The sequence below is a fragment of the Notechis scutatus genome, chromosome 4 (assembly GCF_049901735.1).
Source record: "Notechis scutatus isolate UNSWTSFEM ecotype Mainland chromosome 4, rNotScu1.2, whole genome shotgun sequence".
In the NCBI taxonomy this organism is placed as follows: Eukaryota; Metazoa; Chordata; class Lepidosauria; order Squamata; family Elapidae; genus Notechis; species Notechis scutatus.
This window is the reverse complement of record NC_142012.1, coordinates 160,734,992-160,879,170: the sequence shown is the minus strand read 5'-3', so window position 1 is coordinate 160,879,170 and position 144,179 is coordinate 160,734,992. Positions and strand designations below refer to the sequence as shown.

General features: G+C 42.5%; 2 long non-coding RNA genes across 3 annotated transcripts; one reads left to right on the top strand and one right to left on the bottom strand.

The window, feature by feature from the left end:
* Window positions 1-46,392: 46,392 nt before the first annotated feature.
* LOC148130982 (uncharacterized) lies at window positions 46,393-97,270 on the bottom strand. Its single transcript, XR_015749134.1, has 3 exons — window positions 97,199-97,270; window positions 56,699-56,857; window positions 46,393-46,458 (listed from the first exon to the last, which is right to left on the bottom strand). It is a non-coding gene; the product is annotated as an uncharacterized LOC148130982 (long non-coding RNA).
* On the top strand, window positions 71,093-122,668 carry LOC148130981 (uncharacterized). 2 transcript variants are annotated; one of them, XR_015749132.1, is made up of 4 exons: window positions 71,093-71,259; window positions 105,372-105,534; window positions 120,212-120,244; window positions 122,442-122,668. It is a non-coding gene; the product is annotated as an uncharacterized LOC148130981 (long non-coding RNA). The 2 variants fall into 2 exon arrangements; XR_015749133.1 differs by lacking the exon at window positions 122,442-122,668 and adding an exon at window positions 120,785-120,885.
* Window positions 122,669-144,179: the final 21,511 nt, after the last annotated feature.

Below are 144,179 nucleotides of genomic sequence, written 5' to 3'. Positions count from 1 at the left end.
GAGTGTTTCTCCTTTCTCCTGCCAACTGTGTTCCTCTCTAATTAGCCTTCCATATGCTGGGTATTGGAGAAGAGGGGAAGAAGAAAAAAAGGGAGGAGGAAGAGGAGGAGGAGGAGAGGGGAGGAAGAAGAGGAAGAGGATGGTTGTTGGAGGAGGAAGAAGAGGAAGAGGAGGAGGGGGTGGAGGAGGAGGATGGGAGGAGGAGGAAGAAGAAGAAGAGGAGGAGGAGGAGGAGGGTGGGAGGAGGAGAAAGAAGAAGAGGAGGAGGAGGAGGAGGAGCAGAAAGAAGAAGAGGAGGAGGGGGAAGGGGAGGAGGAGACAGTTGTGTTTATTCTCTCACTACTCAACGGAATTCAGCCACAAAGAGAAGCCAAGAAATCATTTTAAACAGGAAAGTATATCAATCTTCATTAACTAGAATGCCAATTTCCAAGGGATGATAACAAGGGAGGGATACATTTGCAAATGTGGTGCTTAATCTAGCCAGGTTTTCTGCAGCCTGGTACTCTCTGGTTGGATTAAATTTCCCTAATTGGTGGAGATTATAGGAATAGGATTGTCCCCTGCATGGCACTTATGCCTGCTTTCGGTGGGAAAAAAATCCAAATTCATATGTCAGTGGAGATTCTCAGTCATCCAGGTTATGGTTGTCTTGAAAGGTACCTTTTCTTTCTTCCAAAAAGCAACTGAGATATGTTTTTTCTTTGAGAAAGAAGAAGACGTTTCACTTCTCATCCAAGAAGCTTCATCAGTTCTGGCTGGATGATGGGCGGGGATGGAAATAATCTAATCTTTCCATTTCCTCTCTGTCCATTATCCAGCCAGAACTGAGGAAACTTCTTGGATGAGAGGTGAAACATCTTCTTCTTCCTCAAGGAAAAAACATAATGCAAATTGCCTTTTGAGAAAAAAAAAATGCACCATCCAAATCCAGATGTGGTTTGGAGAAGAAAGTGCCACTGTGTTTGGGATTTTGTGATCTTTTCCTCAAACACAAAGGGGAACGAAAGCTGAATCAGGCATTCTTGTTCCTTCTTTCTTTCTTTCTTTCTTTCTTTCTTTCTTTCTTTCTTTCTTTCTTTCTTTCTTTCTTTCTTTCTTTCTTTCTTTCTTTCTTTCTTTCTCTCTCTCTCTTTCATTCTTTCATTCTTTCATGATTTATATACTTCTTTCCATACTGATGATACATGCATAAAAAAGATAATAACAGTAGATAAAACATCTTGAAATGTTTCTAAGAAGAAGTTGGATAGCCATGTGTCCTGAATGGTATAGGATCTTTGCTTAGGCGGTGGGGTTGGACGAGTTGACCTTCCAACTCTGTTATTCTGTATTTTATCATTAACATCATCATAAACTCAACCTCAGATTTACAAGGAGTTCCTGTTTTATCTTGCTGATGCATGTAAGCAAAACTTCATTGTAAACCTAAATGCAGTTGCCACAAACCAGATCAAACCTGCTAGATAACATCGCTGCTTAGATGCTCTCAGGCATCTAAGAGGCTCTTGTGAGAAACAACATATTGGGTAACAGCCACTTGGAACGAATTGCGAAAGATGTAGGTATAGAATAAAGCTTCTGTAACTCAGTGATCTGTTTTGAACAGTAGGATTGCATGGAGTTTATGAAAGCAGTTCCTGTTACTTCTTAGCTGTTTGAATAAAGTAATTTAGACTGGAAGAAGGTGGGCTCATCCTCAAACAATGAATGCACACACACACACACACATTGCCTACCTAAATTAATTCACCCAATCTATCTAGTCTCCAGCCTCCTGGAATAAATTATCGATCCCCAATCACAATGTCTCAAATTTGAGAAATGAAAGTGTCAAAATGATGTGCCACACAGAAGCAGAAGCCAAGCCTGAGAAACAAATATTGCTTCTTTGATGAGAAATCTCTTCTTAATCATAATTTATAATCTGTGCCATCCTGCTTCTGTTCTCATATCATTTTCCTATAGAGTTGTTTGTAAATTAAGTTTGAAGGTGTTTAAAATTTAGCTTTCAAGTGCAATCCTGTACGTGCTTACTTAGAAGCATGTCCTGTTGTATCTAAAAGGCATGTGTGCGTATCGTGACATACCTGAAATAAGCTTTTACAGGAGGAATACCGTAAAGTAAGACCACACATGGAATAATGCATCCAGTTCTGGTCAACACAATGTATAAAAGGTGTTTGGGACTATGGAAAGAATGCAAAGAAGAGTAACAAAGATGATTAGGAGACTGGAGGCTAAAACCAGGGGTAGGAGTCTACCGGTTCAGCCCAGTTTGGGCAAACCGGTTGCTCCGAGGAACAGCTGTGAGCGAACTGATGATCATCTCTTGGGCCCACCCACCTGCCCCAGCTTTAGTCTGTGCTTTATATCCTGGTTTGTGCATCAAGATTGCTGTGCATCAGCTGTTTCACACACAGAGATTGCTGGAGAAGGTCAGTAGCAAACACTCTGTGTGCACGCTCACCAAACCAGTTGTTACACTGGTTGAATCGCACCCCTGGCTAAAACATACAAAGAACGGTTGTAGGAATTGGGTGCGTCTAGTCCAGGGGTCTCCAACCTTGGCAACTTTAAGACTTGTGGACTTCAACTCCCAGAATTCCTCAGCCAGCTTTGCTGGCTGAGGAATTCTGGGAGTTGAAGTCCACAAGTCTTAAAGTTGCCAAGGTTGGAGACCCCTGGTCTAGTCCAATGAAAAGAAGGACTGGCAGTGGGGGGGGGACATGATAGCAGTGTTCCAATATTTGACAGTCTGCCACAAAGATGAGAGGGCCAAAACAATTTTCCAAAACACCCAAAGACAAGACAAGAAATGGATGGAAATTAACCCAGGAGAGAAGCAAGGGAGAAATATTCTGTTAGAGAATAGACTAGAATTCTTTACTGGCCAAGTGTGATTGGACCCACAAGGAATTTGTCTCCAGTGCATAAGCATCAAGTTGTCCCATCCCGACTTGCATCTTGACATATCTTGTGAATCTTCCATCATAAACAGTTGCTTTAAAGAAGTAGCAAACCAGGCTTGCTTTGCAATGCTGCCCCTACAATGAAGGCCTTGCTCTTCCGATATCTGCCACAGACCTCTGCTGACATCACCAGGCCTCCAAGAAAAACAACGCCACTGCACCAAAGAGGAAAGCCTTACAAGAGAAGGTGAAGCGAACCCCAGACAGGCATGGGATGGCCAGCTGGTTTCTTCATTCCCTTGTCCATCCCCGGTACAGCAAGTGGTGTGCCGGATCTGGATTAACTCTGGCAACTGGTCTAGAAGTAGAGAAAAGAGAAGCTGGGCATGAGGCCTTGATGGCGATAAATCATTGGCTGTATGTGGGTCCCACAGCTCTGGGCTGGCAGAGAGCGAAGATTAATGGGAAGTTCCTTTAACCCAGCTAGCCCTTAAGTAGCCACGAAGCAGAGGCAGTGGTACGGGCAGGAACACACCAAACTTTGTGGGTGGCGCTTGTGAAATTAGCCTGGCTGCTGATCATTCACATTTGTGGATCATGAGAACCGCCTGCCTGGGGAGCTGATTGTTCCTGAACCAGTAAAAGAGCGATGAACTAAGCTGCTCCTTTTCTTGTGCCAAGGGCATTTGTCATCATGAAAAGCGACGGTGTGTGGTCGTGCTTCACGGTGAATCCCACGCCAGGAGCTTGCTGGGGTGGCACCAGACTGCTGGCTCAGACACATCGTCAGCCTGTTACGGAGACAAATGGAGGCATACAACCGTTTGGCAGACAGGTTCCAAAGGATCCTCTGGTGTCCTGGTGTCGATCCCTTTTCCATCCATTTGCAAAGTGATAAGAGAAACTGGCTCCTCTGGGACACCGTAACCCCCATCCAAACCCAATCCGGCTCAGGGGGGTGAGGTGTCCCAGGACCTGTGCCTATACCAGTGTTTCTTAGTCATGCCAACTTGACGTTGTATGGACTTCAACTCCCAGGCAGCCTTCCTGCCTCACGAATTCTGGGAGTTGCAGTTCACATTTTACAACATTTCCTGCCATTGTTGTTAAGTGAATCACTGTAGTTATTAAGTTAGTACCTTTGTTGTTAAGTGAATCTGGCTTCCCCATTGACTTTGCTCTGTCAGAAGGCCTCAAAAGGCCTCGGGACACTGCCATCATCATAAATATGAGCCAATTGCCAAGCATTCAAATTCTGATTATGTGAACATGAAGATACTGCAAAGATCGTAAATGTAAAAAACTATCATAAATTGCTTATGGTGATCACATGACCCCAGGATACTGTAACCGTCATAAATATGAGGCAGTTGCCAAGTGTCCAAATTTTGATCACCTGACTATAGGGATGTTGCAATGATCGTCAGTGTGAGAAATGGTCATAAGTTTTTCAGTGCCATTGTAACTTTGAGCAGTCACTAAATGAATGATTGTAAGTCAACCATTAAAGTATTAAAGCACAAAGCTGAAGACACAGAGTAAGAGAGTTCTCAGAGTAAGAGAGTTCTCTTTACTTTGAGAAGCACAAGGCTGAAGACATGGGCCTGAAGATGATGATTGAGACCGTCGAAACGTCGCCTAGATACTTCCAATCTTACGTGGGAGAAAACCTGAATAACTAAAGATCCACATACAAATACCCGCGAGAACCTCAGAATATATATATATATATATGGTGCTCAGCTTTGTTCGGGTATTTTCCCACATCATTATAGTTGTGCTTTTAAAGTTGTAGCAACGTTTCGGCAGAATCTCATCTGCCATCATCAGGCTTCTGTATTGTGTTCGTCTGTGTCAGACTTTTACAGTTGTTTCAGTTTTAAATTTGGGGCTAGCCTACTGCTGTGCTAGAATGGTTTTTTCTTCATCCTGATTGGTTGGGAGTCTTGGTCTGTGTTTATTGGTTTTTTGGTCTTGGAGTTTGCTGTATTCTGCTTGATTGGTGTTTCTAATATCTTCTGTCTGTTTTGTGGCTTTTTTTGTGTCTTGATTGGCTGACAACATTGTGTTCCTGTATTGGAGGCATATATATATATATATATATATATATATATATATATATATATATATATATATATATATATATATATATATATATATATATGTGTGTGTGTGTGTGTGTGTGTGTGTGTGTGTGTGTGTGTGTGTGTGTGTGTGTATTATGTATATGTATATTAAAAGCACCACTACTATGTATATGGGAAAATAATGATATGCATATACATACATACATACATATATATGTATATGTGTGTATGTGTATATGTGTGTGTGTGTGTGTGTGTTTGTGTGTGTGTATATGTGTGTGTGTGTGTGTGTGTGTGTGTGTGTTTTCTTAAGTTTTCGCGGGTACTTACATGTATGGCATTCAGCTTTGTTCGGGTATTTCCCCACGTCATTGTAGTTGTGCTTTTAAAAGTTGCCATCATCAGTTTTGATAGTGATCTGTGAGTCAGACTGTCAACCACTGTAAAAGTCTGCTCATCATCAGAAGCCTGATGATGGCAGATGAGATTCTGCCAAACATTGGTACAACTTTAAAAGCACAACTGTCAACCACATGGAAATACCCGAACAAAGCAGAATGATATATATATATATTCTTTGCTACAACTTTAAAAGAACAACTACAATGACGTGGGAAAATACTGCCGAATACCATACATGTAAGTACCCAAAACTTAAGAAAACATATATATAATATATTGTTTTCTTATATATATATAAAAGTGAAATACCACTCCACGCATCATCAGGAAATCTATATGTTCCTCTTGGCTTCTAGGTGCTCACTAAGAAAGGATTTTTCAAAATGACCATTAGCACATTAGTATTTCATTTATTATTATTAACACACTCTGATGCTAATGAGTTCTACTCCTCCTTTCCCCACCTGGAAAGAAATCTCTTCCAAGTGCAAAACACAAGCAGAGGAGAGGAGTTTCAGTTTCAGTTTCACACATCAAGCAGCTTTAGTACAGAACAGTTGAGCTAAGCCACACCCAGGCTCCTTGCTGTCTCCTTGCTCACACAGCAAATACTGTTTCAGTTTCCAAATAGCCCTCAACTCTCTCACACACTGACAGGATGCTAGCCACATGAATACCAATGGATGCTGGTAGGCAGAGGTAGATTTTTTTCCCCTTATTTTCCTCCCCCAAAAGTTGCCTGATCACTTAGTTTTGTAGTGAAGCAAGAGTGCCCTGCTAGTAACTTAAATATATTTACTCTTCTTGCTAGTGACCTCTTCATTTTTCATTTTTCTTATTTTTATTTTTCTCTACAATATATATTTATTATGTGGATTCTTCATCTAAATATTTCAAGGATTCATGGTGTGTTGCAATCATAAAATCTCTTCTTGTATTGCCAGAAGACAATACAAAAACAAGAAGTGTTGAATCTAAGGGAAAATACAGCCAAAAATTACCTCATGACATTTGTGTTACACTAGCTCAAAGATCCCCAAAATATGTATACTTTCTGGATTTTCCGATCAATTTACCAGATAACACTTTACAAAGAACGTAATCAAAGGCTGCAATTATAGAAAACATGGGAGTTTGCCTCAGAGAGAATTTTCTCAGAGAGAATTTTCTCTCATTCAAAGAGAGAGAGAGAGACAGAAATCAATGCTTTGACTGCATCTTTTAATCTCTTCCTTTCCCCCCGTCATTCATATGTGTCTGTGTATTCATTTTTTAAAATGGAGTAATTACATGATGTCATTAACAAATTGTATAATCCTAGGTTGCTTTTCATGCTGCATAAAAACCAGTTCTTTTTGAAAAGAACTCTGGTGCAATTTCCAGAGGAGAAAAAATTGCTTTCAGATCTCTTTTTCTCACTATTTACATCAGAAAGATTTCAGTACTGTACATGTTTTGACATATTGGAGGATGAATCTTCTGCTACATAACTACTGTAGCCTAACTCTATATTTTCCTCTGGATTTTACCAGCCTAGGACCAGTAAGAGGGTGAAAAACAATTATATTTTTCCTAGAGGTGCTTTCTTCAAAAGGCAACTGGACTTTGTGTGCAAGAAATTACAGAAAACAAGGTCCAGTTGCGTTTTCTAAAAGCACCTTTGGGATAACCATGACTTGGGTGACTGGGAATCTCCCTGGATATATATATATATATTTCCTAGAAATTCTTTCAATTTAAAATGAAGGAGAAATTGCTTTAGAAACTGCAGGTAGTTCTCGGCTTACAACCACAATTGAGCCAAACATTTTTGTGGCCAAGTGAGACAGTTTTTAAGTAAGTTTTGCCCCATTTTATGACCTTTCTTGTCATGGTTGTAAAGTGAATTGCTCAAAGGTGGTATTCAGCAGGTTCTGACCAGTTCTGTAGAACCAATAGCGGAAATTTTGCGTAGTTCGCAGAACCAGCAAATCCCACCTCTGACTGGCCCCGCCCCCATCTATTCTCCGCCTCCCGAGTCCCAGCTGATCGGCTGGGTCTTCTTTGGTTGCCCTGCACAGGAGAACGGAGCTGGAAAGCAGGTTAGTGGGGTGGGGAGGGAATGGGGATTTTGCAGTATTCTTTCCCTGCCATGCCCACCAAGCCATGCCCAGAGGACCGGTACTTTAAAAAAATTGAATCTCCCCACTGGAAACGCTGCACTTGTGAAATTAGTAACACGATTGTTAAGTAAATCTGGCTTCCCAACTGACTTTGCTTATCAGAAGTTTACAAAAGATGAGGTCGGGACACTGCAACCGTCATAAATATGAGCCACTTGGCAAGCAGCCAAGATACTGATCACATGACCATGGGGATGCTGCAGCAATCCTAAGTATGAAAAACGGTCATAAGTCACTTTTTTTTTTACTGCTATTGTAACTTTGAACAGTCACTAAACAAATAGTGTAAGTCAAGGACTACCTGTACTATAGGTTTCACTAGACTGTGTTGTAACTAGACTGTGTTGTTTCTCCGTGTCATATAATATATGTGGGTATATGAATAATTTTGTATTTATTTATCTGTTTGTTTGTTTATTTTGTTGTGTTTGTGTAGTGTGTATTGGAGGTGGAGACCCTTTGAGAGCTGTATGCAACGAAATTTCATTTTAATATATGCCAATTAGTGTACATTCAAAGTGACAATAAAGTTACTCTAAATCTAAGTTCTCGAAGTCTACTTCAAGGAGAATTTAGCAGATCGTTTTGTGGAACGTGATGTTCTTGCAGTTACGTATAGTGCTGAGGCAGTGAAGAAATATATGAGAATGCCCTAACTAGTATTGTACCATCCTTTCTCAAATAATATGCAGTTTTCCTGTTTTTCAACGATTCATCTAATTCCCCCAAAAGACCTCAAGTAGCTTGTCCTGTTAGCCTTTCTGAGTAATCCGAAGGAATTGTCACCAATATTTCCCATTCCTTTGGCTAAAGCATCCCATCACTGGTTTTGCCAGCAGCTTTGGTGGACAATGTTAAAAGGCCATCTGTGCAAAACTTTAGAAATTGTCTCACCTGCTAACGGGGCCATTTCGATCCAGGGTGGATTTCAACCAGGGAAATTATGCGGAGAGGAAAAGATAAAACGTCACTTTTTATCTCCACTTGCCATTCTTCGGGGGGGGGGGCGGGGGGGGGGGGGGGGGGGGGGGGGGGGGGGGGGGGCGCGGGGGGGGGGGGGGGGGGGGGGCGGGGGGGCCCGGGGGGCCGGGGGGGCGGGGCGCCGGGGGGCCGGCGCGGGGCGGGCCCCCGGCGGGGGGGGGGGGGGCCCCCCCCCGGGGGGTTGGGGGGGGGCGGGGGGGGGGGGGGGGCGTTCGGGGGGCGGGGGGGGGGGGGGGGGGGGGGGGGGGGGGGGGGGGGGGGCCCCGCCGGGGGGGGGGGTGGGGGGGGGGGGGGGGGGGGGGGGGGGGGGGGGGTGGCTTTTTTTTTTTTTCTTTTTTTTTTCTCCCAACAATAAGAACTGCAACCCCGTTCCTTCTCTTTTTTTTTTCCCGCAGGCTGTCGAATATAGCAATTGAGGGCAGAAGCGGACTGAATCTCATGATGTGGATGAGACAACAAAAGGGTTGTCACAGAGAAGAAGCGATTGTCTTATTCTCCAAAGCACCAGAGGGCAGAACAAGAAGTAATGGATGGATGCTTGTTAAAAAGGGATCCAGTCTAGGAGAAGAAATTTTCTGACAGTGAGAATAATTAATTAACCAAAGAGTTTGTCTCCCGAAATTGTGAGTGCTCCATCACTGGAAGATTTAAACAATAGACTGGACAATCATTTGACCTGCATGCTATAAGATCTCTTGCTTTGAGCAGAGGGTTGGACTAGAAGACCTCCAAGGTCCCTTCCAACCCCATAATTCTATGTTCTATGGAAAGATGTGGATTCGGGTACTGTTGTTGTTAGTTGCGAAGTCGTGTCCAACCCATCGTGACCCCAAGTCTTCTACCATCCCTCGGAGTCCATTTAAGCTCACGCCGATTGCTTCAGTGACTCCATCCAGCCACCTCCTTCTCTGTCGTCCCCTTCTTCTTCTATTGCCCTCAATCGTTCCCAGCATTAGGCTCTTCTCCAGGGAGTCCTTCCTTCTCATTAGGTGGCCAAAGTCTTTGCGTTTCATCTTCAGGATCTGGCTTTCTAAAGAGCGGTCAGGGTGGATCTCCTCTAGGACTGATCGGTTGGATCGCCTTGCAGTCCAAGGGACTCGCAGGAGTCTTCTCCAGCACCAGAGGTCAAAGGCCTCCATTCTTTGGCGCTCAGCCTTCCTTATGGTCCAACTTTCGCAGCCATACATTGCAGCTGGGAACTTTCAGATGCTGCATGTAAGGTCAATATAAGACAGTTGACCATAACAAAGAGCTTAGAGAACCCCTTACGATTAGGTCAAATCATGGACCACCAATGCTGGATAAAAGGCATGTATTATGTGTTCCTCTACCAGTAAGTGTACTAGCTTACACTGATAATATTGGATCAGCTATATCAATAACTTGACTCACTGTATAGAAGCTTTCTTAAGACCCAGAAGTCCAAAGACAAGAGTCCCTTTGTTAAAGAGATATCAGGACAAATCCGCAGATACAGGCCACATGATACTTCCTTCAGATCCTGGCTAATCTTGACAATGCCCAGCTGGATTGTAGGATCCATGAGAAGAAAATTGTCCAGCTGTCTCAGGCACAGTCAGACAGACTCTTCTGGGACACAGAATCAGCTGTTGCAACCATTTTAAAAATCTGTTGACTTGTTTCAGGGAAAAGGCAAAACTCTCAGAGCAGGGAGAGGGTAGTTTGGGAAATTGAAAATGGTTGCCTCCATTCTTTCTTCGCCACTGACTTGGAGGGGGAACACCCTTATAGTGTGTGGATGGATATTGTCTGGCAGAAACATATCCAAAGTAAACATCACCTTCCTCCCATAGTTCATTATACAGAAGAGGTATTGTGATAAATATTGTCTCAAGCATGGTGGTTGCGTAGTTATTCCAGCCAGTGCTATTAAATGTAAGAAGCTTCTGAAGTAAGCACACACACACACACACACACACACACACACACACACACACACAAGATATAAATATGTATATGTATATGATGAATTAGAAATGTATGAAAATGTATGAATATAGGTAAGATTTTTAGTACTGTCAAAGAAAGATGGAGAATTGTACAAACATATTTTTTAGATTTATTTGTATTTTAATGTTTCAAATTTCAATAAAGGTTTAAATTTAAAAAATAAAATAAAATTTAAGAAGCTTCTGAAGTGAGTGCACGCGCGCACACACACACACACACACACACACACACTGTTGCAGATATGGGCTCCTCTTTATTTTACCCCAAAAAATGTTTTCTTTCTCCTAACATACATGGTGCTATCAACCTGTGAAAAACTGTACACGATCCTCAAAAGATCCATGGTGATTTCTTTTAAGGTCCTGCAGATGACTTTTTGATGGTCTCTTTTTTAGTCAGTTTGAGTAAGTATATGCTATTGGAGGGAGGGAAGGAGGGAGGGAGGAAAGAAGAAGGAAGGGAGGGAGTAACTACTTTCTTGTATTGTGAATTGTGTCTTTATTAAGTCAAATTTGGTAGAAGCCTCCATTCTCCTCTTTTTGAGAAAGTTAAGTAAATATGTCTGTATTATTGTATAACATGCACAGAAATTCATCAAAAGGTTTCAGAAAGCTAAGTAAGTCAGAATACCAATCAATGAGATGCTTTTAAGATTCTCTAGATGCTAAAGAGTCTTTTAAGAAATACAAATTTGCAAATCACTAAGAATTACCCTTGAACATTTCACTGGCTGTCTCTCACACACAGAGATAACTGCATCACCCAGGATTATCATTTGAATCAGAAGGATGTGCATGGAAAAAAAAATAGGTGCTTAGTCTTCTAAGATTACTATGTGGAAAAAAGGAGAACAAATATGAATAATTTTTATATTAGGGCTCTGAAGATAACATGCTGTAGATACACATAAGCACACTGGAAGCTTTTTTCCTGTTGTGGTTTTTAAAAAAAAAAGAATAAAGAGAAATCTTTATTGTTATAGACTGCTGAATATTGTTATTGTTTGAACCTTTGTGGCATGAAAAAAGTCAATTATAGCCGAAGTGTAAAAATTCTTGATAAAGTAGAAATGTTAAAAAAAGAGAGAAACCTTCTGGTACAATGCAAAAAAAAAAGAAAGAAAGAAAGAAAGAAAGGGGGTTAAAAAAAATCCTTTGATAACTAGAAATAAAATGATAATAATGTTTAAAGAATGAACAGCTGTCTAAAAAATGCTGAAGAAGTTTTCAGTGTTTCTCAGACCTGGAGCTATACAAAGTGTTAAATGGATGTTTAATAAAAACTTCCATCCATTTCTGATTTGCACCAAGTTGTGAACGAAAGGAGGAATTCAGATTTTCTCCTACTGCCTACTTGCTTGTTAAAGGGGACAGCAGCAGAGATTATCACTTGCACCCTTGATTTTTCACACTGTAGTATAAATAGCTGTGAATTGTGTATGTGTGTGGGGGGAGGGGTGTTCATACATAATTGTTCCAACTTTTTGCTTTTTTTTTTTTTAATCAAGAAGAAAAACAACCTAGAACTCAGGGGAAATTTCCTGACACAACTATTAATCAGTGGAACAGGTTGCCTCCAGAATTGTGGGTGCTCCAACTCTGGAAATTTTAAAGAAGAGGTTGGATAACCATTTGCCTGAAATGGCATATAGGGTTTCCTGCTTGAGAACAGGGTTGGACTAGAAGACCTCCAAGGTCCCTTCCAACTCTGTTATTCTGTTTAAAAAGAGCTGCATTTAAGCACTGAACGTAGCCAAATTCATCAGGACAATTCCAGCCCCTTACCTCCCTTTAACAATATCTATATTTCTGGAGTCCCTAATGTGGCACTGCTGTGTTATAAATTATGTCTCTTGACATCCAGAACACTTTTCTTTTCTTTCTAATTAAGAAAAAAAAGATGATGACTTATTTTTCTTACTTATTTGTATCCCATGACCATTTCTTTCTTTTTTTTTTTAAAGTACAGAGAGGTAGCATAAATTAAAACACATAGAATCAAAGAAGGGTGTTGTTTATTAGTTATGGGTAAATAATAAGATAATGATAAGGAATAAAGGAAGGACATTAGAAAGCTACCATTTTAATCCTCTAAATGTTGTCTTGAGGATCCAGACTGGAGTGAATTTAAAGCTTCAGGTGGCAACTGATTCTACTAGTAGAAATTACAATCTTACAATATCAGACAACACAGTATCAACAATAGAGACCTTCAAATTTCTAGGTTCTATCATATCACAAGACCTAAAATGGACTCCTAACATCAAAAACATCATCAAAAAAGCACCACAAAGAATGTTTTTTCTGTGCAAACTCAGAAAGCTCAAACTGCCCAAGGAGCTGCTGATCCAGTTCTACAGAGGAATTATTAAGTCTATCATCTGCACCTATACAACTGTCTGGTTTGGTTCTGCAACCCAGCAATATAGACATAGACTCCAGAGAGTAATTAGGACTGCAGAAAAAACAATTACTACCCACCTGCCTTCCATTGAGGACCTGTATGCTGCACGAGTCAAAAAGAGGGCTGTGAAAATATCTACAGACCCCTCACATCCTGAACACAAACTGTTTCAACTCCTACTCTCAAAACGACGCTATAAGGCACTGCACATCAGAACAACTAGACACAAGGACAGTTTTTCCCCGAACGCCATCACTCAGCTAAACAAATAATTCCCTCAACACTGTCCAACTATTTACAAGTCTGCATTACTATTACTATTAATCTTCTCATCACTCCTTATCACCCATCCCCTCCCACTTGTGACTGTATGATGGTAACTTTGTCGCTTGTATCCTTACGATTTATATTGACTATTTCCCAGTAGGATTTGATCGTTTATTGTACACTTATTATTAAGTGTTGAACCTTATGATTCTTGACTCTTGACAAATGTATCTTTTCTTTTATGTACACTGAGTGCATTTGCACCAAGACAAATTCCTTGTGTGTCCAATCACACTTGGCCAATGAAGAATTCTATTCTAAATGTTTGTGATCCTCAGCAACTCTAAGATGTGTGGACTTCAACTCTCAGAATTCCCCAGCCAGCCTGGGAGTTGAAGTCCACACATCTTAAAGTTGTTGAACTTGAGAAACACTGAGCTAGAAAGAACCGAATAGATTTAGTGGAGCCGTTGAGTATAGTGAGGACTCAGTGCAAAAACGTAAATCACAATCCTCACACAATGGGGACTGATTAATAAAAAAGATAAGAAACCCAACATTGCAAATGAAAGGATGGCCTTCATCCTAGGCAAATAAAAACATTTAGCAACTGAGGCTGAGTGCTTCTGCAACCGTTTTTGCCACGTTTATTAAGCCTATCCCAGCAATAGGAGAGTAAATCATATGGTTCTTAAGCCAATCCATCTTTCCCCATTGACTTTGTTTGTTCAAAAACCCACCTGGGAAGGTCGCAAATGGCGATCATGTGACCCTGGGATGTTGCCACTGTCATAAATACACGCCAGTTGCCAAGCACCCCGATTTTGATGACACGACTGAAAGGACACTGCAACAGTCATAAGGTCTAAGACCAGTTAGTTGTGTGACATTGTTTTCACACCGTCGTAACTTTGAATGGTCCCCAGATGAAATGGTTGTAAATCGAGGAATACCTGTAAGTGGGACAGAAAGAGATGTCTTTATTGTTAAGAATTGGTTCAAGACGATTGTATCTCTCCCTTGTTATCATCCCTTGGAAATTAATGGAGAATGATATACCTTCAGTTGAGTAGTGAGAGAGTAGACACAACAGTCATATCCTCTTCTTCTTCTTCTTCTTCTTCTTCTTCTTCTTCTTCTTCTTCTTCTTCTTCTTCTTCTTCTTCTTCTTCTTCTTCTTCTTCTTCCTCTTCCTCTTCCTCTTCCTCTTCCTCTTCCTCTTCCTCTTCCTCTTCCTCCCCTAGAAAAGCACCCACCCCTCTCCTAGAAAAATGAAATATCCTAGGAAATATTAAAAAGGCAGAATATTCCCCTTACAAAGAGTAGAAACTCAGAAGCAGGAACTCACCTCAGAAGCAGAAACTCAGCCCCCCACCTTTGCTAATGGACCATTACTCTGACCTGGGCCAGCCTATTTTACATAACAAAGATCTACTCCATGTAGAGCTAAATAGGAATTGCCCAAAGCCCTTTCATTACATCATCATCCAGCAAGGCTCAACCAAGCCTGGGACTCAGGACAGCCTACAGAGTTGCCCCTGCATGGCCTCGTGGGAGTCTGACAACCAATCAGAACACAAGCTCAAAGTCAAATCCCAACAGAGGGTATAAAACCCAGGCGCTTTCAGCATCTCAGCCTTTTCCTTCTTTTGGAGCTCCAAGCCACGTGGTCCTGTCCACCATTAAACCATCCTTCCAAGCAGTCACCAGGTTTCCAGTGTCTTTCTTCCCAACTTGGAACTGAACCCAAAAGGTTATTTCTTTCCAACACAAGAAATATTCTTTCTTTTCTGGGTGAGAAATATTTGCCGTTACCTAGGATTGCATTCTCGACCTTCCGAGTGGGAGGTGAACATCTTCACCACTAGGCCACTAGGCCACTCTTCAAGATTACATTATACATATTCCATCTCTCTTTCATCACACATACACCCAGAGACACGCATCCTACAAGACGCGCATTAGACAGGCGTGAACCCTGACATTTAATAAAGTATCCATGGGCGAACAAAAATATTAATGGAGCACAGTAATTGAAAAAAAAATAAATCATATGATTCCTCAAATTGGCTCTGCTTCTTTAATGTTATTACAGTAATTAGACATGCACATAATACAATCGGTAGTTAACAGGAGTATAAATAGCTTTAAATTAATTGAAGGCTCCACCTCTTGTGAGTGGGTGCTCTCAAATGCTCAGCGATTACAAGCGTGTCATTTTCTACCATCAGCTGGCCTTGGAAGGGCACAGATGCTGTCCCCATTGGGAGCGCCCTAATATCAGAATGAGTGACAGCAACACCCATAGAAGAGTTAGGAAAGATGAGAATATAGTCACAATTGTGTGCAAAGGTTTATAAACCTGTCTGACACTCTTGTATGTTCAAAAGGGGTGGGGCTCTGGCTGCACAATCATGAATACCCTCTTTCTTATTTGACACACTCACACACACCCATGGACTCTTATGGATTGGCAGGGCCTCCATTTAATTAGATTTGGAGGCATTTTTTTAAAAATGCACACCTTAAACCAGCATTTGGTTCTTTCTCTTCTCACGACGCTTGGAAATATTAGCCTTTTTTTCTAAGCCTGTTAGCATTGTTGTTCTCTTTTTATGATTACCGTTGTGCTACGAACCTGCTGGGATTATTGTATGTAAGATGGGAGACCATATAAGACTTTAAAAATATATATATAAACAGACCTGATTTTTGATCCTGTTTGGATGTTTTTTAAGAGAAGCACAGGCTTAAGGTACCCATCTTACATCTAAAAGAGCCAGTTTGGTCTAATGCAAGGGTCTTCAAACTTGACAAGTTTAAAACTTGTGGACTTCGACTCCCAGAATTCCTGAGCTAACATGACTGGAAAAGGAATTCTGGGAGTTGAAGTCTATAAGTCTTAAAGCTGTCAAGTTTGAAGACCCCTGTCTAGTGGTTAAGGCAGCAGGCTGGAAACCAAGAGACTATGAATTCTAGTCCCGCCTTAGGCACGAAAGCCAGTTGGATGACTCTGAGCCAATCACCCAGGAGACCATGAGTTCTAGTCCCGCCTTAGGCGTGAAAGCCTGCTGGGCAGTGGTGGGATTCAAATAATTTAACATCCGGTTCTCTGTCCTAATGATTTCTTCCAACAACCAGTTCACCAAACTGCTCCGAAAGTTAACAATCGGTTTTCCCGAAGTGGTTGAGAACTGGCTGAATCCCACCACTGCTGCTGGGTGATTTTGGGCCAATCACCAGGAAACCATGTGCTCTAGTCCTGCCTTAGGCATGAAAGCTGACTGGGTGACTTTGGGCCAATCATCAGGACACTGTGAGTTCTAGTCCCGCCTTAGGCATGAAAGCTAGCTGGGTCACTTTGGGCCAACCTACTCATAGGGTTGTTAGAAGGGAGGAAGAAGATTTTGGGTCAGTCTCTCTTTCTCTCTCAACCTAACCCACCTCTCAAAGTTGTTGTTATGAGGGGAAAGGAGGAAACCCCCCCCCCAATCCCTTTTTAAGTGTAACACAAATGTGATGGCTATAATCAAGGATCAGAGTTACGGTTTTGCAATCACAACTTCTAATAATTACTTTTTCAGCCCCTGCCCAGACACTCCCTATGCCAGACAAGAATACGCCCAAACATATTTAATGAACGAAAGTTCAACTTTGGTGTTTTTGAACCCAGATAACTCTTCCTAAAACAAACTGCAAGTGCTGCCACTTTGTTGAGATTCTGTCAACTCTTTACGTTCAGCAGCTTGCCAGTTTCAGACATTTACCCTGAAAATTCTCTTTCCGTGAAACATGCAGTGTCAGATCTTAGTAATGTTATTAACAACATTGCTTGTAGCTAGGTCAGGGGATTTTTAAATTATTAATTGTATATCGGGCAATCTTCTGTTAGAACTGCAGTACAGGGAGTGAAGAAGTTCTTTTATTTTCCAGCCAGAATCTCACTCTTGACTTTTTCTTCTATCATCATTAACAACAACAACAACAACAACAAAAACAATTAATCAGTGGAACAGCCACTTGCCAGAAATAGTATAGTGTCTCCTGCTTGAGGAAGAGGTTGGACTAGAAAACCTCCAAGGTTCCTTCTGTTATTCTGTTAATCTGTTGGATTAAATTGTGGTCTCTCTGCCTTTTCAGACTAATGGAAGTCTGACTAATAGCAATCCATCCATCCATCCAGCTATCTGGTTATCCAGCTATCCAACTGTCTGTCTGTCTGTCTTCCTGTCTGTCTGTCTGCCTGCCTGCCTGTCATCGATCCATCCATCCAGCTATCCAGGTTATCTTATCTCTCAATCTCTCAATCAATCTATCTCTCTATCTTCTATCTATTTATCATCTATCCATCCATCCATCCATCCATCCATCCGTCCATCCAAGTTATCCAGCTATCTATCTATCTATCTATCTATCTATCTATCTATCTATCTATCTATCTATCTATCTATCTATCTTCCAACCATCCATCTGGTTATCCAGCTATCCAGTTATCCATCCATCCATCCTTCTAGCTATCTAGTTATCTAGCTATCTAGCTATCTATCTAGCTATCATCTATCCATCCATCCATGTTCCATCCATCCATCCAGCTATCAAAGTTATCGAGCTACCCAATTATTTATTTATTTTATTTATTTTGATTTGTCAATCGCTTACAAGATAATAGGTATAAGTATATACACAGTTATGAATACATGAAATGGGTACATATAAGAAAAATAAAAGAAACAATAGGACAGGGATGGTAGGCATGTTGGTGCGCTTATGCATGCCCCCTACAGACCTCTTAGGAAAAGGGTGAGGTCAATAGTAGACAGTCTAAGGTTAAAGTTTTTGGGGTTTGGGGAAGAAACCACAGAGTCAGGTAGAGTATTCCAGACATTGACCACTCTGTTGCTGAAGTCATATTTCATGCAGTCAAGTTTGGTGCGGTTAACCTTGAGTTTGTATCTATTGTGTGCTCTTATGTTGTTATGGTTGAAGCTGAAGTATTCATTGACAAGTAAGTCATTGCAATGTATGATTTTATATACCATACTTAGATCAGACCGAAGACAGCATAATTCAAGGTTTTCTAGGTCTAGAATTTCAAGTCTGGTGGCATAAGGTATTCTACAATGAGTAGAGGAGTGGAGAACTCTTCTTGTGAAATATTTCTGGACTTTCTCAACTGTGCTAATATCAGATATGTAATGTGGGTTCCAGACTGATGAGTTGTATTCGAGTATTGGTCTAGCAAACGTTTTGTATGCTCTAGTTAGTAGTGTGACATTACCAGAGAAAAAGCTATGTAGGATTAGTTTAACAACTCTTAATGCCTTTTTGGCTATGTAGTTACAGTGGGCTCTAGCACTTAGATCATTAGAGATGAATATTCCAAGGTCCCTTACAGAGCTTAGATCATAAACAAGGTCTTGACTATTCAGCTTGTATTTTATTTTCTGATTTTTTTTGCTAATATGTAAGACAGAGCATTTATTTGTTGAGATTTGAAGTTGCCATTTGTTTGACCATTCTGATACATAGTCGAGGTCTTTTTGAAGGGTAGCAGTATTGTCTGTGGTATTGAACAGCTTTACATCATCAGTGAAGAGGATGCAGTTGCTCTTGATATGATCACAGAGGTCATTTATGTAGAGTATGAAGAGAGTTGGTCCTAGAACGCTGCCTTGGGGGACACCACTATTGACAAGTACAGTTATCCAGCTATCTAGCTAATAGCTACCTTTTATGTGTCATCTGTCTATTATTTCCCCTTTCATTCATTTGTCATTCTGGTCTCCAATCCACTAATACAAAATGAAAGGTGACAATGAAAAAAAAAAATAGGCAAAGCATGCCAAAACCATGGCTTCTTGAAGTCTTTTAATCAGGAGTGGCTATAGGAAAAAAAACACATCTATTTTCTTTTGTGTAACAAAGTAACATGGGCCAATGTACATATGGGAAGGACAGAGTGAGAGATCAACAACATTCTGATGAGTTTCCTATGGGGATGCACTAGAGGAATGTTTTTTCTGGATTTATTTTTTTCTCAACAGCCTCTAGCCTGAACTGACCCATTTTCATTCCTGATCTATCTTTTCTCAGCGGAACAGAGCAAAACAGAACAGAATAAGAGAGTGGGAAGGGACCTTGGCAGTCTTCTAGTCCAATCCCTGGCTCAAGCAGGAAACCCTACACCATTTCAGCCAATTCTCTTCTTAAAAACCTCCAATGATGGAATACTCACACCTTCGGGAGGCAAACCAGTCCACGGATTAATTGCTGAAACCATCAATAGACTTCTTTATTGGCCAAGTGTGATTGGACACACAAGGAATTTGTCTTGGTGCAAATGCTCTCAGTATACATAAAAGAAAAGATAAATTTGTCAAGAGTCAAGAATCATCAGGTACAACGCTTAATAATAGTCATAGGGTACAATAAGCAATCAAATCATACTAGGAGTCCATATAAATTGTAAGGATATAAGCGACAAAGTTACAGTCAGACAGTCACAAGTGGGAGGGGATGCGTGATAAGGAGTGATGAGAAGGTTAATGGTAATAGTAGTGCAGACTTTGTAAAAAGTTGGACAGTGTTGAGGGAATTATTTATTTAGCAGAGTGAAGACGTTTGGGGGGGGGGAAATGTCCTTGTATATAGTTGTTCTGGTGTGCAGTGCCCTATAGCATCGTTTTGAAGGTAAAAGTTGAAACAATTTATTTCCAGAATGTGAGGGGTCTGTACATATTTTCACAGCCCTCTTTTTGACTCGTGCAGTATACAAGTCCTCAATGGAAGACAGGTTGATAGTAATAGGTTTTTTTTTTGTCCTAATTACTCTCTGGAGTTTGTTGGTTCTCTCTATTAGTTTCCATTGACTGCTTTTTGTTCTGCCTTCAGGAGCTTTGGAGAATAGCTTGACCTTCTCTTCTTTGTGGAAGCCCCTCAAATATTGGAACACTGCTATCATGTCACCCCTAGTCCTTCTTTCCATTAAACTAGACGTATCCAATTCCTGCAAACGTTCTTCATATCTTTTAGTCTCCAGTCACCTAATCATCTTTGAGTCTCAACATTTCTTTTTTTTATATCATGGCAACCAAAAGTGGATGCAATATTTCAAGTGTAGTCTTACCAGTGCAGTATTAAGTGATATTAACACTTCACATGATCTTGATTCTATCCCTCTGTTGAGACAGTCTAGGATTGCATTGCATTGCTTTTTTGGCAGTAGTAGCTTTTCCCTTCATACTGAATTTGTTTCCATTCCATTCAGTCTTCAGAAAGGTTTTCCAAGAGCCCACTGCCAGGAGTTTGATCCCAATCAGTTCAAGGTTGACTCAGCCTTCCATCCTTCTGAGGTTGATAAGATGAGGACCCAGATTGTTGGGGGCAATAGGCTGGCTCTGTAAACACCACTTAGAGAGGGCTGTAAAGCACTATGAAGCAGTGTATAAGTCTAAGTACTATTGCTTTTCCACTGCTGGAGAGACAGACTGAGTCTCCATCCTCTTTGAAGACAGTTCTTCACTTGTCCCTGGTTTCCATCAAAAAAAGGGATCCAGGGCCTTTCCTCTCTCCTGGTCTCCAGGAACGGCTGGATGGCCAAACGTCCAGCAGATGGTGGATCACCGATTCCATGAGGTCCCTCTTTGAGGGGTCCCTTGAGACAGGGCAGCACACAATGGCACTGGGGATGGCGGGGGGGAGGAAATAAACTCCAGAGAGAGATCTGACCATAAAGTTGTCAGGATCCAAGTGTCCGTCGTGATCTGTTCCCACCTCTGCCAGAACATAAGGATCCTATGCTATTTGGACGACATCCTGATAGCATCCTCTTCCACTCATCACCCTTATGTATTTTCTTTCAAACCTTCTGTTGGGTTGGGGAGAATGAAGAAGGTGGCCGCCATTTTGAACCTTTTAGCCTCTAGTATTAAGTTGGGCCTTTTTTTCCCCCCTTTGAGTCATGGACTAAGAAAACAACTGAATGAAAAACTGCTGGTGACCTTCCACCGCTGCACCATAGAGAGTATCTTAACTTACTGCACCTCTGTATGGTTTGCCAATTGCACCGTGGCAGATAGGAAAGCACTTCAGAGGGTTAATGTCATTGCCCAGAAGATCATGGGTTGCCCTCTCCCCTCTTCGGAAGAGCTTTATAACTCCCGCTGCCTTAAGAAAGTTCAAAACATTCTCAAAGATCCATCTCACTCTGGGAACCCCTTTTTTGAACTATTACCATCTGGCAGATGGTACAAAATAATAAAAACAAGGACAAATAGGCTGAAAAACAGCTGCTATCTCAGGGCAGTAACTCTATTGAATTCTACTGTATAGTGCAATATTAATGCAATATCAGGGGTTTTCAATGTGAAGGATGTGTGTTTCAATGTGAAGGATATTGCAATATTAATGCAATATCAGGGGTATAGAATGTGAAGGATGTGTGTTTGTGCTTATTTTCATAGTCATGATGTGCAGTGAAGGTGGTATTTAATTTCATTGTATGAGGTGCAATGACAATAAACTACACTAAACTAAACTAAACTAAATTAACATTGTGAATTCTGTGTCATTGTTTCAGTGCAAACTTTCCAACGTCAGCAAAAAGAAAGAGAAAGCAGGAAGGGAGAAGTATCTAATTTGAGCTGACTCTATACCAGTTGCAATGCAACCAATTTTTTTTAATGAACTCCCTTCACTAATTCTTTGTGTCTGCTGGCAACCCCCTGCCAGCTAAGGCCTTCCCTGCGTCTCTCTTTCCTTTCTTAAGCCCGTAGCTCAACTCTGCTTTCAAATAATAAAAGGTATAATTAAGACAGCAAAACCCTGTTGCTCACCCAGTCACAACATTTCAAACTGTTTTCTGTTTCCCCGGCACTTCCTTTGGAGGTGCCCAAGCCAAAAAGTGATTGAGGGAAACATTATGAGATCAAATTCTGCAACCATTATAAAAATGTGCCTCTAGTTGCTTAGATCCACCATCCAAGCCCGCAAACACAAAATAATTTGGAATGTTGCATTCGGAAAGTTGGAATGTTGTTTGGTTTGGGGGGGCGGGGGGGAAAGGCCACAAATGCATTTTGAATAGACTGTTATATTTAAAACAACACACAAAAATAAAATAATTAGGCTGTTTGCAACTCTGCCAGCCTGAAGAAATTGATTCCAAAAAAGGAGAGATTGCATTGCACTTCATCTGGCAAAGATTTTGGCGATGGGCGGCTCAGAATGAGTGAGTGTAGGGAATTTAAACCCGGCATTCTTTTCACTTATGCCAACTTTAAATTTGAAGGAAGGTAAGTTATGCACGAAATAATAAACTACCTTTTGGTATATCTTCTTTTGTAAGTCATTTGGGGCAAAGAAGTGATGTCAACTTGGCCACGCCCATCCAGTCACATGACCACCCAGCCACATGACCACCCAGCTATGCCCACCCAGTCACATGACCACCCAGTTAAACCCACCAAGCCATGCCCACGAACCGGTAGTAAAAATTTTTGAATCCCACCACCAAAGGTAACATTCCATTGCTGTGACTTCAACATCCCAATCTCCTTTCATTGACCAGTGGCTGCATCGGGGCCTCCTGCAATCTTGGCTCTAATCAGTACAAACTCAATGGTTGAAAAGGGAATTACAGGCCGTTCTTTGACTTATGCCCACCATCGAGAACAGAATTCCCATTGTGAAACAAGACAGCTGTTAAGGAGGCACTTGATTTTGCAATCATTTTTGCACGGTTGTTAAGCGAATGACTGCAGTTGTTAAGGGAGCCATGTGGTCATTAAGCAAATCTGGATTTTCCCCACTGACTTTGCTTCCTCAAGGGTCACAAAGGACAATCACAGGACCCCAGATGCTGCAGCTGTCACAAACATATGAATTTGCCAACTTGCCAAGGCCTTGAATTTTGATCACATGACTGGGAGGATGTTGTGATGGCTGTAAGCATATTTATTTATTTATTTATTTATTTATTTATTTATTTATTTATTTATTTATTTATTTATTTATTTATTTATTTATTTATTTATTTATTTATTTATTTATTTATTTGTTTGTTTGTTTGTTTATTTGTTTATTTGTTTATTTGTTTATTTCTTTAGCCAAGATTTTGCTTTCTGCATGGAGATCACTCATCCTATGAAGAAATTTCATAGGCGCTGCCATCTACAGGGCATAGAGGGCAATGTTTTTTCAAACTTGGCAACTGGCTAGGGAATTCTGGGAGTTGAAGTCCACAAGTTGCCAAACTTGGACACCCCTGCTTTGATTATTTATTGCCTTTTTGTATTCTGGAACATGAGTAAAAAGTCACAATGGTGTTTTTTTTTTTAAATCTCTCTCTCCACATTTTTTCACTTTTTAAATTTTGTTTTGTATTTGTATTTTTTTAAAAAAATCTTTTTTTTTTTAGAAAGAACCACATTTGGCCTCCTATGATTCTGCCAGCATCCTCTCTAGAGGCTGTTCTCTTCCCTGTGTCCAGAAATGCCATTTCATCTCTGACTAATCAGCCCCCAAACATACAACCACCATCTCCTCTTTGTCTCGGGCACCAAAATGTTTTGGACCAGCTCTGATACTGTCCTGAAGAAAGAAGAGAGAGAGAGAGAGAGAGAGAGACACGGAGAGGGAGGGAGGGAGAGAGAGAGAGAGAGAGAGAGAGAGACGGAGAGGGAGGGAGGGAGGGAGAGAGAGGGAGGGAGGGAGAGAGAGAAGGGAAGGCATCTGTTTCCTGTTGCCTACATTGTTATCTCAGGCAGACATTGTGTCTGTGATTGCACCCCTGTTGCACAATCCTTCTTTTTCGGCAGCCTTCCTTTATCTACTCTGTTCATCACAATCAATATGGCCATTCTGCTTGTGCAACAAAACCAGGAAGAACAACAACAACAACAACAACAAATCTTGTATAAAGACCCCCACAAATTGTGCAAAAGATGGTTATGGCTGAAACGGCTCCTCTATTCTTTAATCTCCTTTGTCCAGTTGCCATTAAGCTTTTTCTAAAGCCTTCACAAAAGGATGAGTCAATCCTGCTAGACAATCAAGGAGCGGGAGAAAAAAAAAATAAGTAGGCAGAGTATAAACTTGGCTGAGGACAAAAGGGCTGATTTAGATAAACCATTAAATTCAAGTTAACTGAACACAATTGCTAGGTTTGCATCCATGCAAAAGCCCAACCAACCAATGTCGTAAGATGTAAGACCACACCTAGCGTACTGCATCCAGTTTTGGTCACCACACTAGAAAAAGATGTTGAGACTCTAGTAAAAGTGCAGAGAAGAGCAACCAGGATGATTAGGGGACTGGCGGCAAAACATACAATGAACAGTTGCAGGAACTGGGCATGGCTAGTCTAGTGAAGAGAAGGACCAGGGGAGACATGATAGCAGTCTTCCAATATTTGAGAGGCTGCCACAGTGAGGAGAAAGGGGTCAAGCTATTTTCTAAGGTACTCGAAGGCCAGACAAAGAATAATGGATGGAAACTGATGAAGAAGAGATTCAACCTATTGAAATTTTCTGGCAGAGAAATTTTCTGGCAGTGAGAGCAATCAACCCATGGAACAGAAGTTGCTTTCGGAAGTTGTGGGAGTTTCATCACTGGCAGCTTTCAAGAAGAGACTGGACAGCCATCTGTCAGAAATGGTGTAGGGTCTCTTGCTTGGGTGGGGGTTGGACTAGATGACCTACAAGATCCTTTCCAACTCTGCTAATCTGTAATTTGTAAAATGGAGGCCTGCAGGATGTCCAGGCTTGGCCAAGAAAATCAAGTTGATGCCTGCAATGGTGTATTCAAAGCTCCTCCTGTTTTTTTTGTGCGTGCTGTGTAATACCCTGAATCACAAACTGCCTCACCTCATTTTAGCATAGTTAGGTTTGGTTCTTGGGAAGGAAGGTGAGTTTTGGCCTGGCCCTACAAAATATTGGCATCAAAAGATGCAGGCTCATTCCGTTGCATGTTACCACAATGTCTCTTTTTAAAAAGTGGGTGAAATCATAAATAAATGCTGGATGCTGTTTCTATTTATTTCTTGGGTTGAAGCTGTGTGAGCTTGCTTAAATTTCCAAGTGTGTAAATTGGCCAAGTGTGATTAGATACACAAGGAATTTGCCTTGGTGCATATGCTTTCAGTGTACGTAAAAGAAAAGATACATTCATCAAGAATCATAAGTAATCAAATCATACTAGCAAACAGTCAATATAAATCATAAGGATACAAGCAACAAAGTTACAGTCAGACAGTCACAAGTGGGAGGGGATGGGTGATAGGAGTGATGAGAATATTAATAGTGATAGTAATGCAGACTTAGTAAATAGTTGGACAGTGTTGTAGGAATTATTTGTTTAGCTGAGTGATGGCTTTCGGGGAAAACTCTGTCCTTGTGTCTAGTTGTTCTGATGTGCAGCTCTATAGTGCCGTTTTGAGGGAAGGAATTGAAACAGTTTATGTCCTGGATGTGAGGGGTCTGTAGATATTTTCACATCTCTCTTTTTGACTCGTGCAGGATACAGGTCCTCGATGGAAGGCAGGTGGGTAGCCATTGTTTTTTCTGCAGTCCTAATTACTCTCCGAAGCCTGTGTCTGTCTTGTTGGGTTGCAGAACCAAACCAAATCTCCTTCTCCATCCTGAATCATTGCCTGTGTCCACACGACATGTTTAACCAGGGCAGTTTGAAAAGCTAGTGGCTTTTATCATGTTGCGGTGCCTGCCCACAACGTGATAAACCTGGGTTTCTATTTTTGTGCCTTCACGTGTTCTAAAAACCCAGCCCACAAATATTGGATTCATTCATAGTCCGATGATGATAGGGCAAAACCAAAAGATGGTTTTGTCCAGAAAATCAGGACAGCATCTTTCAGTTGCATAGAAGAACTGAAAAGGCTACTAACAAGGTGGCTGTACTTGCAAAAGCACATTTGGGGGATGAGATATTTATTGTGCTTGCTTTTCATGGGAAAGTCTTCCAATATCTAAGGGGCTGCCCCAAAGAAGAAAGAGTCAATTTATTTTCCAAAGCACTTGAAGCAGTGGTGGGATTCAAAATAGTTTACTACCGGTTCTGTGGGCATGGCTTGGTGGGCGTGATGTGGCGGCGGGTGTGTGCGTGTGTGTGGCAGGGGAAGAATACTGCAAAATCTCCATTCCCTCCCCACCCCACTAACCTGCTTTCCAGCTCTGTTCTCTTGTGCAGGGCAACAAAAGAAGACCCAGCCGATCAGCTGGGACTCAATGGGAGGCAGAGAATAGTTGGGGGCAGGGCCAGTCAGAGGTGGGATTTGCCAGTTCTCCAAACTGCTCAAAATTTCCTCTACCGGTTCTCCGGAACCTGTCAGAACTGGATGAATACCACCTCTGACTTGAAAGTAGAACAAGAAGCAATGGATGGAAACTAATCAAGGAGAGATCCAACCTAGAATTAAAGAGAAATTTCCTTGACAGTGAGAAGTGGCATCTTGTCTGAAATGGTATAAGGTCTCTTGCTTGAGCGGCGGGGTTGGATTAGAAGACCTCAAAGGTCCCTTCCGTTATTCTGTTAATCTGTAAGATTGAATTGTGGTCTCTCTGCCATCTCAATGCTCTGTATTTTGCTACACACAGTTGCTAGGTCTAAATGTTATCTGCAAAGCGGCACCTACTGTATTATCTTTTTTTCAAGGGGAGGCACAATGCAGTGTGAACACCCACACACATGCACAGTTGTTCAAGCAGGATTTTCCATATTGTGGCTTTACAACTTTATCTTGGCTTCCCTGTGAATGAAAAGGCAAACCCAAATTAAAAACCTGCCGGCTATGTGTCTCGGCAGGCTGTCTGGGGCCAAGCAAATGATGGCAGGGTCTCACCAGACTCTGTTTCTCAATCAAAGTCTTTTAGAAACACGCTATGGTTTGTTTTTGTTTTTTTTCCCCTACTCCCAAATGGCAAATAAAGCCATTCAGTATAAGACCACCTGTTCCAATGTCTGGATAAGACTCCATGCTTTCAGGCCCATGCAAGGCTTGGAACCAACAGAGAAAAACTCCCATTGTCCAAGATCAGTAGCTGACAATCCATTTCTTCCTTCTGTGAAAAACCTGAATGTTGGGTCACCTTCAGTCAGAAAGAGAGAGAGAGAGAGAGAGAGAGAGAGAGAGAGAGAGAGAGAGAGAGCTTGCTGGAAACTGAGGCTCCTGAAACAGTAGAGAAAAAAGCCCTGTGCTTTTATGCTAACTAAACCTTATCAAGCTGCTGTAGATTGTGGGAAAATGAAAAGAAAGAATTCAAGTTGAACTTGAATTAAGTTAGTCAAAGGACCATTTCTGTGCCAGGCTTGGTCGGGTTTTCAGATCGCAGCCCAGCTTGGAGACATTTCTGAAAGTTATATATATATATTTTCCCCTGCAAAAGCTGAGTCAAAGGTTGCCCTTCTTTCGGTCTTAAAATGGAGACATTTTATGGAATTTTGTTTTTATACCTGATAACGGCTGCGAGACTTTTGTACGCTCAAAGATGGTAGGACTAAAAATACCCAGAAGAATGGAAGAATAGATGGTAGAGCTGGTGGAATTGGCAGAAAAACTGACAGACTTGATGGGGGGGGAAAAAGGACTTTGATAAATTTTATTTCTATGTGGAAAGCATTTTTGGATTTTGGGGAGAGAAAGGGAAAGAATTGAAAAGTTGATTTGGGGATTTTATGATTAGAATTATACACAATTATGGAAATAATGTAGTCAAATATTAATCTTAGAGAAAGAGTTCGATGTAAGTTTTTTTTTACTTGTATCTGTACTCAAAGTAAGTCGGGAGATATTCTTTTTCTATTTTTCTTTCTGTTTTTCCTTTTTTTAAAAAAAATATATATCTTGCATTTCACTTTTTCTCCTTCCATTTCATTTCAGTCTTTCTCCTACCATAGCAAATTGCAAGTGCTCTAACAAGCTATTATGAGGAAGGAAGGGAGGGAGGGAGAAGGGGGAGGGGAGGGAGGGAGGAGGGAGGGAGGAAGGAAAGAGGGAAGGAGGGAGGGAGGGAGGAAAGGAGGAAAGGAGGAAAGGGAAGGGAGGGAGGTAAGGGAGGAAGGAAAGAAGGAAGGAAGGAAGGAAGGAAGGAAGGAAGGAAGGAAGGAAGGAAGGAAGGAAGGAAATCACCTTTGGATGGGATTGCCAACATTGTCCTGCCTGCTCTCCGCTGCCTGGAATATCTCCTTCTTTCTCAAATGGTGTGGATGCTAAAACAACTTCGATTCCAAGCTGTGAAGCTTTTCAAGGATGCAAGCAGCATCCTGGTTTATATCCCAGTGATTCAGTTTAGGTAGGTGGGCCTCAAAAAAGGTGAAGTTGAAAGTGGGGGATCTTTTGTGCCCCAAAGGCAAAAATGCTTCTGTTGAGCTGCTGAAGAACAGGATTCTGTGCCTCAACTTCCACAACAATTCCAAGACGTTCACAGATTGGACACCTGTCTGGTTCACACTATTGACTTCACTAAGGAAATTCCCGGGATTGTGAGCCGGGGAAGAGAAGTTCAAATATTTGGGGGGGAAAAAGAAAACACAAGTTCATCCCAGCAGGGAGACATATAGAGAATCCTTGCACCATCATTCCCATCCTTTTCTATTCTGCTTGCAGAAAATGCAAAGATATCCAGCATATCCCAAGGGCCTGTCGCAAAGCATGAGATTAACCGGAATTGTTATTTGTTGTTCAGTTTCTGATTCTTCATGACCTAGCAGATATCATTTTGTCAGGATTATTTGTCAACAAAAGTTTCTCTGAGTTTATTTTATTTTATTGTAAACTTTTTTGCCCCATCGGTGCTAGTAGCTAGATCCATGTCTTATTTTTAAACGTTCTTCAGAACAGGGCCACCATGATTTTGGGCTGCAAAAAAATCCAGATAACCCCAAGATGGCCCAGAAAATTAGTTTCTGGTATCGCTTTGAAATCTATCTAGCAATTGTCTAAGTTGGTGTTTCTCAAACTTGACAAATGATTGGCCCAAAAGAGGCTAACCAAAATGTGGACCAGCCGCTAGAAGAGCTGGAGAAGTCGCCTTTATCCCCATTTTAAAATAAACTAGATTACTATTATCATCCGTTACCATTCAAACTTCACACTGTTCAGCATTTTGTGCTGCAGTTTTTCCTCTCCCAAATACACCTAGAATACTTTCATTTAGTGGCCATTTGAAGTTACAGCGGCACTGAAAAAAAGAGACTGATGACCATTTTTCACACTTATGACCACTGCATGATCTCCATGGCCACGTGATCAGAATTTGAACGCTTGGCAACTACCTCATATTTATGACAGTTGCAATAGTCACGTGATCACCTTTTGCGACCTTCTGACAAGCAAAGTCAATGGGGAAGTCAAATTTATTTAACAACCGTGTTACTAACTGAGCAACCACGGTGATTCACTTAACAACTATGGCAAGAAAGGTCGTAAAATGGGGGCGGGGAGACACATAACACCTGTCTCACTTAGCAGCCTCAATAGTGGTTGTAAGTCAAGGATGACCTGTATATTTGAGGAAGGGAAAATTTAAGTGCAGATTTGAGGCAAATTTGTTTAAAAAGAAAATGTTGTGACGCAGCAACTCCAACACATACAAATCAGTGAGAATTGTGTTGGCCACTGGAGGCCTTTTCTAAAAGTAGTGATGAATCAAATGTTGGAGTCCATTCGTTAGAAAACAGAACATTAGTATTCACAAGCAATTAAACTATAAATCAGCTGACACAAATAATATGTGGCAAAAGAACCTAATTACTTGGCTGATCCTGAGGGGAAATTGATTTCCCACATTTAAAAAGGGAATATCAAGCTAACTAATCGAAGAGAATATTTGTAGCTCAGGTTGAACTGTGGGATCCTTGGTGCTCTCTGAGCTTGGTTGCTTTCTTGCACATGTTTCATTACCCAACTAGGTAACATCATCAGTGCTGGTAGGAGTGGGGTTTGCTCTCTGTTTATATACCAGTGACTTCCCCTGTCAATATCAGTGTTGGCAGGAGTGTTCTTGGCATTTCCTTGATGAGAGTGTTGTTTGCCATTTGATTGTTTGTCTGAGTTGATAGTTCCTTGATTGGGATATTGTTTACTTGCTTGAACGGATCCCTGAAGTTTTGCAATTGGACACATAATGTGTAAACTCACCTCATTTTCTGCACTGTTGACACCAAACACATACCCTGTCAAAACCAAAAGAGCAAAGGACGATTATTCACATATGAGACGAGGTAACTCAGCAGGCTTAAATTAAACAAGAATGCCCAGGAAACCATAATTGCAATGGTGAACTGGCAATGGTGACTGAATGCTCCAACACTGGAAGTTTTTAAGAAGAGATTGAACAACTATTTGTCTGAAATGATATAGAGTTTCCTGCATGAGCAGGAGGTTGGACTAGAAGACCTCGAAGGTCCCTTCCAACTCCAGACTCCATCGCATCTGTTGTGAATCAATAAAAGTTAATAACTTAAATGCAAATCAGGGTTTGAAAACCTGCACACTTGATTGGTCCTTATACAACAACTTTGGATTGGGCCAGAACTAGTCCCTGATTGGCCACTATTTGGACTATTCTTATTGGTTATTAGTTTGAACTTGTTGCTCATCTCATTGGGTAATAAGGTAGCAGCTAACCCTATAAAAGGGTTACTGCTGCCCATAGCCTTGCTCTGTTCTGTTCTATTTACTGTTATTAAAGAGTTGAAGTCACTGGTCAGATGTCTGGTCTCCATTATTCTCCATACTTAACAGCATTGATAACTCGCCTGCTGCTACCATACTGCCGTCTCTCTTCCTTCCTTCTCCTGTCAGCTCGTCCTGCCTCCAAGTCTGCCCTAGGGCCGGCTTCTTTCACTTCGAACTTCGGGCTCTCTTCCTTGTCCAGCTGGGAACTGCCACCTTCCAAGCTGTCTCTGAGAGTTTCCCCTCACTCTGCTGGTCCCTCTGGGACCAAGCACTGCCTCGATCGACTGCCCAAAGTGAAAATCTCGGTACAGGGAACAGAACAAAGTTCCCCTGCACCACCATGACATGACGTCACCAGAAGGTCTATTCTATTCTATTCTATTCTATTCTATTCTATTCTATTCTATTCTATTCCTATTCCTATTCCTATTCCTATTCTATTCTATTCTATTCTATTCTATTCTATTCTATTCTATTCTATTCTATTCTATTCTATTCTATTCTATTCTATTCTATTCTATTCTATTCTTATTCCTATTCCTATTCCTATTCCTATTCCTATTCTATTCTTGTTCTTGTTCCTATTTCTATTCTATTCTATTCTATTCTATTCTATTCTATTCTATTCTATTCTATTCCTATTCCTATTCTATTCTATTCTATTCTATTCTATTCTATTCTATTCTATTCTATTCTATTCTATTCTATTCTATTCTATTCTATTCTATTCTATTCTATTCTATTCTATTCTGTTCTATTCTATTCTATTCTATTCTATTCTATTCCTATTCCTATTCCTATTCCTATTCCTATTCCTATTCTATTCTTGTTCTTGTTCCTGTTCCTATTTCTATTCTATTCTATTCTATTCTATTATTCTATTCTATTCTATTCTATTCTATTCTATTCTACCCTACCCTATCCTATCCTATCCTATTCTTAATTCTAATTCTAATTCTGAAACTGCAATTCTTTGTTAAATTAGTGGGCAGGACAACTGAGTTTCTGAATTTCTCCCACACTTTCTCAATAACTCTCCTTTTACTTGTCCCAAAGGTGCTTTTTCAAGAGGCAACTGGACTTCCTTTGTTTTTCTCTCTGAAGATGTTTTGCTTCACATCCCAGAAGATTCTTCAAAGAAAGTCCAGTTGTGGCCTCTTGAAAAAGCACCTTTGGGACAACCATAACTTGGATGATTGAGAATCTCCATAGAAATTCTCATTTTATTGTGGCAGTAGTAATGCTTCCCATGAATGGAGGTCTTTGAACTCTGGCGCTGGAGAAGACTCCCTGGACTGCAAGGTGATCAAACTGGTCAGTCCTAGAGGAGATCCACCCTGACCGCTCTTTAGAAGGCCAGATCCTGAAGATGAAACTCAAATACTTTGGCCACCTAATGAGAAGGAAGGAAGGACTCACTGGAGAAGAGCCTAATGCTGGGACCGATTGAGGGCAATAGAAGAAGGGAAGAAGGCAGAGAATGAGGGGGCTGGATGGAGTCACTGAAACAGTCGGCGTGAGCTTAAATGGACTCCGGGGGATGGTAGAGGACAGGAAGGCCTGGGGGAACGTTATCCATGGGGTCTCAATGGGTTGCACATGACTAACAACAAAATGCTACCCAAAAACATTGGAAAAGATTCGATTTAGGATCTCGGATCTTGCTTTGGGATTGAATGGGAGCATGGAAAACCCCAGAAGCTGCAGAGTGCTGGAAAGAGAATTGTATGACAGAAACAGTCAGTTAGAACTGAAGAAGCTTCTTGGATGAGAAGTGAAACACTTTCAAAGGAAAAAAAACCATGACCTGGATGATTGAGAATCTCCATAGACGTACCAACATTTTTTTAAAAAAAAAAACCAGATATTCTAAAAATATTCTTCTTCTTTTTTTAAAAAAAGGATGTTTGGAAAATTTGCATGGCTTGGGGAACTCTGGCAAAATATATTCCTGCTAAAATAAAAAGTTGCAAAGAAAAACATGTTAAAGTAGGAAAGCCAAGTCCTGCCCCATTTCTCTCTCTCTATCTCTCCATCTCTCCATCTCTCCATCTCAAGCAAACATGATTTACATTGATTTACATATCCTGAGGGAAGCTATAATTCATAGCTCTTAGAACAAGTTTGGCTGGATTGAGTCAAGGTCTCCTTTTCTCCAAGCGCAGGGCTTCAAACAGCCTCCCAACCAAAAAATTAAGGTCACATCTGCTGCCCCGTCTCAGCTTATCACATTCACTGGGGGTCTTTCTGCTGGATGGAGGAGAGCAGACTGATGCCCTCCTTTTAAGATGCCAAAAAATAAAAAATAAAAAGACAAGTTGCTAATTATTTTCTGAACTGATGGCTGATTAATTAGCGCTTCATTTTCTTTCTATGATAGTGAATTAATGCAGGAAGCAGAGAGTAGATCTTCTAAACCAGAACCATAAAAGAAGGCAGAAAGCGGAGACCTCCTCAAGGCCAAAGCTGATGACTGAACAATGGTGCACGGATGTCCTTCACCAGCAGAATGTGAAGAATTAGTTTTAGATGACACTGGATGTTAATTACATCCCATTCTCCCATCCACATCCAGAGGACTTTCAAGTCTTGATTCCCTCCTGTTCAATCTTGTTTGTAGTGCCAAATGAAGGTGGACGTTTCTTTGTTCCCCGACAGTCTCAACTCCTGACCAGAAAAAGCTCAGAGTAACCCTCTGTATTCTGGGCGGTGCCATAAATTCAAGGTTTGGCCCGAGATGTAAATAGTCCACAGAGAAGTTCAGGGGGGCTTCTAAAAGAAGCTAAGCCGAATCCCTGTGCTTTGAAGGTAGCGAATAGCAATTGTTGGGAGAAATATCCATCTGGTTCCGTTCCAAGCCGGGAGAAAGACACTGGAGACAAAATGGAGGGTGGAGGCTGATTGGAAAGAGGGTTTAATGATGAAATAGAAGCACATGGGTGGTTCTGGGCAGCTGACCAGATGGAGTTAAGAGTGGGTTGTTGTTTTTTATACCTTCTCTTGGGCTTTGCACCTGAGGTTCCTGTTCCTGTGCAAGAACATGTGTTCTATTGGCTGTTGTAGGGGTTATGTAGGGGCCATAGCTGGCTCTCTAGGTTGTCTGAGTTAAATTTGGTTGAAGCCTGGAGGGTGATGCAATATCCCTAAGAGATTGTGCCATGTGGTGAGCTCTGCTGCTAGATGGATTAACCCTATTATGTCCTGAGGGGTCATCTCTTAATCCCATCACCCTGGAGCTGGAGGAATTTTGTCTTGTAGATAGGATGGCCTAGTCTTTTTTAATGGGCAGAAAATATCTCCTGGGGGGGCTATTAAGAAAAACTTAGGGTCTGCTTTCTGTCTCTGTTTTTCCGTTTGGAAAACAAAACTCCTTTGGGACTGAAAACCAGAAATACAGGTAGTCCTCAACTTACAATCGCAACTGAGCCCAACATTTATGTGAGAAATTTGTTAAGTGAGTTTTGCCCCAATTTTGCGACTTTTCTCACCACGTTTGTTAAGTGAATTGTTGCAGTTTTTTTTATTAGTAAGCCAGCGGTTAAGTGAATCTGGCTTCCCCATTGACTTTGGTTGTCAGAGGGTCGCCAAAGGGGAGACCGTCGTAAATGTGAGTCAGTTGCCAAGCGTCTGAATGTACATCACGTGACCATGGGGATGCTGCAATGATGGTAAGTGTGAAAATCACTTTTCTCAGTGCCATTGTAGCTTTGAACGGTCACTAAATGAAGTGTTGCAAGTTGAGGACTACCTGAAAATGCCACTTTTCTGCAAAAACGTTGCAGTCATGTGATCATAGGTTGGTGCAAACAGCTGTAAGTGCTGGCCTTTTGCCAAGGCCCCTAACTGTAGTCATATGACTGCAGGGGGGGGGAACAGTTATCTAGAACTTCAGGATCAGTTGATAAGTAAGCACCTCTGGGGAGATCTGTCATAACTTTGAGCAGTCACTAAGTAACCTGTTGCAAGTCAAGAACTACCTGCATAAGGCTTCTGTCTAGGAGTCTGTTAAGCCTGGATTCCCCAACGGGTGTTAAGGAAAACAAACTAAACAGAATGTACAGCGAAGTCAGATAGGAAGACAGGTAAATGTGTGAGATAGGTTTTCTAGTTAACACGCAGTAAAAATACAGATACGCTTGTGCTATCAAAAATATTGTTTATTCCATTTAAGAATTATAGCATAGTCAAATGTCGAGGATACTCTAATTGCAAAGTCCGTGTCGAATAGCCAGTGTCAGTACACATATAATAAATCTGTCCAAAACTTATCTTCTCTCCGTTGAGAAATATCTTCAAAGTAATCCAACACTTCTTCTCCTCCCGATCCAGCAAGAATGCAGTCTTCAATAAGCCAGCCAGTAAGAGCCAGAGAGTGCCTTGCTGCTTATATAGTACTTTTACAGCTGCACCCTTAATTACATTCCTTTAGCTTAAAGTCACATACACTTTATGTGACAAACCATGATTCATCATTTTATTATCTTTACTCAAAACAGTTAGGGTAAAACAATGTTATCCCTAACAGAGTCCACCTACCTGTTTTTCTCAAGGAAATATTAAAGGTAAAGGTAAAAGTTCCCCTCGCACATATGTGCTATCTAGTCGTTCCCGACTCTAGGGGGCGGTGCTCATCTCCGTTACAAAGCCAAAGAGCCAGTGCTGTCTGAAGACATCTCCATGGTCATGTGGCCGGCATGACTAAACGCCGAAGGCGCACAGAACGCTGTTCCCTTCCCACCAAAGGGGTCTCTATTTTTCTACTTGCATTTTTTACATGCTTTCGAACTGCTAGGTTGGCAGAAGCTGGGACAAGTAACGGGAGCTCACTCCGTTACGTGGCGCTAGGGATTCGAACCGCTGAACTGCCGACCTTTCTGATCCACAAGCTCAGCGTCTTAGCCACTCAGCCACTGGGTCCCTCAGGAAATACTATGGAAGGGTGGGGTTTTGAGTATTCTCAAGAGAAATCCTTCTTTATTAGGAGGGCTACAGCTCCTGTTGCCTTTCCATTCGAAGATTTTTGTTCCCCGCCCACTTTGCTAGCGAAATTGAAAAGTGGGAGCACAACTGCCCTGCCTCAGCATCTTTCATTTCCCCCCTTCTTGTCAGATTAGTGTCTAATCACTATGTTTTTGGTGGTGGTGGGAGGCTCCAGTCAAGCTGGGGACAGGAGAGGTGAAAGGTTAGCCTCTGATTCACAAGCCACCCAGTTACCAGAACAAAATCCCCCTTCTAACAAGGCATGGAGAAAACAAATTATATTTGTTGTTAGGAAATCTGTAAGCACTTATCGTTATAATTACCATCTGTGGTTTCTGCAGCTCAGGTAAAGTAGCTGTCCAGCTCCAATAGAAGTTAGGGGCACACACACCCCCACCCACCCAAGGGCTGATAATCAAAACCAAACTTCCTTGCCTTCAGGTTGATTTCGATGGAAGATGATGTCAAACTTGATTGAGCCTCCAGCCTTTGATGGCCGTACCTGAAACCACCCATCATCTGTCTCTAACTCTTGGTAGCTCTGAAAAGTGATCTGAGTGGAACGGGAGAAGCACGGGCGTCATCGATGTTCCACCAGAAAAAGCAAACCCGGAGCCCATCATATATCTGCCAACTTCAGGAATCGGTAAAATGGGGCCTTCTTTCCAAAGGAACCCCCCCCCCAAAAAAATGTAAACAAAAGAGAGAGCGAGACCCAAAGAAATGGTCAGGAGATCTAAGCACGGCTTAGTTCAGATTTCTGTAATCGGTTTAAATTAATGGCCAGGTTCCCCAGAGGTAAACTGATTCCAGAGATTGACAGCTTTTCAAAGCAAAGCGAGATGTGGTAGGATAGAGTGGGAGGTATGGAATAGCCACCTTTGGTGGGTTTGACCCAGTGGTGGGATTCGGTTTTTTTTTACCACTGGTTCTGTGAGCGTGGCTTGGTGGGTGTGGCATGGTTTGGTGGGCGTGGCTTGGTGGGCATGGCAGGGGAAAGATATTGCAAAATCCCCGTTCCCTCCCCACCCCACTAACCTGCTTTGCAGCTCCGTTCTCCTGTGCAGGGCAATCAAAGGAGACCCAGCCGATCAGCTGGGACTCAATGGGAGGCAGAGAAGAGATGGGGTTGGCAGGGCCAGTCAGAGGTGATAATTTGCCGGTTCTCTGAACTACTCAAAATTTCTGCTACTGGTTCTCCAGAATCTGCTGAATACGCCTCTGGTTTGATCGAAAGTAAAACCCAGTTTAAAAGTGGTGGAATCCTTTTCCGTTCCATTTTTTCCCTTCTCTCCTTTTTTCAGGATTTGGAGGCTTCTGAGTATCATTTCATTTATTTATTTTTATCTTTGTTTATTTTTATCTTTATTATATATTTATTTAGCATAGAGCATGCCATACATGGATTAGCAATACATATTATTTCACCTAGATTAGTAAACACAATAAAATATAAACGTTAGGAAAATCTGTGTTCAAATATCAATGTTAGGCCATGTAACCATTGAAGTGCAGCATCGTTTATATATATATTTTTTTAAAAAAATCAGATACTAGGCCAGAATATGCCCTCAGTTTACAGCCAGTCATGATGTGATCTACAGTTTGACGTGGGTGAGTTTATCTCACCTTTATTACTTCAGAAGAAACTCAAGTCAGTGAAGATATCTAATACTTTTCCTCCTCCCATCCAACAACCCTATGAGGTAGGTTGACCTAAAGTCAGCCAGATAGTTTCCATGGCTAAGGTAGGATTAGAACTCAAAGTCTCCTGGTGATTGGCTCAAAGTCACCCAGCTGGCTTTCATGCTTAAGGCGGGACTAGAACTCACAGTCTCTTGGTTTCCAACCTGCTGCCTTAACCACTACACTAAACTGGCTGAACAACGAAATCTCATTGGTTATATCTTTTTTCTGTTTTACTCCCTTGATTGCTTCTGTGATTCCCAAGACTACTCTTAGTGTAGAGATGCAACATGGACGCACGTATGGTTTGACTATCTCTGGTTAGCATTAACGGGCTTCGTGTTGTTATATAGGAGTCCCATGCTGTAATTTTCGTCTGTGTTTTTTTTTCTTCCAATCATTCTTCTCAATTTCATGGAAAAGAAATTATTTCAGGTTTGTTTGTTCAATTTTTCAGAGAAGAAATGCCTGGGATATTTCCATGGATAGAAGTGAAAGATTCTAGCACTTCATTAGTGACAAGATACCCAGGAGTGTATGAACGCATCCTGTCTCCTCGTTGTACAATCATTTCTCTAGCCACCTACAGCTTCCTTAGCTCTTATGCTTCAATTAAATTCCAAATTAATGAATAGAATTCCTCCCACAGGACTCTTTCAGGTCAGGAAATTTGTGCAGCCAGGGAGGTGGGAGAAAAATGGAGCAAGGGAAAGGAAGAAAAATCAACATCAGCATCTTTCAGCAAAATTCCGAAGGAAATTCCAAAACTCGGAGAAGAAGACAGATGCAGAATGTCGCATCAGTCTATCACCAGGCAGATGGGAAGCAGATTACATCAACTCCTGGCCATGCCCCAGCCCAGCCCGTTCCCATGACACCAACACCAAATTAGATGGAACCCTTCTAAAAGACCCAACTCTTTCTACTGGTTATTCCAGAGAATCAGATTTTAACAGAGTAACAGAGTTAGGAGGGACCTTGGAGGTCTTCTAATCCAACCCCCTTCTGAAGCATTTCACACAAATGGTTGTGCCATCTCTTCTTAAAAAATCTCCAGTGATGGACCACTCTCAACTTCTAGAGGCAAATCATTCCATTGATTAATTTTTCTCAATGTCAAGAAATTTCTCCTTAGTTCTAGGTTGGTTTTCTCAATTAGTTTCCATCTGTTGCTTCTGGTCCTGGCTTCTGGTGCTTTAGAGAATAGATTGACGCCTTCTTCTTTGTGGCAACCCCCTGAGATACTGAACATTGTTATCATGTCACCCTGAGTCCTTCTTTTCATTAAACTAGACATATCCAATTTCTGCAATGCTTCTTCATATTTTGTTTGCTGGCCCCTAATCATCTTTGTTGCTCTTCTCTGCACTCTTTCTGGAGTCTCAATATGTTTTTAATATTGTGGTTATCAAAACTAGATGTGATATTTCAAGTGTGGTCTTACCAAGGCATTATAAAGTGATACTGACACTTTATGTGATCTTGAGTCTATCTCTGTGTTAATGCAGCCCAGGGGTGGGATTCTACCAGTTTGCACCTATTCGCTAGAACTGGTTGTTAACATTCTAAGCAGTTCAGAGAACCGGTTGTTAGAAGAAATTACTGGCCTAATTCAGTAAGGAAGGCAGGAAGGAAACATTCTGGTGTTGCCTACAGAAACTGCCTCTCCATTAATCCTTATTACATTCTTGGCAGGACTAGACTTCCTATCTCTGGAACTTCTCTGGAGTTTTTTTTCCCTCCTTTGAAGGTACTTTGCTTGTGTGGAGTGACCATTCAAAGTTACAATGGCACTGAAAAAAGTGACCTATGACCATTTTTCACACTTACAACTGTTGCAGCATCCCTACAGTCATGAGAGGCCAGGGGAGGAGATGCGTGCCTCGATGTGAGTGATGTTGAGTTGGCCACACCCAGCCAGTCACATGACCACCAAGCCATGCCCACCAACTAAGCCACGCCCACAAAACCGGTTGTTAAAAAATTTGAATCCCACCCCTGATGCAGCCTAGACGGTGTTGGATTTTTTTTCTTTTTTTCTTTTTTCTTTCCTTTCCTTTCCCCATTTCAGATTCTCACTCCTTCCTTTCCTTTCCTTCTTTCCTCCTTTCCCTTCCCTTCCTTCTTTCCTTTCCTTCGTTCCCCCTTTCCTTTCCCCATTTCAGACTCTCTCTCCTTCCTTTCCTTTCCCTGTTTCAGACTCTCTCTCTTTCCTTTCCTTTCCTTTGTTTCCCCATTTCAAACTCTCTCTCCTTCCTTTCCTTTCCTTTCCTTTCCTTTCCTTTCCTTTCCTTTCCTTTCCTTTCCTTTCCTTTCCTTTCCTTCCTTTCCTTTCCTTTCCTTTCCTTTCCCTTCCCCTTCCTTTCCTTTCCTTTCCTTTCCTTCCTTTCCTTTCTTTCCTTTCCTTTCCTTTCCCCATTTCAGACTCTTTCCTTCTTTCCTTTCCTTTCCTTTCCTTTCCCATTTCACTTTCCTTTCCTTTCCTTTCCTTTCCTTTCCTTCCTTTCCTTTCCTTTCCTTTCCTTTCCCCATTTCAGACTCTTGCACTTTCCTTTCCTTTCCTTTCCTTTCCTTTCCTTTCCTTTCCTTTCCTTTCCTTTCCGTTCCTTTCCTTTCCTTTCCTTTCCTTTCCTTCCCTTTCCTTCCCTTCCCTTCCCTTCCCTTTCCTTCCCTTGACTTGACTTGACTTCTCACTGTCCCATCTCTATTTTGCAAAAAAGCTTTGTTGTTGCTTCTGATTTAAAGACCCCTGTCTATGATTCTGGGAGAACAAGAGAGTTTTATGGACATACTGATCCCAGAAACAATATCAAAATGTTGTGCAGTTACTCTGGAGCAAAGTTTCCTAGGAAGTTGTCCTCTGGATCTCAGTCCCTGGCTTTCAAGAGAACGTAATTGGACTCGAAGGATCACATGGAAGACTTTCACCAGATGTTTTACTGATTCTACTCCAATAACAGGAGGTTGATAATGAAACAATTATGGAGGGAAGTGTTGATCTCTCCTTCACAGGATGGGTCCAACTGGAGACTGAAGAGCCTCTCTGTCTGGGATGCTTAAATTCAGACTGCAGCATCAAACAGGAGATTGGATTTGACAGCCCCCAATGCATTTTTTTCAATGCTAGAATTCTTCATCATTCAGGTGAAAAGGTTGGATCTCCGAGGACACAACAACACCCTACCAAATATACAGCCACTTTCATTGAATGAGGAAAGAAAGAAACGATTCTTGCAAAAGGCAGCGTTCAATATTTTCCATGCTCAAGCCAGTTGATCTTTCTGTCAGTTTACCCACCCTAGGTTAAGAAGGTAGGTGCCCATTTTCATGTCTTCATGACTGCAATTTGCAATCAAATAAAAATACATTTTAAAGAACCGTCCACAAAAGTGAAAGCCCGTAAAAATAGCACAAGCGTTAGAAGGAGCTGCCAGTAAGCTGAGCAGAGGGTGCCTGAACGAACTGATAAGCTTTAATTAGAAATGAAAGGACTTCATTGTGAAGGCTTCCCTAATCCCTAAAGTGGAAGCTGTGAATTGTGCTCCGGGAGATGCAGTGTTTTGAGCAATCTTACGCATATTCCTTCTGAGGGGGAAAAAAAAAAGAGAGCTTGGGTTCAGATGGGCACATGTCCACAAAAGGATTAACTGATTTATTAATTAATGTTTTAATACTCCTAGGAGCCTGATTGCTGAGAATACAGTGGGCGGCCCCCAAAAACCAAACTGATAGCTCATCAAACAATTCAGTCCAGAATTCTAATGAAAAGAAGACGTAGGGATGACACAATAGCAGGGATCCAATATTTGAGGGGCTGCCGCAAAGAAGAGGGGTGTGTGCGTCCATCTATTCTCCGAAACACTTGAAGGCAGGACACGAAGCAACAGGTGGAAACTTATCAAGGAGAGAAGCAACCTAGGACTAAGGAGAAATTTCCTGACTTTGAAAACAATTAATCCGTGGAACGACTTGTCTCCAGAAATTGTGGGGGCTCCAACACTGGAGGTTTTTAAGAAGATATTTGTTTGAAAAAGTATAGGGTCTCCTGCTTGAGCAGAGGGTTGGAATAGAAGACCTCCAAGGTCCCTTCCCACTCTATTATTTTGTTATTCTCTCTCAAGCACAAATGACCACATAATCTTACTTTGGAAACATCATACAAACACCCAGCTTTTTGGAGAAGCCTCTGATATTGGGAAAGATGGAAGAACCCAGCACTTTTTGCTCCCTGAATAAAGCTAAGATATAAATACAGTAAAACCTCCCTTTTTACAACCCCTTAGATCCTATTCAGGGTAAAATTGGGGCGACTGGATGGAGCAGAGCCTTTACCAGCCAGATGCCCTTCCTGAAGCCTACACAGAGTTCATAGCAGACATTTTTTTCTTTGCGTCCTAGGAGGGAACCATCTACTGCCACCTAGGATTGAACTCTCAACCTTCTGAGTGGGAGGCGAGGGTCTTCACCACAAGGCCACCCACACCGCTCCTGAGGTATAAATACAATGATTGGATAAATTAAGTGGGAATCCAAATGTGATAAGAACTATTAGGTTATAGCTACTGTGAGGCTAAGCCTCAGACATAAGATACCATACCTAAAAGTGGTAAAGGCACAAAAGCCAGGAAAAGCTCCCTCAGGGAAAGGAACCAAGTCCCCAAGGAAACGAAAGGACAAAAGTTGAGTCAAGTACTTTTGGGGATAAAGGAGGTCCTGAACAGTGGTGGGATTCAATTTTTTTTTTTTTACTACCAGTTCTGTGGGCATGGCTTGGTAGGCGTCGCAGGGGAAGGATACTGTCAAATCTCCAGTCAGAGGTGGTATTTGCCGGTTCTCCGAACTACTCAAAATTTTCGCTACTGGTTCTCCAGAACTGGTCAGAACCTGTTGAAAACCACCTCTGGTCCTGAAGTCTGCCCACTCTTTGAGTCATTTTTGGATCCCAGACTTGACAGCTTCCGTCGCTCTGGCTAGTGCCTGGCAGCCTAGCAGTAGATGCTAGGTAAGTGTGGATGACAGAGAGAGAGAGAGAGAGAGAGAGAGTAACAAGGGTGTTCAAACTTGGCAAGCTTAAGACTGGTGGACTTCAGCTCCCAGAATTCCTGAACCAACATGACTGGAGGAGGAATTCTGGGAGTTGAAGTCCAGAAGTCTTAAAGCTGTCAAGTTTGAAGACCCCTGGTGTGTAAGAACAAATATATCAGTAAAAAATTGCTGTTATTTTAAATTCACTGGATCTCTCCGTATTTTAAAGAAGCATTTCGTGCGTCGGTGTTCAGTTGATTTGGGATTGAGTGTGGCAGTTTTCCAGAGATGTGAGTGTGTGCGTGAGTGGCCATAAGCTGAACCCGAGAGCACACTTGTGTAATGCTACCTACCCAGGGGTGTGATTCAAATTTCTTAACAACCAGTTCTGTGGGCATGGCCTAATTTATGGGTGTGGCTTGGTGGCCATGTGACTGGGTGGGTGTGGCTTGCTGACGGGGGGGTGACTTGGTGGTCATGTGACTGGCTGGGCATGGCTTGTATATAAATATTGTAAATGTATGTATGTATGTATGTATGTATGTATGTATGTATGTATGTATTTTCTGAGGTTCTCGCGGGTATTTGTATGTGGATCTTTGGTTATTCGGGTTTTCTCCCGCGTAAAATTGGAAGTATCTAGGCAACGTTTCGATGAAGTCTCATTCATCATCTTCAGGCTTGTGTCTTCGGCTTTGGGCTTCTCAGAGTAATGTGAGCTTGCAGCTGCTTCTTCCTTTTAACTGCTAGTGGGTGTGTGACTTGATTGGGTGGGGGCTTGGCTGTGTTCTGATTGGATTGGGGTGTGTTCTCATTGGTTGGGGGTTTGGCTGTGTTCTGATTGGATGAGGGTTTGTTCTGTTCAGGTGGGGGCTTGGTTGTGCTCAGGTTAGTCTTAGTTGCTGGGGGATTTGAGCTGGTGAGCTGTGATCCTGCTGTTTGGTTTTGCGTTCGTGGTCATGCCGCATCTTCATGGTGGGCGTCAGTTCGCTTGATGTATGAGTCGGAGGGGTTTGAAGTGGGTAGTGATGCAGCTACGTTGCGGCTTCTGGTCCGTGGTCCTGTCTCATCTTCTGTGTGGGTGTGAGTCTGCTTTCTATGTGGAAGTGTGGTGGTAGCATCTTGTGTGGCCCTCGTGGGTGTGGGTCTGGTGTCATTCTTCATGTTAGGTACTCGTCTGTTCATGAGGGCGGGTTTCCAAATGGCTGGTAGGCGGGAGGTGTCATCTCGTTTATTCATGCTGTGAGGGCGTTTTTCTATCTCTGTGGCTTCTCTGATTATTCTGTTGTTGAAGTGTTCAGTTTTGGCAATAGTTCTGGTATTTTTAAAGTCAATCTCATGTCATGTGGCTTTGAGGTGTTGGACCAGGGAAGAGGTCGGTTCTTCTTTTTTGATTGAGTTCTTGTGTTCTTCAATGCGTGCACTTATTCTTCTGTTAGTTTGTCCGATGTATGTGGTGGGGCAGGAGGTGCAAGGGATTTTGTATACTCCTTGGTTTTCTAACTCAATTTTGTCTTTAGGGTTTCTTAGGATGGTGGATATTTTTCTGTTTGTGCAGAATGCTGTTTTAATGTTGTGTTTTTGGAGGATCTTGCTGATTTTGTCTGTAGTGCCTTTTATATATGGGAGGAGGGCTTTGCTGTTCTCTTGTTCTCTGTCTTGGATTTTGGTTGGGGTTTCTTTTTGGATTAGGTGGGTAATCTTCTTTCTTTGGAATCCATTGGCTGTTAGTACGTTAGTGAGAGTGTCTAGTTCGGTTTTTAGGTGTTGTTCGTTGGCTAAGCATTTTGTTCTGGAGATGAGTGTCTCGGCTACGGAATTGATCTGTGCTGGGTGGTGGTGTGAGAGTGCGTGTAGATAGCGGTTTGTATGTGTTTTCTTCTGGTAGATGGTGTGTCCTAGGGAGACATTGGGTTTTTTGTATACTAAGACATCTAGGAAGGGAAGTTGATTGTTAGCTTCAGTCCTAAGGAAGGTTCTCAGGCCACTTCTCTCACCCCACCCCACAACCTCCTGAATACCACCCCTGACTGGGCCTCAGGGAAGCCTCCTGGGTGAAGGCAAAGCAGTACAACAGTGATTTAGATTAGCTAGAAAGCAGAAACCCGACAGGAGGGGCAGGGCCAGCCAGTGGCGCGATTTGCCGGTTCTCCAAACTGCACAGAATCGTAACAACCAGTTCTATAGAACTGGTCCAAACTGGTAGAATCCCACCCCTGTACCTACCTCACTTATTTTGGAAGAACATCTAGACAAGAAGGTATTTCTCCAAAGAAACACCCAACATCCTCTTGCTAAAGAGCGCCTAAAACTGCCTCTCCATATCCCAGCACACAAGGGAAGCCAAATGTGAAATGCCAATTATATTTGTGAGTTTTCCCATAAGAAGCCTTTAATGTGAGATTAAAAAGTTCCTTGCACTCACCTTTGATTCCCAGATCGGATAATTTGATGCTTCTGGGAAGTCCATGAGCACACCAGGAAGATGGGGGCTCCCCCACCCCCACCCCCATTTGCATGCAGAGGCATTCTGCCTCTGACCCAGCGGTCTTCCATCACTCCAGTACAGCATGAAATAGGCAGCCTGCTCAATGTTTTTAAAGCAACTGATGGGGCTTATATTAAATTTCAGCGAGTGATATATGAAGTCTTGACATCGATGGTTACAAAAAAAAACACCTTGGCTTGCAACCCAAAAGAGCTCTTACCAGCAGAAGCAGATATCTCAATAATTCATAATCAAGGTGTGAATAATATATATTCATTTAAGTTGTTTTATAGCAGCCTTCAATGGCAGTCTATAATTGCTGTTATTTTTATACGGGTGCTTTCCTGTTTGATTAGTTGCTACAAGGTTTTGCTGTTTCCAATGCTGTCGGAAAGGTGCTTTGTTCAAGTCCATTGTTAGCCACAAAAGCTCTCTGGATAACTTTGGACAAGTCTCTCTCTCCCTCTCTCTCCCCCCTCTATCTCTCCTCTCCCTCTCTCTCTCTCCTCTCTCCCACTCTCCATCTCTTCCTTTCCCTCCCTCTCCCTCCCTCTCTCCCCCTCTTCCTCTCCCTCGCTCTTCCTGCCTCTTTCTCCCTCTCTCTCTCCCTCTCTCTCCTCTCTCCCTCTCTCTCCCTCTCTCTCCTATCTCCCTCTCTCCCCCTCCTCTCTCCCACTCACCATCTCTCCCTTTCCCTCCCTCTCTTCCTCTCCCTCTCTCTTCCTGTTTCTCTCTCCCTCTCTCTCTCCTCTCTCCCACTCTCCATCTCTCCCTTTCCCTCCCTCTCCCTCCCTCTCTCCCCCTCTCCCTCTCCATCGCTCTCTCCCTCTCCTCCTCTCCCCCTCTCTTCCTGTCTCTCTCTCCCTCTCTCTCCCTCTCTCTCCCTCTCTCTCCTATCTCCCTCTCTCCTCTCTCCCACTCGCCATCTCTCCCTTTCCCTCCCTCCCCTCCCTCTCTTCCTCTCTTCCTCTCCCTCTCTCTTCCTGTTTCCCTCTCCCTCTCTCTCTCCTCTCACTCCCTCTCTCCCTCTCTCTATCTCCCTCTCTCCTCTCTCCCTCTCTCCTCTCTCCCTTTCTCCATCTCTCCTCCTCTCCCCCATCTGTCCTCTCTCCCCCTCACTCCCTCTCTCTCTCTCTCCTCTCTCCCTCTTTCTCTCTCTCCCTCCCTCTTTTCACTATCTCTCTCGTCTCTCCATTGCTCCCTCCCTCCCTCCCTCCCTCCCTCCCTCTCTGTCTCTCTCTGGAACAACTTACCTCCAGAAATTGTGGATGTTCCATCACTGGAGTTTTCAAAGAAGAAATTGGACAGCCACTTGCCAGAAATGGTATAGCGTCTCCTGCTTGAGAAAGGGGTTGGTCTAGAAGAACTCCAAGGTCCCTTCCAACTCTGTTCTTCTGTTCATCTGGAAGATTAAATTGTGGTCTCTGTCTCTGCCATCTCAATGGAATCACCAGAGTTTTTAAGAAAAGATTGGACAACCATTTGCCTGAAATGCTTCCCTGCCTGAGCAAGGGGTTGGACAAGGAGACCTCCAAGGCAGAGCTGGTATTCAGCAGGTTCTGACCACTTCTGCGGAAATTTTGGGCAGTTCAGAGAAGCGGCAAATATCACCTCTGACTGGAGATATTACAGTATCCTTCCACTGCCATGCCCACAAAGCCATGCCCACAGAACCGGTAGTAAACAAATTTGAATGCCACCACTGATCCAAGGTCCCTTCTAACTCTGTTATATTGTAAAAAAAAAAAAACCAAACAGCATAAGACTCCACTGCCCAACCCCAAATCCCACGGCCAGACAAATGCAATACATACCATGGTCAATGGTATTGAAGGCTGCTCTGAGCTCAAGGAAAGCAAGGAGGGATGCACTAACCCAATGATGGCTAACTTTTTGGTGTCGAGGGCCAGGGGTGGGGATTCTACCAGTTCGCACCTATTCGCTAGAACCGGTTGTTAACATTCTAAGCAGTTCGGAGAACCGGTTGGTAGAAGAAAATACTGGCCTAATCCTGTAAGGAAGGCAGGAAGGAAACATTCTGGTGTTGCTTACAGAAACTGCCTCTCCGTTAACCCTTATTACATTCTTGGTAGGACTAGACTTCCTGTCTCAGGAACTTCTCTGGAGTTTTCCCCCCCTCCTTTTCTGGTACTTTGCTTGTGTGGAGTGACCATTCAAAGTTACAATGGCACTGAAAAAAGTGACTTATGACCATTTTTCACATTTATGAATGTTGCAGCATCCCCACAGTCATGAGAGGCCAGGGGAGGAGATGCGTGCCTCAATGTGAGTGACGTTGAGTTGGCCACACCTAGCCAATAACATGACCACCAAGCCATGTCCACCCAGTCACATGATCACCAAGCCACACCCACCAGAAGCCATGCCCCCAGAATTGGTTGTTAAAATTTTTGAATCCCACCCCTGCCGAGGGCCCAAAGTATGCATGTGCAGCCGTGCAACCCCAAAATGCAATGGGAGTGCCTCCCGTGCAAGTGCCCTGCCCCCTGTGCCCCATTTTGGCTTCCAGATTGGTGCAGGAGGCTTTCCAGGCCCAAAATGGGGCATGAGGGTGTATACAGGTGTGCAGACCCCCAAAATGCTGTAGGAAGCACCCACCCCTCTCCTAGAAAAATGAAATATCCCAGGAAATATTAAAAAGGTGGAATATTTCCCCTAAAAAGAAAAGTAGAAACTCAGAGAGGCAGAAACTCACTTCTCTCCCCACCCCCTCGGTGATGACCCGGGGCATGACACAAGAATAAGCAAGTCACAAATGCCTCCAACTTGGCCCCAATGTCCAATTATCCTCAACAGGATATCAAACTCTTAAAGAAAACAGTTTACGGGGGGAGTAAATGCAGTCCGCACCAGTGGTGGGATTCAATTTCTTTTACTACTGGTTCTGTGGGTGTGGCTTGGTGGGCGTGGCAGGGGAAGGATACTGTAAAATCTCCAGTCAGAGGTTGTATTTGCCGGTTCTCGAATTACTCAAAATTTCCGCTATCAGTTCTCCAGAACTGGTCAGAACCTGCTGAATACCCACCTCTGGTCCACACACAAAGTAAAGTTAATTCAAAATAATAAAAAAAACCAACACACCACACTGAAGGAATTACTACAGCAGCAAGGATGATTAATTGCAGACTTCTACTAGATAACGCAGCAACCATAGGTGGGAGGGAGCCAAAACACAGATAAGCTCTGACAAGAATGCACGCTTTGCTTCCAGCAACTTTGCCATGCACAGTTTGTCCTTTTAACCAGTCTTCACAGCTGCAGCCCATGAAGGGGATCAGGACCCCTTCCTCCCCCCTAGACCACACCACTTATGTTTCTCCCTTATCTGCTCCTCCCTGTGTGCCATAGGATGAAGAGGGGATGGGCCTGGGTCTTCCTCTGAATGGCCATCCAACCTGTGCCCTTCTCCAGTTTCCTCCACAACCACTGGAGCCACACTCCCACTCCCTGTCAGCTGTTCCATCTCTCCCTCAGAGTCAGACTCCAACAGGGGCATGACACTCACCTTTGCTAATGAACCATTATTCTGGCCTAGGCTAGTCTATTTTACACAACAAAGATCTCCAGGTAGAGCGATAATAGGAATTGCCTAAAGCCCGTTCATTACATCATCATCCAGCAAGGCTCAACCAAGCCTGGGACTCAGGACAGCCTACAGAGTTGCCCCTGCATGGCCTCATGGGAGTCTGACAACCAATCAGAACACAAGCTTAAGCATGGTATATAAAATCATACATTGCAATGTCCTACCTGTCAATGAATACTTCAGCTTCAACCATAACAACACAAGAGCACACAATAGATACAAACTCAAAGTAAACCGCACCAAACTTGATTGCAGGAAATACGACTTCAGCAATAGAGTGGTCAATGTCTGGAATACTCTACCCGACTCTGTAGTTTCTTCCCCAAACCCCAAAAACTTTAACCTTAGACTGTCTACTATTGACCTCACCCCTTTCCTAAGAGGTCTGTAGGGGCGTGCATAAAGCGCACCATCGTGCCTACCTTCCCTGTCCTATTGTTTCTCTTATTCTTTTATTTTTCTTATATGTACCCATTTCATGTATTCACAACTATGTATACACTTATACTTATTATCTTGTAAACAATTGGCAAATCAAATAAATAAATAAAATAAAAGCTCAAATTCAAATCCCAACAGAAAGTATAAAAACAATTGCACTCCCAGCATCTTGCCCCTTTTCCCTCTTTCTTCACCCAAGGCATGTGATCCTGTCCACCATTAAATCCTCTTTCCAAGCAGTCACCAGTGTCTTTTTTCCCCCACTTGGAACTGAACCCAGAAGGATATTTCTTCCAACCATGCAATGCGAGCACCTGCGCATGCGCACATGTGTCCCCCACATGCACCCCGCCCTCCGCACATGCCCAGCAGAGACCTGAAAACCAGCTGGCTGGTGGGAGGCGTGTACGCACGTGTGGTGGAGCCAGGCTGGGGTGACGGCTGGCGTGCCCACAGAGTGGGTTATGCACGCCACCTGTGGCACACATGCCAGAGGTTTGCCATCATGGCACTAACCCATCCTGCTTCTGCCAGAGATCATCAACAAGCGCAACCGATAATTTTGGAAGTTATTTGGCTGAGGGCTTGCTAGAGTGGACACTTTCCATCGCTCATCTTTGTGTTAGTTAGAAACTAGTGAAGAGAATTTGGGGGGTTTCATGGTAGGTTTCCCCCACTCCCACCCCAAGGACTCAATGGAGGCAAGAACAGGCCAGGAAGGGAAGATTTCACACACGCACACAGACACAAACACACATGCACACACCTCAGGTCCTTCTCATTTCTCATTCATAAATGTCAGAACTAAATAATGCAAGAATCGTGTGTACCACCCTCGAGAAGGTTTTCAAAATCCCTTTCTCTTTTGGAAGAAATTACCATAAATAGCCCGTTCTGTTTTTTTTTCCAAGGGAAAGAAAAAAAGGGAAGGTTTTGTTTTTCTACGTGGCACAAATAATTTATCGCAATTTGGGTTGCTAAAAGATAACAGGAAGCCTCCCTCCCGCCAACAACTTTCTGATCTTTCCAGCTCATTGATGCTGTTACAGAAGCATCATCAACGGTGACCAACATCTAAGACGCTTTGGCTGATTCTCATGTGCCCTGAGGATATATTTTATTCCTTCATCACCAAGAATAAAAATCCTATTTATTTTCTAGCATATTTAGCGTGGGTTTTTTTTGTTTTTGTTTTTAAAGAAGGCCAGTCTCGGAAAAGATATTGCAACCCCCTTTGCTGCACTAAATTGATAACATATATTTCATCCGTTTTGTGTTTCCTTCTATTGGACCAACACGGTTCTTTGATTCCTATTTATCAGATGATTTTGAGAGGAGAAAGAAAGTTCCCAGATAATCCAGAAACAAACTTCTGAAAACGAACTGTAAAGACAACAATGTGTGCGGGGTTTACCATTCAGGAGTCTGTCTCTAATGATGCTAGATGTCGTTTTCCCACTTTTATGAAGAATCCGAGGTCTAGTCAACTTTGCTTCATCTTTAAAAAAAGGTAATAGGAGCTGGGAAACCACGGGGAGAGCTAAAAGGGAACATAATTTCTTTAGTCTGACTATGAAAGCTCATGGGATGTGTATGGGAGGAGCAGGAGAAGCAGGAGGAGGAGGAGGAGGAGGAGGAGGAGGAGGAGGAGGAGGAGAGGGGGGGACAGGGAGAAGGAGGAGGAAGAGGAGGAGGAGGAGGAAGGAGAAGGAGAGGGGGGAGGAGGAGCCATACTCTATTCCATACTTGCAATTGATCGGGGAACGGTTAAGATACAATTAGTGGTGGGATTCAAAAATTTTACTACCAGTTTTGTGGGCATGGCTTGGTGGGCATGGCTGGGTAGGCATGGCAGGGGAAGGATATTGCAAAATCCCCATTCCCTCCCCACCCCACTAACCTGCTTTCCAGCTCCGTTCTCCTGTGCAGGGCAACCAAAGAAGACCCAGCCAATCAGCTGAGACTCAATGGGAGGCGGAGAATAGACGGGGGCGGGGCCAGTCAGAGGTGGTATTTGCCGATTCTCTGAACTACTCAAAATTTCCACTACCGGTTCTCCAGAACTGGTCAGAACCTGATGAATACCACCTCTGGATACAATATTATATACCCAAAGAACTATAGATTTGTGTGTATCTGATACACTTTCAGGCTTTCAAGATTGATATCAGTCTCATAAAGTAGACCAGGCAGATCATCAGAAGACCATTTCTACTTTATTGTAAGGATAACTTCAACAGAATCTTGCAAGATTGACAGTACGTTTCTCCCCCACCACCTCCTCTTCCTGAATTTTTAAAGAAAGTTTGCAAAGGAATTGTCAGATATAATGGCAAAGGCAGGTAATATTTTATTAAGTGCTATTCAGAACCACAGAGTTTTAAACAACATGTCTTGAAAGTTTTTACATAATTAAAAATTAAACAAGAACAAATGTATAAAAGAAAAACAGAAACAGATAAAAGAAAAAGTGCTAGAAAAAGAGGAGAAATAAAATAAAATAAAGCAGCTTCCAATCTTTATAGCAGTTATTAAAAAAAAGGTTATCATTTTTCCCCTTTAGAACTGTGTTATATAGTTCCCCTCTTCCTATATTCAACCCACAGAACTGCAGTTTTCATGCCATATTACAGTAACTGTGGAAAAGTAATGCTTCACTAATGCTAATTCTAACCTGATGAGTACCTTAGAATCTCTTCAGGCATGCCACTTCCAAAGCAAATTTCCAATTATTAGCTGTAGAAATTTGAGAGTTCTTTCCTGAATATGAAAACTGAGTATTTAGGTAAGCTGTGTAGTATAGCTAATAACCCCTTTTGTTGGATGACACACACGTGTTGCAGAGAGAGAGGGAAGGAGAGAGGGTGAGGGGGAGAGAGAGAGAAAGAGAAGGAGAGAGGGAGGAAGAGATAGAGAGGGAGAGGGAGGAGGGAGAGAGGAAGAGAGAGGGGAGGGAGGGAGGGAGGGAGGAAGAGAGAGGGAGGGAGAGAGATAAGGGGAAGGAGGGAGAGAGGGAGAGAGAATGAAAGAGAGAGGGAGGGAGACAGAGGGAGGGAGCGAGGGAGAGAGAGAGAGAGAGAGAAAGAGAGAAAGAGAGAGAAAGAGAGAGAGAGAGAGAGAGAGAGAGAAAGAGAGAGAAAGAGGGGGGAGGGAGGGTAAGAGAGAGAGAGAGAAAGAGAGAGAATATATATATCCTGGAAAATAAACTGTAATAAAATGATTGATTGACTGATTATTTTATTTATTTATTTATTTTTGTGCATCCTTTATTAATATTTACTATTATCAAAAGTCTCGGACGGCATAAAATGTAATCAAGAAAATAAATAACTCAAGGTGACGTATCCAACACACCGGTCTCCCCTTATTTTCCCCTCAACAACCACCTGGTGAGGTAGTTTGGGCTGAGAAAGAGTGACTGGCCCAAAGTCACCCAGCTGGCTTTCATGGCTAAGATGGGACTAGAACTCGTGATCTCCTACTTTCCACCTCAATGCCTTAACCCCTGAACCAAACTGGCTCTTTATGATGTCCCATTAACTTGGGGGTGACTCTGAGCAACCACATAGCCACGAGTTTTGTTTTTTGTTTTTTCATGATGATTGGTTGCCAACCTGGCTTTTCAGGTCTTCCAGCAGCGCACTCATTGTCATTGTACTAATAAAAAAAATCCACCCTGCCACTGGTTGTCCTCTTCTTCTCTTTCCTTCCAGTCTTCCCACCATCCAAGCCCTCTCCAGAGAGCTTGGATCTTCTCATAATGAAATATAATAATTTGACCCTGGTCATCTGTGTCTCAAATAAAAGCACGGGACTTGATTTGTATCCATCTTATGTTCTTATTTTGTTAGAAAAGCAGGTTTATTCTTTATTTATTCATTCATTCATGTATTTGTGTTGTTATTATTCAGTTTCTAAGTCGTGGCTGATTCTTCGTGACCCCGTGGACCATAACACACCAGGGCCCCCCACTGTCCTCCATTGTCTCCTAGAATTTGGCCAAAATCACGTTCATTGGGTCGATGACCCTAGCTAACCATCTCAACCTCTGCCGTCCCCCTTCTCCTTCTGCCTTCCTTCTTTCCCAACATCAGGATCTTCCCCAAGGAGTCCTCGCTTCTCATTAGGTGGCCAAAGGATTTGAGCTTCAGCTGCAGGAACCATCTTTCCAAAGAAGAGCCAGGGAAGGATTTCTTTAGGATTGACTGATTGGATCTCCTTGTAACCCAAGAGGCTTCTCCAACAACACAATTCAAAAGCATCAATTCTTCAGCTCTCAGCCTTCCTTATGGTACAAAACTGGAAAATGTGACGTCAGCATTAGTAAGCTACAGCACCATCCATCGATTCGTTAATACAACAGGAACACCTGCCAGAGCATGCTGACTGGGGAATTCTGGGAGTTGAAGTCCACACATCTTAAAAGGATGAGAAACCTTGTGCTAGAGCATAATCGGACCGATGACAATTCGCTGCGGCCAATTCACCATGGCCAACTTGCCACGGCCAGTTTACTGTGGGGTAATTGGCTGCAGGACAAGGGTTACACTAATGTCAAAGAAATGGTGGAATAAAATCATTGTTAAAAAAAGGATGCAAAAGGGGGAACAGAATGAAATGTGAATGGCAAAAATTAAAATATTTTTATTTATTTTAAATAATTGAATTGAATTGTTAAATTTTCCCATGGCGAGTTGTCCTGTGGCGAGCTGGCCATGGTGAATTGGCTGTGGCGAGTTGCCCTATTCCGAGCATAATCTAGTGCTAAGAGACTAATGAGAATTAATCTACTGTGTTTTTCCAAAAAATACGACCTACTCTGAAAGTAAGTCCTAGCTTGATTTTTACACATGCACCTGTTGAGGTAATTCCCCGTTAGGAGAATGAGCGCATACAGGGAGACGTATAGAGAGTAGTGTTGGAATAATACACACAGAGCACACAGATACACTGTACAGTAAATGTAGGTTTTTACTTCCAGAAAGGTTTAAGCAAAGTCCAAAATAAGCAATCCAAAAATCATTCACAGGTAAAATCAGTCAGTTTTCATCCAGGGATAATCCAAATATCAAATTCCAGTGTCAAAAACAGTTCAGTATCAGACTTACATTAAATCCAGTAATATCAGTCAATTAGGAAAAATGGAGGAACGGCAATACTTTCCAACAGAAGGAAACAGAGATACTCACTCAGACACACTCTCTTCTGATACTAAGACTAAGACAAACCAGGTTTCTGGCTCCATCTTATGGCCGTTTGAGAAACCACACCTAATTGCAGTTTTTAGCATGCTCTTAAAGGGACAGTATTAAAATGTTTATCCTGGTTTATATATTTCTAACCCAAATACCTGTTAGGTGACTTATATTCCTAACAGCACCCAATATAATCCCTACCCCCAAAATAAGCCCTAATTAAGACCCCATCCACTCCAGGGTGCACAGATAAAAATTAAGCTAGGATGGGGATGTGGGGGTGGAGCTGCCCTACTCCTTACCTTTGGACAGTTGCAGTCAGGCCTCGCACACCCCGACTCCTGCCTTGCCGGCCCATTTCTTCGGCAGCTGGAGCTCTGTTATCAGCTGCAGGGGCCTTCAGGAAAGCCTTGCTGGCCATGCAGGCTGCAGAAGAGGTTCCTGAAGGCCTCTGACAGCAAAAAGGAGGCCAGAGGCGACGCGTGCAAGTGAGGTGAGTCAGTAGATGGCATCCCCCCTGAAAATAAGACCTAGTGCCTTTTTTGGTGGCAAAAATATAATAAGACAGGGTAGCAACCTCTCCTCTCCTCACTCGATATGCTCAGAGGGAGTCTGGAGGTCCATCTTACAGAGTACCCAGTGTCAAGATGGCAGCCACAGCTACACCTTAAAAGCCCTCCCAACCTTTGGTTACATAAGACAGGTACTTAAGCTAGCTCAATTTCGCATCAGTTCTGGAGCTAAACTGCTGACCAGCCTGTTCACTTGACCCAGAATTGTCAGGAAACTGCACTTTGCAGCTTTATGTGCTGAAATGTGAAATTATGAAAATGTTGACAGAGTGAGATGTTAACTCCTACCTCTACGCAGAGCCCTGACATCTAAATATAAAAGCTTAGCTCGGAGACTGCCAAGCAATCTCTTTCCCAAAGTGACTGACATTTTCTCCACGGATGCCATTCATGCATTTAGATTGGTCGCTAATGGCTCATTGTTCAGATTGACATTGCTCCTCTGTAGTATAACACTAATTTTGCACACTGTTCTTCTATACTGTAGCAAACACAATGAGTAAAGGAATGACAGGAAACACCCTCATTTGGCTAACCAAACAATAATATTACTTCTAAAATAGAGGTAGAGTTTTCAGATCCAGCCCAAGCTGTAAAAGGACAAGAAGATATTAGCAAATATTTAGTATCTTGTGGCTTCAATAGCAGAAAATCCATTGATAGAATGGCTTATTGGTTAGTACGTATTTTGTCACCTATTTAATAACTGATCCTTTTTCTGTGCAGTATTTTTTTCAATTCCAAAAATAGTATGAGTTTTTAAAAAGATATACACACTTATATCCATATAAAGTATTTTAAATGTTTTTAATTATTCATTTACTTACATTCATCCTGCCTTTATTTTCATAAATAAGTTAAAGCAATGAACATACCTAATATTCCTTCCTCCTCCTATTTTCTCACAACAACAACCCTGTGAAGTGGGTTCTCTGAGAGAGAGTAACTGGCCCAGAAGTCACCCAACTGGCTTTCACAGCTATGGCAAGACTAGAACTCACAGTCTCCTGGTGATTGGCCCAAAAGTCACCCAGCTGGTTGTCATGCCTAAGGCGGGACTAGAACTCACTGTTTCCTGATGATTGGCCCAAAGTCACCCAGCTGGTTGTCATGCCTAAGGCGGGACTAGAACTCACTGTTTCCTGGTGATTGGTCCAAAGTCACCCAGCTGGCTTTCATGGGTGAGATGGGACTACAACTCACACTCCCCTGAAAAAGCACCTTTGGCACAACCAAGACCTGGATGACTGAGAATCTCTACAGACTTTTAGCTATACAATTTGGGATGAACACCCTTTGAATGGTGTGGGAGTAGGAATAGAGTTCCAGAGGGTGGGGGGGAATGCAGACTATAGGAACCAGGAACACGACTCAGGTGTCCCCACGCGGCCCGTTTTGGATGCAGGTAAGTGCACGGCACATGTGGAGGGTGAAAAACGGGCCTCCCGGAAATTCGGGAAGAATGGAAATGGCCCCTTTTTTGGCTTCCAGAGAACCTCCGGAGCCCGGGGGAGGCCATTTTTGCTCTCCCGGAGGCTCAAAGAAAGCCTCTGGAGCCCGGGGAGGGCAAAAAGCTGCCCCCCCACCTGTTGCAAGAGGCCAACTAGGCCACGCCCATCATGGTCACGGCCACCCAGCAACCAGGCAGAGAACCCTTTGCTAAAATGTTTGAAGCCCACCCCTCCATATATTTATTCTTCGCAGAGCATATTAAGTGCCACAGAACAATGTCTTTGCACTTAGAAAGCTTCTCATTGTGTAACATTTCAGTTTGTTTGTTTGTTCTGACAAGTGACTAAACAGATATAAAAAAAAACAGCTACTGACCTTATGGGAGATGGATGGCAATTTATTTGTTTGCCTTGCGTAAAAGTTCAGAGAACCAAACATTGATTGGACAATGCTTGTTGCGTTCTTCTATTGATCAACTGGAGATGTACGTTGACTGGGTCATGGTATTCTCTGTGTATTCTCCAATGAGCTCTGCTAAAGACATAGAGAGGGATGTTATTATAGGCCTTATATTATCTTCTAGCTCCTCTATTCATCACACAAAAATGGTTTGGTAGCTATTGGAAATGAGACAGGTTCTCATATCATCACCTCTGTTCCCAACTTTAGGACCGACAGTAGAGTCCATTTTAGTTGGACTAGTGTGAGATGGCATTTTCCAACTTCTTCCACACAGATCTTCTTATATGGATTGTCATCGGTCTAGAATGTATTAATTGAACACCTGCATTGAGTGACTTGACATTGGCATCTTCCAATTCCAACTATTGAGTATACTCCAGGTACACTCCATACTATTGAGTAAATGAGTGAGCGCCATCAAGTTGCTGTTAGTGACTATACTAAATGGAACTAGCTCTCCACATGATGGTGTCAGGGTTCCGATGGTTGCCCTAATTATGCAAAATATGATAATTGGACTCTGTTCCTCCCTATCTTGAATGAAAATTCTGGATTGGCTTTTTCTATACTCTGTTCTATAATCTATAATTGTTGGGGGGAAGCAGCGTTGGCTATGAAAAGTCTTCCCCAGCATCAAGGATCGAAATTATTTATATATCAAACTTTTTACGTTTCCCTCACAAAGGGCTCTGGGCAGTTGAAATTTGTTGATATTCTTTCTAACCTGCTGATTCCAAGTTTGTTTTCGCAATCACGGAGTGTTACGGGGAAGGCTATTGCCTGAACAATTTTAAACTCTATTGATATAGCTTGTGTTTTTCAACCTTAGCAACTTTAAGACCTGTGGACTTCAACTCCCAGAATTCCCCAGCCAGCCATGCTGGGAGTTGAAGTCCACACATCTTAAAAGTTGCCGAGGTCGAAAAACAGTGATACAAGCGCATCATGTTGTCTTCTTAACCTTTTAAAGTCTCCATTCTACACTATATCATACGCCTTATTAAAATACCGGTAACTCATTTGTTCTGTCTTTTGCCCTCAACCTGGCTTCCTTCCTCTATTTTTCCCTTGTCGTGCCACTCTCAGGCCAAGAAACATCCAGAACATTTGGCAGTTTGCAAAAAGCTGGGATCAGCATTCCCCATGTCCTTGGTGGAGGCAGCCACGTGGGCTCAGGAACAAATTCCTGTGGCTGACACCACACTGCTGGGAGGCTATGTCCCCAATGACATTCCTTTGCAAAACCACAATTTGACATGCTGTCATTTCCAGAGTGTCTCTAAACTGAGGAAGCAGGAGCTCCATACGAGGATGGGGTTCAATTTGCTATGTGTCTCTTCCAGGGATGGGATTCAAATTTTTTAACAACCGGTTCTATGGGCGTGGCTTAGTTGGTGGGCGTGGCTTGGTGGTCATGTTATTGGATGGGTGTGGCCAACTCAATATCACTCACATCGAGGCACGCATCTCCTCGCCTGGCCTCTCAGGACTGTGGGGATGCTGCAACAGCCATAAGTGTGAAAAATGGTCATAAGTCACTTTTTTCAGTGCCATTGTAACTTTGAATGGTCACTCCACACAAGCAAAGCATCTTCAAAGGAGGGGGGAAAACCTCCAGAGACGTTCCTGAGACAGGAAGTCTAGTCCTGCCAAGAATGTAATAAGGGTTAATGGAGAGGCATTTTCTGTAAGCAACACCAGAATGTTTCCTTCCTGCCTTCCTTACAGGATTAGCCCAGTAATTTCTTCTAACAACCGCTTCTCCAAACTGCTTAGAATGTTAACAACTGGTTCCAGCGAATAGGTGTGAACTGGTAGAATCCCACCCCTCGTCTCTTCCCTCCAATACCCTCCTTGTATGAACAATGCTGTGGCCAGTCTTTTTCCATTGCTTAAGGCTGTCTAAAGAAGATTTGGGTAGTCTCCAGAAAGTGCTTTTCCAAAAGGCAACTGGACTTTCTTGGGTTTTTCTTTTTATGTGCCAACTGCCACGTGTCCGAAATTCGATCACGTGACCACGAGGGAGGTTGCAGCGGTCAAAAGTGTGAAAAACATAAGTCTTAAGACTTTTTTTCAGTGCTGTTGTAACTTTGGGTGGTCCTAAATGAATGGTTGTAAGTTGGGATCTACTTATCTATATATATAAAAGTGAAATACCACTCACGCGTCATCACAAAATTTCCAGAACCGTAAAGCCTACAAACTTGAAATTTGTCACATATGTTCCTCTTGGCTTCTAAGTGCTCACTAAGAAAGGATTTTTCAAACTGAGCATCAGAGCACTAGTATTTCCTATATTATTATTAACACCCTCTGATGCTAAGGGGTTCTACTCCCCCTCGCCACCTGAAAAGAAATCTGTTCCAAATGCAAAACACAAGCAGAGGAGAAGACTTTTGGTTTTAGTTTCACAGCACCAAGCAGCTTTAGTACAGAACAGTTGAGCTAAGCCACACCCAGGCTCCTTGCTGTCTCCTTCTTGCTCACACAGCAAATAATGTTTCAGTTTCCAAACAGCCTTCCACTCTCTCACACACTGACAGGATGCTAGCCAGATGAATACTGATGGATGCTGGTAGGCAGAGGCGGAATTCCACCCCCCCTTATTTTCCTCTCCAAAAACTAAGCCTGATCACATAGTTTCATAGCAAAGCACAGGTATCAAGCTAGTATTTAGTATAAGAACAGCATGACACAGTGCTGGAAATTGAAATAAAGCAGTAGGTTTGCCCTCCAAGCTTGTTTCAATTTAGTTTCTGAAAGTGTCATTACCACACTAGGTCACATAATCAGCAGGATTTTCTTGTCCTCTTCTACTTGCAAGATAGTTTTGGTCACCACACTATAAAAAAGATGTTGAGACTCTATAAAGAGTTCAGAGAAGAGTAAGCAAGATGATGAGGGGACTGGAGGCTAAAACAAACGATGAACAGTTGCAGGAACTGGGCATGGCTAGTCTAGGGAAGAGAAGGACCAGGGGAGATATGATAGCTGTCTTCCAATATTTGAAGGGCTGCCACAGAGAGGAGGAGGGGGTCAAGCTATTTTCTAAAGCACCCGAAGGCCAGACAAGGAATAATGGGTGGAAACTGAACAAGGAGATTCAACCTGGAAATAAGGAGAAATTTTCTGACAGTGAGAACAATCAACCCATGGAGCAGAAGTTGCCTTCAGAAGTTGTGGGAGCTTCATCCCTGGAGGCTTTCAAGAAGAGACTGGACTGCCATCTGTCAGAAATGGTGTAGGGTCTCCTGCTTGGGTGAGGGTTGGACTAAATGACCTACAAGTTCCTTTCCAACTCTGTTAATCTGTATTTAAAATCTAAAACCCAAGCTACAAGTATTTTCTATTATTTCAGTGAAATAAAGCTCTCCATCTTCTTCATCTCAACAACCACCTTCCAAACACTGGTCTGCCCTGTCTCATGTATTTATTTATTTGATTTGATTTGTCAATCACTTACAAGATAATAGGTATAAGTATATACATAGTTATGAATACATGAAATGGGTACATATAAGAAAAATAAAAGAAACAATAGGACAGGGACGGTAGGCACGTTGGTGCGCTTAGGCACGCCCCATACAGACCTCTTAAGAAAGGGGTGAGGTCATTGCAAATTCTCCCTCGAGATGTCTCCTTGTTGGCCACGATTACCGCTCGTCCTCCTCTGTCCAGGTCCTTCCTCAAAAAAGGATCTTCCAGACACTTAACCTCTGGAAGAGGCCTCAAATCTAGCAATGACATCTCCAATCAGTAGTTGCAGTTCCGAAGCAAAGTCAAAGCATCACTCATTCTTTACAACGAGTAGTTGTAAAGTAGAGGAACAGTCGGAAATGATTAAGCAGTGCTCTGTCCTTCTCACAGCCACAGAGTTTTCTATTAACAAGGGAGCCCAGCTGCCTTCAAGAAAGGGAACTGTGGTTCCCAGATGGTTGTGACACTTCTGTTTTTGCTTTTGGTCTGTACCCATTTCTTTTGCAACATCAGCAAGGACTAAGATGCTACTCAGGTATGACTGAGATGGATTATCCCAAGGGGAATGACCTACGTAAAGCATGACAGTCGAGCTAAATCAGAAGCATTGGCAGATATAGTTTATACTATACTTCTATAGTGACTATAGAAGAAGCACACATTGGATGCGTGCTGTAGCTGACTCGAATTAAGGGGGATAATATCGTGGGTACACAGTGTTTTACCACTAAGACGGCCACTCTTTGGAAAAAAACATTTCTGCTATTTTTCACAACAAGATGGGTGGGCTTCTCCATGGCAGGCATTCCTGAGGATGTAGCCACAAGAAAAGACCTTGCTTGTAATGGAACGGAATCTGGATTTGGATGGAGCAGGAATCTCATGTACGTTCTCCCTGAAGGATCACAAGCTCTAAAGCAGGAATGAAAAGGAGCAGGATGAATAGCTGGTCATTAAAAGCTGTGGATTAATTAGATCTTGATTATGAATGGCTTCCTGCACTGTCTTGCAAATACTTCTACATAATCTATATTTCTTTTACTAAGATCTTATCTTCCCTTCAAGTAGCATTGTGCAGCATTCATGGACCTCCTGATTTTATTATCTGTCTATCATCTATCTATCTATCTATCTATCTATCTATCTATCTATCTATCTATCTATCTATCAACTATATATCTATATGTGGACTAGCAATATAAAAGGTACTTTTTTGGGACAAGCATGATCTGGATGACTGAGAATCTCCATAGACAACTGGCAATATATATTAACATTTCACTTAGATTAGTAAAGCACAATAAAATATAAATGTTAAAAATATCTATGTTCAAATACTTACATCTAGGCCAGGGCCATCAAATTCGATTTCATTGAGGGCCACATCGGGGTGGGGTGGGGAGCTGGGGGGGTGCGTGTGGCCAGGGAGCATGGCCAGCATGATATCACTTGTGTCTGGGAGCACTGTAGTGGCCCCAGCACTCTGTCAGCAAAAACAGGCTCCCGAACTCCATTTTCGACTGCAACGGCCTCCTGAAACCCTCCTCCAGAGAAAATGGAGCTCTGGAGCTCTGTTTTCATTGGCAGAAGCACTGTAGGTCGGTCCTTCGCTGATTCCAGGATGATCCCATGGGCCAGATCTAAGCACCCACAGGCCCTTGAGCCTTGAGTTTGACACCCCTGATCTAGGCCATATAATCACTGAACCACGGCATTGTTTAGATTAAAAAAAAAAAGATTATTAGACCAGTATATGCGCTCAGTTTAACAGCCATCACGATGTGATCTACAGGTTGATGTGGGATTCTGCAGTCACACTGAGGAGAGGATTCCAAAGTTTGGATGCTGCAGCAGAGAATGTTCCTGCAAGGTAGATTAGGATAAGAAATGAGGAACAGTCAACCTAGGACAGTGGTGGCTAACCTTTTGGGGCTCCTGTACCAAAAATTGTGCTTGCGCGCTCACGTGCCAGAACCCACAAGGCAATGTGCGTGCCCCCCCCACCGCCCCCTGCACATGCATGCGCAATTCCGCCCAAACCCCCTACCTGCACTGCACCTCCCAGCTGATTTTTGGCCCATTTGAGGCCTTTTTTCGGCCTCCCAGAGGCTTGAGAAAAACTTCTGCAGCCTTTGCAAGCTGAAAAATGGGCCCATTTCATCACTTCCGGTATTTCAGGAAATAGTGGAAGTGATGAAACGGGCGTATTTTTCGGCCAGCAAAGGCTTTCCTCAAGCCTCTAGGGGGCCGAAAAAGGCCTCAAACAGGCCAAAAATCAGGTGTGAGGCGGACACATGTGCAGTGAGGTAAGTTTGCCTGTGGCTCGTGTGCCAGCACAAATGGCTATGCATGCCACCTGTGGCACGCGTGCCATAGGTTCGCCATATCATGGACCTAGGAGCTTCATGGCTGCTTAGCAGGAGAGTTGGGGTCAGGGTAAAGAAGTCAAAAAATTACGATGTTCATAATTGCACGATCAAAACCCGACCCCTTTTTCAATGTTCATTTTTATTTATGTATTTATTATATTTTTGTCCTGCCCTTATCATTTCATGCCTAAGGCAGTACTAGAACTCACAATCTCCTGGTGATTGGCCCAAAATCAGGCAGCCAGCTTTCTTGCCTAAAGCAGGACTAGAAATCATAGTCTCCTGTGATTGACCCAAAGTCACCCAGCTGGCTTTCATGCCTAAGGCAGTACTAGAACTCACAATCTTCTGGATTCTAGGCCTTGGTGCCTTAACCAATGCACCAAATTTTCACCATCTTGACTCTCTTTTGACACACACACACACACACACACACACACCCCTCTTTTCCAACCCTGCTGCTTGAGATCCTGAAACTAGCTTTTCCCAGTCTCAGCCCACCTTTCTAAGATGTTTTTTTAAAAAGCAAGAAGGGGTAAGAGCCAGATATATTACATTTGTGGGACAAAAAGGGGAATAAAGATGGAACGGAAGAAGAATGATTACCTAACCAAAGAGAATGACATAGAGCTGAATGGCAGGTTGGAAATTTTAAAGTTGGAGTTGCTCAGTCCAGATTTCCACATCTCCAGTCGCCGGTGGTGAAGAACCTCCTTCCACAAGGTTTCCCATGTCAGTTCACACATTGCATTATTTTATCCAACGCTCAGCCTCACAGCAGAGATAGGAGAAGCGCCACCTGTGCATTATCAGGGCAGAACTGAGGAAGCCTGCTCCATTCATCTTCCCTTCTAGGCCTTCTCAATCTTTTTTTCTCCCGCCCCAGGAGATCCAAAAGCTGAGGTGACACGCCAGCCCTTCCCATTTTTAATCAGAAACCCGTACGTCTCCCCATCTGGACGTGGTATTGAGGGCCAACCTCCCATCTTGGTCTGCTTCTTTTCAACGACAATGAAACCAGGTGGTCTCCATGTGGACTCAAACTCATCTTCTTGCATCCTACACACAGATCGTATTTTATCTCACGCCACCTGCCTTTATCGTTATTATTCATCTTTGTTGCGACTTCTCTGGTGCTCTGGGCCCTTTGCAGACAAGGTGTAAATTATGAGGAGAAGATTCCACTTTCCCTCATGAGCAAAAAGCAATGGGCTGTTTTTGCTTTTTTTTTTTTTTTTTTTGCAACATTTCCATCCATCACATATTTTTCTCTTTCTCCTTCTCCAAATTTTTCCACACACTCTACATGAATCAAAGAAATAGTTTCCCATCAGCTTTGTTTATCCCCCTTCTCTGGGCCTTTTCATCCCGTTCCATAACACATGGATGTATCCAGTTCCTACATTAATCTCATACTTTTGGGTAGAATCCCTGTGGCCTCTTTATGGTTAGTGCAACCCAATAAAAATCCATGTGCTGGTAATTGCTCTAAGCATCTCCTAAATATATGTTGGATAAAGACATTAAAAGCCTCAAGCAGCCTCCTCTACTAGTAACTACAAGAACCCAATGTGCTTAACCCCTTCAGTTTGACTTCCAAGTACATCCACACAACATGCTGATCCTAGCTAAGATTAAACTGGATTGTATCTAGGGAGGACTGTCTTAATATGTTTTGTGAATTCAGCAGTGGTGGTATTCTACTGGTTCGGCCTGGTTCGGGTGAACTGGTAGTAAAAAATGTTACCATTCGGCCGAACTGGTAGTAAAAAAAAACAGCTACCGGTTCAACTGAACCGGTATTTCTTTTTTCTTTTTTTCTCCCAACGATCAGCTGTTCCAATGATCAGCTGTGCCCGCATCCCCCTTGCTGTCTCATTGCTTCACCCAGGAGACTTCCCTGAGGCCCAGGAGGCAAAAAGGGGCGCCGGGGGGAGGGTTCTGCCAAAAAAAAGAGAAGAAGCCACACCCCAGTCACATGACCACAATAAAGAAGAATTCTTTATTGGCCAAGTGTGATTGGACACAAAAGGAATTTGTCTTGGTGTAAATACTCTCAGTATACATAAAAGAAAAGATATATTTGTTAAGAATCAAGAAGCATAACGTACAACACTTAATGATAGTCATAGGGTACAATAGGGCAGTGATCCCCAACCTTTTTGACGCCGCGGCCCGGTACCGGCATCAGCTGGGCGCCGCGGCCCGGTACCGGCATCAACTGGGCGCTGCCATCTTTTTTCCGGTGACCTCACCGGAAGCACTTTTCGTCAAAAAGATGGCGGCGCCAGCGCTTCGGTGAGCTTTTTCGGGTAGAAATGGCTTTCTGCAGAAAAGCTCACCGGGCGGCGCCGCCATCTTTTGATGAAAAAGTGCTTCGATGAGCTTTCTACCCGGAAAAGCTCACCGGAGCGCTGGCGCCGCCATCTTTTTGATGAAAAAGTGCTTCCGGTGAGCTTTCTACCCGGAAAAACTCACCAGAAGCACTTTTTTACCAAAAAAAGATGGCGGCGCCCAGCAACCAGCGGCCCGGTAAGACTTGTTCCGCGGACCGGCACCGGTCCGCGGACCGGCGGTTGGGGACCCCTGCAATAGGGGACACATGATAGAGGTCTTCCAATATTTGAGGGGCTGCCACAGGGAGGAAGGGGTTAAGCTATTTTCTAAAGCGCCTGTAGGCCAGACAAGGAATAATGGATGGAAACTGAACAAGGAGAGATTTAACCTGGAAATAAAGAGAAACTTTCTGACAGTGAGAACAATCAACCAATGGAACAGAAGTTGCCCTCAGAAGTTGTGAGAGCGCCATCACTTGAGACTTTCAAGAAGAGATTGGACTGCCATTTGCCAGAAATGTTGTTGCGTCTCCTGCTTGGGTGGGGGGTTGGACTAGATGACCTACAAGATCCCTTCCAACTCTGATTATCTGTTATCTGTTATCAACAATCAAATCATACTACGAAACAGTCAAGTGGGACGGGATGGGTGATAAGGAGTGGTGAGAAGATTAACAGTAATAGTAGTGTACACTTTGTAAATAGTTGGACAGTGTTGAGGGAATTATTTGTTTAGCAGAGTGATGGCTTTTGGGAAAAAACTGCTCTTGTGTCTAGTTGTTCTGGTGTGCAGTGCTCTATAGCATCGTTTTGAGGGAAGGAGTTGAAACAGTTTATGTCCGGGATGTGAGGGGTCTGTAAATATTTCGATTTAAAACAACTGAGCCTAACATTTATGTTGCTAAATGGAATATTTGTTAAGTGAACTTTGCCCCACTTTATGACCTTTCTTGCCATTGCAGTTGTTCAGTTAGTAACATGGTTATTAAGTGAATCTGATTTCCCCATTGACTTTATCTGTCAGAAGATTTAAAAACTCAATCATGCAACTCTGGGACACCACAACCATCATTAAATATGAAACAATTGCCAAGCATCCACATTTTGATCACATGACGACAGGGATGCTACAATAGTTGTAAGTATGAAAAGTAGTCGTAAGTCAGTGATCCCCAACCTTTCTTATGCTGCGGCCCGGTATCCCCAACCTTTTTTATGGTGCGGCCCGGTACCGGCATTAGCTGGGCGCCGCCATCTTTTTTTGATGAAAAAGTGCTTCCGGTGACCTCACCGGAAGCACTTTTTCATCAAAAAAATGGCGGCGGCTGCTGCTTCGGTGAGCTTTTCCGGGTAGAAATGGCTTTCTACCGGAAAAGCTCACCGATAGCGCGGTGATCTTTTTGATGAAAAGTGCTTCCGGTGAGCTTTCTACCTGGAAAAGCTCACCGGAAGCACTTTTTCATCAAAAAGATGGCGGCGCCAGCAAACCAGCGGCCCGGTAGGACTTGTTCCACGGACCGGTACCGGTCCGCGGACCGGTGGTTGGGGACCCCTGTCGTAAGTCACTTTTTTCAGTGTCGTTGCAACTTTGAACAGTCACCAAATGAATACTAGGTTGAGAACTACCTGTATGGACCAGTTCAATCCTGCTGAGCTTTCTTCAAGATCTACCAAACCTAGTTATTAATATCTGATCTCTAACCAACTTCTAATCAATTTCTCTAACCAATTTCACAGCTCCCTCAAATATAAAGCGATCGCTTCCCCGATCACTCTCAGGCTTGGTGCAGAAAGTCAACATCCACCCACCCTCCTAGAGAATGAAATATGTTGGGTTGGGGAATGTTAAAAAGGCAGGAACTCTTAAGGGAGGTGGAAACCAGCCCCATTCACCCTAACCCAAGCAGAAACTGAGGAGGTCAGCTTTTAGAAATTCAGATTTGGTAATTCATTCAGGAAGGTTGGGTCAGATAGAAACTCCAGATAAGCAAGACAATTAGCACAGCCAAAGTTTGACAAGATTAGCTTAGACAAACACCAAGGATTTGCATTTCCCCTTTTGCCAATAGAGCCAGCCATGACCCCTACACGACCCCATAGGAATCAAGAAGGTATAAAAAAACCCACCCAGTCTCAACTCCATTTTGTCAACTGTCCCAGAACTGCAGGCTGTGTGTGTATGTGTGTGTATGTTGGTTCTGTTCATCAATAAATGGACTTTTCTTTCCTAAGCAGCCTCAATTTTATTCCCTGCTTAGAACTGGAACTGGATTTTTTTTTGCAACATTGGCAACTTTTTGAAAACCGAGCCTAAGATGTGCGGACTCCAACTGACAAGGCTGTCTAGGGAATTCTGGGAGTTGAAGTCCACATATCTTAAAATCGCCAAGGCAGAGCAGTACTGCTTCCGATGTTCCATTTCTACAAGCTTAATCCCTCAACATTAGCTACAATTGATGGAATTGATGCAATGGATGGAATGAGCAGCCCAGCACCACAATCCCCCTCAACCACCACCATTTCAAACCATTACATGCCCCAGGGCAAAGGCCTATGAAAGAAAGACAGAGGCCTGGACCAATGGTAGGGTTCAAATTTTTTTTACTACAGTTCTATGGGCGTGGCTTGGTGGGTGTGGCTTGGTGGGCATGGCAGGGGATGGATACATACGTGGTTGGAAAAGATGATCAAGCAACATATAGATCTGAAACCAGAAATATTTTTGTTGGGTATAATACCGGAGAACTATGATAAAAGGCTATACAGGTGAAACTCGAAAAATTAGAATATCGTGCAAAAGTTCATTTATTTCAGTAATGCAACTTAAAAGGTGAAACTAATATATGAGATAGACCCATTACATACAAAGCAAGATAGTTCAAGCCGTGATTTGTCATAATGGAGATAATTATGGCTTACAGCTCATGAAAACCCCAAATCCACAATCTCAGCAAATTAGAATATTACATGCAATCAATAAAATAAGGATTGTACATAGAACAATATCGGACCTCTGAAAAGTATAAGCATGCATATGTACTCAGTACTTGGTTTGGGCCCCTTTTGCAGCATTTACTGCCTCAATGCGGTGTGGCATGGAAGCTACCAGCCTGTGGCACTGCTGAGGTGTTATGGAAGACCAGGATGCTTCAATAGCGGCCTTCAGCTCCTCTGCATTGTTCGGTCTCATGTCTCTCATCTTTCTCTTGGAAATGCCCCATAGATTCTCTATGGCAGGGATCCCCAACCTTTTTGACGCCGCGGCCCGGTACCGGCATCAGCTGGGTGCCGCGGCCCGGTACCGGCATCAACTGGGCGCCGCGGCCCGGTACCAGCATCAACTGGGTGCCGCCATCTTTTTTTGACAAAAAAGTGCTTCCGGTGAGCTTTCTACCCGGAAAAGCTCACCGGAAGCACTTTTTTACCAAAAAAAGATGGCGGCGCCCAGCAACCAGCGGCCCGGTAAGAGTTGTTCCGCGGACTGGTATCGGTCCGCGGACCGGTGGTTGGGGACCCCTGCTCTATGGGGTTCAGGTCAGGTGAGTTTGCTGGCCAATCAAGCACAGTAATCCCATGGTCATTGAACTAGGTTTTTGGTGCTTTTGACAGTGTGGGCAGGTGCCAAGTCCTGCTGGAAAATGAAGTCAGCATCCCCATAAAGCTTGTCTGTGGAAGGAAGCTCCAAAATCTTCTGGTAGACCATTGCGTTGACCCTGGACTTAATGAAGCACAGTGGACCAACACCAGCAGATGGCATGGCTCCCCAAATCAACCCAGATTGTGGAAACTTCAAGCATCTTGCAGTGTGTGCCTCTCCATTCTTCCTCCAGCCTCTGGGTCCTTGGTTTCCAAATGAGATGCAAAAGTTGCTCTCATCAGAAAAGAGGACCTTGGACCACTGAGCAACAGACCAGTTTTGTTTTTCTTTAGCCTAGGTAAGACGCTTCTGACGTTGTTTGTTGTTCAGGGGCGGCTTGACAAGAGGAATACGACATTTGAAGCCCATGTCCAGGATCCGTCTGTGTGTGATGGCTCTTGATGCACTGACTCCAGCCTCAGTCCACTCCTTGTGAAAGTCCCCAACACTTTTGAATGGCCTTTTCCTGACAATCCTCTCCAGGCTGAGGTCATCCTTGCTGCTTGTGCACCTTTTTCTTCCACACTTTTCCCTTCCACATAACTTTCTATTAATGTGCTTTGGTACAGCACTTTGGGAACATCCAACTTCTTTTGCAATTACCTTTTGAGGCTTTTCCTCCTTATGGAGGGTGTCAATGATGGTTTTCTGCACAACTGTCAGGTCAGCAGTCTTTCCCATGATTGTGCTTCCTACTGAACCAGACTGAGGGACCATTTAAAGGCTCAGGAACCCTTTGCAGGTGTTATGGCTTAATTAGCTGATTAGAGTGGGATACTTTGAGCCTAGAATATTGAACCTTTTCACAATATTCTAATTTCCTGAGATTGTGGATTTGGGGTTTTCATGAGCTGTAAGCCATAATCATCTCAATTATGACACATCATGGTTTGAACTATCTTGCTTTGCATGTAATGAGTCTATCTCGTATATTAGGTTCACCTTTTAAGTTGTATTACTGAAATAAATGAACTTTTGCACGATATTCTAATTTTTCGAGTTTCACCTGTATATCTAGTTTTTCATGTATTGACAGCAGCAAGGATTGTATTTGCTCAATATTGGAAAAATGAGAACACTTCATCACATGAGGATGTAATTCAGAAAATATTAGACTGCAGGGATGGATAGACTGACACTAAAAATAAAGGACAAAGAAGACACGGAATATTACTTAACATACAATAGATTTTACAAGCTGTTAGAGATAAGAGGTAGAAATTAGATGAAGAAAGGATATTGCTATGTATGAATTAAATATAAAGATGGTTTATAATTATAAATGTGCCAATATAATCAACAGAATTACAAATAAGCTAATATAAAGAGAAATATAGTTAAAACTATTCTGTTACACTATTATTATTGTTATGAGCGTATACGTTAATATTCCTTTTTGTTGTTTCCTTGCTTTTCTGAAAATGATATACCTTGACAATACACTGTATTCAAAATGTTTATGAATATGTATGTATGTATGTATAGTATAGTATCCTTAACTTCCACATATTTTTGTCTTCTGCAAATTCTGCAAAGAGTTTTGTCTTCTGCAAATTCTTCCTCACAATCTTTGGGAATATTTCTTTTCTGCACCTCTAAGTTACATGCAACGATAACCCAGCATGCCTCTGGCTGAGCCTTTCCATACTAGCATTCAGAAGACAGGATGTAAAATAATCCTGCTACTTATTATGGAAATCTGGAAGGCGGCCAAGGTCTACTAAGCCTCCTTCCTCAAAGGACACTGGACTTGCAAAACAACTGTTCCCCAAAGTCCAGACCAGGGGTGGGCTTTGAAAACTTCAGCAAAGGGTTCTCTGCCCGGTTGCTGGGTGAGCATGGCCATGGTGGGCGTGGCCTAGTTAGCCTCCTGCACCATGGTGGGGGGACGTTTTTGCCCTCCCCAGGCTCCGGGGGCTTTCCTCGAGCCTCCGGGAGGGCAAAAACGGCCTCTGTGGGCTCCAGAAGCTCTCTGGAAGCCAGAAACGAGCCCATTTCCAGCCTTTCCAAAGTTCCAGGAGGCCCGTTTTTACCTCTCCCTGAGCTTCCACGTGCGCCCTGCCACTTACCTGCATCCAAAACGGGCCACGTGGGGACTCCTGGGAGGTGAAGGGCAGGGTGGGCAGAGCCAGCCAGGAGTGGGATTTGGGGGTTCTCTGAACTGCACAGAATCTTAGCTAGGAGCTCTCCCGAACCCCTGCAAAGCCCCCAGCATAAGCCCATGCCTGGTCCAGACCCCAGTGAGGCCTTCTTTACATCGTCTGGTTCACCAGCTGAAGTTTGACCCGGGAAAGCAGATTCCCAAACCCAACAGCTCTTCACCCCCATTGCATTCAGAAGAACAAAGAAAGAGACGTGCGCGCAGGCACCTTGAGTGATTTCTGCTTTCCATCCTAGCCTTTTCTTCCTTGGGTTTGCTCCAGCCTCTCAGCCCTCCCCTCTTCTCTGCAAAGAATGTTGTCCGCGGAAAAGTTTGGGTTTCTCCCCTTTTTTTCCCCTTTCTTTAATCACTCGTAGCCTTCTGGGTTAAATAGCTCCCATATGCAACTTTTCAAACGCCATAGCCCCACATCTGTGCAGAGCGATCAGCTATATCCCCCAGACACTGACCATTAGCAGAGATGGATGGAGAGGGGACAAGACAGGGCTGGCAAGGTAAGAAACTTTTGCGTTTTATGTTGCTAGTTTGGCTGCTGTCTCCTTAGGCAAGTCTCTGAAACACTTAATCAGTTTGGTTTCCTTTAATTCACACACACACACACACACACACAGAGAGAGAGTAATTCAGAGAGAGAGAGAGAGAGAGAGAGAGAGAGAGAGATGCTTTTAAGAAACGATAGGATAGGAGTCAGTTTCCTTGGTTGGGATTTTGATTTACATGCTGACATTTAATGTCTTGTAATAGGACATGCTAGAATCAGCAGCTACCACAGAGTGATGTGGTTTCTGGCACCTCCTCTCCTGGTTTCCAGCTGTTAGCACACATACTTCCAGCCCCTGATGGTTATTTTCCCCCACCCCTCCCGGTGGGATAATTGTTTTCTTGTTTGCTTGAAAGCCACAAAGAAATCAAGCTGAGAAACACAACCAGCTTTTTGATCCAAATCCCTTCTGTCTTGTGAACTCAGTTGGAGGTCTTAAGCAAAAAGTTCTCAGCCTCCCATTCCTTAGTCTACATCTGCCTTGGGGAATCAGGATACTGACCCGCTCAGGGGGAATAAGTGGGGATTATAAGACAAATAATGTTTGTGAAATAGGAAAGGCTGATACAGTTTACAATCCCACTTGTGTGGCAAAATGGTGGAGTTCGAGAAACTTCGCAATTGTTGAGCCTGGATGCAAAAGCTGGCTAAATATATCAGCAGCAATATTGGCACTTTTCTTAGAAACTTGTAGCTCGATGGTGAGAGAGAGAGAGAGAGAGAGAGAGAGAGAGAGAGAGAGAGAGAGAGAGGAGAGAACAAGCCAGGCACGTAAAAGAAGAAACAGACATCCTGCCACCTCCGGAACTTAAAATTACATTTAATGTACTTACTAAGCTTTCATCAGCCTCTGCTGACATCGTCAGAGTATTAAGCTACCATTACAGAGATCTTTGTCTTTATATATCATTAATCAATTTAGCCCCTGCATGCATGGTAGGCCCTCTCAACTGCCTCCCATCCGTAATTAGTTCTGTTGTTTTGCTTCCGTCATGTTGGTCAAAGGAGGCTTATCTCTTGTTGTTGCTTTCTCCCTTGCCTGGATATCGATGTAGATGTAGATGTTGATGATGTAGATGTAGATGTAGATGTAGATGCAGATGCAGATGCAGATGATAGATAGATAGATAGATAGATAGATAGATAGATAGATAGATAGATAGATAGATAAATGATAGAGGTATAGGTATAGATACAGATACAGATACAGACATGGACATAGATAATGGTTTTTATATATTTTGCATTCAGACTCAAAAAAAATTTGAGCTTTTGCATCCAGGCTCAAAATTTGCTGTGTGTGTGTGTGTGTGTGTGTGTGTGTGTGTGTGTGTGTGTGTGTGTGTGTGATGACCTTCTGAGTTCTATTGTCATCACACAGCCCATCACCCAGGTCATTACAACCCAGGAGATTACAGCACAAGACCCAGGATGTCACAACAATAGAACTCAGAAGGTCATCACACAGCCCATTACCCAGGTCGCTATAACACAGGAGGCTGATAGATACCTCAGCCACACATGTTCTTATGAAAAAGTCAGTCAATCTGCAAACATCAATTCCATCAACTAATCAAGAAATGACAACACAGCCAACCTGACAACACACAACCCACCAGTATATATAGGGAGACGGCAGCTCCGATCACGCTTTCCTCGCACAAGCACGAAGCTGAAAGCACCAGCCTGAAGATGGCGAGTGGGACCTCATTGAAATGTTGCCAAGACACTCTCAATCTTACATGGGAAAAGACACGAACACGGCAAGACCTTCATATATATATATATATATGTATATATATATGTATATATATATATATATATGTGTGTGTGTGTGTGTGTATGTATATATATATATATATATATATATATATATATATATATATATATATATATATACATACATGTAAGTACCCGCGAAAACTTAAGAAAACATGTATATATATGTGTATATGTGTGTGTGTGTGTGTGTGTGTGTGTATATATATATATATATATATATATATATATATATATATATATATATATATATATATATATATATATATATATATATATATATATATATATTTTCTGAGGTTCTGCGGGTATTTGTATGTGGATCTTTGGTTATTCGGGTTTTCTCCCGCGTAAGATTGGAAGTATCTAGGCAACATTTTGATGAAGTCTCATTCATCATCTTCAGGCTTGTGTCTTCAGCTTTGTGCTTCTCAGAGTGATGTGAGCTTGCAGCTGCTTCTTCCTTTTAACTGCTAGTGGGGGTGTGACTTGATTGGGTGGGGGCTTGGCTGTGTTCTGATTGGTTGGTGGGTTGGCTGTTCTGATTGGCTGGAGGTGTGTTCTGTTCAGGTGGGGGCTTGGTTGTGCTCAGGTTAGTCTTAGTTGCTGGGGATTTGAGCTGGTGAGCTGTGATCTTGCTGTTTGGCTTCGAGTTTGTGGTCGTGCTGCATCTTCATGGTGGGGGTCAGTTCGCTTCATGTATGGCTCGGAGGGGTTTGAAGTGGGTAGTGATGCAGCTGCAGTGCGGCTTCTGGTCCATGGTCATGTCTCATCTTCTGTGTGGGTGTGAGTCTGCTTTTTACGTGGAAGTGTGGTGGTGGCATCTTGTGTGGCCCTCGTGGGTGTGGGTCTGGTGTCATTCTTCTTGTTAGGTACTTGTCTGTTCACGAGGGCGGGTTTCCAAATGGCTGGTAGGCGGGAGGTGTCATCTCTTTTATTCATGCTGTGTGGGCGTTTTTCTATCTCTATGGCTTCTCTGATTATTCTGTTGTTGAAGTGTTTGGTTTTGGCGATAGTTCTGGTATTTTTAAAGTCAATCTCATGTCCTGTGGCTTTGAGGTGTTGGACCAGGGAGGAGGTCGGTTGACTGCTACAAAAAAGAAGTCATAAAATCAGGTCGATCACTTGGGTGCCAATGGTGATCACATTATTCCGGAATGCTGCAATGATCATAAATACATGCCAGTGCCAAGCATCCAAAGTTTGATGATGCAACCGTAGTGATATGATGGTTGTATATGTGTGAAGACTGATCGCAAGTTACTTTTTTCAGTTCTGTTGTAACTTTGAATGGTCACTACACAAATATTTGTAAGTCCAGGACTATTTGTCTTCATTCATTCCTATTCATTTTCATAAATAGGAAGCATTGAAGGACTATTTTCTTCCTCTTTTAGCTCTCCGGGTGTCGAGGGCTATTCATTGCCAAATTTTAACCTTTTCCCCTCATTGTAACTTTTCTCCTCGTTCTAGAATTTGCTCATAACAATGGAATGAGACAACTGGTGACGGCCAACTCACTGCAGAACAATTCAACAAATAACGAAAGTTAAATTTAATTTCAAAAGAACCGTGACCAATAATAATAATAATAAAATAAAGACAGTCAACCCAGAAATACAAGAGTTACAATCATTTTGACGAAAACGTGGTCCCAAATAATAGATGGAACTGAAATAATTAATACAGCATTGAATTGTGCCCTGTTGAGTTGGCTGTAGCAAGTTGTCCTAGATCCCTCAAGGAGGTGAAAGGGACAGAGAAAGTTGTGGTTTCATGGGAGAAAGACGGCCTACATGATGCATCCTTAGATCTGTGAGTTGGCAGTTTGCAAAGGACTCTAGCTTTCCGCTACATTGGAGAGGCTGTGTCCGGCTCTTAAACATCCCTTCCAGCAGCATATAATCTCCAGATGCCTTAAAAAGCCATTTTCCTTGCTGCCATATGCGAAGCAAAAGTTTTCGTTCCCCTGCCTGCTTCTGCTTTCCTAGTGAAGATGTTGCTGGAGTCTAAATTAGAAACACAGCTTGCCAGAATGTTTGACAACACCAAGCACGGTTGGCAGCATGCCAGATTCCCGTCTATTTGTTTTTTTCCCCTAACAGGGGGAAAAAAATGTTCTATCCAAACTGACATCAGGATCAAGTTGCATGCCACGGCTATCCCGCAGGGGGAAAAAATTGGTGAAGAGCAGCACCTATGGGAAGACCAGAAAAAAATGGCCCAAGAGGAGAAGATGCTAGGCAACATTTTAAAAAAAAAAAGTTTTGATTTTGATTCCTGCATTTAGAGCCGTATGCAATATTGCGGGCTAATTCTGCCCACTGCCAGGAGTTCAATCCTGACCGGCTCGAGGTTGACTCAGCCTTCCATCCTTCCAAGGTCGATAAAATGAGGACCCAAATTGTTGGGGCAGTGGTGGGATTCAAATTTTTTTGAATCTATGGGCATGGCTTGGTGGGCATGGCAGGGGAAGGATACTGTAAAATCTCCATTCCCTTCCTGCTCCTGGGGGGAAGGTTACTGAAAAATCCCTCCCCACCCCACTAACCTGCTTTCCAGCTCCGTTCTCCTGTGCAAGGCAACCAAAGAAGACCCAGCAGATCAGCTGGGACTCAATGGGAGGCAGAGAATAGATGGGAGCGGGGCCAGTCAGAGGTGGGATTTGCCAGTTCTCCAAACTACTCAAAATTTCCGCTACCGGTTCTCCAGAACTGGTCAGAACCTTCTGAATACAACCTCTGTGTTGGGGGCAATATGCTGACTCTGTAAACTGCTTAGAGAGGGCTATAAAGCACTGTGAAGTAGTATGTAAGTTTAAATTCTATTGCTATTTTCTAAGCACCACAACTAAAGGTCAAAGGTATCTATGTAGAAAATTGGGAGTCAAGCTAGAGGGAGACAAATTGCAGACCAGGGATGTGAAAAGGTTAGGATGGTGGCTTTGCATACACCACCAGTACCTTTTCCCTTTATTTTCTTTATCTAGATTCTAGATTTATTTATTTTTTGATAATATTCCTTGTAATACTCCTTCCTCCCTCGTCCTATTTTCCCTACAAAAACAATCCTGTGAGATGGCTTAGGCTGAGAGAGAGTGTTTGACTCAAAGTTCCCTTGCCAATTTTCATGTGGGACTAGAACTCACAGTCTCCTAGTAACTGGTTCAAAATCATCACCCAGCTGGCTTTTGTGCCTAAGACAGGACTAGAACTTACAGTCTCCTGGTGATTGACCCAAAGTCACCCAGCTGGCTTTTGTGCCTAGAACTCAAAATCTCCTTCTGATTGGCTGAAAGTCAGCCAGCTGGCTTTTGTGTTTAAGGTGGGACTAGAACTCACAGTCTCCTAGTTTCTACCCTAGTGCTTAATTACTAGATCCATGTATGCAATGGTGGTAAAAGAGGGAGGGGCTTTAAAAATATAGATATGGATGCAATTCAGATGTTTTCATCGTCTACAAAAGGACTGTGATGAAAGGAAGTACAATACACTGTATCTCCACTTCACTTCAGATGCTTTCTGTGATTCGGTGTCCTCCATTCCCAGCTTCTGGAGAAAATTGCATATTTATTACATTTTTATTTATACTGTATTACATTTTTCACTGCATTATATATTTTATAATTTTATTACATTTTTATATAGTGTTACGTTTTCACTGCATTATGTATCCTATAATTTTATTACATTTTTATTTATCTTGTATTACATTTTTATTTGTACTGTATTACATTTTTATTCCATTAAATGGAATTTTAAAAATCCATTTTTATTACAGAATTACTTAAATGTTGCAAGAAGAGCAGGGATGGAAGATCACACTAAGGTTAACTTTCTCACAAGGCTTTAAAAAAAGAAGAGCGTGGTACCAGCATTTTATCCATTTCTCCTCTAAAAGAGGTTATAAATTCACAGGTGATACAATTTCCCTTAAAACCAGAGGCAAATAGTCAACCAAATGCTATAGCAAAGGTGATATTCATCAGGTTCTGACTGGTTCTGGAGAAACCGGTACGGAAATTTTGAGTAGTTTGGAGAACCGGCAAATCCCACCTCTGACTGGCCCTGCCCCCAACTATTCTCTGCCTCCCGAGTCCCAGCTGATCGGCTGGGTCTTCTTTGGTTGCCCTGCACAGGAGAACGGAGCTGGAAAGCAGGTTAGTGGGGTGGGGAGGGAATGGGGATTTTACAGTATCCTTCCCCTGCCACGCCCACCAAGCCATGCCCACAGAACCAGTAGTAAAAAAATTTGAATCCCACCACTGTACTGCAGACAATGGAATCCTATTTACAGGTAGTCCTCCATTTATAACCATTCATTTAATGATTGTTTGAAGTTAGAACACAACCAAAATAGTGACTTGTGACCTATTTTCACACTTACGGCCACTACCATCACATGATCAGAGTTTGGATGCTTGGCAACTGGCATGTATTTATGACAGTTGCAGTGTCCTAGGGTCATGTGATCAGCTTTTGCAAACTTCTAACTAGTAAAGTCTTCAGAAATTGTCGGTGCTCCATCATTGCTGGTTTTTAAAAAGAGACGAGACAGTCACTTATCTGAAATAGAATAGATTCTCCTGCTTGGGCAGGGGGTTGGATTGGAAGACCTCCAAGGTCCCTTCCAGCTTCTATTCTATTCTATTCTATTCTATTCTATTCTATTCTATTCTATTCTATTCTATTCTATTCTATTCTACTCTACTCTACTCTACTCTACTCTACTCTACTCTCAACTCATAAAACATTTCTATGCCCATTTTATAGTTGCCAACAGAAAGCGGGAGGGGGAAGGAAGAGTTTGGAAGAGCAGTGCGGCAGTTTGGAATCAAAAGTGCATTCCATACATAACTTGCAGAGATTGTAACTAAGCCACTGAAGTTTCTGCTGCGCAAATCTCTCATTGGAGAACATGATTGATGACTCTCAGCTATGGACATGTTTTGTTGGAGAATATGAATCATGATGCACTCAAAGGGGTGAGGGGAAACCGGGGTCAAAGGTGATAGTGAATTACGTGTCTCAGAATCAGCTTTAACCAGGTTCTGCCAACATGTTTGCTCCTAATAAATTCATTATAGGTTTTGAAATTTGGCTTGAGGTTCATGATTTAATTAGGGCAACTGCCAGAATCCTGACATCTAGTTTAGTCTATTCTCTAGTCTATTTTCTGTTCTATTCTACTCTATTCTCTAGTCTATTTTCTCTTCTCTTCTCTAGTCTAGTCTATATTCTACTTCAGCGGTCACCAACCAGTGGGCCGTGAGAAAATTTTGGTGGACCGCAGAAAAATCTCACCCCCAGAGCACCCGCACAAAGCAATTAATCCAGGCTGCACAGAAACATGAGGCTGCGGCGCCCACATGGCCCGCAAGGACCCCCGCCCACTCACTCCTTACCTAGTAAAATTGCCTGCTAAATTGCTCCAAGCAGGAGAATCTATTCTATTCTATCTGTTTTTCCTTTTTCTGACCATCATCTGTTCTGCTGTGCTGGGAGCTTTATATTAGCTAGGAAGCAGTAAATGGTTGGATTTCTTGCTTTCTAGCTAAGCACAGCCGAACCTCCCTTAGGACTGAAGGTTTGCTTGCAAGCAAATTCAGTGCAGACACACGGCAAGCAAATTTGAGAGACTGAGCAAGCCGATGACAAATAGATAGATCACTGAATGATTCTGTGAGCAACTCAATCTGCCTGCTTTGCCTGATTTTGGGTAAAAGTTGCTCTTTTTCAATAAAAAATTCAATATTTACATATATGGTGTGTTGTGAGTTAATTTTATGTGTTTACTTGCAAGCAAATTTTATGTGACAGACTGAGCTAGCCAATGGCAGATAGATAGATTTCTGAATGAATCTGTGATTCTGTGAGCAACTCAATCTGCCTGCCTGCTTTGCCTAATTTTGGGTAAAAGTTGCTCTTTTTTATAAAAAATTCAATATTTATATAAATATTTATAATATTTACATACAAGCCATGTCCAGCCAGTCATATGACCACCAAGCCACACCCACAAATTAGGCCACACCCACAGAACCAGTTAGTGGTCTCTGGGATCTAAAATTATGAGTTTGGTGGTCCCTGAGGTCCAAAAGGTTGGCGACCCCTTGCTCTAGTCCATCTTTTCATTAAACTGGACATAAGTCAATGGGTAAGCTACTTAACAGCTGTGATACTAACTTAACAACATCAGTCATTCACTTAACAATTGTGGCAAGGAAGGTCATAAAATGGAGCAAAATTCACTTAACAACTGTCTTGCTTAGTAACACAAATTTTGGTCTTAACTGTGGTTATAACTCAAGAACTACCTATTCCTGTGGAATAGAGTAGTCCATACACAAACTGCCACTGCAAAATATCCTGCTTTATTCTTGTGGTTTGTTACTTAGATTTTTCAAGGTTTATGTCCTTTTCATAACATGTTTTGTTTTTCTGTGAATTTGATTTTCAGACGTTTACCATTGTCACAAATTGATATATATCTTTTGAAGATACACTGTGATGGCCTTGATGAGGATTGGTCTAGGGAAAATAGTTGTATGTTTTTAACACTTAATTCCATCCATTTTTACAGACTAAAAAAAATCTAAATTTTGTACAATCAATTAGTTGTTAGCAGTTTTCATTAAATATAAAATTTTGCATTCTATTTCCCCAATTGTAAAGTGGGGAAGCTATCCTAAAAATACTTATAAAGATGCAACTATAACAACAGGGTAGACCTGCACAATAAAAGGTTGAAGGCCTCAAACTCCCTTCCCAGAATTTATCTGGTCTATCAATGTTTTTCAGCCTTGACAACTTTAAAATGCGTGGACTGCAAGTCCCAGAATTCCCCAGCCAGGGGAATTCTTGGATTTGAAGTTCACCGATCTTAACATTCCCAAGGTTGAGAAACACTACTAGTTCCATCCAGGGGTGGGGTTCAAATTTTTAACAACCGGTTCTGTGGGCGTGGCTTAGGTGGTGGGCGTGGCTTGGTGGTCATGTTATTGGCTGGGTGTGGCCAACTCAATATCACTCACATCGAGGCACACATCTCCTCACCTGGCCTCTCATGACTGTGGAGATGCTGCAACAGTTGTAAGTGTGAAAAATAGTCATAAGTCATTTTTTTCAGTGCCATTGTAAGTTTGAATGGTCACTCCACACAAGCAAAGTACCAGCAAAGGAGGGGGAAAGAACTCCAGAGACTTTCCTGAGACAGGAAGTCTAGTCCTGCCAAGAATGTAATAAGGGTTAACGGAGAGGCAGTTTCTGTAAGCAACACCAGAATGTTTCCTTCCTGCCTTCCTTGCAGGATTAGGCCAGTAATTTCTTCTAACAACCGGTTCTCCGAACTGCTTAGAATGTTAACAACCGGTTCTAGTGAATAGGTGCAAACTGGTAGAATCCCACCTCTGGTTTCATCTACTACTTGATGTAGAAGCTTGATATTCACTGTGTCCACCACATTTACCTTAGGTGACTGTATTTGCATCTTCTCTCTGACCCTAAGAGGCCTAAGAGACACAAAACCAAAAAGCTTTACTTGCATGTAAAAAGGAAAAAGGAGATAAAAATGGAAGGAATTCTATAGTCCTACCATCCTGTTCTCTAGCCTTTAGATACCTGCATAAGGAAATCTACCTCCCATCCTTTGGGAGATAGTTCAATTTCCCAGGACATAAATAGAATCAAAGTGTACTATGAAAAGAAGGAAAATGTAAAAAAAAAAAAAAAATTACACAGTGCAAAGGAGGTAAAAATGTAGAACTGGTAAAACTACAGATCACAGCTTAAAAGTTTCTCCTTTAGGAAAAAAAGGTATAAAAGATAATTTCAGTCAGAGACAAGATAATGCTGGTTTGCCCTGAATTCTAAGGAACTCAGTTGTAGGGGCTCCAAATTGCATGAACATTCTTAATTTATGAAAGATATCGAAGATCTAAGATTAGACTTTTAAACACCTGAAATCAGGAATTGAACGCCTAATTCCTAGCTAGATGTGCTACTTCTTAAGATGAGCCAATGACTAAAGCTAAAGTCCACTTATGGCTTTCTGGGACACCTCCAACTGTCTGTAAATTTTTACGAGGAGCCTTATAGCACCTTTCCCAGCCAACACATTTTATTAAAAGGCCTAAACTTTCATCAGCTGTAGCTCACAAAGGTTTATGTGGCTTTTAATAAAAAATTTGGTAGTTAGAAAAGGTGCTAGCAGATTCTTTCTGCCTTTTTGCTACTCATCAGGTCTCCTACAAAATAGACATTTTGTTTATCAGAAAATGGTTATTTTTTTTCCTCCTTTTTCTGAGCTCTGACAGTCACCCTTTCCAACTTTTTCTCTCTCTCTACAAGAAATAAAGAGATCTGGGTCTGATCTCCCTGCCTGAATTAGACAGTGCCTTATCTATCTATCTATCTATCTATCTATCTATCTATCTATCTATCTATCTATCTATCTATCTATCTATCTATCTATCTATCATCTATTTCCTTCCTTCCTTCCTTCCTTCCTTCCTTCCTTCCTTCCTTCCTTCCTTCCTTCCCCTTCCTTCGTTACTCTTCCCCATCCCCTCTTCTTCCTTCCTTCCCTCTGCCCATGCCTTCCCTTTTCCTTCTCCTTCTCATATTCCTTCCTTCCTTCTCCCGTCCCCTCCTTCAACTTCTCCTTTCCTTTCCTTTCCTTTCCTTCCTTCCTTCCTTCCTTCCTTCCTTCCTTCCTTCCTTCCTTCCTTCCCTCCCTCCTGTCCACTCCTTCCCTTTCCCTTCTACTTCTCCTTCCCATATTACTTCCTTCCTTCTCCCCATTCCCCCTTCCTTCTTTCCTTCCTTCCTTCTCCCCATCCTTCCCTCCCTCCCTTCCCAGATAGGCTGGGAGTATGAATATTGGGATCAGACCTTACTCACTCATCCACTATAGCAACTTCACTTAACTTATACAATTTTTGTGCAAAACTTCCCCAAATATACATTATTGTAATGCATTTTTGCCACATATATAAATATTTGGGCACCTGTTTGAATGATGCAGGAGAGAATCCTTCTTTTTGTGCTGCTCTGGTTGTTAAATTCCTTTTACGCTCACTGCATTCTAGGGCAGATTTCTTATAGTTCACTACTTTCAACTAAAATATCTGGAGAAATGCCACTCAGAACTGTGGCAACCATACCTCACCCAGGAACGTTACACATGTTCAAAAGGGTGAGAGAATAAAAACTGAAAAATGCATGCTTTTCAAGATTAAAAACCCCTTCAAAAGTCGATAGGAGGAGGATTAGGCCCCATATGCCAGCTCACAACATGGCCAAACATGTGCTTACACTTAATTTACTTCAAAGTGTAGCACTGCTAAAATTAAGGTGCATTTCTTGCTTCAAAATTCATGAGAAAAAAATTCTCCGAAGATGTGCAAAGATGTGTTATCATGATGCCACATTGTGAAGCATTTGTTTTAAAAAGATGGAGAAGGGCCCAGTCTTGTAAGGTTTCCTTTTTCGGCCTCATTTTGGTTTTGATTTAGTCTCTTTCGAACTTCCTCCATCCGCCAATAAAAAGTTTTGTCTGTAAATGAGCACAAGATGTCGTATAAACTGGGTTGTTTTTTTTTTTCCTCATCGTGAAGCTACATTCCCGACAACATGAGATTTCAGTAGATCTGGGTCATTTCCTTAATGATTGTTTTATTTTTTTAAAATCAAACCTGGAATGTTGTATGAAATTGCAGTCGGGTAGACAAGTAACTGATCCCCGTTATGGAGGTCAGTAGGAATCACTAGGGCTGTGAACTGTGTTAGAGATGCAAATTCAGAGATATTGCGATCCGGAAAAAGGAGCACCATGTTCCTTAATCATCCATTCTTATCCAAAGGCAAGACATAACATAGTATATCTTCTACATGATCTTCACACACAACCTGCTTTTTGGATAACTGTTCTCTATCAAGTTGCGAGTCCACCAAAGCATAAACCAACCTCACCAAAGGCTGGTCTGTCTCCAGCCTCAGCTAGTATCTTAGATAAGGGGAATCGAACCCTTTGCTCTGTTTCTGACCCAGAGCCTGTTTTCAGCCTTTCTCATTTCACAGTCTGCACCACATCCTTTGCTGGAGGAAGTACAACCATCCATCTGATCAGAGAATCCATCCGTTATAGAGCTGTAACCTTTTGCTGAAAATGTTATGCTGGAGAGCTCTGTAAGCTGGTATTTACTTATGATCCTAAATAATTCTTTTTCAGACTTTCTGCTCGATATTTCAGACTTTCTGCTCGATATTTCAGACTTCCTGCTCAGTATTTCAGATCAGGAGCATCTGTGAATCAATAGCTAGGTAGCAATTGTGTCTTTTTTGGATGGCCATTCTGGAAGAGATTAAATGGATTTTTCACCATTGCTCTTGAGCACCGTTTCTTTCTTTAAACCCCAAATTAGTCTGATGCACACCTGGCTCCCAGGACAGTCAAGGGTGGTGTTGAATGGCAGCATGCTAAGATAAGCTGGGATTAAATACCAATAAAAGAGAATATTTATAGCTCAGGGTCAAACTATGGAGTCCTTGGTGCTCTCTGAGCTTGGCTGTTCCCTTGCAGACATTTCATTACCCAACTAGGTAACATCATCAGTGCTGGTAGGAGTGGGGTTTGCTCTTTGTTTAGATACAAGTAGCCTGCCCTGTCAGCAGGGGTGGGATTCTACCAGTTCACACCTATTCGCTAGAACCGGTTCTTAACATTCTAAGCAGTTCGGAGAACTGGTTGTTAGAAGGAATTACTGGGCTAATCCTGTAAGGAAGGCAGGAAGGAAACATTCTGGTGTTGCTTACAGAAACTGCCTCTCCGTTAACCTTTATTACATTCTTGGCAGGACTAGACTTCCTGTCTCAGGAACTTCTCTGGAGTGTTTTTTCCCCTCCTTTTTCCCCTCCTTGCCACAGTCATGAGAGGCCAGGTGAGGAGATGCGTGCCTCGATGTGAGTGATATTGAGTTGGCCACACCCAGCCAATAACATGACCACCAAACCACGCCCACCAACTTAGTCACGCCCACAGAACTGGTTGTTAAAAAATTTGAATCCCACCCTGCCTGTCAATGTTGGTGGAAGTGGAATTACCAAGCACATTTCCTCCCAACAGTAGCAGGACTAGACACTTGCATATAGACCAGAGGTGGTATTCAGCAGGTTCTGACCAGTTCTGGAGAACCGGTAGTGGAAATTTTGAGTAGTTCGCAGAACTGGCAAATACCACCTCTGACTGGCCCCGCCCCCACCTATTTTCTGCCTCCCAAGTCCCAGCTGATTGGCTGGGTCTTCTTTGTTTGCCCTGCACAGGAGAACGGAGCTGGAAAGTAGATTAGCGGGGTGGGGAGGGAATGGGATTTTGCAGTAACCTCCCCCCAGTAGTGGGATGGGAATGGAGATTTTGCAGTATCCTTCTCCTGCCATGCCTACCAAGCCAAGCCATGCCACGCCCACCAAGCCATGCCCACAGAACCGGTACTAAAAAAATTTGAATCCCACCACTGATATAGACAGAAAGTATATCCACTCCCTTTTAGCACTGATGATGTTACTCACATGGGTAATCAAATATCTGTAAGAAAACACCCAAGCTCAGCAAGCGTCAAGGACCCACAGTGAGGTTAAATAATTTGCAGTTTCAGGTATTGTGGGAACCCAGGCATGTGTTTGTACATTTCAAAAGCATGAATCATCTGGACCAATGGCAATCAAACCAATTATTTTTTTACCAGGAATATTAAGAACAAATTTGGAGGAATGCTTATGAAATCTGAAAACCAAAGCATTCAACACTATTAGATTTGCACCTCCAACAATGGATTGGTTTTCTTGGGGTTAACATGCTGGGTGAGCTCAACTATTGTGGTGTGTTGTTCCAGGTTTAACCTGTTGCATGAACAAGTTGTTGAGAAAGAAAGAGATGTTTTCAACGGCTTTAGTCTCATGCTACAAAATCAACAGTCTTGTGGCACCTTCAAAAAAAAATAATAATGCTTTTATTGTTTTAAGTTTTGTGGGTTACAGATGCTGGATTATACTCCTGAGAAAATATGATCTGTATACACAGCTGGTGAACAAAGTGAGGAGGGGGTAGAGCAAGGATGGCAAATGGAAAGACAAGGAACATTAAGTATAAATAGCAACTTTTAACAACATGGTATTTAGCTGTGACATGCTTGTATGAATCAGCTGTGCACCATATATCAGCTGCATTGTGCACTCTAAGCCATGGCTTGCTTGGCCACCATTGCTTAAACTCATTTATTTATTTTATTTAGCATATGGGATCTACATCATGCAACCACTGATATACAACATTAATCAAACACATTATACATACAAATACAAATACAATAGATGAGATCAAATATTACGTTAGGGTAAACCATGATAAATTTGCCATAATATGGCGTCATAGAATCGCAACGGAATAGATGTTATTGCTCAATATCTAAGGAAGTTAACCATCTAACTCAGGGGTGTCAAACTCGATTTCATTGAGGCCTGTATCAGGGTTGTGTTTGATCTCGGGGGCCAGGTGGGCATGGCCAGGATGGGTGTGGTCAGCTCGATGTCAACCAACGAGGCTCTGTTTTTGACCACCACAGTTTCCTGCAGCCCTCTGCAGGGTGGAATTCTACTGGTTCAGACCGGTTCTATAGAACCGGTTGTTATGATTCTGTGCAGTTCGGAAAACCAGCATATCATCCCCCTGGCTGGCCCCGCCCCTCTCCACCCACTCATCCCCTCCCACTCGGTCCTTATTGCACATGTGCGACATCGTGCGCATGCTCGACATTGCTGACTGCATTCTCCTCCACCCAGTCAGGGTATTTTTTTTTCCCTCCCAACAATCAGCTGTTCCAATGATCAGCTGTGCTGGGGTGGCCCTCACCATCTTACTGCTTTGCCCAGGAGGCTTCCCTGAGGCCCAAGAGGCAAAAAAACAGAGGGGGGGGATGCTGCAAAAAAGAAAAGAAAAAAGAAGAAGAAGCCATGCACACCCAGTCACATGGCCATGCCCACCTAGCCATGCCCATAGAACCAGTTGTTAAAAATTTTGAATCCCATCCCTGGCCCTCTGGCAGTGAAAATACAGCACACTGCCTCCCCAGGCCTCTGTTTTCAGTGGCAAAGGGCTGCAGAAGGCCATTGTGTCCAAAAATGGAGCCTGGGTGGGCCTTGCACAGCCTCCCTGAGCTCTGTTTTTGCTGACAGAGGCACTGCAGGCTGGTCCATACCTGTTTCCAGGGCATCCCCATGGGCCAGATCTAAGCACCCCGCAGACCAGATCTGGCTCCTGGGCCTTGAATTTGACACCCCTGATTGAACTGTTTCTGATGTGGCCATGATAAGATCATCCCAGGTTCCTTGAAATTTCCCTAGGGGGACAATCTAGAACAATGGGTTCATTTTATGTCCATCATCTTCACTTACCACTACAAAAAGGTCATAAAATTAGGTCAAGTCACATGGTGAGACTGTTTTACAACATCAAGGTTTACAACTACAAATGCCAGGCTCCATAATGGTGATTAGTTGAGGACTACTTGTCTATGTACAGGTGCAAAATTGAGGAAAACCACCTTACCGTAGATTATTGGAAGTCAGAACTGGTATCTTGAATAGTTTGTGTTATTGTTCGTTCCCGTGCATCACAATCACGTTGCGAGCTCAAGGACGTTCTCCACTTAAAGAGCTTCCCCTACTTCTGGCATGGTTGTCTTAATTTGTCTATGGAGATTCTCAATCAGTTCATGAACGCATAAAAGCACAACATAGGAGAACAAAACCATCAGGATAAGATTCAGCAGTCTATCTGCATTTGAAAGACAAATGTCATTCTTTTGAAGACAGCCAAGTCCATAGACAAGACTTCCTGTCCTTCATTTGCAAAAATCCTTTTCAAGACTAAGGCAGAAGCTTGTCCACCCCAAGGATAAAACACCCAAACACAAACTGAGCAATGTGGTATATGCGGTACAATGCAGTGAGTCACGTGCAGATCTGTACATTGGGGAAACAAAACAACCACTTCAAAAGCGCATGGCACAACATAAGAGAACAAACCCATCAGGACTAGGTTCAGCAGTCCACCTGCATTTAAAAGACCAAGGCCACTCTTTTGAAGACAGCAAAGGACCGCTGGTTGGAAAGGGGTGAAAGAGGCCATCTATGTCAAAACTGAACAGCCCTCTCAACAGAGGGAGGGGGGATATGACATCATCTATGTCTAGTCTACAACACAGTCCTTTTTTCAGCAGTTCCAAAAAAGCTCCACACCAATGTGCATCACTCAGGTGAACCTGAGGACATTGATAAACCTCCAAGTGGCCTCAATGACTCTCTAAAAGAATGCAAATGGCCAGTGGTCTGCAAGGAATATAAATCCTTCCATTCTCCAACAAGAAGCTGAAGAAGCTTCTTGGATGAGAAGCGAAATGTCTTCAAAGAAAAACCAGAAAGTCCCGTTGCCTCTTGAAAAAAGCACTTGGCCTTTCATCCGAGCACCAATGGGGGAGGAGAGAGACTGAAAGCCATGGTAGAACAGTACCTAAGGTGTTATGTGAACTATCAGCAGTCCAATTGGGTGGACCTCCTGCCTTCCTCTGAGGTTGCATACAATAATGCTGTTCAAAGTAGCACGGGACTAACTCTTTAAAAGTTTTTGGGTGGCTCACAGCCCAAAGGGGGTGTCAATTGCATATTATCACAACATAACTAGTCTTTTTGTGGAAGACCTACTTCTCACCTGTCAACGGTGTTGTTTGATAGTATAGAGGGAGCATTGTCATGTTTTTAACTATGTTTGTGCCAATTTTAGGGTTCATATCATAATGTCCATAGATTTCTCACCTCAAAATGGCAGGAAACGGTGGTGCCATTTTTCAATAGTATCAGATGATGTTCTGTGAGAGAAGCATTCATCATTAGGCAGCAAATGATTGTGCAGAAACCAGAATAGTGTTTCCCACATACACTAAGGTAAGATCACATAAATGATGGTTAACATGTGTGAAATCATGTGCTGTTGGATAAGAAGGCATGTTCTCTTTAATCCACGAGAAACTGTATTATATCTAATAAACACGTTAACTCAGTGGTTTCCTTATTAACTTGGCTTCTGTAATTACTCTTAACAAGATCAGTGATGACAAGAAGTTTAGACATCATGCTAAATCATGGTTTCTTTTAGGCCAGAGTTTCTCAAATAAGTCCCAACAATTAAATCCGCCTATAACAAAGGTCTTAAATCTTGTATTGCAGGACTGTATGGATTTCAAACAGAGATTTAATCAAAACAAAATCAAACCAACTTTAAAATAGAATGAAAAAGTACAGCTGAATCCTTTCGCTGCTTGTGAAATCATTCAACAAATCAGGTGCTAAACGTTTTTCTCCCCAGATCAATTCTGAACATTGAACAGATCTGACTTTCCAAATCAAATTGGAACAATTGACTCAGAGCAATTCAACAGTCCAAATTAAATCCTTGACACTATTCAGATGATATCCCTGACCCAATCACCCTTACGATTTCACAAAGTATAAAACCTAGATTTATGTAACCTGTTATGAAGCAAACCATGATTTAGCGCAATAAATGAAATGAGCCAAGTGAGCTGCAGAATTTAAATATGTTCCCATTATTCACATAACTGTGGTTTATGATGTTTTTGCTGGAAACTAACATCTACTTCCTGTTTCTGGAGAGAAAAAACACTCCTCAGTGAACAATGGGTTCACTTTAGGACCATCACATTCACTTAACAACCAGCACAAAAAAGGTCATAAAATCAGCTCCAGTCACATGGTGATCATTTTACAACCATGATGATTTACGACCATAAGTGCCAGGCTCCATATGGTTGTAAGTTGCGGATTATTTATGTACAATACATACATACATACATACATACATACATACATACATACACACAAAAAGCTCAGTTTGATGTAAGACAAGTACAAAATTGGGGGAATTGCCTTAGTATAAATTACTGAAAGTCAGAGTTGGTATCTTGAATAGAAGTAATCTACCTTATTGTTTAATCTTATTATTATTTTCTAAGCTAAACTTATTGGAAAGTTTACTGTATCTTTAATTTGTTATTCAACACTTTTCCCCCCCTGAACTAACAGAAGGGTAGCCAAAGGTTAACGCTGCCATATAATTTGCTTTACTGTTTTATAGATATTAACCATATTTATAACTCCAATGCATTGTAATGTTTAAGGTGATTGATGCGTGGGACCTCCAACTGAAATCAGACTGTAACTGGTAATTCCAATATACAACTGTCACCATGGAATTCAAAGAATGGGTTTTCTTATTTATAGATTTCTGTGTTTATGTACCAGTTTTACACCATGTAGGATTTTGTTTTAAAAAATAGACATTTGAAGTCTTTGAAGTGAGTTTGGGAAAGGATTCTATGCTGAGAACTGAACTCTGTCTCAAAATGATTACTCTCAAATTTCTCTTAAATGCCAAAAATTTATGGGATATAACATTTTCTAGTTTTTGGATAAGAAGGAAGATGAGAAGAAGCAATCAGCAGGACTGTACTATATTTGCTCAGAATGGACTTTTGGAGAAAAATCCTTGAACTTCATAGGATTTACATATTAAGACATATAATCTATGATTGTACTGCTAACTCTCAAGTATCAGTTATGGACATGATCCTTATCTTAAAATGCCAATTTAAAACGCAGGGGAGTCCCTGGACATATGATCTCTGGGAAAATCTCTGTTTCTGCTTTGCAAAGTTTTATTAAGGTTTATTATGGGATAAAGTACAAATTATAACAAAAGTCAAGAAAGAGAGGGAAGGGAAGAAGGCAAAGGAGAAAAAAAATATTTCTGATTTATTTTTTTTCAGTGTAATAGAGTACAAGAAAAGTTACATCAACTTTTGGCTTTACATTTCTAATTATTTCTGTCTATTTCTATACCAACAAAGTCAATCTAGTTGTCAAAACCTAAAATCAAAGCGTCTTCCTCCCCTCCCCACATTTCAAGCACAAGGTCCAGAAGCGGTTTTCATGTGGAAACAAGGAGTATGTAAATTCTTCTCTTTAATTAAGGTAATCTCCAGATTTTGCCACTTTCAAAAATGCTTTGAAGGGAAACCTGAGGAGAAAAGTGGTGTTGTTGGTGAGGCCTTCTGCAAACCTGACAGCTCACCTCAAAATGGAGACCCCCTCTTGTCGTGAGGTGGTCACTCGGATGGAGAATAATGGGCTTGGATAGCAGCCACCATTTATTTATTTTATTTATTCATTAATGAAATTTCTAGAGCTTCCCGTCTCACCAAAAGTGACTCTGGGCAGCGTATAATAATTAAATTAAAAGAAAAAACAATATCCCTATGTAAAAAAAAATGCCACCCAAGTGAGGTCCTGTGATTCACTCTGCCTCCTCTCCTACATCTCGGCCTTCCTTTCATGCAACCTGAAGCCCGTGGACAGGCCTAGGAAAGAGAAACAGATGTTCCTGTGGTGAGACAGGACTCTGGGCTGATGACAAAGCAAGGAAACATAACTCCTATCTTCAGCTCCAGGCAGCCCCCTTGACAGATCCTCAATTTATGGGCTTATATATACAGTATGTGTGAAAGAGAGCGAGAGAGACTGGGAAGACATACGTTCCAATGTTATGCTGGCTCTTGCTCATGCTGCATTAATCTTGGGCTCTTAGGGATCTCTTGGGAATCACCGATGGGCCCAAATTCTAGAAGTTTACACCAGATCAAGACAGTTCAAGAGGATAGGCAAGCCATCTTGAGAAATCTGCTTCCTCTCATCCATCCATCCATCCAATCTAATTAATCTAATCTATTTATATCCAATTTTAGGTGATGGGCCTAAAACAGGGGTCCTCAAACTTGGCAACTTTAAGACTTGTGGACTTCAACTCTCAGAATTCCTGAGCTAACATGACTGGAGGAGGAATTCTGGGAGTTGAAGTCTACAAGTCTGTCAAGTTTGAAGAGCCCTGACCTAAAATAACCCAGCCTGGGTTACTTAGTTACTAAAATTGTTTATATTTGAATGAAAGGGGTAATCACTTCTTTTCATATTTTTCTTTTCTTTCTCTACTGCATACTTATTTTTCTTTCCTTTCTATTGTTTTTCTGTTTTTTTTTTCTTTTTGCACATTCTATTTTTCTTTGTTTTAGTTTACATTAGTTTGTCTTCTTGTACATTGCAATCTTTAATTCAAATGTTATTTTCAAAAAAGAAAGATGCAGGGGCAAAGTGGAGCAAAGAACACCTCCTTGTCTGTCCATCACATCAAGTTGCAAAATAAATGAATTCTTTAAACACCAGAGAAAGAAAATCCTACTGGGATCTCTTCCATTTTCTGGAAGTAAATGAATCTGACAATAAAATATTTTAATAACTAGCGATTTGCTTCTCTGGGACGATATCCTAAGTCTGCTGATGTTCATGGAGCTTCTGAAGAACAGTTAATGCTAGGATGATGGAGAGGTCTGGAGAAAGAATAGATGGAATGAATGCATTGGAGAAGAATGTAAAAAATGGGGATGAAAAGAAAGAGAAGGCAAAACATAGACTTCAGTTAAGTTTCAGAGCAAGGGAAAACTGTGTGAGTAACAATAACAGAAACACTATTCTTGGTACCTGCCAGACAACAAAATCCTCAGACCATTCTCCTCCATCACGAAATTTAAAAGAAAATCTCAGATCCCCTGGGAACACAATAAAAAAATAATAATCAGAAGCTTCTTCGTGAAATAAATTCCAACCAACTGTCAGGGTTCCAACTAATGCCCTAATTAAAGTCTGCAAACGAAGTCCATGCCGCTCACTACTTTAAACGGAGTTAGTCCCGTGCTACTGTGAAGGCATTATTGTACGCGACCTCAGCTAAAGGCAGGAGGTCCGCCCAATTGGACTGCTGATAGTTCACATAACACCTCTACCATGGTGTTCAGTCTCTCTGCTCCCCCATTGGTGCTTGGATGAAAGGCCAAGCTAAGGTCCTGGGATGACCCAATGGACCACAGGAACTCCCTCCAGAAGTTAGCCGTGAACTGGATCCCTCTGTCTGAGATAATCCTTCGTGGTACCCCATGCAGCCGGTAGATGTCTTCAGGAATTTACAGGCATCTGTAAGAGGGGTTCAAAGACATTTGAAACCCTACATGTAAAAAATCAAATCAAACCCCAGATTGAAAGACTAGCCTGATTCAAGGGAAATAAAGCCTTTGTAAAGAAATGAACTTTTGTCATGGATAATATTAAGTGAAACAGAGGTGGAGGGGTGTTAGTACTGGAGAAAAACATGCACACACTAGATATCAGCACCTTCCTGTCCTAGTGGCATTGTAACATGAAGAGATGTAACCCAAGGATATCCCTCAGTACCTGTCAATAGTGGTGTTCCCCAAGGCAGTGTTCTAGGACCAACTCTCTTCATACTCTACATAAACGACCTCTGTGATCATATTAAGAGCAATTGCGTTCTCTTCGCTGATGATGTAAAGCTGTTCAATACCACAGACAATACTGCTACCCTACAAAAAGATCTTGACTATGTATCAGAGTGGTCAAACAAATGGCAACTTCAAATCTCAACAAATAAATGCTCTGTCTTACATATTGGCAAAAAAAATCAGAAAATAAAATACAAGCTGAATAGTCAAGATCTTGTTGATGACTCAAGCTCTGTAAAGGACCTTGGAATACTCACCTCTAATGATCTAAGTGCTAGAGCCCACTGCAACTACATAGCCAAAAAGGCATTAAGAGTTGTTAACCTAATCCTACGTAGCTTTTTCTCTGGTAATATCACACTACTAACCAGAGCATACAAAACATTTGCTAGACCAATACTCGAATACAGTTCATCAGTCTGGAACCCACACTACGTATCTGATATTAGCACAATTGAGAAAGTCCAGAAATATTTCACAAGAAGAGTTCTCCACTCCTCTACTCGTTGTAGAATACCTTATGCCACCAGACTTGAAATTCTAGAACTTGAAAACCTTGAATTACGCCGTCTTCGGTCTGACTTAAGCATGGTATATAAAATCATACATTGCAATGTCCTACCTGTCAATGAATACTTCAGCTTCAACCATAACAACACAAGAGCACACAATAGATACAAACTCAAAGTAAACCGCACCAAACTTGATTGCAGGAAATACGACTTCAGCAATAGAGTGGTCAATGTCTGGAATACTCTACCCGACTCTGTAGTTTCTTCCCCAAACCCCAAAAACTTTAACCTTAGACTGTCTACTATTGACCTCACCCCTTTCCTAAGAGGTCTGTAGGGGGCGGCATAAAGCGCACCAACGTGCCTACCGTCCCTGTCCTATTGTTTCTCTTATTCTTTTATTTTTCTTATATGTACCCATTTCATGTATTCACAACTATGTATACATTTATACTTATTATCTTGTAAACAATTGGCAAATCAAATAAATAAATAAATAAAATAAAAATAAATAAATCTCTCAGCCAGCACCCATTCAGCAGTATGGATAGCAGGCAAATGAGAGGTACCATGAGAATATCAAAGCCAGGTGATGAGTATCATTTCAGATCATTTTAGTTAGGCCTATTTTTCGAACCTGTGAGTGTACTTGACATTTTGAGAACGTACAGATTTTGTTTGTTTTTGTTTGTATGTTATCAGATATTTATCCCACCTTTATTATTTTGTAAGTAATTCAAGGAGACAAACATACCTAACACATGCTTTCCTCCTCCTATTTTCTCCTATGTGGGTTTGACTGACTGATCCAAAGTCTCTTAATGATTTCTCCAAAGTCACCCAGTTGGCTCTCATGCCTAAGGAGGGACTAATAGCAATAGCATATTGCCCCAAACAATCTGGGTCCTCATTTATTCCATTCAGAAAGATGGAAGGCTGAGTCAACCTTGAGCCTGGTGAGATTCGAACTGCCAAATTGCAGGCAACTGGCAGTCAGCAGAAGTAGCCTGCAGTACTGCATTCTACTGCACCACTGCTGTTCTAAACCTCACTGTCTCTTGGTGATTGATCCAGGTAGCTTTCATGCCTAAAATGGGACTAGAACCCACTGTGTCTTGGTGATTGATCTAAAGTCATTCAGATAGCTTTCATGTCACGGGCAGAACTAGAATTCATGGTCTCCTGGTGATTGGTCCTAAGTCACCCAGACGGCTTTCACGTCTAAGGTTGGACTAGAATTCCCAGTCTCTTGGTTTCTAGGTCAGCATCTTAACCACTATACCAAACTGGGTCTCTCAACATTTAAACATAAATATGCCTCTCTCAAAATGTCTGGCATGAGGATCCTTGCACGTTTACTGAATGGCCACTATGGTAACAGTCATAAACATGCATGTACTCCAAGACCAATTGCTCACCACCTCCTTTCTCCCTTACCCTTTTTTTTCCCTCTTGCAGGAAAATAGTGTCACTTCCCAATAAAACATTAGGATGCAACAAATTTTTTCTTTTATTTATTAGGAATGCCAATTGGGTGTAGTGTCCAGATAAGTTCTTGAAAACAATGATAATTTTATTGGCCTTGGGGCCTACAAGTTTATTTTATTTTATTTTTAATCAAAGGAATCTAAATAAAAAAAGAAATGAAATCAAGGTAGGATAGCAAGAAGACAGAGAGAATTATCTGCAAATACATTGGTGTCTGGTGGCATTAAGTTCTTCATGCAAAGCAAGTTCCGTTGTTGTACTGTATATTAATAATATGCTGTTGCTTAGTTCATATTTCTCCCCTCCATTTATTTTCTGTGCACACAAGGGCCCGCTGAAGAGATTGTGTTATAACTATATCAAAATCAAGTTTGCTGAGTATGTCTCATCCAATATGTGGGGAAAATAGGTGTCCCTCAACAAAACACAATAGGAAAAATAATAATAAAGCCTTGCGGCAATTACCTCAAGATTATTCAAAGTGTCGGGTAATATTTTTACTAACAGACAGAAATATGTCTCTGTTTCGTCTAATAAGAAGGAAATTGTTGCTGTCTTAAAAGAATAGTCTGGAAATGGGAGTGGATTAAAACTTGATCCAGAGAAGTCAAAAGTGGCCCTGATGATGATGAAGAAAGCAGCTTTTGAAACAAGGGTTTATTGCACTTGAGTAGTTGTTGTTCAATAATTAACTCACTTTTGATTCTTCATGACCTGAGGGACATCATTTTGCCCGAAAGGTCTGTCAGAAGCAGTTTCTGGAATTTCTTCTATGCTCGTGTTTGTATTATTGGCGATAGAATTTAGCTACCTGATCATTTCTCAGCCTTTGATTTTTATTTTTTTTGTCAAACATTTGAGTCTCTTCCAATAATGCTTGCCTTCACATTATATGTCAAAAATATTTATGACTTATCTTTATTGCGAGTGCTTCCATTTCATCTTCTATTGAGTGAATTGTTCTTGCTGTCCAAGGTGCCCTTTGCACAATGTTAAGAAGAACCGCTTTATAAAATCAGATTCACTATTTGGGGGTGTTCCTGTGGATTTCGTTATTTTGAGGGGAATCAAGAGGAATCTGTGATCTGGAATCACAGCATTAGAAAGCTAGATCCGGTGAGCATTCCTTCAAATGAAAGTGGCCCTCTTGAAAGATTTGAGTGACATCCTCTGAAAAGATCCACCACCATTTATAATTCACCATGTTTACAACCACAGAATGGGAAATCATTAAATATCTATCTCAAGGTTAATCATGTTCAATTAGCTAGTCATCCTTACCCTTAAATATAAATGAAATTAATCTGAATTGAGTTTTTCTTTAGATCAGTCTTCTCTGATCTAAATTTTTGGAGGCAGCCTCCAGCTGCACAAAGGGTAAATATGAAAAACTGTTTATCTTTTTCAGTAAGACAGATAAAACTACTCTTGTTATTTGTTCAAGAATTATTTACTTTTGTAAGGGGTGCAAGAATATATCAGAAACATTCTAGTAGGTGTGGAGTATAGAAAAGGTTGGGAACCCCTGTTCTGGAACATAGAACATTAAAAACCTAGGGCTCGAAGGGACCTCAAAGGTCTTCTATTCCAGGGGTCGCCAACCTTTTGAACCTCAGGGACCACCAAACTCATAATTTTAAATCCCGTGGACCAGAGACTCTGGAAAAATCCCCAAAAAAGTCTGCAGGAAAATTCCCCACCCCGTTTTCCTACCGATCGATCGTTCTTTACCTTCTCCAGCTCCATTCTCAGGGGGAGAGAGAGAGACTTTTGGCTTGATGCAAGGAAAGCAGCAGAAGTCTTTCTTTCTCTCCCCCAAGCTCCGCCAGAAATGAGTCTTTGCCGGCCCAGTATCTTGGAGCAGGATGCCTTGCAGGGTCCTGCGCAGCCTGGATTAATTGCTTTGGGAGGTGCTTTGGGGGGGTGACATTTCTCTGCAGACCATCAAAATTTTCTTGTGGACCACCAGTGGTCCCCGGCCCACTGGTTGGCGACCCCTGTTCTAGTCCAACTCCTTGCCAAAAGCAGGAGGCCTTATACCATCCTCGGCAAATGGATGTCCAATTTTCTCTTGAAGACCTCCAGTGATGCAGCACCCATAACTCCAGCAGGTGATCTATTGGTCTAGAGCCAAGTGTCATTAATCATCCCTCTGATTTGAGTATTTATTGTGCATCAGGGCATTTAAAATGCAAGGAAACTCTTTGGACTTCACGGATTTCAAACTGAAAGTATTTTACATTTTGTCTCCTTTATAAGTTTCTGGAGGCCCTTTGCCAGGGAAGGGAAGGAAATGCAGATGAAAACAATGCAATAAAAAAAGAGCTAAGCTAAACAACAGTCAACAACCACTCCGTCCCACCCCACAAATAATTTTAAGAAACCTCTAAAGTGCAACTCAGAATTTCCACTTTGCTGAAATACTGCCTCAAGACACACACACAAAACAAAGGCACCAGGGACAAATATTCGCAGAGAACTGAGGGGGTTTCCTTCCCAGATCTGAGCTACAAAACTAGGACATGTAAACAAAACTGAAAGCAAAGGAGCGGAAAAAAAACAAAACCAGAATGGTTGAAGTTCCCACAAAAGTATAAAAGGCTGGAATGGGGTGATGAAAGGTATAGAATAAATACCTCAATTCTTGGCATCTCATGTTGAGATCCAATGAAAGGAATCCCATCTGAGTTTTGCAGGGCAGCTTTTTCTTCCAGGATATGGAAATCACTTTGCTAAAAAAGAAGTGGAACAGGGACAACAAACAAAGATAAGTTTTTTTAAAAAAATAAATTCTCTTGAAGAATTGGACCTGAAGAATTAACCCCAAAGGATGGAGTGCATAATCTTTCCCCAGACCAACCAATTATTCTCTTTAAGCCTTCTGTCCTTCCAATTCTCCTTTCTTTAAAACTGAAAGGGCCGGATTCAGAAGGCATACAGGCAGTCCTCGACTTACAACAGTTCATTTAGTGACCTTCAGAGTTACAACGGCATTGAAAAAAGGTAACTTAGGACCATTTTTCACACCTATATCCATTGCAACATCCTTGTGGTCATGTGATCAAAATTTGGATGCTTGGCAACTGGCATGTATTTATGACGGTTGCAGGGTCCAGGGGTCACGTAATCCCCCTTTGTGACCTTCTGACAAGCAAAATCAATGGGGAAGTCAGATTCACTGAACAACTGTGTTTTAACTTAACAACTTGCAGGGATTCACTTAACAACTGTGGCAAGAAAGTTTATAAAGTGGAACAAAATTCACTTAACAACTTTGTTGCTCAGCAACAGAAATTTTGGGCTCAATTGTGGTCGGAAGTCAAGGACTGCCTGTAGAAAGGCAAGTCCACCCTTTGGCTTGACCCACTGCTAATATATGGGACGCGGTGGCTCAGTGGCTAATTTTTTGTGTATCTAATCACACTTGGCCAATAAACTCTTCTCTTCTCTTCTCTTCTCTTCTCTTCTCTTCTCTTCTCTTCTCTTCTCTTCTCTTCTCTTCTCTTCTCTTCTCCTCTCCTCTCCTCTCCTCTCCTCTCCTCTCCTCTCCTCTCCTCTCCTCTCCTCTCCTCCTCCCATCCCATCCCATTCTATTCTGCAATTGTAGTAAGAAAATCTCCTCCTCCTCCTCCTCCTCCTCCATCATTAACATGCTCATGGCATTTCAATGAAGTACTGGAGAGGAACGAAGCAAATTAAATAAAAGTTCAGACAAACTCTAAATACTGCAGATTCAGGAAGAACGAAATGCGGAGCAGAGCAAACATGAAGGCCAACCGCTGTGTTTGTTAGCACAAAGCTTCCACACTTTACAGAATCCCTGTTGTGGAAGTATCAAATGCAACGCTTTGATTCCCTCCACACCGGCCTCCACACAAGCACACATTAGTTGCCTGGATTAGTGGTGTTAATGTTCCCTTAATGCTTCCACAAACATTGCAGGAATGAAGCACCTCCTGTTTTTTCTCCCACTGGGACAACATTGGACACAACCCATTGAGATCCGCCTGGAAGATTATTTATTTTCGTCCTGTGCATTATTCATCCTCCCTGCACATACCCAAGGACACGATTCTTTTCAACTTTGCAGGGCAAAGTCTCGGAACAAGAAAATGCTTTGGGAGTTCAGCTCTCGTTCGCTTGAGCGTTGAGGCCCAGATGCAACTCAGGAAGAAGGATCAGCATTGCAAGGCAGGAGTCTGTACGAAGGTCAGGATTCACACGGCAACACGTCCCCTCCATCTCTTGGAGGGAACAGAAGTGCAAGGGTGGATTACCAGCTGGATTATCAAGAGACTTGATGCACCTGCTTTTCCAGCCATTTTCGGCACTCGCTCCTTGTCATTTATCAACCCCGCCTAGATATCCCTGCACGCCTGCTGGAAAAGTCAACAAGTCAACCAGGCCATCATCTGCGCGTGAGACAGACTTCCAGACATTGGGGGGGCTTGTTTCTGACTCCCCAGACGACGGACTCTACAACAGTGCCCCCTACTGGAATAAGAGCTTATCAAATTTCCTTTTTTTAAAATGACCCTGTAGTCCCTTTCATTCAGGATGGGGTTGGAGCGAATGGGCAGAACTGAGCATTTACTGGCCGGATTCCCTTCCTGACACCACACACAGAGGTCACAGTAGATAGATGTCTATGGAGATTCTCAGTTCATCCAGGTCATGGTTTTCCCAGGGTGCTTTTTCAAGAGGCAACTGGACTTTCTGCTTTTTCTTTGAAGACATTTCGCTTCTCATCCAAGAAGCTTTGAAATATCTTTAAAGAAAAACCAGAAAGTCCAGTTGCCTCTTGGTAAAGCACCTTTGGGGTTTGCAGTAGACATGTTTTCTTTGTGCCCTGAGAGAGAAGCATCTACCACTACTTAGGATTAAACTCTCAACCTTCTAAGTGGGAGGTGAGCATCTTCATTACTAGGCCACTGTGCTGCTCTCGTCAAATTTCCAATAAAGGAAAATATTGGTGAGCATCTTCATTACTAGGCCACTGTCCTGCTCTCATCAAATTTCCAATAAAGGAAAATATTTGTAGCTCAGGATTGAAATGAGGGCTCTTTGGTACTCTCTGAAGTTAGTTGTTTTCCTGCAGATGTTTTACTAACCAAACTAGGTAACAACATCAGTTCTAGTGCTGCACATATGGTGTTACCTAGTTCGAGTAATAAAACTCCAAAACAATCAAGCTCAGAGACCACCAAGGAGCCCTCATCAAACTTCCCAAATCTTTTCCTCTGATTCTTTTCCATTCATCCGGTGTTTTGCTTTCTGCAGTTTTAAGCAAGCAAAATTTACATACTGAGAAAGTCTAATCTACTTGACGAAGAGCAAATTTTTAATAGTAGGGATGGGAAATGAGAAAAGTGATCCACGCATGCACATATACTATATATACATGTATTTATTTATTCAAAACATTTAGATAGCAGCCCATTTTATAACCAACTGTAGGCAGCTCCCAATCAAAATCTAATGCACGCACATTTATATACATATATTTCATGGGGAACAGAAACATGTTGTTAATATTTATGTATTATTTCCTCCGGTACCATGGATTCTAGCACTTTATGTATAAACTAGAAATGATTCCTTTCTATGCTATTTTTCCCCAATTCTCTTCCAATTATTTGGTTAAATCAGTTCTTCTTGGTTTGCTTGCAAGTTTATTTTTCTGATTTACATTTGTATCATGAGTTTGTTGGGGAGGTAAAATGGGAAGATGACTCTATGTTATTTTAAGTTTCCCAGAAGAAGCAAAGAAAACATATGTAATTCACAATAAATAAAACATGAAGAACATCGTATTATCAGCATCAGGTCACAAAAGCTATCAGGGTAAAAAATTAACTGACTTCTCCAAGCTGAAGTTCATTTCACCCAGTCCCTGGCTGGATTTACCATATTTTAATGCCCATACAAAAATTCATACACATTTCTGTTATCGTTTTTTTCCCTACAATAAGACATTTTTATAAGTATTTTCCTCACATGTTTACATTTAGGCAAACCATTTCCCCCAATATAATTTATGCTATTTCCATTAAAAATGCATTTTTCTGTAGCTCCACACCCACACAGGCAAATGCATATACATGTATAGTTTTTTACACTTTTGTTTTTTAAAAAAATGAGGAACTGCCTTGCAACATTCAGAAAACCGTTCCTTTTGGCCTAAACGTTACATTTCAGTTCATCCACTGATCTGGGACTTTCAAATTAGGTAATTTTATATTCATATGCACTTTTACATCCATATGCAAATCAAAGATTACTCTTCTGCACCCCTTACATCATGGGTTCTGATTGAAAATTACCTTTTGGAATAAAGTAAGGCTGCTTTCAATCAATTTAAATCAACTCTCAAGGAATTTCCATAGATCTCTGGAGCAATTTTGACTTGATACAGGAGCTATGACATTCTCCCACATGGCTTTCTCAACCACCCCGTTTAGTCAACAACAGGGGTTTCAAATTCAAGGTTCGGGGGCTGGATCCAGCCTGTAGGGTGGTTAGATTTGGCCTGTGGTGCCTCTACCAGCGGAAAAAGAGTCACCTAAGCACCATTTTCCCTGCAGATGGTTGCAGGAGGCCAGTGAGCTAGAAACAGAGCTCACGAGGGCCTTCCATGCTCCGGTTCCTGGCAGACAGTTGCTGGAGGTTGTCACAACCAGAAATGGAGCTTGGGAGCCAAGGGTGATGTTATATTCTGGGCATGGGCACAAGGAACGGAGACGAGGCAGTGAACAGTGAACTTCAACTCTTTATTAACGATCAGGAACAGAGCAAAAACCCTGGGCAGCAGCAGCTCTTTTATAGGGCTGGCTGCTGTCCCATTAACCAATGACTTACGTTAAACGCTTTAAATGGTACCCAATGAGAGACGTTCCGCTAATAACCAATCAGGTTGCTCCGTGAGGACCAATCCCAGCTCTCTATTCACGGACCAATCAAAAGTGCAGGATTACGAGCCTGCTTTTCTATCAAGGTTGTCAAGCTTTATTAAAATACGTTTAAGTTAGTTCATAACAGGTGGGCTTCAAAAATTTTAGCAATGGGCTCTCTGCCTGGTTGCTGGGTGGGCGTGACCATGGTGGGTGTGGCCTAGTCAGCCTCCTGCACCACGGTGGAGGGAGTGGCGTTTTTACCCTCCCCGGGCTCCGGAGGCTTTCCTCGAACCTTCGGGAGGACAAAAACGCCCTTCCCCGGGCTCCGGAGGCTCTCTGGAAGCCAGAAACGGGCCCATTTCTGGCCTTCCTGAACTTCTGGGAGGCCCGTTTTTCACCCTTCCCGAGCCTCCGCATGCACCCTGCATCCAAAATAGGCTGTGTGGGGACTCCTGGGAGGGGAGGGGAAGGGTGGGCAGGGCCAGCCAGGAGTAGGATTTGGGGATTCTCCAAACTCTCCTGAAGAACCCCTGTGAACCTCCAGCAACTCATCCCTGTTGGGAACCCATTTTCACTGGCAGAGCTCTCAGGCCAACAAAGGCATCCCTGACCCAAGTGACATTGAGTGGCCACACTCACCTTGGCCTCCCGAGGTCAAACACAACCCTGATGTGGTCCTCAGTGAAATGGAGTTTGACATCCCTGGTCTATAGGCCTGGGGTGTTCTGATAGTTTCCCACTGAAATATTAACCAGGTCTAAAGTTATTCATCTTTCTAAATGGTAACAGGTCTGTCTTAAAAGCCCATGTAAAAGTTAGTAATTAGGAATTCAAATGCTTGGACAGGCCAAGGAGAAGGCAGAGGCCATTCCCTTTTCATACAGGTAGTCCCCAACATACGATCACAACTGAGCCCAACATTTCTGTGGTTGAGAGAAATATTTGTTGAGGGCCTTTTGTCATGCCCCTGTTGGAATCTGATTCCGAGGGGGAAATCGAGCAGCTGACAGGGAGTGGGGGTGTGGCTCCAGTGGCTGTCTAAAAAACTGGGTGTGCTGTCCAGACAGTTTATAGTTAGTTGGGCATTGGGAGCTGTCCCCATGGTAAATGTAGTTCAGGTATCCTGGGAAATGTAGTCCATGTCATGTGGTCACATCTGTAATCCTGATTGGTCACTAAATTGACCCTTGGTGGGTTGAGGGGAGGTTTCTTCACTCTTGCTTGGACCCCAGCAGCGTGCTGGTGCCTCAACCCCTTGATCCTTCATTATGGGGATGAAAAGAGCACTATCCTTTTACACTATGAATTCAGCTATGCAAAGATTTGGACATTGAGATGAATCTCGACGTAACCGTGAGTTATATATGAGGATACCTGATGAACCAACAAAGAAACTTTGTATAGATGCTTTGTAGAGTTATCTGTCCACCTTTATACATTGAGTCAGTAATTAAAGGGCAGAACACTGGGGAAGGGCACAGTCCGGCTGGGTCTTCAGAGGAAGACCCAGGGCCACCTCCTCTTCATCCTAGGGCACGCAGGAAGGAATGGAAAAGGGAGCAATATGAGTTAGATGGGTTACAGGGGAGAAAAGGGCCCTGATTCCCTTCATTAGCTGCAGCTGGGGAAACAGGATTTTAAAAGGGCGTTTGCACACAGCACCTTGCTGGAAGCAAAGCGTGAATTATCTTTGTCGAGTCTTATCTGGGTTCCGGTGTCCTCCCACCTGTGTGTGTTTCGGTATCTTTTGAGTTCTGCAATTCCTTATCCTGCCTTGTCTCGTTAATTGCTGCAGCATAGTTTGTGTTGGTTTTTATTTATAATTTATATGTACTTTGGGTTCGGACTGAATTTCTTCCCTTTAAAAACCGTTCTTGGGAGAGGTTTTTTTCTCCAGCCGATGGTAACTGGACATTGGGAGCCAAGTTGGAGGAATTAAAGGGACTTTACCTACTTTTGTGACTTTGTTGCTTTTGTGCCACGCCCCGGGCCATCACACCTTTCTATCCTCACTTGTGAAGTGAGTCACTGCAGTTGATCAGTTAGTAACCCAGTTGTTAAGTGAATCTGGCTTCCCCATTGATTTTACTTGTCAGAAGGTCACAAAAGGGGATCACATAATTAAAGGACACTGTAACTATCATAAATATGAACCAGTTGCCAAGCGTCTGAATTTTGATCCCATGATCTTGTGGATGCTGCAAAAAACAGTCATAAGTCACATTTTCCAGTCCTGTTGTAACTTTGAACAGTCACTTAAAGAACTGTTGTAAGTCGAGGATTACCTGTGCGTGTTTAAAAGATAGGAACTGAAACAGTTTCAGCCTTCAGAGCCAAGCTAAACACAGAATGAATTGCCTAACTACAATTACTACGGACATTTTTATTACAGGTGGTCCTTAAGTTATGACTGTAATGGAGTTTTCCCATCACAGTCATAACTCATGACAGTCATAAAGCAGATTGGCCATGGGACCAACCCAATTTTATGACCTCTACTGCAGGTCCTCCTGAATGTGCAGGGGGATATGTGTATGTATGTGTGGCCAAAACATCTGAAAATGGACATTTGCTAGTTTTGGGGAGAGTAATAGAATAAAAATGAGACATGGTGGCTCAGTGGCTAAGGCACTGAGCTTGTCGATCAGAAAGGTCAGCAGTTTGGTGGTTCGAGTCCCTTGCATCGCGTAACAGAGTGAGCTCCCGTTAACTTGTCCCAGCTTCTCTCAACCTAGCAGGTAAAAAATTCAAGTAGAAAATTAAGGACCACTTTGGTGGGAAGGTAACAGCGTTCCGTGCGCCTTCGGCATTTAGTCATGCAGGCCATGTGACCATGGAGACGTCTTCGGACATTGCTGGCTCTTTGGCTTTGTAACAGAGATGAGTACTGCCCCTAGAGTCAGAAATGACTAGCACGCATGTACGAGGGGAACCTTTACCTTACCTTTAATGTTCTTAAATAGTTGTGTCGTTATTGTAAGATTGCATTAAAAGAATGTTGTAAGGCCAAAAATACTCCTCCCATCCTTTATTTTGCTTATTGTCTGGAGACCCCCTGAAGGGCTAAGAGGAGCTACCTACTGTCCACCCACCTGTCAGGTGTGAAAGACCAGGTCCCACACATGAAGGCTCAATTGAACTGATTTATTGCTAAAAGCTTACACACAGAATCTTCTCAACTAAGGGTCAGCTTAGACTGACATAAAAGTCAACGGCAGTCAAGGGAGGTTGGACTTAGCTCGCTTGTGACTATGTAAGGATTCTAGGCTGATCCACCTTTTCACTCCGCCCCTAGGTTCTGCCACTCCTTCTCCCACATCACTAAACCTGCAGACAAAACCACATGTTTCTTCCACAAGGGGAAAAAAATAGCCCTGAAAGGATTCAATCAACCCATTTCAATTCTCACTCATCAGCTGGCCTCTTGGCGATATTGGAGGTTAGACATGGAAGTTGAACAGTTCCCCATTGGAAGTCTGTAGAGATTCTCAGTCCTCCAGGCCACGGTTGTCCCAAAGGTGCTTTGTTTCAGGAGGCAACTGGACTTTCTGTTTTTTTTTCTTTTGAAGACGTTTCGTTTCTCATCCAAGAAGCTTCTTCTGATCTGACAGGATTCCATTCCATTCCCCACTATCCTGACAGAGCTGAAGAAGCTTCTTGGATGAGAAGCAAAACGTCTTCAAAAGAAAAAACCAGAAAGTCCAATTGCCTCCTGAACAAAGCACCTTTGTTCCTCATTGGGAATGAAATTCAATAGAAGGCTATAGGCTAACAATATCTCTCTCTCTCTCTCTCTCTCTCTCTCTCTCTCTCTCTCTCTCTCTCTCTCTCTCTCCTCTCCCTCTCCCTCTCCCTCTCCCTCTCCTCTCCTCTCCTTTCCTTCCCCCTTCTCTCCTTTGCTATGAATTTCATTCAGATGTGACTCCAAAAATGTTTTGTACACCAAGAAGCCTTACAAGCAGATTGATTCCTCTTATCTCAGCAACAGCTGGTGAAGTTCTCGTCTCTGCCGAGGTATAAAACACCCACATCTTCGAAGGAAGGCTGCCAACAAAAGAAGTCCCCAATTGTGTCTTTAGGTAAGGCCATGTCTTTGTGCACTGTATATATGTGGGATTTTGCGTGGCTTGTGAGCTTCCATACGTCCAGTGTCACTGGGTACTGCAGTTATGTGCAAGGTAAACAAACATTGGCCACCGTTTATCTTGTGCCCTTAATATATTTCCCCAACAGATGGAATAACTTAACAGTCTATTTAATTCCTGGGGGGTGGGAGGCACCTGTAACTATTAGAAATTGATTTTATGAGCCTGTTACACAAACATTACTCTTCATGGTCCGAAGCCCATTGAAATTCTTCCTGTTCTCTCGTAAACAGATGGTGCTTGGATATTTTTTTAAAAAATATACTTTTTACCCCCAAACCGACTCATATTCATAAATAACAGCCTCCAATCTCTCTTGTGAGACAGAAACAATTCTAATTAGGACATTGCATATCGGCCATTTTTCTCCCCACGCATTTTCCATTCAAAGATACGTATATGCCCACACTTACAGATACACATATATCAATTCTGGATCGGTGTGGGAGTCTCCAGCAAAATGAGGAAGGTTATCTTTCACGAGCCTTTTTCTGTGAGTGTGGGTGAGTGTCTACATCTGGGTGTTTCTGTGGGTGGTAGAGTCATCCTGGAGCAAGTGTTTGTGAAATGTGCAGTATGTTTATCATCGCTAGAAAATTAAGGAAGAAGGAGAAACTCACCATAATTGACTTGGAATCCAAACAGAATTAACATCGCTATAGTTCCCCAGGAGATCCCAAAAGTGCTTTTCCAAAAGCCAATTGAACATTTTTATTTATTTATTTATTTAATTATTTTATTTGTCGATTGCTTACAAGTTAATAGGTATAAGTAAAAACATCGTTATGAATACATGGATACATATAAGAAATATATATATATATATATATATATATATATATATATATATATATATATATATATATATATATTTTGTTTTCTTAAGTTTTCATGGGTACTTACATGTATGGTGTTCGGCTTGGTTCGGTATTTTCCCACGTCATTGTAGTTGTTCTTTTAAAGTTGTAGCAACGTTTCAGCAGATATATATATATATTTGTTTTCTTAAGTTTTGCGGGTACTTACATGTATGGTGTTCGGCTTGGTTCGGGTATTTTCCCACGTCATTGTAGTTGTTCTTTTAAAGTTGTAGCAACTTTCAGCAGAATCTATCTGCCATCATCAGGCTTCTGTATTGTGTCCGTCTGTGAGTCAGACTTTTACAGTGGTTTCAGATTTGAATTTGGGGCAGCCTATTGCTGTGCCAGAATGGTTTTTCTTCATCCTGATTGGTTGGGAGTCTTGGTCTGTGTTTATTGGTCTCGAGTTTGCTGTGTTCTGCTTGATTGGTGTCTCTAATATCTTCTGTCTTTTTTTGGCTCTTTTTGTATCTTGATTGGCTGGCAGCATTGTGTTACTTTAATGGAGGCCTTTAGTGCAGCTGGCTTCGGGTAAATGGACGGCATCATTAGTTAGGAAGCTGGGTTTCATCTGGGTGCCTGGTTGGGATGTGTTTGAGCTGGAGGTAGCCAGCCAATGCTGCCAGCCAATCAAGATACAAAAGAGCCAAAAACAGACAGAAGATATTAGAGACACCAATCAAGCAGAACACAGCAAACTCGAGACCAAAAACCAGACCAGACTCCCAACCAATCAGGATGAAGAAAAACCATTCTGGCACAGCAATAGGCTGCCCAAATTCAAATCTGAAACACTGTAAAGTCTGACTCACAGACACAAATACAGAAGCTGATGATGGCAGATGAGATTCTGCTGAAACGCTGCTACAACTTAAAAACAACTACAATGACGTGGGAAATAACCAACGAACACATACATATATATATATATATATATATATATATATATATATATATATATATATATATATATATATATATATATAATGTAAAAAGAAACAATAGGACAGGGACGGTAGGCATGTTGGTGCGCTTATGCACGCCCCTACAGACCTCTTAGGAAAGGGGTGAGGTCAATAGTAGAGAGTCTAAGATTAAAGTTTTTGGGGTTTGGGAAAAAAAACCACAGAGTCAAGTAGAGTATTCCAGACATTGACCACTCTGTTGCTGAAGTCGTATTTCCTGCAATCAACTTTGGTGCGATTAACCTTGAGTTTCTATTGTATCTATTGTTTGCTCTAGTGTTGTTATGGTTGAAGCTGAAGTATTCATTGACTGGTAGGACATTGCAATGTATGATTTTATATACTATACTTAGATCGGACCGAAGGCAGCATAATTCAAGGTTTTCTAGGTCTAGAATTTCGAGTCTGGTGGCATAAGGTATTCTGCAACGAGTTGAGGAGTAGAGAACTCTTCTTGTGAAATATTTCTGGACTTTCTCAACTGTGTTAATATCAGATACGTAATGTGGGTTCCAGACTGATGAGCTGTATTCAAGTATTGGTCTAGCAAATGTTTTGTATGCTCTAGTTAGTAGTGTGATATTACCAGAGAAAAAGCTACATAGGATTAGGTTAACAACTCTTAATGTCTTTTTGGCTATGTAGTTACAGTGGGCTCTAGCACTTAAATCATTAGAGATGAGTATTCCAAGGTCCTTTACAGAACCTGGATCATCAACAAGGTCTTGACTATTCACCTTGTATTTTATTTTCTGATTTTTTTTTTTTTTTTTGCCAATATGTAGGACAGAGCATTTATTTGTTGAGATTTGAAGTTGCCATTTGTTTGACCATTCTGATACATAGTCAAGGTCTTTTTGAAGGGTAGCAGTTGCTCTTGGTATGATCACAGAGGTCATTTATGTAGAGTACGAAGAGAGTTGGTCCTAGAACACTGCCTTGGGGGACTGTTGACAGGTACAGAATTTGATAGGACGCTCCCAATTTTGACCATTTGTTGTCTGTTTGACAGGAATGCTTCTATCCAGTTATGCAGGTATCCAGAGATACCGTAAGATTTTAGTTTTAGGAGTAGTTTGTCAGGTACCACTGAATCAAAGGCTTTACAGAAATCTATGTAGATTGCGTCTATTGCTTTGCCCTGATTGAAAGATTTTTCAAAGTTTATGCTTAGAGGTTCGGCTATGGCAGTGGGTAGCTTTTTTAAGAAGTAGGCACATATTCCATCCGGTCCAATAGATAGAGATGGTTTTAGATTGCATAGTGCTTTTTCAACATTGTCTTCTGTAAAATTGATAAGTATTAGATCATTGTAGTTGTCTGTGGTTCAACTAGGAAATACTGGGCATGATCCATTGCTGTTTACAAATACTGAGCCAAAAAATGTGTTAAAGAGGTTGGCTTTAATAGTGTCATCATTGCAGTCTTTACCATTAGGTCCTTTCGGGGGTGGCATGGACCTTGAGTCTTTCAGTTTGTTGTTTATAAAATTGTAGAAGGCGCAGGTGGAATTGGTGTGTAGAAGGTTTTCCTCTTGTTTAACGTGATAATTGGTGCATTCAATTTTTATCTGGTGGCATAAATTTTTGTAATGGCTTTTTAAGTTGGCAACGTGACTAGATTTGTTGGTTGTTGTTGTTGTTTTCTTTGAAATTGTATCACCTCTCATTGAAGAAGCATCTTCAGTTCACAGATGAGAAGTTAAATGTTTGTAAAAAAAACAACAACCCCAAAATCCTGTTATCTTTTGCAAAAGCATCTTTGGGACAACTATGATCTGGATGATTGAGAATCTCTGTAAAAATTTCCCCAGGAGATCCATTCAGGAACCACCCCAAATGATTTAACTGGAAACTCACACTTCCAAGTGGCCCCAACGACCCTCTAATGTAAATGACCAGCTGACTGCAAAGAGCATAAATCTTTCCATTCCCCACCATCCAGTCAGAGCTTGGATGAGAAGTGAAACATCTTCAAAAGAAAAAACAAGTCCAGTTGCCTCCTGAAAAAACACCTTTGGGATAACCATGACATGGATGACTGAGAATCTCTACACACTTCCTCTGTGAGTGACAAGAGTCTCTTGGAGGATCTTCTGAGATTTCACTAGTTGCAATCCTTTCCTAAACTGCTTTTGGTAACCAAAGTGAACCAAATAGACACAACTCAATAGGAAGAGAAAGAAGGAAAATTGGTTGGTTATATTGAGGAGGAGGAGGGGAGGAGAGAAGGAAAGGGAATTGAGTACATCTAGTTTAATGAAAAGGACTAGGGGGTGACATGATAGCAATCTTCAAATATCTAAGGAAAGGCCACAAAGAAGAGGACGTCAAGCTGTTCTCAACAGAATAGAATAGAATAGAATAGAATAGAATAGAATAGAATAGAATAGAATAGAATAGAATAGAATAGAATAGAATAGAATAGAATAGAATAGAATAGAATTCTTTATTGGCCAAGTGTGATTGGACACACAAGGAATTTGTCTTGGTGCAATTACTCTTAAGAATAGAATGGAATGGAATGGAATGGAATAGAATAGAATAGAATAGAATAGAATAGAATAGAATAGAATAGAATAGAATAGAATAGAAACAGGAACAGGAACAGGAACAGGAACAGGAACAGGAACAGGAACGGAACGGAAAGGAACGGAACGGAACAGAACAGAACAGAACAGAACAGAACAGAACAGAACAGAACAGAACAGAACAGAACAGAATAGAATAGAATAGAATAGAATAGAATAGAATAGAATAGAATAGAATACTTTATTGGCCAAGTGTGATTGGACACACAAGGAATTTGTCTTGGTGCAATTACTCTTAAGAATAGAATGGAATGGAATGGAATGGAATGGAATGGAATAGAATAGAATAGAATAGAATAGAATAGAATAGAATAGAATAGAATAGAATAGAATAGAATAGAATAGAATAGAATTCTTTATTGGCCAAGTGTGATTGAACACACAAGGAATTTGTCTTGGTGCAAATGCTCTCAGTGTGCATAAAAGAAAAGATACATTCATCAAGAGTCAAGAATCATCAGGTACAACACTTAATGATAGTCATAGGGTACAATAAGCAATCAAATCATACTAGGAAATAGTCAAAAAATCATTAAGATACAAGCAACAAAGTTACGGTCATACAGTCATAAGTGGGAGGAGATGGGTGAAAGGAAGGAGAATTAATAGTAATAGTGACAGTAATGCACCTGAAGGTAGAAAAAGAAGCAATGGAGGGAAACTAATCAGAAAAAGAACCAACCTAAAAGTAAGGAGAAATTTCCTGAAAATTAAACAATTATCCATGGAACAGCTTGCCCTCAGAAGTTGTGGGTGCGCCATCATTGGAGATTTTCAATGAACGATTGGACAACCACTTGTCTGAAATGGTACAGGGTCTCCTGTTTGAGCTGGGGTTTGGACTAGAACAGAAATTTGGGGCTCAATTGTATGGTCATAATTAGAGGACTACCTGAATATGACTGGAATTAACGGATCTTCAAAAGTAAAGTAGACAAGGTCTTTTACTCCTGCATAAGTACAGTATTTTAAATTATTCCATTTATACCCTGCGTTTCTGTTTGGGTAAACACACTTGTCCTTCTCTACATTGCTGAACTCCACATTCTGGTGCCACACTCTCTACGCAAGAGGAAGTCAACTGCAGGCATGCAACAGGGGTGGCTGACTTTGGAAAGAGTGCAGAGAAGAGCAACAAAGATGATTAAGGGAGTGGAGGCTAAAGCATATGAAGAAGGGTTGCAGGAATTGGGTACGCCTAGTACCCAAGAAGAAGAGAAGGACTGGGGTGATACCTTCCAATATTTGAAGGGTTGCCCCAAAGAAGAGGAAGTCAACCTATTCTTCAAAGCACCTGAAAGCAGGACAAGAAACAATGGGTGGAAATTATTAAGGAAAGATCCATCCTAGGACTAAGGAAAAAATTCCTGACAGGGAGAACAATTAACCAATGAAACGGTTTTGACTTCAGGAATTGTGGATGGTCCATCCATGGAGGTTGTTAAGAAAAGATTGGACAGCCATTTGTCCACAATGGTTATTGGGTTCCTGCTTGAGCACCAGGTTGGACTATTAGTCTTCCAAGCAGTGGTGTGGTTCAATATTTTTACTAACCGTTCTGTGGGCGTGGCTTGGTGGGCGTGGCAGGGGAAGGATATTGTAAAATCTCCAGTCAGAGGTGGGATTTGCTGGTTCTCCAAACTACTCAAAATTTCTACTATTGGTTCTCCAGAACTGGTCAGAACCTGCTGAATACCCACCTCTGCTTCCAAGGCCCTTTACAACCCTGTTATTCTGTTATTCTGAAACAATGGCACGATTTTGAGGTAGCATAGAATTAACTCCTGAGGGGCTGCCACAAAGAAGAATGGGTCAACTTATTCTCCAAAAGAACCTGAAGGCAGGACAAGAAGCAACAGTTGGAAAATAATCAAGGAAACAATCTAGAAATAAGGAGAAACTTCCTGACTGTTACAACAATTAATCAGTGGAATGGCTTGCCATTGTGGGTTGTGAGTGCTTCATCACTGGAGAATTTTAAGAAGAGACTAGACAGCCACTTTTGTGGCATGGTATAGGGTCTCTTGCTTGAACAGGGGGTTGGACTGGAAGACCTCTAAGGTCCCTTCCAAAGGTGTTATTCTCTTATCAGCCCTCGGCATCAAAAGGATTCTCAAAAAATGCTGCTTTCCTCCACTCATACAATTGCTTGGCCTTAATTTGGGGAGGGGGTGTATTGCCATAATTTAGCCCTCAGACCTGTCAAAAAATTGTGGATCTGCTGCTTTAAGTAGGTCTCCACCCCAATACTGGATTTTAATGCAAAATGAGGACCACAAAATATTCCTCAGAATACAAAGGGCTTTTTTTTTTTGGCTCCCAACTCTATATTTCTATTCAGTTCTAACATCTCTTTTAATAGTTTTCTTGCTGGTATCATTTGTCCCTGTCCATTCAGCTTTTCTTCTTCTTCTTCTTCTTCTTCTTCTTCTTCTTCTTCTTCTTCTTCTTCTTCTTCTTCTTCTTCTTCTTCTTCTTCTTCTTCTTCTTCTTCTTCTTCTTCTTCTTCTTCTTCTTCTTTCTCCTTCTCCTTCTCCTTCTCCTTCTCCTTCTCCTCTCCTTCTCCTCCTCCCTCCTCCTCCTCCTCCTCCTCCTCCTCCTCCTCCTCCTCCTCCTCCTCCTCCTCCTCCTCCTCCTCCTCCTCCTCCTCCTCTTCTTCTTCTTCTTCTTCTTCTTCTTCTTCTTCTTCTTCTTCTTCTTCTTCTTCTTCTTCTTCTTCTTCTTCTTCTTCTTCTTCTTCTTCTTCTTCTTCAGAGCCAGCCTCATTGCGATGTTTATCACCTGAGCAGGCCCAAGAGATGACTTGGGACATCACAACTCAAAACTAGCTATCACTTCACATTATCTCAAATGCAACCCTTTTTGACAGAGGCAATTTACACATTACACTACCAGCCTTCAGCAGACCGAACAGCAGAGATGCCTTCAAAGTATCCTTGGGTAGCAAAATATCTAAAGAATTTTTGCAGGAAACTGGGGGGGGGTCTCCTCGGGAGATGCTCACATGTCTCCGTGATTTATAATAGGGTTGAGTGATTAGCTCTCTTCCCACCACCCAGTCAAAGTTAGCAAACATACATGTATAGAAGAAAACCATAGCATATCTGGTCTACAAGAGCAGTCAGAGAAATGGACGTTATAAAGTGTTTGCCTTGACTGTTATCTCAAAGCTCATTAATCCTGTTCTTCTTCTGGTTTGTTTTTTGTTTGTTTTTTGCCACTATTGCTGAATCACTTGTGCTTTCCAAGATTATAAGTAAGGTCAAGTCCAAGAACGAAGGGTATCGGACTACAGTTGTTTTGCTGCCCTAGACAAATAGGGAACAGCTGGTTTCTAGACAAATAGGGAACAGCTGGGTTCAGAAGTAGAGGGCAAACTACTGGGTCGAAAGGACAGGAATGGGAAACTATGTTAAATAATGCCATTTTGCTCGATAATCTGGAGGAGACCTAGCTGTTCTCGATCAATGCGTGGGTGGAGAGAAGGGAATGGAAACATTGCAATGCAAATGCATTCAGCTTTAGGATGCTCTCATATCTGGGTTATAAAAATCTGAGTCATGAGATGCCACCAAATCCTAATGATCATCTAGATTTTTGCAGCCCAAATATAATAGCTGTCCTTTGATTAAATGATCAGACAGTGAGACACTGGTAAAGCAGGCACAACAGCACCTACATTTTCAGTGTCATATGAGAAAAGCACATCTTACCCTCTTCCTTACCACTTTCTATAGAGGGACGATTGAAAGCATCCTGTCATATCCACTGTGTGGTTTGGAGGTATTACTATTTCAAACAGGAAGGCTGTGCAGAGAGTGGTGAGGATGGCAGAAAAGATTATTGGAAGTCCACTTCCTTCTATCCAGGACATAGCCAAAGCACAACTAGATTCTGTAATGGCTTTATACCATAGTATCAACCTTGTTAACCCTCAATACTGCTTTTTCTGCTATGTATTCAAAGTGGACTGTGATTAATATACATATGTATATATGTGCATGTGTGTATTTATGTATGTATACGTGTGTGTGTGTGTGTGTGTGTGTGTGTATGTGTGTGTGTGTGTGTGTGCTGTCCAGCCAGTGTATGGCAATTGGATAGTTAGGTAGCAATTGTGAGCTGTCCCCTTAAGGGAATGCATCATGGTAAATGTAGTTAAGGTATCCTGGGAAATGTAGTCCATATCATGTGACCACATCTGTATTCCTGATTGGGCATTAAATTGACCCTCAATGGGTTGGGGGAGGTTTCCTCTCTCTTGCCTGAACACAGCTTCGTGGTAGCAGCTCTACCCGCTACCACTACGACTATGGGATAGAAAGATTAATATCGTGCAGCCGCTTCAATCATCATGGGGTTGAGGCTTTATCATCTTTTTACCTACAAGACACATATGCAAAGGATTGGTCATTAAAGAAGAACTTCATCACAAATGTGAGTTATGAGGATACCTGATGAACCAATAAATGTACTTTGTTATGGACGTCTTGTTGAGTTATCTATCTGCATGTGCACAGCTTACAAATGCACTACTGTGCAGAATACAGAACTGTGTGCATATATACAGCACATGTATACATATATTATTATATTATGCATATTATATTATAACCCTACTAAGATCACACCTGGAATACTGCAACCAATTTTGGTCACCATACTACAACAAAGATGTTGAGACTTTGGAAAAAGTGCAAATAAGAGCAACTACAATGATCAAAGGCCTGGAGGCTAAAACATACGAAGAACGGCTGCAGGATTTGGGTTTGGCTAATCTAAAGAAAACAAGAATTAGGGGTGACATGTATTCCAGTATTTGAGGGGCTGCTACAAAGAAGAGGGGGGTCAAATTATTCTCCAAAGCACCAGAGGGCAGGAGAAGAAACAATCAAAGAGAGAAGCAACCTAGAATTCAGGAGAAACTTCCTAACAGGGAGGACATTTAACCAGTGGAACAGCTTTGCCTTCAAAAATGGCGGGTGCTCCATCACTGGGTGTTTTTAAGAAGAGTCTAGACAGTCACTTATCCGAAATGATATAGATTCTCCTGCTTGAGCAGGGGGCTGGACTAGAAGACCTTCAAGGTCCCTTCCATCTCATTCTATTCTTTTTTTTTTTTAGAGTGGGCATCAGAATTTCATTTTTTAATGTGTGCCCCTGTGTACACAGAAAAAAAAATGACAATAGAGTTTCTTATTTTATGATCCTGAGTCTTCCCAGACAGATTATTTCATGTTGGCTTTTTTCATGTTTTTGTTATAAACATTTCATATTCGAACTTTTCACATTCTAATCTAGACTGGAATTTTAATTCACATCAATAATATTCAGGTTCTTTGGCATGAATTTTGCAATCCCTTCCCCCATCGCCCTCAATGCACACTTTTTGTCATACCACACCAAGAGGACAGACACAGTTAAAGATGGAGGAGAAAAATAAGGGAGGCAAAGAAATACCCCGTTTAGTCTGGAGGAAGGAATTGTTTGCAGAGAACCGTTTGAAATTAGGTAAAAGGAAAATACAGAATGTGAGACATAATCAGAGTTGGAAGGGACCTTATAGGTCATCTAGTCCAACCCCCCACCCAAGCAGGAGACCCTACAACTGAAGACATCTCTTCTAGCTGTCCCGTGAGGGAATTTCTTTTTTCAAAACTTCATTGCCCTTGTATATTCAATCCTTAATGAATACAGTCCAATGGGGTTATATAAGTAGTCCTCGACTTACAACCACAATTGAGTCCAAATTTATGTTACTAAGTTGTTCTGACCCATGCCCTTTTCCAACAAATCAAACAGAATCCAAAGGGAACAGAAACCTTGTAATGCTTTTACAAAATAATTAGCTGTGATAAGCACAAGCCTCGCCAAACTGTGCGAGACTTGCCAAAAGATAACAGACAAGAAATAATTTGCAATACAATAATCTTAAAATACAAACTCAGGATACTGGAATGTACACGAGGCTGGAGTTTCAAAACGTCTTTGCCTTCTGCAAAGTATTTTCCTTTCACAGCTGGCTTTTATCTTCTTGAAGGAGGGGCCATTACCTTTCAGCCTTACTCCTGAGTTGCCCATGCTGTTGTCGCTGCTCTTTCCTGCGAGCAATCCTGCGTGCAAGTGCACTTAGCACAGGCTCCTCGGGAACCTCCTCATCACTGCTGCCAGGCCCCACAATCATCCCTAATGGTCCTGGCCCCTCATCTGAGTCCTCACTCTCCACAGCCGTCCGCACCTGCTGCCGGCTAACCACAATATATAAGTAAGATGTTAAGTGAGTTTCACTTCTCATCCAAGAAGCGTCTTCAGAGCTGAAGAAAGTCCAGTTGCCTCTTGAAAAAAGCACCTTTGGAATAAGAATGTGGTGATTCTTCCAAGCTGAGTTTCATACTTACAGATAAAATCTTGCCAGGCTGAGCACTTGAGACTACAGTTGAGCCCAAAATTTATGTTGCTAAGCGAAACAGTTGTTAAATCAGATTTCCCCCATTTTATGACCTTTCTTGCCACAAGTGGATCACTGCAGTTGTTAATAACTCAGTGGTTGGAAGGATGGAAACTAACCAAGGAGAGTGTCAACTCAAAACACTCAAACACGCCAAAGCTTCTGGCGCGCAAGGTTATTACTGGAAAGCATGATTGATGACTCTTGGCTATGGATGTGTCCCATTGGAGAATATACATCCAGGGGGTGGGGGAAGACCAGGGTGAAGGGTGAGATGAATGATGTGCCTCAGAGTCAGCTGCTCCCAGGTCACGCCGACATGTTCACTCCTAATAAATGATTTATTCATTTTTTTACTCTGAGAAATGCAGCTAGAGACTCATGATTACCAATGGAGGTGGGTTGTCAGAGCCCTGACAGAGAGAAGCAACCTAAAATTAAGGAGAAACTTCCTAACGATCAGAATAATTAACCAGGGGAATGGCTTGCCTTCAGAAGTTGGATGGATGCTCCATCACTGGAAGCTTTTAAGAAGAGACTGGACAGCCATTTGTCTGGGATGGTATAGAGTTTCCTGCTTGAGGGGCTGGACTAGAAGACCTCCAAGGTCCCTTCCCACTCTGATGATGTTCTATGTTCAATGTCAGTCCACCACCTAACCACCGAATGACACTGGCTCTCGATTTGACCTCAGACTTGAATGCATTAGGCTAAAGAAGTATTCCTTGACAGTATTTCTGTCGGGCTGAGTTAGATTCCTTGTCCTTCAACCAGCTCTTCATAATTTCATAATCTGAAACTCTTACACTGCAAAAACATATGGACGACACAACTCGACCAGGGCAAAACAATAGACGCAATCTACATAGACTTCTGTAAAGCCTTTGATTCAGTGGTACACGACAAACTACTCCTAAAAATAAAATCCTATGGTATCTCTGGACAACTGAATAACTGGATAGAAGCATTCCTGTCAAACAGACAACAAATGGTCAAAATCGGGCGTCCTATCAAATCCAGTACCTGTCAATAGTGGTGTTCCCCAAGGCAGTGTTCTAGGACCAACTCTCTTCATACTCTACATAAACGACCTCTGTGATCATATTAAGAGCAATTATTCTCTTCGCTGATGATGTAAAGCTGTTCAATACCACAGACAATACTGCTACCCTACAAAAAGATCTTGACTATGTATCCGAATGGTCAAACAAATGGCAACTTCAAATCTCAACAAATAAATGCTCTGTCTTACATATTGGCAAAAAAATCAGAAAATAAAATACAAGCTGAATAGTCAAGATCTTGTTGATGACCCAAGCTCTGTAAAGGACCTTGGAATACTCACCTCTAATGATCTAAGTGCTAGAGCACACTGCAACTACATAGCCAAAAAGGCATTAAGCGTTGTTAACCTAATCCTACGTAGCTTTTTCTCTGATAATATCACACTACTAACCAGAGCATACAAAACATTTGCTAGACCAATACTCGAATACAGTTCATCAGTCTGGAACCCACACTACGTATCTGATATTAGCACAATTGAGAAAGTCCAGAAATATTTCACAAGAAGAGTTCTCCACTCCTCTACTCGCTGTAGAATACCTTATGCCACCAGACTTGAAATTCTAGAACTAGAAAACCTTGAATTACGCCGCTTCGGTCTGACTTAAGCATGGTATACAAAATCATACATTGCAATGTCCTACCTGTCAATGAATACTTCAGCTTCAACCATAACAACACAAGAGCACACAATAGATACAAACTCAAAGTAAACCGCACCAAACTTGATTGCAGGAAATACGACTTCAGCAATAGAGTGGTCAATGTCTGGAATACTCTACCCGACTCTGTAGTTTCTTCCCCAAACCCCAAAAACTTTAACCTTAGACTGTCTACTATTGACCTCACCCCTTTCCTAAGAGGTCTGTAGGGGGCGTGCATAAGCGCACCAACGTGCCTACCGTCCCTGTCCTATTGTTTCTCTTATTCTTTTATTTTTCTTATATGTAACCATTTCATGTATTCACAACTATGTATACATTTATACTTATTATCTTGTAAACAATTGGCAAATCAAATAAATAAATAAAAATAAAATAAATAAATAAATAAATAAATTTCCTAGTGAACATATGAGGAGAAGGTCTTATGCTAGGAGGATGGACCAGAAGTCACCTTCTGAGCTTATGTGGCTGAAGGGGGACTAGAACCTGAGTTGTCTTGCTCCTTGTCAGACCCCTTAATCACTGGGAAGAGGAGGAGGATGAGGATGAGGAGGAGGAGGAGGAAAGGACAGGCCACATCCTTGGCCCAGAAGATAGACAATTCCAAAATCAGAAGGTAAATCTTGTCATGAATTCCCATATGAAACTGCACAACTGCCAGGAGCTGCTACTGTGTTTTAAGTAAAGTTTTGGCAGGTTATCGGTTTGGTCATGAACTCTGCATAACCTCATTTGACTGTAATAGATCAAGAAGTGAGCGGGGTACAGGGTAGGCATTCTGTTTTATTTCACAGAAGGCATATGCTCTTAAAGGCACCGGGGGCCTGAGAGAAGTCAAGGGGTTCAGGGAAGCTGAGAAGAAGAGAGAAAAGGGAAACCTGTTTAAAGGGAGCATGTGCAAAGTGTCTTCCCCTGCTAAGCAAGCATACATCCCCTCTACGCTCATAGTCCCACGGCTGTTTTTTAAAAAAACAACAACACAACCTTATTATACAGCTGTGTGTCTGTGATGGTATTCAAATTGTTTTACTACCAGTTCTGTGGATGTGGCTTGGTGGGTGTGGTGTGGCTTGGTGGGCGTGACAGGGGAAGGATACTGTAAAATCTCCATTCCCTCCCCACCCCACTAACCTGCTTTCCAGCTCCGTTCTCCTGTGCAGGGCAACCAAAGAAGACCCAGCCGATCAGCAGGGACTCGGGAGGAAGAGAATAGATGGGGGCGGGGCCAGTCAGAAGTGGTATTTTCCGGTTCTCCAAACTACTCAAAATTTCCACTACCGGTTCTCCATGGTGTGTATGGGGGGGGGAGAGAGAGAGAGAGAGAGAGAGAGAGAGAGAGAGAGAGAGAGAGAGAGAGAGAGAGATCCTTCAAGCAAGTATTAATTCCTTGTAGAAATCTGGATTAATCCCTGAAGTTTTCTTGACAATATTTTCATAAGTGGTGTTATGTCTGGGCAGTTGGTCCCAAGGAGAGACGAGACTCGAAGTAGTGACAACAGCTCTTTATTAGGAAACCAGATACTGAGACGACGATCCTAGCCGCGGCAGCCCTTTTTATAGAGCTGTCTGTGGCTAGGCAGCCTATGACATGCATTTGAGCTTGCCGCGCTTGGTTTTACCCAATCGCGGCAGCCCGAATACGAACCAATCAGGATTGCTTAATATTGTCCAATCACGGCCCGGCTTTTCCGGACCAATAGGAATGCAGGCCTTCAAGCCTGCTAGTATGGAACAAGTGGCTCCCCATTGTCTCCTTCCTAGGGCTGAAAGAGAGGGACTGGCTCAAAACTATCCAGCTGGTTTTGTAGGATTAAAACTCAGACCCCCCAATTACTAGCCTGATACCTTAAGCATTATTCCAACTTGGTTCTTATACAGCTGTACCGCTGTACGAATGTACTATGTATATCTTAACCTACAACTCTGATGTAAAGATAGAGATGATAATAGATACAGAGATAGAGAATATTAAGTGTTAATAAAGCTTAATTTCTCTCTGTTTAATTTCTCTCTGTTAGATACAGAAATGAACCTAAGGAGACATTCCAATGGTATGTGCATCCCGGTGTTGGAGACCAACAGGCAACCCATCCAGTGTCTTAAAGCAGATAATTATTTACAATATGCTTACTAATTGCATTCAGATAACAGATAATCAGAGTTGGAAGGGACCTTATAGGTCATCTAGTCCAACCCCCTGCCCAAGCGGGAGACCCTACACCATTTCTGACAAATGGCAGTCCAATCTCTTCTTGAAAGTCTCAAGGGATGGCGCTCCCACAACTTCCCAAGGCAACTTCTGTTCCATTGGGTTGATTATTCTCACTGTCAGAAAGTTTCTCCTTATTTCTAGGTTGAATCTCTCCTTGTTCAGTTTCCATCCATTATTCCTTGTCTGGCTTACAGGCACTTTACAAAATAGCTTGACCCTCTCTGTGGCAGCCCCTCAAATATTGGAAGACCGCTATCATGTCTCCCCTGGTCCTTCTCTTTACTAGACTAGCCAAGCCCAGTTCCTGTAACCGTTCTTCATATGCCTTAGTCTCCAGTCCCTTAATCATCCTAATTGCTCTTCTCTGCACTTTTTCTAGAGTCTAACCAATCAGGCCCTTCAGAGATACTACAATCCACGGATTCACCAAAATGCATCCTTGGGAGACATCGAACAAACCTAAATAGAGCACAGACCAAGCTGTATGCAACAATTATTGATTTATCTGTAATTTATATTTATTTATCTTCATAAGTTTTCAGGGCTTCTGGAGGCTTGAAGAAGTTTAGAGGATTGTGTGATGCTTTCTAAGCCTACCATAGCTTTTTCTTGTTTAAATTTGATACATTTGCTCCTGCTGTCTATAAAGAGGCAGTCCTGGTACTAAATGATGCATTTTCATGGAAATCCTTAGTAAAATATGAAAAACCTATACACTCTGAAGAGAAATCAGAATTTTCTTCTCTCTTTTTTGCATTTATACAACAATAATAAATAACAATACAATGAAGACCTTAGTATAAGCATTAATATTAAATCAGTGCAGCGTTAATACCAAGGTAATGATTTTAGCTTGTTTGGGTAATGAAACGTCTGCAAGAAAACATCCAAGCTCAGAGTACAGCAATTAAGCATTAAGCTCAAGATAGAAAGTCTTTTTATATCATAAAATGATTTAATGCACATCTCAATTGTCAGTACCATGCTTAGCTTTAATTGCACGTTTCAAGCATCCTTACATTTACTAACATTCTGGAAATGCTATTTAACATCAACATAAACTTTGTCCTTCTTCTCTTTAAACTAGAAAAACCGCCACGGGGTTAACCATTTCTCATTTATATTGCATAAATTCCACTCTACCCAACTGGTGTCTGTACTTCCTCATGTATTATCTACATCTTCTAATGTAATAAAACAAATATTTTGGAAGGAAGAAAAACCCTGCACCTATCAAAGAACGGTGCAAATTTTATTTTTATTTTTGCTCTGCCCCATAGATGGAAGACTCAGAACAACAGTTTCCCTCCATGGCTTCTTGTAAAGCCTTCAGGTGCTATTCAGCTTGACTCCCTCTTCTTTGTGGCAGCTCCTCAAATATTGGAGCACTGTTGTCATGTCATCCTGCTGAATGCCACCTCTGCAACGGGCCCTTAATCCATTTTTTCATTAAACTAGACATACCCAATTCCTGCAACTGACCAATGGTGGGATTCAAAAAATTTTACTACCGGTTTTGTGAATGTGGCTTGGTGGACATGACAGGGGAAGGTTACTGCAAAATCCCCATTCCTTCCCCAACCCACTAACCTGCTTTCCAGCCCCGTTCTCCTGTGCAGGACAACAAACGACCTAGATGATCGGCTTGGATCAGACAGAGAATAGGTGGGGCGGGGCCAGTCAGAGGTGGTACTTGCCAGTTCTCCGAACTGCTCAAAATTTCCACTACCGGTTCTCCAGAACTGGTCAGAACCTGCTGAAGACCACCTCTACAATGGGCCCTTAGTCCCTCTTTTCATTAAGCTAGCTAGACATACCCAATTCTTGCAACCCTTCTTCGTATTTTGGCTTCCAGCTCCTTAATCATCTTTGTTGCTCTTCTCTGCACTCTTTCCAGGGTCTCAGCGTCTTTTTTATCATACTTTTCCCCTCAGCCTTCTCCTTGAGATTGCTCTAAAAAGGAAACTAACCATAAATCTCCCCACAAAATGGCTCCCTTGCTTTGCTCTGAACCTCTGCTACTCATATATTTGCAGATAAACCGGATTTTGAGTCACGACCCACCAGAAGCGTCCATCCATTTGTATTCCATTATGACCGCTGTCGGAGCTGGACAGTATGCCTAGGATCCCTGGGGTGGGAGAGGCTGCCTTGTCTGCTCCGCAGGGTGCTTTTTATCCTTTTAAAGCATACCTCAAGATGGGTGTGAGGTGTCTGATTTTCAGGAACCAGCAGCGGCCGGCCTGAAGCCAGCAAAGGATTAAACTTGTCAGCCAGTTATTTCCTGCGACATTGGGGAAAGGAATGAAAGGAAAAAGAGCCTCATGAAAAGAGCTCCATAAAAAGGAAATTATTTCCTTTCTCCCATCTGCTGTCTTTCTTGATCGTAAAATGGGAGGGAAGTTGGCCGGGCAAGCTGCCTTTATTGGGGTTGGTTTTTACACACTCTATAGGAACGTTGTTTTTTGTTTTTTTTAAAAAAAATCCATATGGCTAAAATGATTCTTCCTGTTATTACTCGATGGAGAAATTGAAGAGTGGTGAACAGGAAGTTTTAATCTGGAAGAAGGGCTTTTTAATCGCAGCAGTTCCGTATTCATGTGAAATTGACCGGATTACTGTTAATTCTGTAGATTTATATAGCTTTCCTTCAAGATCTCAAGGCAGCAATGTCCTCCAATTTTGGCCCACAACAGTAACCCCGTGAGATGGGTTGGGTTGACAGAAAGAGAGAGAGGGGTAGAAAGTGGAAGAGGGAAACAAAGAGTAAGAATAAGGGAAGGGAAGGGAAAGGAAAGAGGTAGAGTGGTAGAGGTAGGGTGGTAGAGGTAGGGGATATGGCAAGGTAGGGGAGGGGAGGGAGAGGAATGGAGAGGGGAGGGGAGGGTGGAGTAGAGGAGGGGAGGAGAAGAATGGAGAGGGGAGGGAAGGAGAGGGGAGGCAGGAAAGGAGAGGAGAGGACTGGCCCACCATCCTTCAATGACACTTGAACCCACCTGGCCAATAGAATCGCCAACAATTGGACACGACTGAATGGATAACTTCATCATCATCAATCCAAGACTGGCATTTCTCCAAATCTTCCAACAGGCTAAGTGTTTTGTTTTGTTTTCTGTGAAATTATGAATTTCAGGGCCAAGGTCCACAGGTGAAAAGTCCAAATCCAACATTTATCAGGCCACTTCCTTGAAACTATGCCAAACTGTGGAACCCAGATGCCAAACTGTGGCATCTTCTTCTCCCCTTTGAACTCTCCTCCCCCATCCCCAATCACCTCAGCCCCTGACACACAGCCACTCCTGACCATACTGGCCTTTAGGAAAATGGCGAAAACCTGACTCTTCCTCCAGAATAGATACAATCATCTCCCGCTATCTTCTTTACAGTCTTAGAGCCTCTTTCTCCACCCATTATGCAGCTGTGGGCTATGCCTTCCCTTATCTAACCATTCCCTAGACAGCATCTCTTCCTGCAGTGGTGGGATTCAAAAAAAAAAAAATTATTACTGGTTCTGTGGGCATGGCTTGGTGGGCGTGATGTGGCTTGGTAGGCGTGGTTTGGTGCAGTGGTGGGATTCAAATATTGTTGCCACTGGTTTGGTGGGCGTGGCTTGGTGGACGCGCTTTGCGCACATGCACACACTTTGCGTGCTCGTGCACGCCAAACGCGCACTTTGCGCAGGCATAGAGGCATTTGCGCAGGTGCAGAGGTGTTCTAACTCGCCTCTTGCAAGCCTGCACGATCCCGGTCACTTCAGCAGCTGCCGCATGGCACTCTTCTATGCTGTGCAAAGCAGCTGCACTTCAAATTTAGAGGATAAAAGTGAGTATGGGAGCCCGGCGGGCAGGTGGGCCCAACAGCAGAGTGGAGGAGAGAAACGGTTTGGTCTCCGCTGCTCATCGCTCCTACCGGCTCGCCAGAACCTGTTGAATACCACCACTAGTTTGGTGGGCATGGCAGGGGAAGGATACTGTAAAATCCCCATTCCCTCCCCATCCCACTAACCTGCTTTCCAGCTCCGTTCTCCTGTGCAGGACAACAAAAGAAGACCCAGCCGATCAGCTGGGACTCAATCAGCTGGGACTTGGGAGGCAGTGAATAGATGGGAGTGGGGCCAGTCAGAGGTGGGATTTGCCGGTTCTCCGAACTGCTCAAAATTTCCACTACCGGTTCTCCAGAACTGTTCAGAACTTGCTGAAGACCACCTCTGCAACTGGCCCTCTTTTCATTAAGCTAGCTAGACATACCCAATTCTTGCAACCCTTCTTCGTATTTTGGCTTCCAGCTCCTTAATCATCTTTGTTGCTCTTCTTCGCACTCTTTCCAGGGTCTCAACGTCTTTTTTTATCATACTTTTCCCCTCAGCCTTCTCCTTGAGATTGCTGTAAAAAGGAAACTAACCATAAATCTCCCCACAAAATGGCTCCCTTGCTTTGCTCTGAACCTCTGCTACTCATATTTTTGCAGATAAACCGGATTTTGAGAAGTGTCCATCCCTTTGCATTCCATTATGACTACTGTCAGAGCTGGATAGTATGATAGGATCTCTGGGGTGAAAGAGGCTGCCTTGTCTGCTCTGCAGGGTGCTTTTATCTTTTTAAAGCATACCTAAAGATGGGTGTGAGGTGTCTAATTTTCAGGAACCAGCAGCGGCCGGCCTGAAGCCTGTGCAGGGCGACAAAAGAAGACTCAGCCAATAAGCTGGGACTTGAGAGGCAAAGAATAGGTGGGGCCGGGGCCAGTCAGAGGTGGTATTTGCTGGTTCTCCGAACTACTCAAAATTTCCACTACCGGTTCTCCAGAACTGGTCAGAACCTGCTGAAGACCACCTCTGTCTACCTGCCTTCTCCCTACGTCATTCCCACATCCAGGGTAGTCCCTTATGACCACAATTGGTCTCAAAATTTCTCTTCCTAAGTGAGATAATTGTCCAGTGAGATTTGCCCTGTTTGACAATCTTTCTTGCTGCAATTGTTAAGTGTAGTCACTGCAGTTGTTAACTTAGTAACATGGTTGTTAAGGGAATCTGGCTTCCCCATTGACTCTGCTTGCAGGAGGTCACAAAAAGAGGATCCCACGAGACCAAGGACACTGCAACTGTCATTAATTTGAGTCAGTTGTCAATTGTCTGAATTTTGGAACGTGTGACCATGGGCATGCTGCAATGGTTGTAAGTGTGAAAAATGTTTGTGTCCCTTTTTCCAGTGCCGTCGTAACTTTGAATGGCCCCTATAGTTGTAACTTGAGGACTACCTGTGCTATAGCATATAGATAGGAATAGATACACTTAAACTGAGCCAGGAGGAAGAATCCCCAGAGATGTTGGGCTATTGCCTCCATGGCTGTGTTGAAGTGGGCACCACCCATCCTTACGTTGGCAGAAAACATCAATAAGAAATCTGCCACTCACTATCAATTCCTATCCACCTCTATTAGCAATAGCACTTAGACTTATATACTGCTTCACAGGGCTTCACAGCCCTCTCTAAATGGTTTGCAGAGTCCGCATATTTGCCCCCAACAATCTGGGTCCTCATTTTACCCAACTCGGAAGGATGGAAGGATGACTCAACCTTGAGGCAGACAGGATCGAACTCCCAACAGTGGGCAGAGTTAGCCTGCAATATTTGAGTCTCCATGGGTGAATAGGCAGCAATATAAATGCAATCAATCAATCAATCAATCAATCAATCAATCAATAAACAAACAAACACATACATACATAAATACATACATGCATGCATACATAAATACTCCATTCTAAATTTTTTCTGATGACTGAATGGAAGAGCAATAGCAATAGTACTTAGACTTATATACCGCTTCACAGTGCTTACAGCCCTCTCTAAGCGGTTTACAGAGTCAGCCTAGTATCCCCCAACAATCTGGGTTATCCTCATTTTACCGAACTCAGAAGGATGGAAGGCTGCGTCAATCTTGAGCCTGGTGAGATTCGAACTGCCAAACTGCTGGCAGCCGACACTACTGCATTCTAACCACTGCGCCACCACGGCTCTTAGGTGTATAGGTGTGTTAGGGTGTATAGGTAGTCCATGACTTATAACCATTCCTTTAATGGCCGTTCACTTCTTCTAAGAGAGAATATTGCCTCTCTTCCGGCCAGCCAATCTCCTTGCGAGAGCGTGCAAACTTTCTACCACTTGCGTTTGTCTTTAGACAATTAGGGAACGAGGGACAAAACTCTATTTTATTACCAGGGGTGCGATTCAGATTCAACCGGTGTAACAACCGGTTCTGTTTTATTACTACTGCAGGAAAGAAAGGCTTAAGGTTGTTTCACTAATGAGCTGGTGATTAAGATGAAAGTGATATTGAGAATCGTATCTCCACTAGTAACTTAAAGCATCTTCTTGAGTCAAACCGACCGTTGTTGTTGCTGCGACGTAACAGTCATGAGAGCAGGCTTTGTATCACTTCAACAGGGGTTGGATAATGATACCAAGGCACAAGAAGTGGACAAATTGCCAAGGGTTGAAATTGTTGTTGTTAGGCCTCCAAAACTAAAAATGTGGTCCCTATGGTGTGGAAGCAAGAATGGATTTCCAGAGCGGGGAAAAAATGCAGAATACAGGAACCCTTTGCACTACTCAGGTGATCTTGAGCAGTGATCCCCAACCTTTTTTACACCACGGCCCGGTATCCCCAACCTTTTTTATGGCGCAGCCCGGTACCGGCATTAGCTGGGCGCCGCCATCTTTTTTTTATGAAAAAGTGCTTCCGGTGAGCTTTTTACCCGGAAAAGCTCACCGGAAGCACTTTTTCATCAAAAAAAGATGGCGGCGCCCAGCAAGCCAGCGGCCCGGTAGGACTTGTTCCACGGACCGGTACCGGTCCGCGGACCGGTGGTTGGGGACCCCTGATCTTGAGGATGCAGATAAACGTGCAAGTGGCCTCAAGGACTCTCTAAAAGGATGCAAATGACAGGGCTATCTGCAAGGAATATAAATCCTTCTGTTTCCTATCATCCAGTCAGAGCTGAAGAAGCTTCTTGGATGAGAAGGAAAATGTCTTCAAAGCAAAACCAGAATGTCCAGTTGCCTCTTGTAAAAACACATTTGGAACAACCATGACCTGGAATAACTGAGAATCTCCATAGGGACCACATTTTTAGTTTTGGAGGCCTAACAACAATAATTTCAACCCTTGGCAATTTGTCCACTTCTTGTGCCTTGGTATCATTATCCAACCCCTGTTGAAGTGATACAAAGCCTGCTCTCATGACTGTTACGTCATCCCAAATTGTATAACTAAAAATCTGTAGAGATTCTCAGTCCTCCAGATTGTGGTTGTCCCAAAGGTGATTTTTTTTTCAATAGGCAACTGGACTTTCTGGTTTTTCTTTGAAGACATTTTGCTTCTCATCCAAGAAGCTTCTTCAGAGTTGAAGAAAGTCCAGTTGCCTCTTGAAAAAAGGCACCTTTTTTTGGGATAAGAATGTGGTGATTCTTCCAAGCTGGGTTCTTACCATAAAGAAAATCTTCCCAGGCTGAGCATTTTATCCTAGATAGGTGCCACCACAATTGAGCCCAACATTCCTGTCACTGAGTGAGGTATTTGCTGAATGAGATTTGTTCCATTTTACAAACTTTCTTGCCATAGTTGTTAAGTGAAGCATTACACTTGTTAAGTTAGTTAACATGGTGTCAACTCATTAAACATCCTTATGCCTGTTTTAGTAGTTGCCATAAAAAGAGGGGGAAGGAGGAAAGAAATCGGGAAGAGCAGTGCAGCAGTTTGAAAGCAAAAGTACATTCCAACTCTTATCTTTAAAAGATTGTAACTAAACTACCAGAGCTTTTGCCCGCAAATATATTTAACTGGAGAACGTGAATGATGACACCCAGCCCGTGAACTGGCTCAATTGGAGAATTTGGTTTATGACACACCCAGGGGGGAAGGGGGAAACAGGGTCACAGGGGACTGTAAATTATGTATGTGTTGTGGTTAGCCGGCATCAGGTACGGACGGCTGAGGAGAGCGAGGACTCAGATGAGGGACCCAGACCATTGGAGAGTGGACTGCTGCCTTTAGAGATTGTGGGGGCTGGCAGCAGCGATGAGGAGGTTCCTGAGGAGCCTGTGCCAAGTGCGCATGCGCGCAGGGTTGCTCGCAGGAAAGAGCAGCTACAACAGCACTGGCAACTCAGGAGTAATGCTGCAAGGTAATGGCCCCTCCTTCAAGAAGATAAAAGCCAAATGTGAATCAGACGTTCTTTGCAGGAAGCAAAGACATTTTGAAACTCGAGCCTCGTGGACATTGCAGTATCTTAGTTGGTATTTGAAGATTCTTATTTTGCAAATTATTTCTTGTCTATTATCTTTTGGCAAGTCTCTCACAGTTTTGGTGAGGCTCGTGCTTATCAAAGTCAATTAGTTTGCAGCAGCCTTTTAACTGGGGATCAGTAAGATTTCATTAAAAGGTTTGTAACTTTTGAACGGTCCCTAAGTGGGCGGTTGTAAGTTGAGAACTACCTATACACTTGTTTGGTGTTTAGGAGCCGAGCGGAAAACTCTTTCACCCTTTGGTTCGTGTTTATTTTATTGGACAAGGGTTTGGGTCAGGATAGTATGCCAGAGTTGGCTTCATACAGGGCAGGGCCAGTATGCCGCCTCTAATAAATCCTTTGAAGTTTCTTGAAGTTTGGTTCGAGAATCATGATTTAATTAGGGTGATTGACGGAATCCTGATGCACGGTTGTTAAGTTCATCTGGCTTCCCCATTGACTTTGCTTGTCAAAAGGGGATCCAATGACCCTGGGACAGTCTGACAGATCGTTGTAAATTCATATTAGTTGCCATGTGGCCGAATTTTGATCATATGACCATGGGGGACGCTGCAACCGTCATGCGTATGAGTCAGTTGTCAAGAGTCTGAATTTTAATCACGGGACCATGGGGATGCTGCAACGGTCCTAAGTGTGAAAACTGGTCATAAGTCACTTTTTCCAGTGCCGTTGTAACTTTTGAACGTTCCCTAAGTGGGCGGTTGTAAGTTGAGAACGACTTATACACTTGCTTGGTGTTTATGTGTTGAACAGAAAACTCTTTTCACCGAATCCTATCTAAATTCAGGGAACTTCTGCAATGCAGAGTCTGGATGAGGCAGGATCTCACAAACTCTTCCACATCCATCTTCCTTTGCTCAGTTTGACGGTTCTCAAACATGATCCTGCTGCAAGGAGGCATCTCAGCTTGATGGTGAAATTGGGTCACGGTTTAACAATTGTCCTTTCGGAGTACATATGTCTAGCAGACCTTAAAATCCAGAAAGGGTTGCTTTATCCTCCATTAATTAATCTGAGCTGCAAAAAGCACAAGGCCCGTAATGATCGGGATGCACAAAACGTCGGCTTGAGTATTTGCATGGAGAAAAGATCCAAGGGCTAGCCATAATCAACAGCATATGAACAAAATATCCTTCATATGGAATAGCCCTGCCTGACCCCTGACCCCAACCAAGGTTTCTCCCTCCCCTCTTTGTTATTCAGGACAAGATTGTGGAAGATGGGCACTATGCAGTGGTGGGATTCAAACATTTTTAACTACCGGTTCTGTGAGCATGGCTTGGTGGGCGTGGCGTGGGTTGGTGGGCGTGGCTTGGTGGGCATGGCACGGGAAGGATACTGCAAAATCTCCATTCCCTCCCCACCCCACTAACCTGCTTTCCAGCTCCGTTCTCCTGTGCGGGGCAACAAAAGAAGACCCAGCCGATCAGCTGGGACTCGGGAGGCCGATGGGGACAAGGCCAGTGAGAGGTGGTATTTGCCGGTTCTCCGAACTACTCAAAATTTCTGCTACCGGTTCTCTAGAACCGGTCAGAACCCGCTGAATACCACCTCTGGCACTACGTAAATAAATCTCCAGGGGGAGATTTGAACGGCCCAGGGGAGAGGGGGCAGTGGGGGGAGGCTCACACAAGGAGGAGAATTCCCAAATAAAGATCCAACTTGCATTTTCTGGTTTGGTGATTTGGCTGGTGGGCAGAGGGAGTTTGACGTCTCATCGGAAGGGACAAATGTGGAAAAATAGCAAAGCCTTTTTGGTCTTTCTGATCCATCGGAGCATAGCAAATTCTCAGAGACAGAAGCCTGTAATGAAATACGGCTAAGGCAATGTTGCTCTGCATGAAAGCATTTAGGTGGCTTTGGATCCTCAAAGGAGGGCTTAAGGGGGGGAGAGGAAAAGGTCGGCCAAACCCAGATCCCAAAACAGCTGCAACAGACAACGGTGTTAGGCTCTATCTCTCGTGTGAAGAAAGGATATGCTTCAGTCCCTGGGGATGCCATTAGACAAGGAAGCTTCTTTGCAGGCTCACCTACAGTTTGCAAAACGTGGGAGGAGGTTTCGGTGCTTTTTCTAAGAATGGAGTGAAACGACAGAATAACAGAGTCAGAAAGGACCTTGGAGGTCTTCTAGTCCAACCCCCACTTTCTCAAGCGGGAGGCCTTACATCATTTCAGACAAGTGGCTGCCCAATCTCTTCTAAAAAAAACTTCCAGTGTTTGGAGCCCTCCCAACTTCTGAAGGCAAGTTGGGAGTGCTCCAACTTGGTTGTCTGAAATGGTATACGATTTGCTGCCTGGGCAAGGGGTTGGACTAGATGACCTCCAAGGTCCCTTCCAACTCTCCTATTCTGTTATTGTTGTTCTGTTATCCAGACCCCCACAATCTCCAGACTTTAAGCAACCTTAAACCATGATAGTGTTACTTGTTAAATCCAGATTAGATATTAGAGAATACCATCATCATTATAAGGGGTAGCCTCATTCCAAGGAATAATGTTAACCAGGGATTTCATGCAGGGGTCAAGAGGGATTGGGAAAATGTGTAACCCTAAAGAACCCTGCAAAGCTAAGGTTCTAGGGCTCAATACTTTATACAATATTTTCCCATCCATTACAACTGACTCTGGGAGGAGGAAGAGAACTGTGGCTCCCACTCCTAACTTTATGAAACGATCCAGAGGATATCATGATGAAGGGAGCTGAAAGACACTGGGATATCAAGGGGAGCCAGGATGGATGCATCACTCTTATTCCCCTCCAGCCCTCCAGTCACCCATAAGCATGACCGAAGCTATCACAGGACTATACCTGGGTCCAAGGGATCACAGGTAATCCATTTCCTCCACAGCTCTCTGAAACTGCAACCTGACTACCTTCTGTATAAGCAGAAGGTTAGAATCAGAAGTAGACATATACAATACCGATGGGTGAGCGATGGCTGCTTGAAGAGCGTGCAAAAATATGCCTCCTTAACCATGGGTGAGACCAATCCCTTCTCAAAGAATGAATCCACCACCTGCTGGACCCAACTATATGTTTCTCTTAGGTAGCCCTAGCTAACTTAGAAGGGCTTGGGCTGAAAGACACTGACTGTCCTGAAGCTCTCAGTGAGCTTCTATGATTGTGATTGGACTTAAACCTGATCCACCTTCTCCTACTCCACAAATACTATTACCACGCTGGTCCTTGGGAATGTATAATGTCAGGTACAAAGGATCAGGATTACATGTAAGTTCCAGTTCAGATTTATTGCTTCAGCTTATACACAAGAATCTGGTCAACTAGCCAGCATTAGTGAGAATAAATGGAGTTCAAGAGGTGCTGGACTTGGAGCATTTGTGGACATGTAATGATTCTAGGTTGAGTCCTCTCTTGACTCCGCCTCCAGCCTCTGCTTGCTCTTCTCCTATAATAAATAGCTAAATCAGTAGCGATGTTCAACCTCTCCCAAAATTCCAGATGTGTCCCAGTTTAAAGAGGATGCCTACTGATAGTCTACAGAAACATTGAAGGCATTCTCACAAAATAACAACCCGGGACAGGCAGTGTGGTTTTGTGATTTCATCCCCCTAGTATTCCACTGTTTCCAAAAGATCTTGTTCATGGCAAGGTGGTAACCAGCCAATACACTGGGATCTCTTTATAAGTAAGAGGACTTAATTTTTTTCCCAATTTTTCATAGCGAGTAGGAATAACCTACACCTGCTCATTTTGGGGATAAATGGCGGCCCAAAAACAAAAGAAATGGGAAGATCTTGGCCATGTAATGTAGCAATTCACAGGGAGCATTAATTGACTTTCAGTCATTCTAAGCAGACACATCAGTAAATAACAGCCATTCATTGAGGTATTATGCATCTGTAATTAAAAATTAGGAGGTAATTTCTTCCAAAAGAAGAATTGTTCAAAAACCTTCTGTGAAAATGACACCATTATTTTCCCTATCAGTGACCCAAAAAATTGCATTTTTCCCTCCCTCCCAATAATCCTCCTCTTCTTGTTCCCCCTTCCTGCCCCCAATTTCTTTGCTTTGGTCTCTCCTCGCCCTTCCTCATCCCCCATCTAATTTATTTCCATTGTTAATTTTAATGAGTTAGGTTTTATTATAAACATTTGTGTATACGTGTGTTTTAGAAATGGTTTTCATTAGACTGGGTGCACTCCGAAGCGTCTCGAATGCAGAAGGCAGATTCGGAAAATAAAATGTTATTACTGTTGTTATTATCTTAAATCAACCCCTGCAGCGAAATTCAACCATGCAAATCCATAATCAGAGCCTTGGTGAATTCATCACCACTGCCAGAATAAAACCCACCCACCCTTTCATTTTCTGCAATGGAAAAATAAAACTGGATTCTGCAACAGAATATATTATTGTCCATTATAAAATCTCTCTCTCAGGTTGCCCTAAAAAACCTCATTGAACACCATAGATATTGACCAAATCACCACTGGTCAATTACAAAAAAACAGCTTTGCTTGGAACAGCTTACATCCTGTGACAATACCTGTAACATCACCAAACATCCACATCTGCCTATCCCAGGTCCTTGGGAAGGACTTGATAGGTAAAGTAGTATAGGGTTTCCTGCCTAGGCAGGGGGTTGCACTAGAAGACCTCCAAGGTCCCTTTCCAACTCTGTTATTCTATTCTAAATAAAAATGCCAAATCCAATATCTGGATGACTGGGCGACAAACCATGATAATCACAAAATGTATCAAGATCTAAAAACTGAAGTTGAAAGATGATGGCAGAATCTGATAATGGTATTCCCAGTATTATTGGTCATATCAGAAAACCTTGAATGGCACTCATAAAAACTGTGTATTGACAACATTGCAATCTTGCAATGTCCTACCCGTCAATGACTACTTCAGCTTCAACTACAACAATACACGAGCACACAATAGATACAAACTCAAGGTAAACTGCACCAAACTCGATTGCAGGAAATACAACTTCAGCAACAGAGTCAGTGGTCAATGCCTGGAATGCTCTACCTGACTCCGTGGTTTCTTCCCCAAACCCCCAAAACTTTAACCTTAGACTGTCTACTATTGACCTCACTCCATTCCTAAGAGGTCTGTAGGGAGAGTGCATAAGCGCACCAATGTGCCTACCATCCCTGTCCTAATGTTCCTGTCAGTGTTCCAGCAAACCTCCATTCCAGACAATTAACTCCGAGACAGACATCTCTCAAAAGTTCATTTTATTTTGGATAGTAAATTGGCACAACTGGGGAATCCCAAATCTGAAAGTTCAAGGCTTCCTTACAATAGGTAAAAACTACAGATCCCTCCCCTGCAGCCATCACCACATCACATGTCCCAATCACCATCTGTCCCAAGATAAGACTTCCTCTCACTTACGTGCAACATGACATGACCTTGAATCAGAAAAATAATGTTATTATGTCTAACGAGATCTACTCCAATGAATTCCCCCCTCCCACTTTCCCAATTGTGGCAGCATGATAGCATCAGATCCAGTGGTGGTATTTGACCGGTTCGGCCCGGTTCTGGCAAGCTGGTAGCAGCAATGAGCAGTGGAGACCGAACCCATTCTCTCCGCCGCTCTGCTGTTGGGCCCGCCTGCCTGCCCGGGCTCCCATATTCACTTTTATCTGCTGAATTTGAAGCGCAGCTGCTTTGCGCGGCACAGAATAGTGTCACGCAGCAGCTGCTGAAGCAACCGGGATTGTGCAGGCTTGCAGGAGGCGAGTTAGAATGTCTCTGTGTCTCCGCAAATGCCTCTGTGCCTCCACAAAATGCGCATTTGGCATGCGCATGCACACAAAGTGTGTGCACGCATGCAAAGCACGCCCACCAAGCCACGCCCACCGAACCGGTGGCAAAAAATATTTGAATCCCACCACTGATCAGATCTCAATATGGCTTCCAATGTTGACAGTTCCTTTTTATTCGTATCCATTTTGTGTATTAATAATCATGTTTATACTTATATCTGTTGTCTAATGCATGCTTGACAAATAAATAAATAGATAAAAATAAAACATTTAACAGAATAACAGAACAACAGAGCTGGAAGGGACCAACTTTGGACCAACCTAGAATGAAGAAGAAATTTTCGGACAGTTAGAACAATTAATCAGTGGAATAAGAAGATATTGGGCAACCTGTTTGTCTGAAATAGCATGGGGCAGTGATGGCTAAGCTTTTCGGCACCAAGTGCCCAAAGTGCATGCATGCATGCACATCCCCCAAATGCACGTACATCTCCCAAATGCACGCACATGTCCTAAATGCAATACACACGCATCCCGCATGCATGCGTCCCACCCCTCCATGCATGTGCCCCAACCCCAAAACATGCACGCACATCCCCACACATGTGCCTCGACCCTGCGCCTGCGCAGCAGAGACCCAAAGACCAGCTGACCGGCGGGAGGGGCATGTGAGCATGCGCAGCAGAGCTGAGCTGGGGTGATGGCTCATGTGCCCACAAAGAGGGATCTGTGTGCCCGCGTGTTACAGGTTCGCCATCATGGGCATAGGTTCTCCTGTTTGAGCAGGAGGTTGGACTAGAAAACCTCTAAGATCCTTTCCAACTCTGTTATTCTGTTAACAATGTCTTCCTAGCCCAGGTCCTTGGGAAAGTCGATGGACTAATATGCCAAACCCAGTCTAAGCACCTGACTGATTATGCAACCAATTATCATAATAAGTAAAAACATAAACTGGCTATCAAATATTACTTTTTAAAAATGTAAAAGGCATTCAGAAAAAAAAATTCAATTTCTAGGACTAGATAGGACAGGCTTAGCAGCAACATCATTTCCTATAAACAGCACCCTCTATGTTAGTTACACATAAGCAGCTAGAATAGGCTGATGATAAAACTCTTTGGGGAGACAACAGAGTTGCTGGAATGACAAAGTTAGTGACACTTTGTGGGGTCTGAAAAGCGAGACAGGAGTTCAATGGTCCCTGGTTCCTCTAAGCCTCTTAATAGGTCACACTTCATACACAATGCAGAGCAACTAATTAGGTTTCTACTCTTGACTGACCCTTACTAGTTCAATATTGAAGGCACAAAAAAAGGACATTAAGAGCGTGTTTCCCTGCCAGCGCTGCTTCAGAACACACCAGGCAGCTAACTAATTTCAGTAATGAGCGAGATAGCCAATAAATTGTTGCCAAGTAAAATGCTCCGGTTAGTTTGTCCCATCCGTGATAGGATCCCAATATTCTTACTTGTTTCCACTCCACAGTGTACATTCCAGTGGTGGTATTCAAATAAAGTTGCTACTGGTTCAGTGGGCATGGCTTAGTGGGCGCGCTGTGCACACATGCACACTTTACGTGCACGCGCGTGCCAAACGTGCACTTTGCGCAGGCGCAGAGGCATTCTGACTTGCCTCCTGCAAGCCTGCACGATGCCGGTCGCTGCAGCAGCTGCCACGCGGCGCTATCCTGCGCCGCGCAAAGCAGCTGAACTTAGAATTCTGGCCATTAAAAGTGAGTATGGGAGGCCAGGTGGGTGGGTGGGTGGGCCACACACAGAGCAGCGGAGAGAACCAGTTCCGTCTTCGCTGCTCATTGCCGCTACTGGCTCTCCAGAACCGGGCAGAACCGGTTGAATGCCACCACTGGTACATTCCCTTATCACTTCCATTAAAAAGAAGGGAGGGAAGAAGGAAGGGAGGGAGGGAAGGAGGGAGGGAGGGAAGGGTGTGAATCAGAAGTGGGGTTCAAATTTTTTTACTACGGGTTCTGTGGGTGTGGCTTGATGGGAGTGGCAGGGGAAGGATACTGCAAAATCTCCATTCCCTCCCCACCCCACTAACCTGTTTTCCAGCTCCATTCTCCTCTGCAGGGCAACAAAAGAAGACCCAGCCGATCAGCTGGGACTCGGGAGGCAGAGAATAGATGGGGGCGGGGCCTGTCAGAGGTGGGATTTGCCGGTTCTCCGAACTACACAAAATTTCCGCTACTGGTTCTCCAGAACTGGTCAGACCCTGCTGAATACCACCTCTGGTGTGGATTGAGGGAGAGAAGAAGGGAGGAGGGAGGGGAGGGAGGGAAAAGAAGAGAGGGAGGGAGGGAGGGAGGAGTGTTAAGGAAGAAGGAAGGGGAAAGGAAGAGCGGGAGGGTGGAGGGAGGAGAGAAAGGGAAGAGAGGGAGGGAGGGTAGGAGGGGTGTGAGTGGAGGAAGGAAAGGAAGAGAGGGAGGAAGGAAGGAAGGGAGGGTGTGAGTGGAGGAAGAGAAAGGAAGAGAGGGAAGGAGGGGTGTGAGTGGAGGAAAGGAAAGGGAGGGAGGGAGTGGGAAGGGAGGGAGGGAGTGGGAAGGGAGGGAGGGAGGGAGGAAGGAGGGAGGGAGGGAAGGAAGGAATCAGATAAAACCCAAAGAGATGTGTGACATCTTTCAGAAATTCACTAACCATTATCACATTCCCTACTTATTATTCCCGACTGAGGTGATAGACAAGAAGCGATCACAATATTATAGTTTAGCCCGCAAAGTCCATGATATGGTCTGACTCTTAATGTGTCCCTCCACACTTCAGAAACTTTAAGTATGGCCCTTGACCAACAAAAGTGTCTATCCTTATGCTAAACTCTAAATCAAGCTTATTCAATCACAATCACTGTGCCCAAAGAATGAAGTTTGGAGTGGGGGGAAAAAAATGAAGAAACCACATGATCGTTTAATGTAATGTAAGCATCTGGTTCACTCAAAGATCATGGCTGCATTCTGACCCCAATCTGAGCCACAAAGCGCCCCAACCAACCCAATTTTAGCCTAGCCTAGTATATCGTACAAACCCCACTTTAAGAGTAGTCCTGCCAACTTTTAATCAATCCTTCAGCCCATCCCATCAATGGCACAAGATGCTAGCCCTAGCAGGAAATTCCTCCCGAAAGATGCTCTTGGTGATAAAAGGTCATCTTGTTCATAGGGCTTGGACTCAAGAAGCAAAACCACAGTCTGGATATCAGAAGCAAATTCAGGGCAATGATTGAAGAGCTCCTTCCTTTCAGTATGACAGAAGGTTGCATGGGTTGTTTTCATACCTATAGTTATCTAACCAGGGACGGGCTGCTGGGGGTTTTCAGGGGTTCGCAGGAGATCCTCTAGCTAAGATCCTGTGCAGTTCAGAAAACCCCCAAATCCCACTCCTGGCTGGCCCCGCCCACCCCACCACACCCCTCCCAGGAGTCCCCACGTGACCCGTTTTGGATGCAGGTAAGTGGCAGGGTGCACACAGAGGCTTGGGGAGGGTGAAAAGTTTGGAAAGGCCAGAAATGGGTCCATTTCCAGCTTCCAGAGAGCCTCCGGAGCTTGGGGAGGCTGTTTTCGCCCTCTCGGAGGCTCAAAGAAAACCTCCGGAGCCCGGGGAGGGCAAAAATGCTCCCCTGCCCCCACCAGCCATGGTACAGGAGGCCAACTAGGCCACACCCACCATGGCCATACCCACCCAGCAACTAGGCAAATAATCCATTGCTAAAAATTTTGCAAGCCCACCTCTGTATCTAAGCACTCCAAAGAGCCTTGATCCCATGATTCCAGCTTCCAAAGGTTGGGTTGGACATTGAAGACTCTTCTTGATGCCTGGGCTCTTACTCTCTTTGGTCGTGTGGAGAAGCCCAAAAGGTGTCTCCACAAAGGTGTTTAGTTTTGAAGTTCAGGGCCACCATGACAAAAAACTAGATTTCTGCAGCACTGCAGGTTTCGTTCCAAAACATTGGCTGAGGCCTTCTTTATTTGAGCATGCCAAATCCAGGGTTTGGGGGGGAATCTCTGTTCTCTAGCGAGATGGCAATTGAGGAGGAGGAGGAGGAGGAGGAGGAGGAGGAGGAGGAGGAGAGAAGAGAAGAGAAGAGAAGAGAAGAGAAGAGAAGAGATAAAATCTGTCAGTGTTCTTCTTTGGCATGAAGCATTTTTCCCCACATGAGCATTAACATTCTTAAAGTCAATTCCATTCACGTTACTAGCAGGATTCAACGTGGATAATGCCAAAGCAAACACAGTAACCGCCAAAATAAAAATATGAGAGAGAGAGGGGGGGTATATTCCAATGTTTGGATGGGTGCACAGAAATCTCCAAGGTGGGATGCAGATGTTGTCAATCAAGAGAAACCAGGGGACATTTGGCTTATCTTATCCCATTTGGCTTGATACCTGCAGAGATTTCTTTTTAATTAATATCTAATTTGCACTCAGGTATTTCCTCAGCCCCTCCCAGCCCCGTCCTTTGTTATCTCCCAGGACTAGACTCGCAGAGGGAGGTGGTTTTTTCCTTCTTCCAAGAATCAGGCTTGCAAACAGAAACTACACTGCAGCGTTTTGCAGAGAGAGAGAAATGATGCAAGAGCTGGAGGAAAGCAATCTTCATCTGCCCACCTTATTTTTTTTTTCCTCCATTTTTCAAATATATAGGAATATATATATATATATATATATATATATATATATATATATATATATATATATATATATATAGCCTTCAGCTTTGTTCGGGTATTTTCCCACATCATAGTAGTGGTGCTTTTAAAGTTGTAGCAACGTTTCAGCAGAATCTCATCTGCCATCATCAGGCTTTTGTATAGTATTGTTGTATATATTGTGTTGTAAGTATTGTATAGTATTTTGTTTTGTATAGTATAAAATAACGTTGCTACAACTTTAAAAGCACCACTACTATGACGTGGGAAAATACCCGAACAAAGCTGAAGGCCATACATGTAAGTACCCGCAAAAACTTAAGAAAACAAATATATATATATGGATCTTTGGTTATTCTTTGGTTATTCGGGTTTTCTCCCACGTAAGATTGGAAGTATCTAGGCAACGTTTCGATGAAGTCTCATTCATCATCTTCAGGCTTGTGTCTGCAGCTCTGTGCTTCTCATATATATTCAAATATATAGGAATATATATATATATTTCTTTTTGCAGTTTTGCCTCTTGTACATGCACCTTGCATCTTCCTAACAGAATGGCGCTAGGGAAACTATTTTCATGAATACTGGTTAATGGAATAATTGAGGGGACCTTGGAGGTCTTCTAGTCCAACCCCCTGCTCAAGCAGGAGAACCTAGACTACTTCAGACACTTCAGCCTCCAGTGATGGAGCACCCACAACTTCTGGAGGCCAGTTATTCCACTGGTTGATTGTTCTCACTGTCAGGGAATTTCTCCTTAGTTCTAAGTTGCTTCTCTCCTTGATTGGTTTCCACCCATTGCTTCTTGTCCTGCCCTCAGGTGTTCTGGAGAACAGCTTGACTCCTTCTTCTTTGTGGCATCCCAAATCTATGCACTTCAACTCCCAGAATTCCCCACCCACAGAATCTTGGCTGGGGAATTCTGGGAGTTGAAGTTCACACATCCTAAAATCGCTGAGATGGAGAAACACTGTTTCTCGACATGGTAGGAAGCACCCACACTGCAGCAGCCTCCATGCTATTTGGTGAGAAAGATAGGTGGGAAGAGAATAATTCGATTTTATTGGATTTGTCTCTAATTTTTTGCTCCTAATTACAGATCTGGTCTTTAGATGTTCTTCCCTCCACTTCCTCTGCTTGCTTTCACCTAGCAATGCCTCAGGCAAGTTCCATATGGAATCTTTCATAGCGTTGGTACCAGACATGCATATTCTCATACAATCTGCAGCCAAGCCAATTTATTTCTAACTTGGCTGTGGTGTATCTAGAACAGCAGAAAAGGCATATTTCCATGTGCAGCCCTGAAGATCTGGGAGCTTTGTTAGCAGGCCATTCTCACCTCAGTGGAAACTCATGCATCTGGTTCCTAAATATAAGATACTAGCTCTATACCCGTGCTTCACTACAAAACTATGTCATTGAGCTTCGTTTCTGGGGAGGAAAATAAGGGAGAAAAAATTCTGCCTCTGCCTACCAGCATCCATCGGTGTTCATCTGGCCAGCATCCTGTCAGTGTGTGAGAGAATGGAGGGCTTTTTGGAAACTGAAACAGTATTTGCTGTGTGAGCAAGAAGGAGACAGCAAGGATGCTGGGCGTGGCTTAGCTCAACTGTTCTGTACTAAAGCTGGTTGCTGCTGTGAAAGTAAAACTGAAACTGAAACTCTGCTTGTGTTTTGCATTTGGAACAGATTTCTTTTCAGGTGGGGAGGGGGAGTAGAACTCCTTAGCATCAGAGCGTGTTAATAATAATATACGAAATACTAATGCTCTGATGGTCATTTCAAAAAATCCTTTCTTAGTGAGCACCTAGAAGCCAAGAGGAACATAAGTGCCAAATTTCAAGTTTTTAGGCTTTATGATTGTGGAGATTTTGTGATGATGTGTGAGTGGTATTTTGCTTTTACATATTTAGAAGATTCCTTATTTTCTGCCTTCATCATTCTGACCCAGGTATGAGCACCTATGGCAGTTTTAGGACCTGTGGACTTCAACTCCCAGAATCCCTCAGGAACTCCAATCGTATAGCCAATTTGGAGAGTCCTCTTGGTCTACTTGTTAAGGCACCCTATAGAAAGTAGAAGACCTTGAGTTCACGACCTGCCTTAGCCTGCCTCAAGCACTGATTGACCCATAGCATTCCTTTTTTGGTTTTCAGATTTTCAAGACCAACAGAAGTATTTGTAGATCAGTTTTGAAGTGTACTTTGTGGGTCCTGGGGAATGAAAGTTCTCCAGGTCTTTAATCTATATCTGGTCAGTCCTATCTGTGGGTCATGACCAGACTGTTTTCTTTTCCTTGGAGGTTCCTGGCTCAAAGGAGGAAAAAATATCAAGATGGATGGACCTACAGTGGTGATGGATGCCCTGTTGGAAGACCATAAAAATCTATGGAGGTTCTCGGTCATCCGGGTCATGATTGTCCCAAAGGTACCTCTTGAAAAACCACCTTTGGGAAGACCAGAAAAGACCAGATTAGGGACAACTCATTAAGGAGAAAACCTACGTATGTGGCCAGTAAGATTCAGCAACAACTTGAATGCCTATCATCAATCAATACTGGCCCACACTTCTATATAATTCCGTATGGGTTGGGTTAGCAACCAAACATCTTTTCTGTCTATCTCTTTAGTGATGTAATCTTATCTCTGAAAGGGTGCAGATAGCTCTGCTCCCACATCTACACAGAACTTCACCTCCTTCTTGAAGAGCAACGCTTCAGATGGAGGCTTGCCCACCAGGGCTTAAGCTTGTTTTACCACTAATGAGTGATTTGGTCCCGAGGTTGCATTCCTCCGTGAATCCTGGCGATCTTGCAGCCACCGAGGCAACAACAAGAGTTGTTATCTCAACCAGTCCGGTTCATTGTGAGTCAGCATTTATTCCCCATCCTATTGGAGAAGGGCCAGGCTCTAACAAATGATTTCCAATACAAGGGCTTGTGGTCAGGCTGAATGTCAGCAGGATTAATGACAAGGGCTTTGTTAGGGATGGGGTTGGGATGTGGGTGGACAGAGGCAGAAAGTATCTGGATCTAATTAAACACAAGATATGGACAAGTTTTGCAGCCCGAGAATGCTTTTGGATTGGACACCATAACCAGGCGTCTCTCCAAGTTAATCCTAAACCCCTGGTTGTGGGAAGCAGTGACTTTCTGGGAAAAAATGCAGGCATGCTCTGCTAGACAGAAGTTCCCTGAGGATTGGGCTGCAGCATGAATCCACAATCTCAGAAAACTAAATCTCTAGTCCTAGTGACACACCAGGTTGGATCTTGCAAAAATGGAAAACTTTGGGAATGGTTAAAAAATAAATAAATCTTAAATTGTTGGAAGTGTGGACAACAACAAGGTACCTTCTTTCATTCTTGGTGGACATGCCCCAAAGTGAAAAAAAATACTGGAAAATGATTCAAACGTGGTTAGAAGAGTTAACTAAAAACAAAATTGATTTTGTCCCAGAATTATTCCTCCTGGGAATAATAATAATTAAAAAAACTATAATAGAAAGATAAAATATCTTATATTACATATATTAACAGCAGCAAGAATTTCATATGCTCAGTCCTGGAAGGAAAATTCTATACCACCTGAAGGCTTAATAAGCAAAAAAAAAATTTAGAGTGTGTGGAAATGGATAAATTAACTATGGAATTAAAATGGAAAACAGACACAGAATACAACGCAGTATGGGAAACATGGTTTTAATTTGGATAGATAATAGATATAAAAATAGAAAATGTAAATAATATATACAATAAATAAGAGGGTATAAAAGTATTATGCATTGTAAGTTTTGATAGGACACATAAATGTATATATATAATGTCACAGCGCTGTTTAATAACTATTGGTATTATGTATAAATGGAAAAAATTCAATAAAGCATTATTTTAAAAAAAATTCTGGCATTATAATGGACATCTTCTATGGAAGCAGGAGTCATAGATTATAAGCATTGGTAGTTAGGGAAACATATTTCCTCGGTTCATAGAAGATTACTGGAGAGATGTTTTGTCTCTGGAATTGTATATGTCTAGTTTAATGAAAACAAGGAGTAGGGGTGACATGATAGCAGTTTTCCAATATCTAAGGTGTTGCCACGAAGAAGAGGGGGTCAGCCAGAGGTGGTATTCAGCAGGTTCCGACCAGTTCTGGAGAACTGGTAGTGGAAATTTTGAGTAGTTTGGAGAACCAGCAAATACCACCTCTGACTGGGCCTGCCCCCATCTCTTCTCTGCCTCCCGAGTCCCAGCTGATGAGCTGGGTCTTCTTTGGTTGCCCTGCACAGGAGAACGGAGCTGGAAAGCAGGTTAATGGGGTGGGGAGGGAATGGGATTTTGCAGTATCCTTCCTCTGCCATGCCCACCAAGCCACACCATGCCCACTAAGCGACACCCACAGAACTGGTAGTAAAAAAATTGAATCCCACCACTGGGGTCAACCTATTCTCCAAACTCCTGAAGGCAGAAGCAATGGTTGGAAACTAATCAAGGAGAGAAGCAACTTAGAACTAAGGAAAAATTTCCTGACAGTTAGAACAATTCATCAGTGGAACAACTTGCCTCTAGAAGTTGTGAATTCTCCAACACTGGAAATTTTTAAGAAGAGACTGGACAACTCTTTGTCTGAAATGGTTTAGGCTTTCCTGCCTGAGCAGGGGGTTGGACTAGAAGACCTCCAAGGTCCCTTCCAACTCTGTTATTCTTATGGTGTGGTCACCCATAAAACATGAGTCACCACCTATTCAAGAACTTGCATGATAATCAAAAATGGAATTATGTTAATATGGAATCATGAGCAACAAAGGACTTGAAATGGCAAATGGAATGCACCACAGTTGTGTAGTCACCTTGTTTATTTAACATATATTCAGATATATTGTGAGATAAAGTGCACCAGACGACATAGGCGTTGAAATAAAAACGCTGGAAGAAACATCGACAACCCTAGATGTGCTGACGCTATCATTTTGATGGCTGATAGCTGGGAAGAACTGAAGGAATTTAGTACTGAAAAAAGTGGAAAAGTTGGCCCACTGCTCAATCTTCTTTTTGTAAAAAAAAA